This window comes from Microcaecilia unicolor, chromosome 3 (genome assembly GCF_901765095.1).
Source record: "Microcaecilia unicolor chromosome 3, aMicUni1.1, whole genome shotgun sequence".
NCBI classification, from domain to species: Eukaryota; Metazoa; Chordata; class Amphibia; order Gymnophiona; family Siphonopidae; genus Microcaecilia; species Microcaecilia unicolor.
This window is the reverse complement of record NC_044033.1, coordinates 349167411-349298741: the sequence shown is the minus strand read 5'-3', so window position 1 is coordinate 349298741 and position 131331 is coordinate 349167411. Positions and strand designations below refer to the sequence as shown.

The following is a 131331-nucleotide window of genomic DNA, read 5'->3' as shown; positions in this document are numbered from 1 at the left end:
TCCTTCTCTTTCGAAAATGAGCTCCTTCATCTTACAGAAATGAGAAAATGTTCTTTTTCAATTGTAGGCCCAGAAAGAAAAAAAATCATCTCTCAGGGTACTTAAGAGTGCAGTTTGATACATCTTTGTTATTTGTGCATGGGTATGGTTCAGATGTTTAATACGTTGTGTTCCATTTGTTGCTGTTTTATAGGTTTTAGTTGTGGGAGTGAATTGTGAAGCTGTAGGATGAAGTGTATTTATAATTGTATTTGTTATTATCCCCTGAATTCTATAAAAGTCGATAAAAATTGCATGCGCAAATTTGGGGGCACACCCAATTTCCAAATGCAATTTAATTGAATAATGAGCTAGTGTTAATTGGCTTGTTAACAAGCAATTATTGGCACTAATTAGATTTAATTGGAATATACACATGTAAATTTAGGTGTAGGATCCGTGCCTGAATTTTACATGCGAGAACAAAAAGGGGGCATGGAAATTGGGAGAGTCATGGGTGGAATTGGGGCGCAATGTACACAGTTATAGAATAAGGGGGAAATGTACCTAATGTAGGTATGAAGATTTGCACCATGTTTCAGTTGGTGCAAATGGCTGCACCTAAAGTTATGCACCATTCCCAGGCATAAGCGCTATTCTACAAACCGTGCCAAACTTTAAGAGCAGCTTATGGAATAGCGCTTTTTTCTGTGTTGAATTTATTTCAGCATCATATATAGAATCCACCCCTATGTGTTCTGTACTGTATGATTATGAATATTCTGGATATGCTCCTTCTTAGGTATTGTTAGAAAAATTGCCTCCATAATGTTCTTTCTTTTCCCGGAAATGTTGTTAAACTTTATTGATAAAATACATAATGTATAGGTTACAATTAGGAGCAAAACCATGATATAGAGGGATTGTACAATAGCAAACCTGAACACAGGTAACCTTATTGATTATATCAAAATGAGCTACGTATGACACTATTGTAAAAAGAAATAATGTGTTGAACAACTGGTCCCAGGGCGTGAAAATATTATCTTTATATTATAGATTACAACAAATAGGAGGGTAGTGGTGTGCTGGACTATAAAAAGTAAAGACATATTACCATGACATAAAGTACTATTGACATTGCAAAAAGGAGGTCAGAGGATACCAAATTGTACGTTTCTTTATTTTTTTTTTGTTACATTTGTACCCCGCGCTCTCCCACTCTTCGCAGGCTCAATGCGGCTTACATGGGGCAATGGAGGGTTAAGTGACTTGCCCAGAGTTTTTTTAGAATACTTCCCATAATTTTAGCTGAGGCCATTTGAAATCTATGACAAGATAGTACAGATTGCCACCAAAAGTGTTCGTTCAATAAGCTGGAGTCCTTCCAGTTGAACAAAATATGTTTCTGAGCAATGGTGATCAATATGTCAAATAGGTGATGATGATTTGAGGACAAGTCCAGAGTTGGAGAGCAGGATTTTAAAATAATAATTGAGGATGAGAGAGGTTGACATATTGAATACTTTGCTAATAATAGTCCATACTGCTGTCCAGTAAGGTTGCAGTTGAGAACATTCAAATATGATAAGAATCAAAGTTCCAATTTGCATTTTGCAGTGCCAACAAAGTTTCATGGATAGTAAACCAGCATCCATGTAGCTTTCTAAGTGTCCATACAGCTCTATGATAAAGGAAGAGTATTGATTGAGATCTACTTGCTGAGGAGAGTGGTTTAAGTGCTGATATCCAAAGAATGTTTTGTTGAGATTGTGAAAGAGATTGATCTGTGTCTTTTTCCCATAAGGACCATAAATTTGTCCCATTTTATAATGGTTTGAAAGTAGTATTTTATATATTGAGGAAGCTATGTGGCCCTTGGAGAGTAAGGTTGTTGCTAAGGTATACAGAGATGAAGTTTCACTCTTTAATGAGTCCATAATATTAGACATTGTAATACAATGGTATACAGTAATTGTAACCAATTAAAAAATGCTGAGAAATAAGAGATAAAAGAGGCTGTAGATATGCAAATGAGAAAATGGCTTTTGTCTTCACATCAATTATATCATTTAGCATCCATAAACCTTTCCTTGCCCAAGTACTCCAAAAGAAAGGTGTTTGATTGATTTTAAGCCTAGGGTCGTACCAGATAGAGGTATTCAAAGAATTGTACAGAGGATATTCCATTAGTTGGTCAAGTTCTAGAAGACATGAATGCACATTCTTAATAAATGGATTGTTTGTAATTGGAGAACAGAGAGATATGGTGGGCATAAGATGCAATTGTAAGGGATGTACCAGAGACTTTTCCAGTTGCAACCAGAGTGGTATATAATCCAAATTACCCTGAGATAGCCAGAGAAAACCTTGCTGTAATAGGAAAGCCTTATGATAGTTTAAGAAATCTGGAAACTGAACCCACCCTTTCTGTGGTATTTTGCAACTACATTCAAAGTGGTTTACATATATACAGGTACTTATTTTGTACCTGGGGCAATGGAGGGTTAAGTGGCTTGCCCACAGTCATAAGGAGCTGCAGTGGGAATTGAACTCAGTTCCCCAGGATCAAAGTCCGCTGCACTAACCACTAGGCTACTCCTTTAATTTTGCTAATGCAATTCTAACTGACTTGGATTTCCATAAAAAAGTGAGAGAATTTTGTCTAATTGTTTGTAAAACTATTGGGGGGAAATAATTGGAATCATGCTTTAAGATAAAGTTAACTTTTGGCATTACCATCAATTTTTATAGTTTCAAGCCTGCCCCACCATGACAAATACAGAGGGCACCAAGCAGATGTCCGAGATTTCACAAAAGTTAGGGTATTGTCACTATTATGTTGTACAATATCTAATAGTGAAGGGAATAAATCAATACCTAGGTATTTAATTTTAGGAGAAGACCAAAGTAAGCCAAATGGTTTAACTAAGTCTGAGTGGGAATGAATGTTTAATGGTAAAACTTCTGTCTTAGATTGATTTACTTTATAACCTGAGAATACTGATAATTCTTTGATAAAGGAGAATAAAGGAGGTAAAGACTGTGGAGGGTGTGAGATACATAATAAGATATCTGCATATGCTGTAATTTTGCAGTTCTCAGAACCAAATGGTATTCCTGTTATCTGAGGATTTTGCTGAATTGTTAGTAATAGTAGTTGGAGAGCCAGGTTGAAAAGGTATGGGGAAAGGGGACATCCCTGCTTGTTTCCCCTTTTCAGATAGACTCAGACATAGTAACATAGTAACATAGTAGATGACGGCAGAAAAAGACCTGCATGGTCCATCCAGTCTGCCCAAGAAGATAAATTTATATGTGCTACTTTTTTATTTATAGTGTCCTCTTCAGGGCACAGACCGTATAAGTCTGTCCAGCCCTATCCCCACCTCCCAACCACCAACCCCGCCTCCCACCACCAGCTCTGGCACAGACTGTATAAGTCTGCCTAGCACTATCCCTGCCTCCCACCACCGGCTCTGGCACAGACCGTATAAGTCTGCCCAGCACTACTATTTCCAAGTAATTTCATTGAGTGTCACCTGGTCTTTGTACTTTTTGAAAGCATGAAAAATCAATTCACCTTTACCTGTTCTGCCCCACTCAGGATCTTATAGACCTCAATCATCTCCCCCCTCAGCCGTCTCCCCCCCCAAGCCGAAGAGCCCCAACCTCCCCAGCCCCTCCTCATGTGAGAGGAGTTCCATTCCCTCTATCATTTTGGCCACTCTTCTCTGAACCTCCTCCAATTTTGCTGTGTGTTTGTTGAGATACGATGATGAGACGATGGTGCAGGGAGGAGGGCTTTAGATTTGTTAGGAACTGGGCAACATTCTGGGGAAGGGGGAGCCTATTCCGAAAGGATGGGCTCCATCTTAACCAGAGTGGGACCAGGCTGCTGGCATCGGCGTTTAAGAAGGAGATAGAGCAGCTTTTAAACTAGAAATGGGGGGAAGGCCGACAGTCGCTCAAAAGAGCATGGTTCGGGATAAGGTATCTTTCAAAGATATCACCATAACAGGGAAGATAGAGTATCCTGATAGTGAGGTTGCAAAAGAGATTGTAGTAGATCGGGTATCTTTAAATAACAATAAAAATCAGACAAAAGATTGCCAATTAATACTGTCAAGTACTAAGCATGATGTACTTAGGAACAACAAACATAGTTTGAAATGTCTATATGCGAATGCCAGGAGCCTAAGAAATAAGATGGGGGAGTTGGAATATATTGCACTAAATGAAAAATTAGATATAATAGGCATCTCTGAGACCTGGTGGAAGGAGGATAACCAGTGGGACACTGTCATACCGGGGTACAAATTATATCATAGTGATAGGGTGAATCAGATTGGTGGAGGGGTAGCATTGTATATTAACGAGAGCCTTGAATCAAATAGATTGAAAATTCTGCAGGAAACAAAACACTCCTTGGAATCACTGTGGATTGAAATTCCATGTGCAAAGGGGAAAAGGATAGTGATAGGAGTGTACTACCGTCCGCCTGGCCAGGACGAACAGACGGATGCGGAAATGTTAAAGGAAATCAGGGACGCAAACAAACTGGGCAACACAATAATAATGGGGGATTTCAATTACCCGCATATAGACTGGGTTAATGTAACATCTGTACACGCAAGGGACATAAGATTTCTTGATGAAATCAAGGACAGCTTCATGGAACAGCTAGTTCAGGAGCCGACAAGAGAAGGAAAAATACTAGACTTAGTCCTTAGTGGTGCTCATGATCTAGTGCAGGGGGTAACGATACGAGGGCCGCTTGATAACAGTGATCATAATATGATCGGTTTTGATATTGGCATTGAAGGAAGTGAAACTAGGAAATCAAGTACGCTAGCGTTTAACTATAGAAAAGGTGATTACGACAAAATGAGAAAAATGGTGAAAAAAAGACTGAAAGGAGCAGCTCGCAGAGTAAAAAACTTGCATCAGGCGTGGATGCTGTTTAAAAACACCATCCTGGAGGTTCAGGACAAATATATTCCACGTATTAGAAAAAAGGGAAAAAAGACTAAACGTCAGCCGGCGTGGCTAAACAGTAAGATAAAGGAAATCATTAGAGCCAAAAAACAATCCTTCAGAAAGTGGAGAAGAGAACCAACTGAAAGTAACAGGATAGATCATAAGGAATGCCAAGCCAAATGCAAAGCGGAGATAAGGAGGGCAAAAAAGGACTTTGAGAAGAAATTAGCGTTGGAAGCAAAAATACATAGTAAAAATTTTTTTTAGATACATTAAAAGCAGGAAACCGGCCAAAGAGTCGGTTGGGCCGCTGGACGAAAATGGTGTTAAAGGGGCGATCAAGGAGGACAAAGCCGTAGCGGAGAAATTAAATGAATTCTTTGCTTCGGTCTTCACCGAGGAGGATTTGGGGGGGACACCGGTGCCGGAAAGAATATTTGAAGCGGGGGAGTCGGAGAAACTAAACAAATTCTCTGTAACCTTGGAGGATGTAATGGGTCAGTTCAGCAAGCTGAAGAGTAGTAAATCACCGGGACCTGATGGTATTCATCCCAGAGTATTAATAGAACTAAAAAATGAACTTGCGGAGCTACTGTTAGAAATATGCAATCTGTCCCTAAAATCGAGTGTAGTACCGGAAGACTGGAGGGTAGCCAATGTTACTCCGATTTTTAAGAAGGGTTCCAGAGGAGATCCGGGAAATTATAGACCGGTGAGTCTGACGTCGGTGCCGGGCAAGATGGTGGAGGCTATTATTAAGAATAAAATTGCAGAGCATATACAAAAACATGGACTGATGAGACAAAGTCAGCACGGATTTAGTGAAGGGAAGTCTTGCCTCACCAATCTAATGCATTTTTTTGAGGGGGTAAGCAAACATGTGGACAATGGGGAGCAGGTTGATATTGTATATCTGGATTTCAGAAGGCGTTTGACAAAGTGCCGCACGAAAGACTCCTGAAGAAATTGCAGAGTCATGGAATCGGAGGTAGGGTATTATTATGGATTAAGAACTGGTTGAAAGATAGGAAGCAGAGAGTAGGATTGCGTGGCCAGTATTCTCAGTGGAGGAGGGTAGTTAGTGGGGTCCCGCAGGGGTCTGTGCTGGGTCCGTTGCTTTTTAATGTATTTATAAATGACCTAGAGATGGGAATAACTAGTGAGGTAATTAAATTCGCCGATGACACAAAATTATTCAGGGTCGTCAAGTCGCAGGAGGAATGTGAACGATTACAGGAGGACCTTGCGAGACTGGGAGAATGGGCGTGCAAGTGGCAGATGAAGTTCAATGTTGACAAGTGCAAAGTGATGCATGTGGGTAAGAGGAACCCGAATTATAGCTACGTCTTGCGAGGTTCCGCGTTAGGAGTTACGGATCAAGAAAGGGATCTGGGTGTCGTCGTCGATGATACGCTGAAACCTTCTGCTCAGTGTGCTGCTGCGGCTAGGAAAGCGAATAGAATGTTGGGTGTTATTAGGAAGGGTATGGAGTCCAGGTGTGCGGATGTTATAATGCCGTTGTATCGCTCCATGGTGCGACCGCACCTGGAGTATTGTGTTCAGTACTGGTCTCCGTATCTCAAAAAAGATATAGTAGAATTGGAAAAGGTACAGCGAAGGGCGACGAAAATGATAGTGGGGATGGGACGACTTTCCTATGAAGAGAGGCTGAGAAGGCTAGGGCTTTTCAGCTTGGAGAAGAGACGGCTGAGGGGAGATATGATAGAAGTGTATAAAATAATGAATGGAATGGATCGGGTGGATGTGAAGCGACTGTTCACGCTATCCAAAAATACTAGGACTAGAGGGCATGAGTTGAAGCTACAGTGTGGTAAATTTAAAACGAATCGGAGAAAATTTTTCTTCACCCAACGTGTAATTAGACTCTGGAATTCGTTGCCGGAGAACGTGGTACGGGCGGTTAGCTTGACGGAGTTTAAAAAGGGGTTAGATAGGACAAGTCCATAGACCGCTATTAAATGGACTTGGAAAAATTCCGCATTTTTAGGTATAACTTGTCTGGAATGTTTTTACGTTTGGGGAGCGTGCCAGGTGCCCTTGACCTGGATTGGCCACTGTCGGTGACAGGATGCTGGGCTAGATGGACCTTTGGTCTTTCCCAGTATGGCACTACTTATGTACTTATGTACTTATGACCAGAATTGAATGCAGTACTCAAAGTGAGGCGGGAAAGAAGAACCTGAACTATAGTTTTGTGATGCAAGGTTCCACATTAGGAGTCACCAACCAGGAAAGGGATCTAGGTATCATTGATGATGACACGTTGAAACCCTGTGCTCAGTGTGCAGCGGCGGCTAAGAAAGCAAATTGAATGTTAGGGATTATTAGGAAAGTAATGGAAAACAAAAATCAGGACGTTAGAATGCCTTGGTATTGCTCCAAGTTGCAAGCGCACCTCGAATACTGTGTGCAATTCTGGTCACCACATCTCAAAAAAGCTATAGTGGAATTAGAAAAGGTACAGAGAGGAGCGACAAAAATGACAAAGGGGATGGAATGACCTCCCCATGAAAAAAAGCTAAAGTGGCCAGGGCTCTCCAGCTTGGAGAAAAGGCGGAAGAGGGGAGATACGACAGAGGCCTATAAAATAATGAGTTCAAGTGGAACGGGTAGACGTGAATTGCTTGTTTACTCTTTCCAAAAATACCAGGACTAGGGGGCACACAATGAAGCCACAAAGCAGTAAATCCAAATTGAAAAAAATATTTCTTCACGGCGCGTGCAATTAAACTCTGGAATTCATTGCCAGGGAATGCAGCAAAAGCAGTTAGCTTAGCAGGGTTAAAAAATGTTTACATAACTTCCTAAAAGTCCATAAGCCATTATTAAGATGGACTTGGGAAAATCCACTGCTGATTAATTGCCAGAATATGTGCAGATGGATTAGTATATAACATTTTCAAAATTTTCCAAAACCGCCGTAAGAATTCAGGAGACTGCCTTGATACAGCATTTTTTGCAAAACATGGATCTATGTTGGTTTAACCGAGTCTCCACTGTGCACGTTGAAGACTAAAAGCCTAAAAAGCTAAGTATTAAGATAATAAGTTTAATGACAATTAATGAAAAAGAAAAAAAGGAATTTTGTCTGTGAACGCAAGAAGGGCTATCCCCTGACTCCTGGTGTACCAACTTGTATTTTGCAGGCGTTTCAGCATTCCAAGGGAGCTGGAGTCCCTGAGGTGCCGGTATCGGTGCGTCTGCCATGAAACTCTTGACATCATCTTGCACATGCGACGGTGCCTCATGGCTCAAAGTAAGTATTACAAACAAATCACCTGTATTAATAATTATGTATTAATGTAATAATGACATTTCACTGCAATTTCATGTTTGATGTGGCAAATAACCTATATAAAGAAGTCATAATACTTCTGTCCCAGCTCAATCCCGGAGGTAGCCGCTACCCTCCCTAGAGTGTGGCTGCTAACTCCAACTAAGCACCTATGAGATGACATGGGAAAGAATGGGTCACATTCACTTTTTGAGGCATTACCCAAAGTTAAGGAAATAATTATTCCCCACCCCCAAAACCAAACACATCACCAAAAATGGCCATACTAGGAATCCCACCATAGGAGCCAACGTTTCAAAATTATTGGGGGTGCTAAGCCCAATGGAAATAACCCCTCCCTGGACACATACAAGGAATTTTCTCAATATTGGGGGTGCTCAAGCACCCACAGCACCCACATAGTCGGCTCCAGTGAATCCCACCATAGTCACAACCCCTGCTAACACATCCTGTGTGCTCCTTGTCAGAGCAGCCTCCAGGGTTCCCTGTCATGTCATCTCATGCATCTCCCACTCCAGGTCTATACCCCAGGGCACTGACCCCCCCCCCCCCCCCCACAGGCAGCCACAACTGAGTGTGTCCAATAGAGAACAAGACATCTGTACAATGATGTGGGTAGAAACAATCATCACTATCATAGTCCAGTGTATCAGAGTCCACTGCTGTCCCTTGCAATCCTGTTGACCAGCTGCAGTGCTGTAACCTGTCCTGCAAGATGCAAGAAGTGTTTGTTTAGCACCTACATAGAGGAAGGGGAAGAGCTGGTTGAGAGGTTTGAGCTTACCTTGAACTTCTGGTGCAAACAATTGCCAGACAACACACCAATCTGTTTGCTCCAAGGGGCCAGAGGCTGGCTGCTTCTACTAAAGGGAGAGAATGGGGGGCAGTGAGGGACCGCCTCAAGCACTGCATCTGTGATGTTGAAGACAGCAAGCAGCTCCTGGAGGGTACAGAATGGAGAGTCGGTCAGATGTAGAAAATGCAGAGTATATGATAAGCTGACAGCTAACACCCAGTCTGAAACTTTTTCAAAGGAAATATACACAGCCCACACACCAGTTATCCTTCAAGGATTCCCCAAAGGTGTACACATAAGCATACAGTGGCAAAAAGAATGTTTACTATAACTGAACCTAAAATGTTTATAAATGCCACCCCATAATCAAAAGAAAACTGTCTAAAGTGTGAGCACAGAGAAAGATGTTTTAAAGAGGCGCCCAAAATGGGAATACAAACATTTAAATCAGCAGAGCACCTGTAGACGTTTAAAGTTTCCACCCATTGCGTTCAAGATCTGCACGATTGTACACAAAATCATTCACGCAGACGCCCCAATCTACATGCTAAACCTCGTGGACCTGCCTCCCAGAAATGCCATAAGATCAGCTCGCAAATTTCTCAATCTGCACTTCCCCAGCTGTAAAGGATTGAAATACAAGCTGATACACGCTTCCACCTTCTCTTACATGGGCACGCAGCTGTGGAATGCATTACCTACAGCCCTGAAAACTATCAACGAAATAACTAACTTTCGCAAATCTCTAAAGACACATCTCTTCAACAAGGCATACAAAGATAACCCATAACCGTACAAAACTACCGCACCAACCCACCCACTTATTAAAATCCACCTTCTATACTAACCTGCCTAACACCTTCCTTCTTTCTCCCCTTACTTAATCTTTGCACATTACCAATTGTACCTAAGATCCTGGAATGACTATGTCATAACAAAACTCTGTAAGACACATTGAGCCCGCAAATAGGTGGGAAAATGTGGGATACAAATGCAATAAATAAATAAATAAATAAAATTAGGACGTCCATCTGGGAGACGTCTAGTGCACCCTCCCTTGGAAATCTTTCGGGCAGTATTTAAACGTTCTTCTCTGTATTTTCGAATTTTTGGATATCATTGTCAGAATGGCACCAAAGCAAGCACCTACCCGCAAAGGCAATTTCAGCAAGGCTGAAATAAAACTCATGGTGCAAGAAATAGCAAAACGGAACAACAATCTGTTTGCTCCCAGGGGGCAGAGGCTGGCTGCTTCAACAAAGGGTAGAGAATGGAAGGCAGTGAGGGACTGTGCCAACGTAGTCTTCCACTGCAGCAGGGATGTAGAAGACTGCAAGCGCAAGTGGCGCTAGCTGAAATGCGATGCGAGGCAAAAGGCTGGTGTCAACCCCCCCAGCAGACGACGCTGTTAACTTGACCCCCCTAGAGCACATTGTTCATGGGCTCCTGCCCCAGGAGGGGATTCACTGCATTGGGACCCAGGACACATCAGCACAGCCTGAGGGCTCAGTTAGGTTTAGGATTAGGAAGCTGTGATATCTGTTGTGCTGCACTTTGTTTTCCACAAGTGGGGGACAGTGTGGTGCTCCTAAGTAGGGGAGGGGGTGAGAACACCACGTGTAATACAAATAGACTATTCATTAGAGACCATGACACAGGAAGTAGGCAGGAGGAGGAGGGGGAGGGTTTCCAGCTATGTGTGTGTAGGTTACCACTGTTTGACAGCTTTGGGTGCCTTCCCCACTCCCTCCTCTTTTACCATCATCACCAACAGTGCATATCTGCTTTCCACACCTCCGTGCTGTAGCCACTGTATCCTCTGCACTCCTTCCACAGTTCTATGTCTATCCACCTGCCTGTGTGGCTCTCTTGCACATCACGGCGCTCCTCGTCTCCAGCTCTGCACCATGTACAATGACATCTGTAGGTTGCCTGCTAATGCCATTCCTCACCATCTGTTTGCTGGATCTTCACATGTGGGGCTATGCAGGTGATGACAGCAATCCTGACACAGAAGCTGGCCCTAGTGGCCACCAGTCCCAGCACACTGAAGGGCAGATGGAACAGCAAAACAGTGGGCCTGGAGGTGTGACTGCACAGGAAACCATGCAGGGACAGTCACATGGGGTGGAACCACAGAACACAGCAGCAGTAGAGGATCTCCCTCCCCCACCCACAGCCTTTGCTGATATTGCCACTGAGGAAGAAGAGGCAGAAGGGAAGGCACATCATGAGCAGAGGCCATCCAGCCAGAGGAGGCAGCTGCTGCGCCTTGCAACCCAATTGCTGGACCACAATGTGCAGCTTGAGGATTACCGGCGCCAGAAATTCGAGCTGCAAAGGGAAGGGGTACTTGCCCAATGAGAAGCAGTCCAGCAGCTCCAAAGGCTGGAGCAGAGCATCGAGGGCCTACGTCACAACCTACAAGTGCACACTAGAGCCCTGATGCAGCAACAAGTGCCATCTCCTTTGACCAGTGAACAGCAACCACCTGCAAAGCAGAGGAGGATGAGATCTTCAGCCTCCTCAGCCACTAGTCCATCAGCACACAAGAGACCAGTAGTCACCACACCAGCTCCCATTCTGGGTCCTGTGCCCAGGTTGCAGGGCAAAACACAGACCACAAGGTGGCCGGTCTTCCGGAGGGCAGCCGAGGCAGCAGGCTGCCTTGTTGACACTGAGGACAGTGGGAGCCCATCAGGGGAGAACTCTCAACATCATCAGGGGAGGACTTACCAACAGCTTGACAGCCACCAGCTGCTCAGGAACACGGTAGGAGGAGTAGGAGACAACGGGGATGGGGGCCAGGGGAGGGGGAAAGTAGGCAAGAGTGTATTTGATGGGACATGCTGGGGGGGTGGGGGAGTATGGACGTGGTAGGGGTGGGGGTGTGCTGGGAGGTGGGAGGAAGGAGTGAGAGGGTTAGAAGGAGGGGAATATGCACAGAGCAGGTGATAGTGGTGGGAGGGTGTGGTGGAGGTGGTTGTGGGTAACTGGTATGTGATTGCAATAAATGTTCACTTATTGTCACAAAAAACTTGTCTCAAGTCTTTGCCTGGCTTGGACCCCCAGCTTGTGAGCACTCTGCTCTGCTCTGTGGCCGGGAGGTGGAGGATCTGGGGCCTGCTGCTCTGGTTGCTGTGGATCCTCTGGGAGGGCCTGTTCTCTGTGCAGGGCTAAATTATGTAGCATGCAGCAGGCCATAAAGATCTTAGCGACCTTTTGGAGGCTGTACAGGAGCTCCCCTCCAGAATGATCTAGACATCAGAACCTGTTTTTCAGTTGTCCAAAGGTGCATTCTATGTTGCCACGTGTGGTCCAATGTCTACTGTTGTAGTTCTCCGTCCCTGCTTGTGGGTGCACCATGGGGGTCATGAGCCAACTCCGCTGTGGGTAGCCTCTGTCATCTTTGGGGAGAAGCAGGATAAGAAACATGAGTGTGTATTGTTTGGAGTGGGTACCTTGTGGAGGTGGGGTGGGAATAGTGGGTTGTGGAGTGACCTGGAGGAAGACAGTGCTGAGGGTTTCCCAGTGGAGGAGGTATAGTTTTGGCTGATCCATGTTGCACTTACCTAGGAGCCATCTGCTGGTGATCTCCCCTCAGTCAACGCTCAGAAGATTCCTGAGTGCTATAATATGTAGGCGTCATGGGTTGAACCTGGGTATCGGGCACACATGTCTACAATCTCCCCTTGGGCGGCACACACAACTTGCATATTCATATAGTGGAATGCTTTCCTGTTCCTATAGGTGGCCTCTCGTGCCCGGGGGGGGGGGGGGGGGTGGTGCTGAGTGTGACATGTGTGCAGCCAATGATGACTATAACAAAGGGGAAGCGAGCTACGGCATAGAAGTGAGCCATGTTGTTCTGCAGGGCCTGGGGGGTGATGTACTCTTAGGTGTGGGTAAGAAATGAATCAATGAACTAGGTGAGGCAGTTAGAAATGGCAGGCTGGGTGAGCACCGTGTTGATAGCACAGACTGGAAGCTCCCAGTGGCCAAAAAAGAGAGAGAAGCGGTGATCTTGAGGTGCGCAGGGATGGGATTGTTCCTACAGGTACTGGCCTGCAGGAGGGGTTGGAGCTGGTCACAAAGGTGCTGAATGGTTGCCCTGTCAAAGTGGTACCTATTGAGACACTGCGGGTCAGTAAGGTCTAGGAAACTGCTATGGGGCCTCAAAACTCTGGGATGTGAGTATCTCCTGCGACACCTCTCCTCTTCCTGCAACATGTGAGCCACCTGTGCATTTAGTGCATCCATTTCCCCACACTACAGGTGCAACAGAATGACACCAGTGCTCACATCTCCCTACCAATCTGGTGAAACCCACCACCAACAAACACAAGCTGACACTCACTCTCCCACCACTGACAAACAATGCAGTTACGCACAGCACAGCCAAACAGCAATCACTCTCTCACCCACTGCACACTCTCCTGCCACACCCTCTAACCACTCAGTCTCCAAGCAGCAGTCTTCACAAACACACACACACAGCAGCACACAGGACAAAGAGAGAAACACACACAAAAACAGGTAAGGGGATGTAATAAATGAAATGTGAGCTTATGGACAGTGAATGGAGGGGATGGGGGAGATAGAGGAAGGAGTCGTAGTGGCTGGGGTTGGGGGCTAGAAGGGGTAGGGAAAGCTGAAAAGGTCAAACACAAAAGAGGCAAGTGAGGGTGAAAATGTTCAGACTAGGGCACACAGCCAAACGGTAATAGGGCACTGACCAACTCTCAACTTTCTCTCAAACCAACTATTCCTCCACTCTCCAACTCCACAAAATCGCTAATGGGTCTAAAGACAACTTACCTCTTATTCTAGATGCTTTTATATCAGGTCTAACTGTGTACATCCACGTTCCCGCCAAAGTGAAAGCATTTTGCTATCTGTTATACGCTGGAGACGTTTATTTCATAAGGCCACCCAAAACACACCTCTAACACGCCCCTTATGGAGACATCTATACTTGGACGTCCTAGTGGTTAGAACATTTTTTATCTTTTTTTTGATTATTGGCTTTGGACATTTTTCTTCACCTAACACATAATTAAACTCTGGAATTCGTTGCCGGAGAATGTGGTGAAGGTGGTTAGCTTAGCAGAGTTTAAAAAGGGGTTAGACGGTTTCCTAAAGGACAAGTCCATAAACCGCCACTAAATGGACCTGGGAAAAATCCACAATTCCAGGAATAACATGTATAGAATGTTTGTACATTTGGGAAAGCTCGCCAGGTGCCCTTGGCCTGGATTGGCCGCTGTCGTGGACAGGATGCTGGGCTCGATGGATCCTTGGTCTTTTCCCAGTGTGGCATTACTTATGTACTTATCTTTCAGAAAGACGTCTATGTGCCTTTTATGTCACTTTTTGGATGTTCTCTTTTGAAAGTGAGCCCAATAATGTATTTATGTTAGAGTTTCATTCGTGTTCTTTTATACTTTTTGTCTAACTCAGCAAAGCATGATTCTCTTTATTTTTATGCGTAGCTATTGATATAAATTCTCCTCTAAGGGATACTTTAAAAGCCTCCCAGAGTGTGATGAGATCTACTTTGGAGGTGCAGTTAAATTGAAAAAGTTCTGTGATGAAGGATTATAAATGTTTATTGACATCATCCTCAGCTAAGAGACAAAGACTGAGTCTCCAAAATGGATATCTAGGGGGATTAGAGGAGACATTGTGTATGGAAAGTGCTATTGGAGCATGATCAGAAATAACGAGTGGGTGGATTTTGGTGTTTAACACAGAAGGTAGTTGTGATGAGGAAATAAGAAAATAATCTAATCTAGAGAAACTAGAATATGGAGGGGGAAAATATGTATAATCCCTTTCGCCTGGGTGTTGAGTCCTCCATGGGTCAATTAAATTAAATTGTGATATTAAGGAATGTAAGGTTGTATTGGCTTTGGAGGGAGTTGGACTGGATGAGGAGTGTCTATCTAACTAGACATCGAGTGGAATATTGAAATCTCCAGCCATATAGATTGGTGTGGAGTCAAAGTCCGACAGTTTTTGGAAGAGGGAAATAAAAAAACTCTGGTGAGTCTGAATTAGTTTTAGTTAATTTATATACTCCTACCTGCTCACTAACCCCCGTTTACTAAGCTGCGCTAGTGGCTGACACGCAGCAATGCAAACACAGCCTGTCGGCATTAGCGTGTGGCTTAGTAAACGGGGCGGGGGGGGGGGGGGTAAATAATTACACTTTAATAATAAGCCATCTGCCTTCTGGATCTTCGTGCTGTTCTAATAATTTATATTGTACATCTTTACGAAAAAGAATAGAGACACAATGCTTCCTTCCTACAGATGGAGCATCTATAGTTTGGGATATCCAGGAAAATTATGCAAGGTAATGAGTAAGGTTAGGAATATGAGTTTTCTGGAGAAATATAATACAAAGCTTAAACTTTTTTGATGTGGGTGAAGACTTTTTCGCGCTTAGTAGGGTGTCTTAAACTATTGACATTCCAAGTTAATAGTAACAGAGCTGTATGAGAAGAGGAATTAGTCATGTATCACAGTAGTTAAAGATGAAAAAATTATAACACACTATGTCGTTGCCATACAGTAAGACTGTATACAATAAAAAGAGGATTTATATGCCCTAAGAGCAGAAAAAAAACAAACAGCATTAGAACAAAAGTAACTCAACCTACTGGAAAAACAATTGTATGCAAGCTGTGCCTAGCGATTACAAGTGAATGCCAGTTCCAAAAAGAACTCCCCTGTTTAATTAAAAAAAAGTATAGGTTTACTAATAACCCCAGAAATGCCTATACTCACATTTGTGTAGCAGTATATTTATATAATCAAAAAGATTAACAGAACAAAAGATTGAGATAGTGACCCGTTATAGAAAAACAACAATTGTAAAGTACCATCAGACGTAATGTTACATCAGCAGAACCTGTTTCCATAAGGAATTTATTTATTTATTTATTGCATTTGTATCCCACATTTTCCTATCTATTTGCAGGCTCAATGTGGCTTACAGTATTCCGCTCTGGTTATCACCACAGCGGAGTAAAGATACAACACTGAAGAGAGGTATTTTGTGTTTATATAAGGAATTAACATTCAAAAGAGGTATTTTGAAATTATCATGCCATATCCTGAGATTGCATTTGATCCAAAAATTGCTGCAGTTGTTCTGGTGAGTCATATGTTTTAGTAGAATTATTAATAGTCATTGTTATCCTGGTGGGGTACTGTAGCCCGAAGCACGCACTGAGCGATTTGAGTCTGGCCCTCATTTCTAGGAAAACTTTGCATTTCATGGTTGTAGTTTGGCCAAATCAGGAACTATCAGGATATTTTTTCCATCTTGTTGGAGTGAAGGGATCGTGCAAACCGCTGTTTATATCTGAACAGCATGCGGGAAATGCAAAAGTTTAGCCACAATAGGGCATGGATGAGGCAAGCCCTGCCTCACGTCTGAATGCGTGCGCTGTGCATGCTCAAATTGTAAAGGAGGGTTTAATGAGATATTTAATAAAGTAGGGATCCATTTATCCAAAACTTCCAGCACTTTGGAGCCTTTGGGTCCCTCTCTTAAGCCAAGAATTTGAAAGTTGTTTGATCTAGAACGATTTGAGAGATCCTCTATTTCCATTTCCAACTTTTTAAAATGTTTACTCACTGAGTCTTGGTGTTGAGCTAGACTTAAGGAAGCTTGGTCCATCCAACCTTTCATATCTTCAATTTTATTTTGAAAAGATGGTAATGAAGTTGTTATAGAGGCCACTTCACCTTGCAGCTCTCAAGTAGCTTCAAAGTGTCTAGTTGCTAATTCCCTAAGTGCTCAAAGTTCTTCCAGCATACTGTCGGCGGGAGTTTGAGAGCACTTACGTTCCGCCATTTTTGCCGGGGGTGGCGGGTCTAGTTTCAAGCATTTAGATCCCATTGTCACAGTTGTGGCCGTGCCCCTGCATCTAGACTTACCATTTTCCAGTGATCTGGCTCTGTGACTTCTCTGGACTGCCTTGTTCCTTCATTAATGCATCTGCTGCCTAGTGTGCCTGCAATCCAAGCCTCGCTTTGCTGTGCTTGCAATACAAACCTCACTCTGATGTGCCCGCAATTCAACCCTCATTCCAAGTTGTGACATCATCAGCAACTCCTTTATTAAGCACCTGGAAACTCTCATGTTTTGCCTTTGCAAGAGGTCTCTTAATCTTGTGTTACCTGTTTAGTTCATATCCCTGCTTGGCTTTGTTCCTGAGAGTCTTGCTCCTGAAGGTCTGTTCTGTGTTTCTATGAGTCTTGTGTTTCTACACTTTGCTTCTATGAGTTTGCTTTTGAACCTTGTTCCTGAAAGCCTGGCTGTTAAGCCACACCCTGCCCTTTGTGTCTGTATCTGTTTGACTCTACCCTTGGCTCCTGCTTTTAGTCTAGCCCTGCTTTTGACACTTGCTAGAGTTAAGCTCTGTGTTTAAGCCACTCTCTGTGTTTAGCCAAGCTATTTTCCTGTTTTCTGTATTCCCTGTTCTGTTCCTTGTGTCTGTGGTTCTTGTCTGTTTATTCTGAGAGTGTGTAGAAGGCAGCATCGGCCCTGATTATTCACTGCTATGCAGCTGTGTCTGCTGCCTCTCAGTCTGCCTGGCCTTTCCCTTTCCAGCTGTGGGTGCTGGTAAGCACATTGCTTCTTGTTTGTTTGTCTTCCCTTTGTCTGCTTAATCCTTTGCCTGCTATGTTTGCTTCCTGGCTCTTGAGCTCTGTTTCTGTCAAGTTCTGTTCCTGTTGTGCGTTTCAGCCAGGTTCTGCCCCTGGTCTGTGTTTGAACTAGATCTATTTCTGCTCCCTGTCAAGCCAAGTCCCTTTCAGAATCCTGTTCCAGTCAAGCCAAGCCAAGTCTCTTCCAGTATCCTGCTCCAGCCAAGCCAAGTCTGTTCCAGTATCCTGTTCCAATCAAGCTAAGCCAAGTCCATTCCAGAATCCTGTTCCAGCCAAGCCTGTTTGAGAATCCTGAATCCTGTTTGAGAATCCTGAATCAGCCAAGCCTGCTTGAGAATCCTGAATCCTGTTTGAGAATCCCACTTCAGGCAGAGCTCCTTGTGACTCTGGGCAAGTCACTTAACCCTCCATTGCCCCAGGTACAAATAAGTACCTGTATATGTAAGCTGCATTGAGCCTGCCATGAGTGGGAAAGCGCGGGGTACAAATGTAACTAAAATTAAAAAATAATTTAAAAAATCCTGAATCAGCCAAGCCTGTTTGAGAATCCTGAATCCTGTTTGAGAATCCTGAATCAGCCAAGCCTGTTTGAGAATCCTGAGAATCTTGAATCGTGTTCGAGAATCCTAAATCCTGTTTCTGCCAAGTCTGTTCGAAAATCCTGTTCGAGAATCCTGAATCCTGTTCCTGCCTTGTTTATTGTCTTGCTTCTGTTATTCTTGTTGCCTAACTCCTGCCTTGTGTTGCCTGTCTAGTTGTGCTTTGTCTTGCCTCTTTCAGTCTAGTCCTGTCCGGATCCATTTCTTGCCTTGTTCTTGTCTTGCCCTTTCCTGGACCAGTTTTAATCTACTTCCGTGTTTTGCCTTGTCTTGCATTTCTGGGTCCCAGTCTCAGTTTTAATCCAGTTCCGAGTCTTGCCTTGTCCTGTCTGGGTTCCAGTTCTGGCCTCTTTGCCATCTTTTCCTTGCCTCGTCTGGATCCGGTCCTTGTTTTGTCCATTGTGTTTAGTTACCTCTGTTCTGCCTTGTTGAGTCTGTTAGTTTATAGTAGTTCAGTCGGTTCTGATTCCTGCCTGTGCCAGCACAGGTGATTTGTCTGCCAGAGCTCCGGCTTTGGTCCAAGGGCTCACAATTCCTGACAGTTGTGACAGATTGTAAAGGCCATGAGCCCGATGAGTCATCTGGTGTTGGTGTTTCTGCCTTGACCTTGATTTTGTCTTCTGTCCTGTCCTGCTTTATAGTGTCATGTCTTCAGTGTTCCTTCTGCTTTTGTCTAAATTTGCCTAGGACCTAGCCATTTCCTTATACCAGTTCCAGCAAATAGAGAAGTGTTGTTCTCATTCAGAGAATAGGAGACTACAGATCTCCTGTTAGGAAGGAGGCTTCCTTAGAGCAAGTTTGCTTATATTCAGCCACAGCTAATTTTGTGGCTAGAATCCCTATGAACTCATATCTTCAACCTGGTGTTTTCTGTTCTGTCTCTGAAGAACCGGACCATTGGGCGGTGGTCTAGAACCCTAGTTCTTTCAGATGAGTCTTCGGCTATATTGACAAAAATCACTACCCAGCCCAGATAAAGTTTCACCTCTTTATTCCTTATTTAAGAGAACAAAAGCGTCCAACAGTGGTGAAGCCAGACAGCCAATTTTGGGTGGGCCTGAACCCAAAGTGGGCGGGCACAAAATTTTCTCTCTAACCCCCTCCCCCAGCATTTCCCAACTCAAAAGATAAATACTTTAGCTGATGAACATCCCCAAGCTCTGTCACCTGAAAACTTCCACCAAAGATGGCCAGAATTTACTTTTACCAAGCTTGGTCGGAAGCAACAACTCCTTGAGCCAACGATAGCGGCACCCCATGCATGCTTAGTTGTCAGTGGCTCAAGGATGCTGCCCCCATTTGCCAAGCTCAGCAGAAGGGATTTCTGGCCACCTTCAGTGGAGGTCCTCAGCTAGCAGGGCTTGGGGATCCCCACCAGCTACAGCAAGGGTCAGGGCTGCTGTTAGCCATGCTGGGGCCCAGGGCAGAAAATAAAGAAGCCCTCTCCTCTTTAATCTCCCCATCTGCCCTTACAGTCTCACACTGACAGACCATCACCAAATACAGAACAAGGGATTACAAATTAGAAATAAAAATATGTAGACAAAAATTGAACTGAGAACCTCAACACTTAGTGCAACACTGGAGAAATAAAAACAAAAATGCATTTCCTTTTCTACTGAACACAATAAAACTGAACATATTCCATTTAAAACATTCAAAATAAAATTATTTTTCTACCTTTTGTTGTCTGGACATTTTATTTTTCTACCATGTTGGTTTCAGTTTCTCCTTCCCATTTTCCTGTCGTCTTCTGCTAATTCTTCAAGCAACTGTTGTCCATTTGTCTTTTCTCTCCTCTCGTTCCATTTCCTCACTACAACTGCTTCTGAAATATTGATCTTTCCATTTTAGCTCTTTCCTTTGTTTTTTTCTGCCTCTCTCCACTCAAATTTAACCCTCTTTCTAAACTTTTTCCTCCTTTTTACTTTTCAGATATCTATCAAATTTTCATCTCCTTTCACCCACTAGCTCACCCATATCCAAACTCATTCCTTCCCAGCCTTCCATCTTCAATCTATGCACCATTACCATATTTCTACCACCTGTAATCACTATCCTCTCATTCATTTCATTACCATCTCCCCTCTCTCTTTATTCTCTCTTCAATCTCATAGCCTGACATCTCCCTTTTACCCCCTCCCTCCATTGTCCTGCATTTCTCTCTCTTATCCATTGTACAGCATATCTCCCTTCTGCCCCTGGATCCAATATCTCCCTCTTCCCCCTCTCTTGTGCAGCATCTCTCTTTCCCTTTGCTCCACCTCTATGTCCAACATCTCTCCCATATTGTCCACTATCTCTTTCTTTCTCTTTCTCTCTCTGCCTTGAGCCCCTGGTCTAACATCTTTTTCTCTCCCCTTCAGCTATGTTCAATATTTCCCTCTCTCATCTCTCACTCCCTTCCCTCCACTGTCATGTCCAACACTTTTCCTCTATCGTCCTTTGCCACTCCTCTGCAGCCTTTCCCTTCCTCTCCCCACCATAGCCATATCAAACAATTCTCCCTCTCTTTTCCTCCTGCATCTCTCCCTCCCCCATGTCAAACAATTATTTCTCCACCCCACCGTTTCACTCACTCACTCGCTCTCCCCACCCCACCCCCTCTCACGGGGCAGGCCCAGGGCAAGGGCACTGATGCCCAACCAGTTTCTCCTCCTGGCCACTGCTGTAGTGTGGCGGCCTTGAGGAATTGCTGTAAGGCAGCTTTCATGCCCTTCCCTGCTTCTCTCTCCACCCCTGCGTCCCACCGCGCCTGCAACGAAAATGGTTGTCCTCCCCACCGGCGCTGCCTCTGTCCCTGCCTGCATTCTTTTCTTCGATCGTCGCGTCGCCGGCAGCGCTGCCATTCATTCAGGCAGTTCCGCTCCCCTCTGCCGCGTCCATCCGGCTTTCTGACGCACTTCCTGTTTACGTAGGACCAGATGGACGCGGCAGAGGGGAGCGGAGCTGCCTGAGTGAATGGCAGCGCTGCCGGCGACGCGACGATTGAAGAAAAGAATGCAGGCAGGGACAGAGGCAGGGTAGCTTGCAGGGGCCGAAGCAGCGCCGGAGGGGAGGTCAACCATTTTCGTTGCAGCGCGCGACATGCGAGGGATGTTGGGTGGGCCTGGGCCCGTTCAGGCCCACCCATGGCTACGCCCCTGGCGTCCAGGGTCCTGTTTACATCTCACAGGCACCCTTCCTTGTACAGCAATGCAAAAACAAACTCCCTTCCCCCAAGGTTCGGATTCAGTCCGCTGCCCCTTTTCCTCCTGAGAGAAAAAGGTAACTAGAATTAATTTCTCCTTATCCACAAGGGAGTAAACAACAAGGCCCAGGCAGGAACTCAACTCTCTCATTTTTCCCAGGAGACCCCATCTATCCCTCCTTAGTGCTGGCAACATGCACCAATTTACTCCAGGGCTCCGAGATGGCCTAAGAGTGCAGTCCAAAAACCTTTTATTTTACCTCCTCCTTGTGCTAGGGCAGAAAGGCCCATTAACGCTCCTTCCCCTTCTGCCTCTTCTGCTCCTTCCTCCTCCCTTTTTCCTGTGTCCCAGTTCATTAACTCCTTGCCACCTGTTCCTCTTTCCCCCGATTAGTTTCCATGCACCAATCCTCCTCCTCCCCCTTGGGACTTGTAGTCCTTGGGCTCTTCCTTCTCCAGATTCCCCCCCTTCTGCCGGGACACTTGGGAATTGTAGTCCCCCCTTATTCCCACAGACCTGGCCTGACTCCTCCTCCCTGGGATCCTAATCGGTCTGCCTGGTGGATCCTGGGACTTGTAGTTGTGAGCCCTAAGGAACTGCCGGCCACTGCTGCTCTGCTACTTCTTTCCGGTCTGCTCCCCTCCCTGTGACCCCCCCCCCCCCCCCCCACACACACACACACAATGCATATGACCAAAATGTATGTGTCGGCTGCAGGGTTTATTATAGAACAAAGCACTTAGTGACAGGTTCAGTACATGGCACTCAAAAATCGATTCTCAGTAGTGTTCTATAAAGGACTCTCCTGGCTGAGCACCCTCTAAAGAACAGCACATTGGGCTAATTCCCGCACCCAATTTGGGAGCAAGGACTTACTCCTGATGAAACCAGGTGTAAATCCTGGCATGTAAGTTGGGTGCACATCTCCAATATTCTATAACATTGCGCCCAAAATTTCAAAATGCCCCTGACACGCCCATGCCCCCTTTTGGTTTGTACACTATGGGATTTGGGCACCCAGTGTTCACTGTTTCTTCTAAGTTGAACAGGAGTCCTCCACCTTCAGTCCTGCCAGTGGGGTACTGTTTCACTATCACATTTTCAATATTCAGGGTCAGACAAGCTCTGTAGGATTCCAGGGAAACTACCTGTCTCTAACCATTGAGAACACAATATTGAAACTCCACCCACCACTGGTAGCAATGCAGTTGGAAGACAGGTAACAGTACCAGTGTTATTTATTACGATTTATTTACCGACTTTTTGGTTGAATTCACTCAAGGCGGTGTACAATAAGAATAAATCAAACATAAGCAATAGACAATTACAGCAGTAAAATTATTCAAATAACAATACAAGGTATGGCATAATATACTACTTATAATGTCAATACATTTTGTCTAGCCCATCTGGCTGTGATCTTCCCCTGCTTTTGGAACCGATCTTATCAGCTCTGCCTGGGCCCTCGGAAATTGATTTTCCTCCTGAATTTGTTTGACTGTACAAGGCCTCGTGCTCAAAGCAAACTGGGAGGGTGGCTGCACTGCAGCAAGAGGCTGTGCTGCAGGGGAATCCTCTTCCCTGCCTCCATCTAAGCACTGTCGAGGAACTGAGAAGGACCTCATGGAGTGTCTCCTGTCTGAGGCCTTGAGGATGAGGATCTTGGGGGCCAGGAGCTCTCTTTGGGGTACAAGACCTGGCAAGAGGATCTGCCCTAGGGGAGGACCCTCTCAGTGGTGCCCTTCACATCCCCTCTTCACATGGAAACCTTACAGTCAATTGTGGTAGTGAAATCTAGAGAGTTTCTTACTTCCCTGGATTTTATGGAGCTGTATCTCCATATTACCATATGGCAGGCTCATCTGACAGCATTATCAGTTGTGACAGATTGCAAAGGCCATGAGCCCGATGAGTCATCTGGTGTTGGTGTTTCTGCCTTGACCTTGATTTTGTCTTCTGTCCTGTCCTGCTTTATAGTGTCATGTCTTCAGTGTTCCTTCTGCTTTTGTCTAAATTTGCCTAGGACCTAGCCATTTCCTTATACCAGTTCCAGCAAACAGAGAAGTGTTGTTCTCATTCAGAGAATAGGAGACTACAGATCTCCTGTTAGGAAGGAGGCTTCCTTGGAGCAAGCTTGCTTAGATTCAGCCACAGCTAATTTTGTGGCTAGAATCCCTATGAACTGATGTCTTCAACTTGGTGTTTTCTGTTCTGTCTCTGAAGAACCGGACCATTGGGCGGTGGTCTAGAACCCCAGTTTTTTCAGATTAGTCTTCAGCTATATTGATAGTCCGCGGGCTACTGTCCTGAGTTCAGTTCACAAGTCCACTCCTGGTTCCAATTTCAGCAGCTCCAGTTCCCAGCACAACTTCAGTTTCAAGTCTAACTTCAGCCTTTAATTCATGTCTTGCTTTCAGTCCTGGTGCCAGTTGCAGTATCAAGGAATTGTGAAGTCCTGTACTGTGCCCGAAGAACCGGACCACTGGGTGGTGGTCTAGGACCCCATTTTTCTAAATGGGTCTACGTTTACAGGGATAGCCCATGGTATCTACTAGCTACTATTTTTGATCCAGTTCAGTTCACAAGTTCCAGTCCTGGTTCCAGTTTCAACATAGCTCCAGTTCTCAGTACAACTTCAGTTTCAAGCGTAGCTTCAGCTTCTAGTACATCCCTTGCATCCAGACCTGGTGCCAGTTCCAGTATCAGGGAATTGTGAAGTCTTGTACCTTGCCCGAAGAACCAGACCATTGGGGTGTGGTCTAGGACCCCTTTTTTGAGTCCTATTGGGCCTATGGTTACAGGAACGGCCTATGGACGTTTGCTGCCTACTGTTTTGATTCACTCCAGTCTATCAGTTCCTGTTCTGGTAGGAGCTTAGCACCAATCTCCAGCTCAAGCTTCAGTTTTTATCCTAGTGTAAACCCCCTAGTGGTGGAGCGGGTAATTACAATAATTAAAGAAATAAATACATAGGAATGTCACGGTTTCAAATAGGGTTCCCAAATAAACTCCACACAACCAAGAGATTTGACAACAAAATATTAAATATTAAATAATAAGGTAAATAGAAACACTTGGATATGTTCCTTAAAGTTGGTACCAATTCTTAAAGTTTGATAGTATTAAATAAAACTAGTGCAAGGTGTTAAATACTTTGCGATAAGTTACAAAGGCAATAAGATGTTTAAAACTACAATTACAGTTACCAAGACCCCGATCCCACTTCTGCAATAACACAAAACATCCCAAACATGTACACAACCCCAATTAGTGTACTCAGATCTGACATATATATATATATATATTTTTTTTTTTTTTCAATTTGTGTGCACACAGTAATGTTGCCGGTGTCTCAAATCTTCGCTAGCATCCCTGCACTCTTGCGTAGGGTACCTTGGTCTTCTCCACGTCCACGTCTCCTTGGTGGGAGAGGTCAACTCACTGGCTCTGGAACTCCAAGATACCTACTTCTCTGACTCAAAGAACTCAAAAAATGAAAACACTGACTCCCTGTGCTCGGTGGGTGTTTGCCCTTAACTGCAGGCACTCACAGGGCTTGAGGCTTAGCCTGGGCAGCTACTTCCCCAGGGCAGGCTCACTTAGGTGTGGACACTCGATCCAGCAGTCTTCTGTGCTGGATCCTCCAGAGGCAGACACTCATGCTGGATCTTCCTGAGGCAGACACTCACTGTAAAAACAGTTCCTTTGGAGTCTGGGCACTCAGTACAGGGGGGGGGGGTGTCTCTCTCTCTCTCTATCTTTGTGGGGCTTCTTCCCTTTCTGGATAGGTCTCTTCTTTACAGGACAGGCAACCACGCGGCTGGCTTTCTCCTCTCTGGACAGGCAAGCACACTCACACGGAGGGATGCACTGGGTGGACTTCTCTGGGATTCAGGGCCCTTGCCACGCTGCTCTCTATTCAGCTCTATACTGCTCCCAACACATCTCAGATCCCCAGTGCAGTCCCTCTTCCTCCTCTGCTTCTCTCTCTGACTGTAGAATGGCCTCTGTGGCTACTGCTACAGCTCCTCTTCTGCCCCCGGCTCGCTCTAGACCCCCTTCTCCTCCTCCTCTGTTTCTGTCTGCTTTGGTGCCTGCCCCTTACAGGACTCACCAGTTCTCTCTCTTCATCTGGGGCTTGTCAGTGGGTCCTTCTCTTCCAGCCAGCAGCTCACTCCTGCTTGGACCTGATCTTTCCATCCTGTTGCACAACAAGCCTGAAATAAGCCTTCTTGAATCATAAGGCACTGACTTTTTTCTGGACTACTTCAAAGCCAGCCTTAAAAGTCCATCTTTTTGAGACTGCTTTTAAATCTTAACCCTGGTTGTTTTTAACTATTTCCCTAAAAGAATTAAGGAGTTTCGTTTAGTATTTGTTCTGTCTTTATGTCTTCCTTTCTCCTCAGTCACAAAGCAACACCATAGAGAAAGAAAACAAGATTTCTAGAATTTCTTTTAAAAAAAAACCCCACCTCCCACAGTTTTATTAAATTGTTAAATTAAGAAGATAGAATGCTGAATATAGAAGAGATACAATTGCCTTCATCCCATGCTATGTATTAAAACTCTTCTTCATCTTCCCGTTGCATCTGCTCAATCAACTGTTGCCTCTCTGCCGCTTGCCGCATCCGCATCATAACCAGACTTTCATAGTCACGCTCTGAGCGCACAGAACCCTGAAGCGTTGAGGAATGGCTGGTGTAGTTGGAAAGTAAAGCGTTCGGATTGCCCTGCAACACTGAAGGTGGTGGGCTGTCCACCCAGGAAATCTTTAAAGGATTATTTATCAAACCAGTTTCATACTTTATCGCTAACTCAGCTGCTTTTACTGTAGCAAATTCCACAACTGCACTTCCTTTCTTCATACTGGACATCAGCAAATTTAGTACTTCTCCATACTTCTGCAGAAGTCTCAGGAGAACGTTCTTGGAGTAGCCGCCTTTTGTCTCATCGTGCTTTTTGCACTTCCATTTCAGTTTTAGTTTGGCAGTCACTCTGCTGTCATCATTTTTCCCTTCAGATTTACCTCGTACTCGTTCTTCTCTTTCTAATTGGAGCTGATCCTGGATAAGCTTCTGCTGCTCCTCCAGCAGGCGAGACCCCTCCTCTCTCAAGCGGGCAATCTGTTGTTCTAAAGTTCTGGTGATTCGAATTTCTTCCTCTTCACACACTTGAGCTTCTCGTTCCCGTGCCTCAAGGTCAAGCTTAAATTTCTTCCTTCTGTCATCAAGCTTTTGAGTCCTCTTTTCTGCAGCCTTCTTGGCTTTTCTCACTTTATCATATGCAGCCTTCGCTGCTGCATCGGTGAGTACTTCTAATGCTTGAGACAGCTGGTGGAACAACTCCGCTGCTCGAGGATTATCCGGGTGTTTGTCTGGGTGACAGGTCAGTGCCTTCTTTCTGTATGCCTTTTTAATCTCTTTTTCGTGGGCCTCCTCCCCGACTCCTAACAGGGAGTACAGATCCAACTTCAGCAGTTCTTTACTGGCTGACATGATTTCTTGTCTAGTTATTCCGTAGCTCTTCGGTTGGCAAAGTCAGCTCACCGGCTCAGGAACTCCAGGATACCTACTTCTCTGACTCAAGAACTAAAAAAATGAAAATCCTGACTCCCTGTGCTCGGTGGGAGTTTGCCCTAACTTCAATTAGTATTTTCTTTGGCAAGGGACCTTGTGGGCTAACTAAATTGAAACAAAAAGATAAGCAAGGAAAATGCCTATCTAGCCCTCCCAAAACATGACTCCTTTTCTTTTGTTATACACCCTCTACTCAAACTGATGGACTGCTAAACCAAACCTCCTAAACGCAGGCCCTTAACTGCAGGCACTCACAGGGCATGAGGCTTAGCCTGGGCAGCTCCTTCTCCAGGGCAGGCTCGCTTAGAGGCGGACACTCGAACCAGCAGGCTTCTGTGCTGGATCCTCCAGAGGCAGACACTCACGCTGGATCTTCCTGAGGTAAACACTCACTCTAAAAACAGTACCTTTGGAGTCTGGGCACTCAGTGCAGAGAGGGGAGGAGGTGTCTCTCTCTGTCTTTGTGGGGCTTCTTCCCTTTCCGGATAGGCCTCTTCTTTACAGGACAGGCAACCACGCAGCTGGCTTTCTCCTCTCTGGACAGGCAAGCACATACACACACACACGGAGGGATGCGCTGGGTGGACTTCTCTGGGATTCAGGGCTCTTGCCACGCTGCTCTCTATTCTGCTCTGTACTGCTCCAAACACGTCTCAGATCCCCAGTGCGGTCCCTTTTCCTCCTCTGCTTCTCTCTCTGCCTGAAGAATGGTCTCTGTGTAGCTACTGCTACAGCTCCTCTTCTGCCCCTGGCTCACTAGACCCTCTTCTCCTCCTCTGTTCCTGCTTTGGTGCCCGGCCCCTTACAGGACTCACCAGTTCTCTCTCTTTATCTGGGGCTTGTCAGTGGGTCCTTCTCTTCCAGCCAGCAGCTCACTCCTGCTTAAGCTTGATCTTCTTCTCCTCCAGCATAGTTGCCTCTCTTGCCTGAGCTTGCGGTTCTCTGCCCCTGCTTGCAGCACACTCCTGCCTGGATCTGATTTTCTGCTCTCAGAGCATGCTTGCAGCCTCCTCTCTTTGTCCAGACTTGCCTTTCTCCTTCCCAGGTTGCCTCTGGCTTGCTATTCTTTTTCTGCTGTTCCACCTCTCCTGTCCCCTGGATTGGCTTGAAATTCACACCAATCTATGGGTCAGGCTGCCTTCTGCCATCTCATTGGTCCAAATTCATGCCGTCCTGGCTCCTATTGGCCACCTTCCACACTGCCCCTCAGGCTCCCAGCTCTCCCTGGGGCCCAATCAGGAGCCTTGTAACAGACCTCACTGCTGCATATCCCCCCACAGTTACAAACTCATAAAATTTCAATAGTAAAGCTCCTTTATCTGGCTCCTAAACCTCTCACACCATCTTACTGCTTTAGAGTGTCTGTGAAAACTTGAACATTTTAAATCATTTTTAAATCCCAACCAGGAAACTCACAATTTGTAACATTTTATAGTTAGAACTTCAACAAAGAAAGTCAGAGCTCAACTATGGCATCTATGGGCACCTTAAACACTTTAAACATCTATATATATAAAAGGCAACCCCAACGTTCTATGAAGCCTCCAGCCGGAAGTGTGAAGTGCCAGAGATATCCGGTTTCCCCATGAGTGAAGGAAAACAGCACAGCATGAAATCCCAGGAAACAGTGAAGGACTCAGAGGGGAGAGAGATGCCCTCACTCTCTCTGTAACACAAACACAGCACAGCAGGAAACTTAACACTGAAGGACTGGACTCGGAGGGGGAAGGGAGGGCAGGGACACTCCCACATGTACACTCTGAAGAAAACCTTGCTAGCCCCCGTTTCATTTGCATCAGAAACGGGGCTTTTTTTACTAGTTTTAACTAAAAGGTGTCAATGCAAGGCTCCATTTGGATCACTGTTTCTGGTCTGCCCTGAGCCCTCTGTACCTCCCTGTCTGCTGCAAGATGCCCTCTTCTCTGGGAAAGGGGTGCTGGTAAAGGCTTTTTTTTTTCTTCTATATTTACACTAGGAGCAGCAGAAGTTGATCCAGGAACAGCTCCGATTAGAAAGAGATTTACAAGGGGCTATATAATCTGTATTTGCTTTTTACCACGAACTTCACATGTCCTTCAAAACAGAGGCCTTTAGGCTGCCGCTGTTCTCATGCATACATACATCTGTACGTAAAAATCTCGCGCTCCCGCCCCGCCCCGTCGCGAAGATACTACGGGTCGCTCTTGGTCATTTCTCGCACATCTCTATCTTCTATTCTTAGGCTCTTGATGCTACCGATGCTATATCGAAATAACCTTTCGTCTTCTCGTTGCATCTAAATAAGAAGATTAAAAACCTACAGAACTTATTTTGGATGAGCAAGCCTCAAATCTATCTTAAAAGCAAACGAATCAAAATCACCACCAAGACCACACCCACTGAACCCTCTCTTCTACTGTGTGGGCGAATGTGTGGGCGTCTGCCGTCGGGGTGGGCGGGCGACAACAGGAGCGGCACGCAGTGATGCAACAATGCCCGCGGCGCGCGGCCGCGCTCCTCCTCCCCCTCCACCTGTCGAGGAGTCGGCGTCCAATGACGTCACGGCGCTGGAGGTGGTGTCCTTCCTGGGCAAGTTGCTGTGCGCAGTCGCGGCGCTGAAAGCGGCCTTGTATCTGCTTCGCAGACTCTGTCTAGCGATGGCTTGGAAGTCCGGGGGTGCCAGCCACGCCGAGCTCGTGCAGAACCTCCGCAGTGAGTTCGAGGGGTGGATAAGGAGAAGAGAGGTGGTCGCGGGCGAGTGAGGCGCGCCACCTGGTCGGGGAGGGACTCAAAGAAGCGTTGGCGGTTGGAACTGCCCATCTCCTAGTTCTCATCCCGTTGTCGGCGGTGTGGCTTCACTTGTCAACACTGTCCGCCCGAGGAGCCTCGCCCAGAGAGCGTTATTTTATCGCTTTATTGAGGCAGATTTCTTCCGCCCCCTCCCCCCCCCAAAAAGAATAAGAAAAACTAAAAAAAAAAAAATCTTGTACGAATGTTTCAGTCTAATGGTGCTAGCTCTAATTGTGGCTTGTCAGTTTTCATATGTAGTTCGTTTTAATTATCTCGCTTCTTTGTGGGCGGGGTTGGGTGTGTTGGGAGAGCTGCTGGATCCGGGTGTATTTGTACCACTGAGTATCCTATGACTCCATGGAATGAGTTTAGGCAATCGGAGGAAAAAAAACATTTTTTTAAAATGAATTGCTGAATTAGGCTGTTTAGTTTTCTGTTTACAAGTGCCACTTATAGGCACATTTTGTGCATGTAGTTTTAGCGGTATTCCCGACAAACTAGGGTAGCGAGGATTCATTTACGTCTATGAACGTGAACATTTTCAAACGTCCTATCATTTTGCCATTTTTCTTTTAAACGTGTGAGAAGTTGTTTCCCCAGTTAGCAGCTATTTAGTTGCTGGAAGTGAGGATGCAGGGACTGGCCCTCTGTGTCAGGTGTTCAGCGCTGCGTGTGTCTGGTAGCGCTATACAAATGCAAATAATAATAATGTGGTGGCCAGTCGAGCATGTTTGGTTGCTTTTTCCTTGGTGGTGTATAGTAGTAGATGTGTTTTGGGTACAGGTCGTTTATTATATAGTTGCCTGAAAAGATAGGAGTGTGGCATGGGTCTGCAGCTGTCTGAAATGAACTACCAGTAATTGACAATAACCTCAGCAGGTTTGCAAGGGCATACACCAAAACACTAATTTTAAACAATTCTAATGAAAGGTACACAGAGAGTTCGGTATGGGCTGTTCCCACAATTGAGCTGATTTTAGTAAGCCTAGCCGCAAATCGGCTCACTAACATGCTGCATACATCATATTTTACCCTCTTTACGTGTTTCCCTGTTTTTTTTTTTTGTGACTACACCTTAAAAAAAAACTAAAGTGCAGATTGATCTACTAAGCGTTAGTGTATGTCCAAGCAAAAAAAAAAATAGAACAAGCTGGTGAAACTCAAGAAAACCTAATTTGTTAAATAACTTTGTCACTATGACCACACACATTAATGAATTATAGGCACTGGAAAAATGCAGAAAAAGGAAACATGTTTATCTGAAATTTGATCAGTTTTTCTCAATTATTTCTGAAGTAGTTTCCATGCCTACATCCTACAGAAATTTCCGTTTCAAAAAATCGTTGTTAGGGACGCCAGTGCTTAAAATATCAAAGGTCCTCCATGTTTAAATACTCCCAGCGGAAGGCAAATGCCTTTTAACAAGGGCAGGACGTTCGTAGTGTACTAGCAACCACCAATCAAAAGTCCCAAGAAAAGTTCACTTAATGAGTAGAACACTCCATTGTGTGACATCCTTAGAAGAAGCATTCTCATGATTAGATAGTGGTATTCCATTCAGTGTCCTCATTTAGGCCACCAGGGGCCATTGTCTTTAATTCGAAGATCCAGAATTGTTCTTGTAATGCCAAGTATACATCCCGATCACCCTGAAACTGCAAAGAAACTTGTTCAGTGATTAACCAATGCATAGCCGGAAAGTCACAATCCTGTTCAATGCAATGAGAAACTATAGGAGCTGTTCTTATTTATTTTTTAACCAGTGCTCCTATGCTCATTGAGATGTTGTCTAATTGTCCTGCTAGTGCGTCCCACATAGATTTTCAAGCAGGGACAGATAATAACATAAATCACATACGTTGAAGAGCAATCTCTGGATGTCCTTAAATTGTAGACCTTTAAAGTTTGAGGATGTTGCCATGTATTACCCATTAAGGACATAGGACATACTTTGCAGTGACCGCAAGGTTTATGACCCTCTGTATTGAAATCTTTGGCTTTTTGTCGAGGTGAGAAATTAGAACAGGCCAAATGATTGGACAAATTCTTACCTCTAGAGTATGCAATACAGGGGCCAAGTAGAAAAATTTCATGTAGTTGAAGCACATGCCAGTGCTTGTATATACTTTGTGCAATTAAAGCTGATTTATTTGAGTGAGCTAAGACGCGTACTTGTTTTTCTTGGGGTTCTTTTTTCACATAACACTCCTCTTCCTCCCTTACCTCTACCTCCCCTACCATTTTACTTATCCTAACCTATTGTAAGCAACCACATCTTACCCCTACCATTCTACAGCCATGTTCCTTCTATGATACTTTGTAATCCATACTATGTAAGCCGCACTGAACCTGCTATTGAGTGGGAAAGAGCAGGGTATAAATGTAACAAATAAATATGTGAGTAGTAATTCTGGATTTGCATACCGGGGAAACACGGAGAGTAAAATATGATGTATGGAGTGTGTTAGTGAGCCGCTTTGCAGCTAGACTTACTAAAATCAGCTCGGCAGTGGAAACAGCCCATACTGAACTCTGTGTACCCCTCCACTAATTATATTTCATTAGAATTGTTTAAAATTATCATTTTGGTGTATGCCCTTGCAAACCTGTTGAGGTTATTGTGGGATTGAGTTTTTGCAAGCAGATTTTGATATTATCTCTCCCGTCGGATTTCTTTTCTTCCATTGATATCCACCAGTAACTGAAGCAGTATAGGTTTTACATTGTAGGTGCTTGATTGCCTTTTAACTGTAGAACTGAGGCTCAACAACCAAATTGTAGATGCCATCTTTTTGTTGAATGAGTTTGTGACTAATTCTCAATAGCTATACACGCTGCTTCTATACAGGATTTAAATAGCATGGGATTAGCTAGCCTTAAGTTTTTGATCGTAAAGTAGTGTTGAAAACCTGCAGTGAACTTGACATTTTTCTATGTACTGATACTACAAGACTTGGCATACTTATATATATTTTTTTTTTTAAGTAGCTCATGCTTTTTCCATTGGTAAACTGAAGGTGTTATGAAATACAGTGCCCTCTGTTGCCTCAAATATCTCCTGTAACTTACCCAAGGTTACAAAGCACCAGTGGGGGGGTGGGGGGGGGCGAATAGGATTTGAACCCTGACTTTCAGGTAGCTGTTTAACCACTAGCCCACTCCAGTTTGCCATCTGTATGGTTACTCTATTCAGTTTTCCATGGCCCATTAGTGTTTATAGTCCATAGGAGATGCTTTTCTTCCTGTTAGTTCTACCACCTGAGGATCCTGAAATGTGGAAATTCTTAGGAAGAGAAAACAAAATCAAGAATTCACTGACAAGCTGGAACTTGATTCCTTTATGAATATAAAATGTAGTATAATTAGGTTTCCAGTTTACAGTGTTACTAGCAACACTATATATTAGGATTTCTGGTTTCCTTAAAGTGCCTTTTTTCCCCACTGGGCCACTAGATTAGTACCAGCTGCTCCACACTCTTGCTTAACTCCTATTGCACTTTTACACTCGTACTCCATTATCTGTCCCATATGCTGAATGCTTTTCTACCACTGTCAACTCCCCGCCACTGTTTCCACAGTCTTCTTATCCCACTACCATACTCTCAACTTCTCTTCTACTGAAGAAGCACTTGCTGTAAAAAAAAAAAACAACCCAAAAATCTCTTCAGGACTCCTCCACAGTAGACCAGAGGTTTTCAGCCCAGTCGAGGTTTTCAGGATTTCCCCATTGAACTCAATGTATAAACTCAACACGAACAAGTATCATGTTATCCTGGGTTTAGGAACAAGTATGCATGAATCCCATAAATAAATTTTTGAGTAAAAAACATTGAATTCAATGGGAATATCCTGAAAACCCTGACTGGGTGTGCCCCGAGGACTGGGTTGAGAATCTGATGGACATTTCCTATCCTGTGCAATAATTTATGGAATTACCCTGATGTAGAACCTTTCACAATGAACATTGGGTTTTAACTATGGGGAAAAATTAGAGAGATTTAAATGGATCATGCCCTCTTATCCCTAAACTTGGGGTCATAGGCTGAAATTGAATCCAGAGAAAACACAAGCTTTGTTTTATGACACAATTCATCTGTCTGGGACTATTATGCTGAATATGCTCAGTCTTGGGGGTTTTTTTTCTTTTTAATTTTGGGAGTTACTTTGGGCCCTAGTTTTGGTTTTTCATCTTCATAGTCTCCACAGTGATTAATAAATATTTTTTTCAAACTGAAGATGATTAGGTCAATACATAATCCTTTTAGTTAGGAAGATGCTACATTACACTGTTCATACACAACTCTTATGCTTTGGTCCTAAATAACTTGTATTATTGTAATGCCTTATTTTAGGAGGTCTGTATGGTTGATTTTTAGGTGTCTTCAACTTGTCCAAAACTATCTGTTAAGCTAATTACTGGAGCAAATACATTCAATCATGTTACACCCCTTCTAACATCAGAATGTTGTCTGCCTACAACATATAGGTTCACCTTTCAAGGTACTCTGTCTAGTTCACAAGATTTTTCATACTGGTGTAATAAGTGTTTTGTGTGTGCAGATATTTGATTCTTTATTGGTTGCCTATTGAGGCCAAAACTCAGTTTAAACTGTACGTGATGGTGTTTAAGAAAATACGAGTGCTCAATTATATATGTTAAATTTGTTTTGTATGTCAGCATGATACTATGTTGCTGTATTTCCCAGATCCCAAGTGATCTCGTTCTAAAGGTGTTTTAATCGGGCATTTCTTACCAGGCTCCTGTCATTTGGGTCTTTCTACCTTCACTAATTAGGATATTAAATTTGGTATTCTGAAAGGCAGTGAAATCCTTTATTTTAAAGACAAACTTACTGGAGAAAAGTTGAATTTTATTACTAAGTATAATGCTCTTCCCGTGGACTACTTGGCTGTTGACAAAGCAATGGGGCTGGATGGTATACATCCCAGATTACTGAGGGAGCTCAGAGAAGTACTGGTGGGACCTCTTAAGGATTTGTTTAATAGATATTTAGAGATGGGAGAATTTCCATGGGACTAGAGACAAGCTGATGTGGTCCCTCTTCACAAAAGTGGAGAGAGGGAGGACATGAAACTACTGGCTGGTAAGCCGTGAGTCAGTGGTAGGAAAAATAATGGAGTCACTGCTGAAGGTAAGGATAGTGGACTTCCTAGAAGCCAATGGGTTACAGGATCTGAGGCAACATGGCTTTACCAAAGGAGAATCCTGCCAAACGAATCTGACTTCTTCGACTGGGTGACCAAAGTGCTGGATGAAGGATGTGCACTACATGTAATCTGCTTGGATTTCAGCAAAGCCTTTGATATGGTCCCTCACAGAAGACTCCTGAATAAGCTGAGAGGACTGAACTTATAACCCAAAGTGGGTGAGAGGGCTGAACTTAGGGCCCAAAGTGGTTAACTGGATAGTAAACTGGTTAACAGGTGACAGAGGGTGATGGTAAATGGAATCCGCTCGGTGGAAAGAAAAGTAATTATTGGAGTGCCTCAGGGGTCAGTGCTGGGGCTGATTCTGTTTAATATATTTGTGAAAGACATTACTGAAAGATTGGAAGGAAAAGTTTGCCTTTTTGCAGATGATACGAAGATAGCCAATTGAGTGTAGAAACCATGAGAAGGGCTCTTCAAATGTTAGAAGAATGGTCAAGTGTCAGGCAGTTAAAATTTAATATCCCAAAATGTCACAGGATACTAAATATTAGGAGTGGAGGAGTGGCCTAGTGGTTAGAGTGGTGGACTTTGGTCCTGGGGAACTGGGTTTGATTTCCACTGCAGGCACAGGCAGCTCCTTGTGACTCTGGGCAAGTCACTTAACCCTCCATTGCCCCAGGTACAAATAAGTACCTAAGCCGCATTGAGCCTGCCATGAGTGGGAAAGCGCGGGGTACAAATAAAAAAAAATGCAATAAATCATGTATGATATATAATGTAAATACAATATTCATAATAAATACAAAACAAAAAGAAAAGGAAATGTTACAAGGAGCAAACAGATGTCATGCAAATATTTATTTTAAAATAACTCTATACACACTAATAATCCCCACTTATATATGAACCATGTGTATAGAAAGCTGGAATAATATCCACAAATATGTCCAATAATGAACTACAATTTGTATTAATCATCTCTAAACGTTTCTTCACCCTGAAGTTCTCAATGTCATACACTCAGTGAGAACCCAGGACTTTTTGAAAATCAAATAGCTGTCCAGTGAAGAATATCAATGATCCAGTCAAACTGTAGAACACTATTGCTGGTGTTCGGTGCTCTTCCAAAAAAAATCTTACCTTAATGGCAAAGTTGCTGAACATATTGAAATCATTTGAGAACACGAGCACAAAAAGCTGTGTCAGATCCAGCTTCCATAGTTTAAAAAAAATGCTGTAATCATTCAGGACTTGATGTGAATGAATCGCTGAAGAAACTCAATGGCTCAAGTATACAAATCCAGCGCGTTACCTTAATGGCTCAAGTATACAAATCCAGCGCGTTACCTTAATGGCTCAAGTATACAAATCCAGTGCGTTACCTTGACTCTGGCTGAGTTTCGCTTCAAGCTTTATCAAAAGGAACGCTGTAAAAACACATGCAAGACATCAAATTGTCCCCCGTTAATTACCCCTCCTTTTCTTTTTCTTGTTTTGTATTATGAATATTGTATTTACATTATATATCATGTGATTTAATTATTGCATATTTAGTATGCAGTGACATTTTGGGATAGTATTTGGAGCACAGGTTGGGTATATATTTTGTTTCCCTTGTAATTTTGTGTGTAAAAATTTAATGCCAAGAAGTGCAGAAATCCAAAAGAGATGTATCAGTTGGTGAGAGATTGGTAAACTTGGCTCAGGAGAGGGACCTTGGGGGTGATGGTGTCTGAGGATCTGAAAGGGATGAAACAATGCGACAAAGCAGTGGCCATGACCAGAAGGATGCTAGGCTGCATAGAGAGGGGTATAATCAGTAGAAGAAAGGAGGTGTTGATGCCCCTGTACAAGTCGTTGGTGAGGCCATATCTTAGGATGTAAAAAGATTTGAAGCGGTTCAAAGAAAAGTGACGAAAATGGTATGGGATTTGCGTTGCGAGGCATATGAGGATAGACTTACTGACCTAAACATGTATACCCTGAAGGAAAGGAGAAACAGGGGTGGTATGATACAGATGTTCAAATATTTGAAAGGTATTAATCCGAAAACAAACCTTTTTCAGAGACGGGGAAGCACTAGAACTAGAGGACATGAATTGAGGTTGAAAGGGAGCAGACTGAGGAATAATGTCAGGAAGTATTTTTTCACTGAGAGGGTGGTACATAACTGGAATGCCCTCCCGCAGGAGGTGGTGAAGATGAAAGTGATAATGGAATTCAAAAAGGCATGAGATAAACACAAAGGAATCCTGTTTAGAAGGAATGGATCCAAAGAAGCTTAGCAGAGATTTGAAAGCAACACTGGCAATTGGGAAACAAAGCCAGTACTGGGAAAACTTTTACAGTCTGCTGTCTGATTGTGGACAGATTCAGCTTCAGAGGTTGGAGAAATAGACCAGTGCTGGGTAGACTTCTACGGTTTGTGCCCTAATCGTGGTTGAATAGCTTTGGATGGGCAAGAGTGGAGCTTTTCAGGGGCTTTGACATTAAATTCAGAATTTTAGAACAAGGGCAGTGCTGGGCAGACTTCTGCCCTGAAAATGGCAAGGACAAATCAAGACCAGGTATACATATGAAGTATCACATACCATATGTAATGAATTTATCTTGTTGGGCAGACTGGATGGACCATACAGGTCTTCCATCATCTGCTATGTTACTATGTTATATTTTACTATGTTAATCTGGAATCTACATAGAACTTTACAGTATTTGTGGAATATAAAAATATTTGTAATGTAATTGTCCATCCTGAGTGTTAGTCTGTTCAGCAGAACCTTTTGTTTATTCCTTCATTTAAGATTATCCATTTGGATACTATGAGGCTCATTTCAAAGCACATAGTTACATATGTAACTTTGTAAGTCTGTGCTTTGAAAATGAGCATATGTCATTTTGTTTTCACTATTGTTATCCTACACAATCTTCCTGGCTATCTGAGGTTGGAACCATCTTATCAGAAGTTTCTTTCATGATCTCTGTGCATAGACTGACTATGCTCTCACTGCTTGGTCAAGAGTTTTTTAATCTATTTTTTATAGTGCCTTTTGACTTGTTTTTCTTACTGCTCTTTTCTTGTTTCCCTGTTTGGGTGACTCCTTTTCCTTCCCTTATTGTTTTTAGCTTTTTCCCCGCTTCTAAAACTTTTTTTTTAATTGAAATTTTGTAAACTAATACAAATAAACACTAATACAACAAGTAAAAGTTTTTTTTAAAGTAAAAGACACAATTCATGCCAACATCAAGTGGGGAACAGTAAGCATTGATCCATTTCAGAAAATTATTAAAAAAAATCAGTAAGTACTGCAGGCACAAAAACGTATTCGTCCCTAAATAACCTGCTGCAATAAAACTGAGAAGTATTAACAAAGGAATGTTTCTAAATGAGCAGGATTTAGGAACAGATAGGTATGGTTCTCGAAAGTGACCATATATTTGCAAGGAAACTTAAGAAAAAAAAAAGACCTCCTGCAGCCAGGACACGTGCCTTAAGCTGCAGGAAAGCCTTACAACAAGACTGTAGCTCTGGTCACATCGGGGAACATAACCACCTACCCATAGAAAGGAACATTTTTTGTTGAAATAAGACCTCAATAGACACAGTTTCTTCTCAGTAGATGACAGTGTTACCAACAAAGTTGCTCTTTCAACAATATTTTTCTCTGGTGATTTCAAAAATCTAGTTAGTCCAAACTATCAGGAGAGTTCAAATTATCAAACTGTCCCTCCCTCCTGATTGGTCTGCTATGTCCACTTAGGTAAATAATACACACTAGTAACATCATTAATATCAAAGGTAAGTTGCAAAATATCTTTAAGATACATTTAAACAATTCAACTGGGGACAAAAAAATGAGTCACAGGAAAATTAATCAAATGCAAATTAATTGCTCTCTGTACATTTTCTAAATGCTGCTGCTTGACAGGTAGTAATATTAAAAACAGTTTTCTCCACAGTTTGTTCCATTTTAGAGAGTCTAACATCATACTGTGCCACAGTGTCCATCTGTACATTTACTTAAAAGAGATAAATTATCACTCAAACCCATATCCTTTCGCCTCATGAACATCTTTCAAAGAAATATCTGAAGGAGATTGATAAGCCAGCATACTGAAAAGAAACATTTGTCAAACCTTTAACAGAAGTTACACCTACTTTTAAAGAGTTGGCAGAAAAGGAAGCAGCACCACCTCCAAGGTCAGAGTCTCCCAACCCGGGTCTGCTCCCTACTCGGGTCACATCTAATTCTGGCACTATCACGGGTTGGGGGTGGGGATGACCCCCCCAGATGAAAGAGAAGCTTCAGAGTAAAGGATACTCTCTGCAAGAGGAGGTACTGACATCCTAGATAATTGCAGATGAAGGTCCATCAGTCCCCGGACCACAGTAACAACCTCAGTTTTCTTCTTTTCTGCCTTCTGCGTCCCCATGAGGGTGGGACAGAATTCCATGCTACGAAGGGGCTCCAAAGGGGTGGGACCTGCTCCTTTTGCACCCACAGTCACGTACCGTGGCAGGGCTCGCCTTTTGAATGATGTTATCTGGGCCTTTCTCCCATGTCAGAGCAGCCTGTGGGTGTCCCATCAGGTGCTCGCAACTCATGGCTGAGTCATTGCTCTCCCCTTTATCATTTGTCTTGCTCTTTCCCTCTTATGCCATTCTTCTCCTTCCCTCCTTAAATGTCCTCATAACCGCCCCAAAAAGTATCACCACTGTTGATAAGCCATTTCTGCTGCATGATGATGCTATGATTTTTAGTTATTGGATCAAGACTCTCTTGAAGGAAGTGGCAGTTTTTGGGGCTTGACAACAAGCAGCTGAGAAGGGACTGGATGGTGTACATCCCAGAGTATTGATAAAATTGAAAAATGAACTTGCATAACTATTAGTAATATGTAATTTAGCTTTAAAATCAAGCATGGTACTACTACTACTTATCATTTCTAAAGCGCTACTAGACGTACGCAGCACTGTACACTTGAACATGAAGAGACAGTCCCTGCTCGACAGAGCTTACACTCTAGTTAGGACAAACAGGACAAACGAGATAAGGGAATATTAAAGTGAGGATGATAAAATAAGGGTTCTGAACAAGTAAAATGTACTGCTAAAATTTAGCACCAACATAGTTATGAATTTTTTTTCTTCTCCCTTGGAGAATGGATAACAATTTTTTTTTTAATTTCTTTTAAATTTCCCATTGACCGAGAGAAGTCGGTGGGGAACAAATATCAGCCTATAAAGACTGAGATTCCAAAGCTGTGTCCAGATTCAAGGACCTCTACACCTGGATGGGCCTGAGTCTGGGATCCTTGGATTTTCCCCACTAATTCAGATATAGAGGTGGAAGTTAATGTTTTTATCTACTTCTGTCCAATGTTTTTTATGTTACTTTGTATTTGGTGCAAAGTTTTTAACTATTGTATGTTATATATCTCAATACATGATTAGATTTGAAATTTGTTAAAAATGATAGTTAAATCTGCATTAGGACTTTTAACGGACTTTTTAGCAAAGTTCTATCGCATTGGCCTGACACATGCAGGCAAAAAACCCATTTTATATTGTGTGGATTGCTGCTAAAATTGTACATTTGGGGAAGGATCATGGATTTGTTTTGATGGTACATTTTTCTCCAGCCTGAGATCATTCTATTGCACTGTGGCATATATCAGAAAGCAGACAGGTGGGTGGGACCTTTCATGATAGTTTGTTTGCATATACAGAGTGTGGCCACAAGTTCTGACAAGTGCATTAAAAAAAACAAATATTTCCCTTAGAAGAATGTTTCTCTTAGAAGTTCTTACTGAAGTTGTCTGTTGCTACTTATTTCTATAGTGTTACTAGATTTGGGAAGTTACACTGGTATCAGAAGGAAGTAGGGCAAACAGGCCTTTCCTATTAATAAATCCTTATGTCCTGTAGTGCTGTAGGTATTTAGGTACAAATGTCCCTGCCTTGAGCTTACAATCTAAGTGGGTACCTGAGGCAGAGGCAGGTAATGACATACCAGAGATCATAATGATTGACAGAAATAGGATTTTAAAACGTACCTTTCCTAGTTTTCAGCCCTTTGCTTTAATCTCTAGACCACATCCTTTCCTAATAATTGCCAGTTGTTCTCACCCTGCTAGGAGAGCATAGGGTTTATCTGTATTTCCTTAGTTCTGTAGTTTGGTACTGTTAGGTAGGTGGGTATCTTGGTTAATTGAAGATGATAGTTTTCTCATACTAGTGTATGGCAATATAAAACAAAAGGGCCTTTTTACCAAACCGCAGTAAAGTTTTGTAGTTAACTTGGGCACTTACCATGCGCTAACTTCAAAACCTCTATAATAACTATTAGGTGCTGATGCAGTTTATGTAGAGGAAAATCAGCACAAATGCACTTAGGGCTCATTTTATGAAGCGGCGCTATTGATTAGCAATGCGCTGAATGCAAAGAAGCTATTCTGTCCCCGTGGGCTTCTTCACATTCAGCGCACGCTAATTGGTAGCTCTGCTTTGTAAAAGGAGCTGCTAGTTTCTTAAGGATACTAACTGCAAACTGCAGTCCATGCCTGTTTCTCATCCCCCATGCAGTCGGTGCAAACGTGTGTGGCAGTGCACTAGCAGCATATGCTGTTGACTACACATTAATAAACGGGCCCCCCCCCATTTTATTTACAAGTATTTATAGTCTGCCTCTATAGAGGAAGTCCCTTACTCTGTTGTGCTTGTTTATTTTTATAATGGCAATCATGTTGCCATCGAACCACAAACCTCTCTATTTTCTAAAGGCATCATTAAATAACTTTCATTTTCTAACTGCACCAAAGTAGGTTGTCAACACTTCCCAAACTGTTATACACTATGTTCCCATTTTAAAAACTTTTTGATCCTAGTTTACTATAGCATTCTCCCTGTTCTGTGTAGAAAAGGTGCTTAATCGGGCCCTTAGTTTGCTTACATAAAAATTTATGTTCAGTCTGTTCAAAACTTAACTACTGCTCAGAGTTGGGGAAAGTGCTGCTCTCCTGTGTCTGAAACCTCCAGTTTGGGCTGGCTAGTCCTCTCCTTGGTTCCCCCCACCTCCTTTTTCCCCGCTGCTGCCACTGATTATAATTTTACTCCTTGTGTCTGCTTGTCCAACTAAAAATATGCAATTGTGATGCCGTTACCGTTGGTACTGGGGGGGGGTGGAGGCACACCACCATCTACAGGCTGTTACACCAAGATTGTTCCTGGCTTCTGCTGATGGCTTTTATGTACACTGGGCTTTTTGAGGTCAACAAAACCCAGGCATGGCCTTGTGCATAAAACAATCACTAGTACATTAGGAATGTAAATCTGAAAAAGATGAGGGTGGGTAAAATGATCTTATGAGCTGGTTTTAGCATGCAGACCATAATTTTCTCACTCTTGAAATAGATTGAACTCTGGTTGCATAAGTCTAAAAAAATGTCTAGATGTTAGTCATCTTTCTAGCTTTTAGGACACAAATCTAAAAATCAGTAGAATCCTGGGGGGGGGGGGGGGGGGGGGGGCAGGGGAGAAAACAGTTGCCAAGATTAACCTCTTAGGTCATGAGCACATCTGACAGGGCCTCCCTAAAGTTTGGACTTCAGCTGTGTGCTTAGTTTGTCAATGCTTTCTCTATTGCTAAGGGGAGTATACAAGACTGTAAGAAAGCAGTATAATCTAAGCTGAAAGTTTCACAGTAGAAGTAACCAAATGAAAAATGTATCTGAATAACTTAATGTAGTACATCACAAATAGGGAATTTGTTATCCTTGTGTGCATCTGGTTTGCTGTTGGGGAGGGGGGGGTGGGGAGTGGGACAGTTTGCAGGAGAGGGCAGCTTGTGAAGGTGATATTGCAGCTGTGGGTGGGCTGAGACAGGAGTAACTTTAGGGTGTTGTGGGGCAGTTTCAGAGGGTAGTTTTGGAGGTGGTCGGACTGACTTTGTAGGGTAGTGAGCATTTGGAGTGGAGTGGTTTTTGGGCAGTAGGCTAATTGCGGAAGGGGGCCAATTTGTAGAGGGTTTTTGGGAAGGAGAAGAGAACAGGAGGAGGCAGTTTAAAAAGAAGAATTTAGAAGTTGAAACTTCTCTTCTTATAGAAATGCATTAGGCTATCTTATTTTTTTATTTTTTGTAACCAAACAAACAAAGCAAACACTGGGCCTTCAGGATTGAGAAAAATGTAGTCCTTTATTTATAATGAAGACCCGACACGGTCTGTGTTTTGGCGTACAAATGCCTGCATCAGGGGTCAAGGGACTCCTACAGGTCAGCAAAATGATTGTTTATTCCACATCCTTGTCAACTAATCATGATATATTACCCGCTGTTTAAACAGCTCGTTTGTAGGACGCCTTCAGTCGCGTATACCGCCCAAAAAAAAATCCAGTTTTGCCATTTTCAAACTTTTTGCAGTGTTTCGTTCTGTTAAACTTTCAAAGATTTTTTTTTTTTTTTTACCCCGACATTTTGTATAATTCTTTCCAACTTACATTGCATTAGAAAGAATGAGAGAGAGAGAGAGAGAGAACAGTGAGCAAAGCTGGCTGTCAGTTAAGTTTTCTTCTCAACTTATCGGAGCTTGTCCTGAGCTTGATTCACACACCTTTTTGCAATGTGAAGCCCAGCTGTATAGTACCACGTGTCTCATAATGTGCTTGCCTTTGTATTTTTCAGAGAATGGAATAATCAAGTCAGAGAAAGTTTTTGAAGTAATGTTGGGCACAGATCGCTCTCATTATGCAAAATGTAATCCCTACATGGATTCTCCACAATCAATAGGTACACTTTGATATTTCTAAATCTGGTCTTATCTTCCTTTTTAAATTAGAATAATATGTAAGAAATATTAATAGCCATCAAGAATCTAAAACAATGTTCCTTAATGACAGGAAATCTTATTTTAGAGCAGTCTGAATTCTTATTTATATTTGATTTTTGGTTTGTCAGTTTTTTGTTTGTTTTACTATAAGCACACCACCATCAGCTGTTAGCAAGTGTCTCATATCTGTAACTGATGTGGGAAGGGAGCTGGAGTTATGAAATACTGTGCTAGTATTTCATAGCTATTGATTTTAAAGAACTGTATGAGAGAGAGTGCTCATACAGTGAGCTGAATTTTAAATATTCAAGGTGTGGGTATGAAGTCCCTAACGTTTCACGTCACTATTAGAGCTCCACTTATTAATTGCTGTTTAGTTTCATTAATAATTCATGTTTAAAAAAAAAAAGAAAAATACCATGGATTTTCTGGTTGCGTTCAAATCATGATGATGCATATTATGCTTTACATTTTCCCAAAGGTTTGACACTTATTGTGGCATTTTATGACTGTGTGGTATATTGATCATATATGCTGTTTTGTAATCCGCCTTGGAAAAGGCAGAATATAAACCATATTCTTTAGGGAAATATACAACATTATGAGCGGTTGGCACTTTTGAGATAGTAAATAAGCTTTACTGTCACCCTTTTTAATGTGGGCTCAAGATCAGAATGGTGAAAGTCTGGTGAATTTACCCATGGGAGAGTAAATCTGAGGTCTGGCTTAATATGGGGTTTGTTCTGACATGTACAGTGAGACTGTAGGCTGAGATCTGTGCTGTGAAGAAATGGGAATGTGCGCACAGTCATCTTAAAAGAATAGCACACTGAGCATGTTTAGATCCCAGTCTTCAGAAAGTGACTTGTCTTGTTGTTCTTCAGGTTACCAAGCAACAATCAGCGCTCCACACATGGTAAGTAAGCCTGAGTTATTTACTACTGAAGGGGCTGGTGAAGATGAATCTGGCTAACTGTTGCGAAAGAATAATGTACCTTTTATGACCTGAACTCCATACAGTGTAAATATTGCCCATTAGCACCAAGAAGACATTTTTATAAAGAATTTCACCCCTTTAAATCTTAGTAAAATACTACTGTTATGCTGTACATATGGATCTTTTTACACAGAGTATGTTATTCTGGTTCTAGCTATCAGTTTGCTGTTTTTATTTTTGTAGCATTTGCACTAATGCATTCAGTTAAGTAGCTGATTTTAAATCTGCAACTGTTGATGCATCGTTGTTCATGCTGCATACATCTTGTTAGTCATATAGGTGTAGTTATGCTAACTATTCAGGGCATTTCACAAAACTCTTATCTGTGATCGTCAGGTTGTCATTTTGGAAATATTTCTTGAATTCTTAAGAGTTGGTAGTTCATTAGGCAAATTGTGGTTTATTTTTATTGCTTTGTTACAGTTTCACTTTGTTCCTGTTATAAAAATCTGTGTTTTTCTCCAATACCAGCATGCTTATGCTTTAGAACTACTTCATGATCAGTTGCATGAAGGAGCCAAAGCTCTTGATGTAGGATCTGGAAGTGGAATCCTTACTGCCTGTTTTGCACGAATGGTAAGAAAAATTTTTAGATCTATATCCAACTGAAAATCCAGTCTTGAAGGGTTGTAAATCCACTAGGATAGTCTGAATTTTTAGCACAATTAAGCTCTAATCACATTTTAAATATTAATCTAAAACTGAGAGAAACACCATTGAATGAAAAAAATCATATAAAAAAAGATGTAATTATATTTCTCCCAGGACAAGCAGGCTGCTTGTTCTCACGTGTGGGTCTCTGCTCAGGAACCAGCGTTTTGCAAAAGCAAAATATAAAAAAAAGTTTTGCCAGTCTTCTGGCATGTGTGCAGCGCGCACCTCGCATGCGTGAACTGGTTTCCTGCCCGCTGTGCGAGCGCGTCTCCTCAGTTTCTTTTTTTTCTGCGACAAGGTGCGGCAGGTTAGACAAATCCGTTTTTCCTCCCATGTCATCAAAGGCACCCAGCGGCTTCAAACATTGTACTCGGTGCAACCGGAACATCTCAGTTACTGATACTCATTCGTGGTGTATCCAGTTCCTTGGACCCAACCATAGCCCAGCCGTTTGTAGTCTGTGTCTTTGCATGAAGAAATGGACTTGAGTGTCTCGAGAAGCCCAGCGAGAGAAACTTTTTTGGGCTCGGTCTGGTGCTTCGACATTGGTACCGAGGTCGGCGGTGTCGACATCGAGGGAGGCATCGACATCGGGAGCAGAGGTAATGGCTGCTGAGAGACCAAGTCACTGGGAGCAGTGAGGCGTCCAGTGGGTCTTCACCTGTCTCGAGGCCTCCTGTTGTGCAGGATCCCGACCCCGAGGAGACGTGAGTATTCCACGTCGTCCTCATTGGTACCAAGGAGTCTTGATGACGGGCGACGAGCGAAGGCGAAGAAGCACAGTCATCGATCTCCTTTGACACATAGTGATGGGAGCTCCGTGGCGTCGAGGGACTCAACACCCGAGAAGCGTCGGCGCCAAAAGGACCGCTCCCCCTCTATACAGGAGGTGTCTATATGTCGGTCTCCTGGCAGCCCGGTACCTGCTCCCGAACCTCGACATCTGGAAGGCTTCTGCGCCAGTTTGCTTTGGTGTCGAGGGTGCTTGCGCCTTCTGTACCGTCTGCGGCAGCGTCGTCTGGCCCTTCACCTGCGGTGAGGTCCCCGTCCTTGGTGCCACTTGCGGCATCAGTGTCGGCTGCCAACCAGGTCAGCTCCCCTTCGACGTTGGTGGAGGAAGCTTTGCCATAGTCCAGACGGGCATTGGCCTCGCCATCGAGGTCGTCGATCCTTGGCATCGAGGCAGGCTTAGTCTCTGAGTGCTCTCAGAGAGGTTTTATCCAATACTGAAGAGGAGTGTTTGTGGGAATCAGAGGAAGATCCCAGGTACTTTTCTTCTGACGAGTCCTATGGGATTCCCTCTGAGCCTTTCCCTCCACCAGAAAGGAGACTATGTCCTCCAGAGAGTCTGTCCTTTACATTCTTTGTCCGGGAAATTGCTACGGCTATTCCTTTTCCTATGGAGGTTGAGGATGAGCCCAGGACTGAGATACTCGAGGACTTGGACTATCCTCCTCCACCTAGGGAGGCTGTGACGGCTCCTCTACATAAGGTACTGAAGGAGGTCCTTTTTAAGAACTGGTCATACCCTCTGTCTGGCCCTGTGATCCCAAAGAAGGTTGATTCCCAGTATCGCATCCATGGTGAGCCTGGGTTGATGAGGTCTGTTACCCCACAATTCCATGGTGGTGGACTCTGCCCTCAAAAGAGCTAAGTGTACTAGAGACTATGCCTCGGCGCCCCTAGGCAGAGAAGCTAAGACCTTGGACTCTTTTTGGGAGGAAAACGTATCAGGCCGCTATGCTCGCCGCTCAAATTCAGCGAATGTTGGATGTTCCTTGCCGGGGGATAACCTTTTTTGTGAACAAGTAGATGATCTTGTTGATCAGATCAAGAAGCATAATGATGCTATGGATTCTCTCTCCCGCCGGGCGTTTTCTGCTACAATCTCCTCAACTAGGAGGTATTTTGGAGGGAAGAGGAGTGCTCCCTATTCCTATACTAGGCGTAGGTACACTCTGGCTTCTCGGCAGCCTGCCCAGGCTCAGCCTTAGTGAGATTGTTCTTGTCAACAGCGTGCACTTAAGGCCCCTGTTGCTCCCCAGCAAAAGCAAAAGACGGGCTTTTGACTGGCTCCAGTTCAGCATAGCCACTGTAAAAGTGTCTGTACCGGACGACTTGCCGGTTGGGGGGAGGTTAATGTTTTTTCACCAAAGGTGGCCTCTCATAACCTCTGATCGGTGGGTTCTTCAAATAGTCCGGTTAGGATACACCCTCAATCTGGAATCCAAACCTCCAAATTACCCATCGGGAGCTCCTTCTTACAGCTCCCAGCACAAGCAGGTACTTGCAGAGGAACTCTCCGCCCTTCTAAAGGCCCAAGCGGTCGAACAAGTTCCACCAAGGGGAAGAAGGGCTGGGATTCTGTTCCAGGTACTTCCTTGTGCAAAACAAAACGGGGGATGCGTCTCATCCTAGACCTAAGGGCCCTGAACAAATTCCTAGTCCGAGAAGAGTTCAGGATGGGTTCCCTGGGCACCCTTCTTTCCATGATTCAGGAAAATGATTGGCTGTGCTCTCTGTACTTAAAGGATGCTTACACACACATCTCAGTGCTTCCAGCTCACAGGAGGTGTCTTTGCTTTCGGCTGGGAACACAGCGCTTTCAGTACCGTGTACTGCCCTTTGCTCTAATGTGTGCGCCCAAAGTGTTTACAAAGTGCCTAGCAGTAGTTGCAGCATTGCTACGTAGACTGGGAGTGCGTGAGTTTACTTATCTCGACGATTGGCTGGTAAAGAGCACCTCGAAGGAAGGTGCTTTGGAGTCCATGCGAATGACTATTCAGGTGCTAGAGCTACTGGCGTTCGGAATTACTCCGTCCCATCTCACTCCTGTCCAGAAATTGGAATTCATTGGAGCACTGCTGGACGCGAAGGCAGCTTGTGCTTATTTCCCCGAGACACGGGCAGACAACCTTCTGTCCCTGGTGTCCATAGTTAGAATGTCTGAGCAGGTTACAGCTCGGCAGATGTTGAGACTTCTCGGCCACATGGCTGCCACAGTTCATGTAACTCCCATGGCATGTCTACACTTGAGATCAGCTCAATGGACCCTAGCTTTCCAGTGGTATCAAACTGCGGGGGATCTGGAGGATGTGATCCAACTCTACACCGATTTTTGAAATTCTCTTCACTGGTGGACGATCCTGTCCAATTTGACCATGGGATGACCATTCCAAATTCCTCAGCCACAAAAGGTGCTGACGGATGCATCCCTCCTAGGATGGGGAGCTCATGTAGATGGACTTCACACTCAAGGAGCTTGGTCCTTCCAGGAAACAGGCCTTCAGATCAAACCCCTGGAGTTGTGAGTGATCTGGAACGCTCTAAAGGCTTTCAGAGATCAGCTGTCCAACCAAATCATCTTGATTCAAACACAATCAGGTTGCAATGTATTACACCAACAAGCAGGGGGGCACCGGATCTCGCCCTCTGTCAGGAAGCTGTTCAGATGTGGCTTTGGGCTCGCCGTCACAGCATGTTTCTCCAAGCTACTTATCTGGCAGGTGTAAATAACAGTCTGGCCGACAGACTGAGCAGGGGAATGCTACCACACGAGTGGTCGCTGAACATGGGCGTAGCCCGCAAGATCTTCTGAGGGTGGGGCACCCCCTTGGTGGATCTTTTTGCCACTCAGATAAATCACAAGGTCCCTCAGTTCTGTTCCAGGCTTCAGGCCCACGACAGACTAGCGTCTCCTTCACTGGGGAACAGGCCTTCTGTATGCATATCCTCCCATACTTCTAGTAGGGAAGACTTTGCTGAAACTCAAGCAAGACCGCGGAACCATGATCCTGATCACACCCTTCTGGCCGTTTCAGGTTTGGTTCCCTCTTTTTCTGGAGTTGTCCTCCGAAGAACCGTGGAGATTGAAGTGTTTTCCAACCCTCATCACCCAGCCTGAGGGTCGCTTCTACATCCCAACCTCCAGTCTCTGGCTCTCACGGCCTGGATGTTGAGAGCTTAAAATTTGCTTCCTTGGGTCTTTCAGAGAGTGTCTCCCAGGTTTTGCTTGCTTCCAGGAAAGATTCCACGAAGAGGTGTTACTCTTTCAAATGGAGGAGGTTTGCCGTCTGGTGTGACAGCAAGGCCCTAGATCCTCTTTCTTGTCCTACACAGACCCTGCTTGAATACCTTCTACACTTGTCAGAGTCTGGTCTCAAGACCAACTCTGTAATGTTTCACCTCATTGCGATTAGTGTTTATCGCCGTGTAGAGGGTAAGCCTATCTCTGGGCAGTCTTTAGTTCACTTCATGAGAGGTTTGTTTTTGTCAAAGCCCCCTATCAAACCTCCACCAGTGTCATGGGTTCTCAACATCGTTCTCACCCAGCTGATGAAAACTCCTTTTGAGCCACTGAATTCCTGCCATCTGAAGTACTTGACCTGGAAGGTCATTTCAGCTCGTAGGGTCAGTGAGCTTCAGGCCTTAGTAGTGCATGCACCTTTATACTAAGTTTCATCACAACAGAGTAGTCCTCCACATGCACCCTAAGTTCCTACCGCAGGTGGTGTCGGAGTTCCATCTGAACCTGTCAATTGTCTTGCCAACATTTTTTCCCCGACCTCATGCACACCTTGGACTGCAAGAGAGCATTGGCCTTTTACGTGGAGCGGACGAAGCCCTTCAGACAGTCCGCCCAGTTGTTTTTCTTTCGATCCCAACAGGAGGGGAGTCGCCATCGGGGAAACGCACAATTTCCAATTGGCTAGCAGATTGCATTTCCTTTATGCCCAAGCTGGGCTTACTCTGGAGGGCCATGTCACGACTCATAATATTAGAGCCATGGCTGCGTCAGTGGCTCACCTAAAGTCAGCCTCCATTGAAGAGATTTGCAAGGCTGCCACTTGGTCATCAGTCCACACATTCACATCTCACTACTGTCTTCAGTAGGATACCCGATGCGACAGTCGGTTTGGACAGTCAGTGCTGCAGAATCTGTTCGGGGTTTAGAATCCAACTCTACCCCCCTAGGTCCATTTTTGTTCTGTTCCAGGCTGCACTCTCAGCTAGCTGTATATAGTTTCAGGTTAATCTAAGTTATGTCCTCGCCGTTATGAGGCCCAATTGACCAATGTTCATTGTTTTGAGTGAGCCTGGATGCTAGGGATACCCTACATGTGAGAACAAGCAGCCTGCTTGTCGTCAGAGAAAGTGAAGATACTTACCTGTAGCAGATATTCTCCGAGGACAGCAGGCTGTGGAGGAGTGGCCTAGTGGTTAGGGTGGTGGACTTTGGTCCTGGGGAACTGAGGAACTGAGTTGGATTCCCACTTCAGGCACACGCAGCTCCTTGTGACTCTGAGCAAGTCACTTAACCCTCCATTGCCCCAGGTACAAATAAGTACCTGTATACAATATGTAAGCCGCATTGAGCCTGCCATGAGTGGGAAAGCGCGGGGTATAAATGTAACAAAAAAAAAAAAAACCCTCCCACCTCCCCTTTGGAGTTATTGGTTATTTTGTTTGTTTTTTGATTTAACTGAGGAGATGCGCGGCAGGCGGGAAATCAGTCTTCACGGTGCGCTCTGCACGTGCACCAGAAGAGTCTGGCAAAAAAATTTTTTTAATATTTTGCTTTTGCAAAACACCGGTTCCCGGGCTGACGCGGACGTTGACCCACATGTGAGAACAATCGGCCACTGTCCTCGGAGAATACCTGCTACAGGTAAATATCTTCACTATTCAACAAAACATTTTTTTTTTTGTTACATTTGTACCCCGCGCTTTCCCACTCATGGCAGGTTCAATGCGGCTTACATGGGGCAACAGAGGGTTAAGTGACTTGCCCAGAGTCACAAGGAGCTGCCTGTGCCTGAAGTGGGAATCGAACTCAGTTCCCCAGGACCAAAGTCTCTCACCATGGAGCGATACAAAGGCATTATAACGTCCTCATTTTTGTTTTCCATTCCTTTCCTAATAATACCTAATATTCTGTTTGCTTTCTTAGCCGCCGCACACTGAGCAGAGTGTTTCAATGTATCATCAACAATGACGCCTACATCCCTTTCCTGGTCGGTAACTCCTAATGTGGAACCTTGCATTACAACAGTGACTTTGAAAAGCTAGGGACTTCACACCCACACCTTGCACATTTAAAATTCAGCACACTGTATGATCATCCTCTCTCATACAGTTCTTTAAACTCAGTATTTAACAATGAAAATATAAGATGTGCATACTAGGTCATATTAAAGGGCCATCAAGTCTAGCATCTGGTTTCTGAGAGTGACCAGTCCAAATCACAAGTAGATAGCCTGCATGGTCTGCAGTGGTTTATGAACTTCCCTAAACCCAGCTCTAACTGCTTTAACCACATTTTTCAGCTAAAGATTTTATAGCTTAATTCAATATTTAGTGAAACATTTTGTACAATTTTTTTCAAATATGATACTAATTAATTTCTTGAAGTGTCTGCTTTTCTTTGCACAATTTGAAAAGGTAAACAACCATTCTTCATTGGTACCACCCTGCTCAGGATTTAATTATAGCCTTTTAAATTCTCTTATCCTGCTAGACCAGTCCAAACGGGTGTGCTCCCCAACCAGTAGCTGTAGGCAGAGAACACATATCTTTCAGTGATGTCTGAATTATAAGGATTGGTGCAGTCCAGGAACTTGGCAATATTTTCTGCCAGCAGCATATGATCTTAGTGTGGATTGGTGTGGTAGGATTCAATGTAGCCTGACTTTCTGGGATGTAGCGCAAGACCTTTGGCCCTGAGATTGAGCTCCAGGACCATATGCTAAGCTGTCCGTGATTGGTCTAAGGACCTTTCCCCTGATTGAGCTGGAGAGAAGTTTCCTATACAGGACTCAAATCTATAGGTCTCTTTTCTGGTGAGTTGTTCATAAGTACACAAGTATTGCCATACTGGGACAGACAGGTCCATCAAACCCAGCATCCTGTTTCCAACAGTGGCCAATCCAGGTCACAAATACGTGACAGTATCCCAAAACAGTACAGTACATTTTATGCTGCTTATCCTAGAAATAAGCAGTGGATTTTCCCCAAGTCCATTTTAATAATGGTCTATGGACTTTTCCTTTAGGAAGCTATCCAAACCTTTTTTAAATCCCACTAAGCTAACTGCTTTTACTACATTCTCTGGCAAAGAATTCCAGAATGTAATTACACGTTGAGTGAAGAAATAGTTTCTCTGATTAATTTTAAATTTTCTACTTTGTAGCTTCATTGCGTGCCCCCTAGTCCTAGTTTTTTTGGAAAGAGTAAACAAATGATTCACATCTACCCATTCCACTCCAATCATTTTATAGGCCTCTATCATATCTCCCCTCAGCTTTTTTTTTTCTCCAAGCTGAAGAGCCCTAGTTGCTTTAGCCTTTACTCATATGGAAGTCATCCCATCCCCTTTTATTATGTTCATCGTCCTTCTCTGTACCTTTTTCTAATTCCATTATATCTTTTTTTGAGATGCGGTGACCAGAATTGAACACTACTCGATGTATGGTCTCACCATGGAGCGATACAAAGGCATTATAACATCCTCATTTTTGTTTTCCATTCCTTTCCTAATAATACCTAATATTCTGTTTGCTTTCTTAGCCGCCGCACACTGAGCAGAGTGTTTCAAAGTATCATCAACAATGATGCCTACATCCCTTTCCTGGTCGGTAACTCCTAATGTGGAACCTTGCATTACAACAGTGACTTTGAAAAGCTAGGGACTTCACACCCACACCTTGCACATTTAAAATTCAGCACACTGTATGATCATCCTCTCTCATACAGTTCTTTAAACTCAGTAGCTATGAAATACTAGCACAGTACTTCATAACTCCAGCTCCTTTTCTCCATCATTTATAGATGAGACACTTGCTAAGGCTAATGGTGATGTGCTTATAGTAAAAAACAAACAAAAAAAACCAAACAACCTGGCAAGCCAAAAATCAAATATAAATAAGAATTCAGACTCTTCTAAGATAAGATTTCCTGCCGTTAAGCAACATTGTTTTAGATTCTTGACGGTTATTAATATTTCTTACTTATTCTAATTAAAAAAAGAAAGAAGACCAGATTTAGAAATATCAAAGTGTACCTATTGATTGTGGAGAATCCATGTAGGGATTACATAATGAGAGTGATCTGTACCTAACATTATTTGTGGGGGTGGGGGGGGGGGGGTCCTTTAGTGGCAAAAGTATACTGTAAGTTCTAGGTCTGTACTAGTCCTTACAGTAGAGATGACAATTTTGAATGCAAGTGTTTCCTACCCCTGCATCTGCTGATTGAGAAGCACAACCCACTTGTCTAGACTGGTCTAGTAGGACTTAAACAAAAAAGGAATATGCATGACCAATACCTTCTGTCAGCTCTTCCTTCAAGCTGAATAAGCCTAACCTGTTCATCCTGACATCATAGTGGAGCTCTTCCATCCTCTTTATCAATTGATTTACCCTTCTGTGTATCTATTTTCTAGTTCAGCAATATCTGGTCTGAGATGGGGTGACCGGAACTACACGCATTGCTCAGTATGGTTTCACCATGAATCTCTGCAGGGACATTATAATATGTATGTTCTTTATCCCTTTCTGAATAAGTTATAGCATTCTTTTAGATTGTTTTGATTTGCCACTGCATACTGGGTTGTGGATTTCAACATTTAGTTAAAACCCAGGAAAATTCTTGAGTTGTTATGAACAAAGTTTCTTTTGTTAATTAGTTGTCACATTGCCTCTTAGGAATTTTGCCTAAATTCTTTCATACAGAGCTGTTTCTCTTCTGTGCATTTGAGAGCTTGCCTGTATTGAGTATCTCACTTCACATCTTGCTGCTATATTGTTAGGTTTAGGTTTCGCTAGTAGTTTCACTTGAATGTGTAGGGTTCTCTGAGCATAATCCACTTTCAGTTTAGCTCACGGATGAATGGCCTGATATTTTTCTCTAGAATTTTCTGATAAATTATTCTTTATCATTCCATGAATGATGGGAAGATGTCCACTGCCTGATGAACCAAAGGAGCCCTACACCATAATAACTTCCACCACCATGCTTCACTCTCGGTATAAAAGTTCATTCTTTTGAGGGTATGTTCAGTTATGTCTCTGCGGATGATACCAAACTCTGTAATAGGGTGGACATCCTGGAGGGTGTGGATGGCATGAAGAAGGATCTAGCGAAGCTTGAAGAATGGTCCAATAATTAGCAACTAAGATTTAATGCTAAGAAATGCAGGGTCGTGCACTTGGTGGTACAAGAATCCAAGGGCATGGTACAATATAGGGGGTGAAGTGCTTCTGTGTACAAAAGAAGAGCAGGACTTGGGGGTTGATCGTATGATGACCTTAAGGTGGCCAAACTGGTAGAAAAGGTGACGGTCAAAGTCAGAAGGATGCTTGGGTGCATAAGGAGAGGGATGACTAGCAGGAAAAAAGAGGTGATAATGTCCTTATATAAGTCTCTGGTAAGGCCCCATTTAGAGTACTGCGTGCAATTCTGGAGACCGCATCTACAGAAAGATATAAACAGGATGGGAGGGGGTTGGCAAGATAGCAGCTTGAGTTTCGAGAGCTTACAGGGATTCAGCGTTCTCTGGCACCTTTTCTTGGTATTTTCTTCTTTTTCTCCAGAATGCCTCATACAAAGCGAAAAGCGATGGTTAATAGCCAACTGTCGCTGGCTAGAACCTCTTCCCAAGTTCAATACACGCTTGACTGGTAAGTGACGATTCACCCACAGGAAATTGGGGTAGCGAACCCTTCTCAGAATGCAGATGGAAAAGTGTTGACTCTCTTGGGGTCAGAAACAACCCTGGAGCTGAATCCACCACCATGTCCTGCAATTTTCAGGAGAGTGGCAGGAAATCCTGCTGAAGTGGTAGACGCTGATGGTAGGACCTGGGTTGGCGGTGCTGTGCCTAAATTTGCAGAGAATGTGAACCAGGAGTCTGGAGCTCCCATGGTGGCTACGCTGGAATCCATCTGGAAGGCAATTCAGGATTTGACTCAAGCGGTAACCAAATCTGCCCAAGATATCCCCCTTCTTATGAGTAAAGTGGATAATTTGACTCTATCTTTGGAAAGTGTTAAACAGGAATCTGCTTTGCAATTTTCACACACAATCTGAGGTTAACAATTTGAAATCTACAATGGAAGTTTTGGTGAAAGATAAGACTTTGATTCATTGAAAAATAGAGCAAATTGAGAACTATAATAGATGTTTAAATTTTCGTGAATTGAACTTTCCCAGGGCTATGGGTATAACCCCCATAGATTTTTTTTTTTTTTCAAGAAATATCTTATTGAAATCTTGAAGCTCCCTCTTACAGTGTTTGTCCCTGTTAATAAGATTTACTGTCTTCCTATCTTCTCAAGTCGGGGATGAGCCCATGGGTCCTGGTGATTTAGCTCAGACACAAGATATTGAGACTGGAATTTAAAGATTTATCTGCATTATTAGAGGATTCTGTGAGTGATGTCTCTAATCGAGGGACACTGAATGTCTCATTCGTATTTGAACAAGACCTTAATGCTGTGATTGTATTTTAAGGATTCTCAAGTTCCCTTCTGTGGTCATAGAATTTGGATATACCCAGATGTAGCAAAGGTTACACAAGATAGGAGAAAGTTATTCTTGTCTGTCGGAGAAGAGATGAGGGCTCTTGGTGCATCGTTTCTACTGGCATATCCATTCAAATGTCTAGTTTGGTATTTGGGTATTAAGTATATTTTTTTTGTACCAGAACGGTTGAGAACTTATTTGGATATGAAGAAACTTTCTGGTGGATTGAGAGAAACAGCTGACTAAGCAATGAAATATATTTGTGGGTTTAATTGGGTTAAGCCTTTCCTATGTATGTTACCTTATTTGATCTCCTTATGTTTATTTCACCCCCCCCCCCCCTTTTTTTTAGGTCTAAGGAAGAGACTATGGAATTAGTTTCTCATACATCATTTATTAATAAGGCTAACAGCATCTCTGTCCCGTAGCCCTCCTGGAAACCTGACTGGCAAGGACTCACCGCCCCCACCCTATCCACACAACTAGTTGACGAAAAACTGCCCTCTCAACCAGCATAGCCATCAATCCCAAATTTGATATGTGCCTGTAATTGGCCACATCCATCACATCCTTTCCTTCCTCATTCAGGACTAGATACATATCCCACTAATTCTCAGAAACTAACATGTATTTTAGAAAAAGCTTAGTTTTCAATTACTGTCTAAACAGTCAATAAGAAAAGATCATTTTTACTTGTTTTGGTAGAGAATTCTACAAGACAGGTCATAACCTATGATTTTACATTTTATAGTTTGTAAACAAGCTGTGGAAGGACTTAGCAAAGCTAATTTCATACTGTGATTTTTAAACTCAACAAAATAGCACATTTAACCTGGTGTAATGCAAAAAAAACTTACAGGGTACAGAATGGAAAAATCAGTGTTGCACAGAAAAAAGCCTAATCTGTAAATCATGAATAAATTGAAGTCCTCCTATAAGGAAAAGGAGAAGACCTCAGTGATCTATACAAAAAGTACTTAGCCTCTATAGCAATAATTGCTCATAAAAAAATCCATTTCTAATCAACTTTCTAAAATGATGATGAATAATGCCAAATCTAATGCTGTGCAAGTGATTCAAGTAGATTCGATCATATCTAAACAAACTCAGTTGGACTTTGAAGTAACAGATTCAGGATAACCAGGCTCAGTTTGTTGGATGATGATGGAAAATGTGGAGAACTCCAAGGAATTTAAATTTAACAGTACTTTAATTTTCTTTTTTTCTAGACTTATTTCACCTAGAGATATTCCACATATTTTTAAAGGAAATTTTTAAGTAGTTTTTGCCACTGGTGCAGAAGCTATACCACATATTGACTGTCCCGGTAAAATCTGGGGGAGGGGGGGAGGAAGCAAGTCATTTTTGGATATAACACCATTGATAGAACAGAAGAAATTAAAACAAGAACTACATTAGTCTCTGTCGTTTTTCAAGATAAGGATGATTTGTTGAGACTGTATCTTCAGAAATTTCAACCCACCTTTTTAGGTGGGAAGATATAGATCTTTCCAGATGTTTCAAAATGGACTCAAGAAAGGAGAAAATTATCGGGCATGAGACAAGAAATGATATCTTTGGGAGACAGATTCTAGCTTACATTGTCCTATAAATATGCTTCTCTTTAAGGATAAAAAGTATATTCTCCGAGGACAAGCAGGCTGCTTGTTCTCATGACTGGGTGACGTCCGCGGCAGCCCCCACCAACCGGAAAAGCTTCGCGGGACGGTCGGCACGCAGGGCACGCCCACCGCGCATGCGCGGCCGTCTTCCCGCCCGTGCGCGACCGCTCCCGCTAGTTCCTTTTTTTCCGCGTCTGGAGAGAGTCGTGCCTTTGCCGCTCTCTCTGTTTCAGCCGCCGGAAAGCCGATCGCGTTTACGCGGATCGTTTTTTCTATTTAGTTTTTCTACACCGCGTCCTCCGGTTTTTTCTTTCTTAAAAAAAAAAACAAACTGAACGTGTGGAGCACGCGCTCCCTTTTTCCCTCGTTTCTAGCGGGGACGCCGCGTTGCGGCCTAGTGGCCGCACGGTGGTTTTTCCTTTTTCGAGGTGTGATTTCCGCCACCATCGACGACTTTAACTTCGCCGACGCGATTTTTCCGTCGATGTCCTCGAAGGTCCCGAGTGGATTTAAAAAGTGTGGTCGGTGCGGCCGGCCAATCTCGCAGACCGACACCCACGCTTGGTGCCTCCAGTGCCTCGGGCCGGAGCACAATCTCAAGTCGTGTCCCCTGTGTCTCGGTCTCCGGAAACGGACTCAGGTTGCGAGGCAAGTTCTGCGGGACCGTCTTTTTGGAACTTGCGCCGGCCCCTCGACGTCGACCTCGACGGCATCGGTATCGACGCCCGGTCCTTCGGTACCGGTATTGATGCCCGAGACATCGGCACCGATGGCATCGACCCCAGGAGAACAGGTCCCGTCGGCCCGCCGGTCCTCCGGTGAGGGTAGAGGTGAGAGGCCGCGTGGGCAGTCGGCCCCGGTCACTCCCTCAGCCCGTGGCCCACGGGACCGAACCCTGTCTGACCCGGTTCCTCGTGACCGAGGGGGATTGTCCTCCTCCTCCTCCATACCTCCCGGCGCCGGTGATGTGCATCGCAAGAAGAATAAGAAGCGTCGTCACCGGTCGCCCTCGATGCATCCGGACATCGGAGCGGAGGCGACGCCGAAGCGTCCACGTCGAGAGGAGAGGTCCCCGTCGGTTGTGGAGGTACCGACGCGACAGGGTCCCGGCACTTCGGTGCCGTCTCCTGGCCCCCACCAGATTCTGGCACCGACACCCCTACCGGCCCCACCGCCTTTCCTGGCAGCGGGCCTGGACGAGTGCCTCAGAGCCATCCTTCCAGGGATCCTGGAAGGGCTGATGCGCCAGGCTGTGCCGGCACCCCCGGCGCCGATGACTGTGGCGCCGGCGAGCTCTAGCCCGGCGCCGGGGCCGTCGACACCGCCGCCGCTTGCGGCGCCGGTCTCGACCGCCACGCAGGTGGAGTCCCCGTCGACGTCGATGGAGGGAGCTTCGTCCCCGCCGGCGCGGGAGTCCACCGCTCGACGACACCGAGGCCTCGGTGCCTCGATGTCGAGCCGGGCCCGGTTCAGGACTCAGCTACATGAGCTTATGTCCGATACCGAGGATGAGGCCTCGTGGGGGGAAGAGGAGGACCCTAGATATTTCTCCTCAGAGGAGTCTACGGGCCTTCCCTCGGACCCCACGCCTTCACCGGAGAGGAAGCTCTCACCTCCTGAGAGTCTCTCCTTTGCCTCCTTTGTGCGGGATATGTCTATCAGCATTCCCTTCCCCGTGGTCTCTGTGAAGAGCCGAGGGCCGAGATGCTCGAGGTCCTCGACTATCCATCACCACCTAGAGAGTCCTCCACGGTACCGCTGCACAATGTCCTCAAGGAGACACTGCTTCGGAACTGGATGCGACCGTTAACTAATCCCACCATTCCCAAGAAAGCAGAGTCCCAGTACAGGATCCACTCTGACCCAGAGTTAATGCGGCCACAATTGCCCCATGACTCGGCGGTCGTGGATTCTGCTCTCAAGAGGGCACGGAGTTCGAGGGATACCGCCTCGGCGCCCCCGGGGCGGGAGTCTCGCACTCTGGACTCGTTTGGGAGGAAGGCCTACCAATCCTCCATGCTCGTGACCCGCATCCAGTCATACCAGCTCTATATGAGCATCCACATGCGGAACAATGTGAAGCAGCTGGCGGACCTGGTCGATAAGCTCCCGCCGGAGCAGTCCAGGCCTTATCAGGAGGTGGTCAGGCAGCTGAAGGCGTGCAGAAAGTTCCTGTCCAGGGGTATCTATGACACCTGTGACGTGGCGTCTCGTGCTGCGGCCCAAGGTATAGTGATGCGCAGGCTCTCATGGCTGCGTGCCTCTGACCTGGACAACCGCACCCAGCAGAGACTGGCTGACGTCCCTTGCCGGGGGGATAACATTTTTGGTGAGAAGGTCGAGCAGCTGGTGGACCAACTGCATCAGCGGGAAACCGCCCTCGACAAGCTCTCCCACCGGGCGCCTTCAGCATCCACCTCAGCAGGTGGACGTTTTTCCCGGGCCCGGCAGGCTGCACCCTATTCTTTTGCAAAGCGTAGGTACAACCAGCCGGCCCGAAGGCCTCGTCAGGCACAGGGACAGACCCAGCGCGCTCGTTCTCGTCAACAGCGTGCGCCTAAGCAGCCCCCTGCGCCTCCACAGCAAAAGCCGGGGACGGGCTTTTGACTGGATCCACGGGAACATAGCCGCCCTCAAAGTGTCCGTACCGGACGATCTGCCGGTCGGGGGGAGGTTAAAATTTTTTCACCAAAGGTGGCCTCTCATAACCTCCGACCAGTGGGTTCTCCAAATAGTGCGGTGCGGATACGCCCTGAATTTGGCCTCCCTGCCACCAAATTGTCCTCCGGGAGCTCAATCCTTCAGCTCCCATCACAAGCAGGTACTTGCAGAGGAACTCTCCGCCCTTCTCAGCGCCAATGCGGTCGAGACCGTACCACCCGGGCAGGAAAGGCAGGGATTCTATTCCAGGTACTTCCTTGTGGAAAAGAAATTCTCCGAGGACAAGCAGGCTGCTTGTTCTCACTGATGGGTGACGTCCACGGCAGCCCCTCCAATCGGAAACTTCACTAGCAAAGTCCTTTGCTAGCCCTCGCGCGCCCGCGCGCACCGCGCATGCGCGGCCGTCTTCCCGCCCGAAACCGGCTCGAGCCGGCCAGTCTTCTTTTGTCCGCACTCGGTACGGTCGTGTTTTCGCCGTGTCGAGCCCCGGAAAGTCGACCTCGCGCGTCCAATTTGTTTTGAACGTGTTTTTTTCCTTCGGGAAAGCTTTGTCCTAGTCGGGAAGTGCTCCGGAAACCCCCCGCCGGGTTTCGTGTAAATCCTCCCCGTACTTCCAGCTTTTTTGCCCCGGTAAGTTTTCTTTCGTCGTCGGGGTAGGCCTCTTTTCGGCCTCGGTCGAGATTTTTTCTCCCTCTAAATTTGGTGCTTCAAATTTCGCCATTTCGGCTTTTGATTTCGCCGGCGTGATTTTTCCGCCCATGACATCGAAGCCTTCCAGCGGCTTCAAGAAGTGCACCCAGTGCGCCCGGGTTATCTCGCTCACTGATCGACACTCGTCGTGTCTTCAGTGTCTGGGGGCCGAGCACCGCCCTCAGAACTGCAGTCTGTGTTCCCTGCTTCAAAGGCGGACTCAGGTAGCGAGACTAGCCCAGTGGAACGTGTTGTTCTCGGGCTCTTCGTCGGCATCGGCACCGGGATCTTCGAGTGCATCGACGTCGTCAGCGTCCAGACCTTCTTCCTCGGCCGCCCCTGCATCGAGTGCATCGAGGCATCGGGCCTCTGCATCGGCGCCGAGACATCGGATAGCTGCATCGACGTCGGTGGTATCAGGACCTCGTCTGCTGATGTCGTCGGACGGTGGTGCATCGGGTGGAGTGCAGGTGAGGGCTGTCCATTCCCCTGCTGGTGGCGGTGAGCCCTCGGGTGGGTCTCCGCCTACCCTGAGGGCTCCTGCGGTACAGCCCCCCCGAGATCGACCTTCTTCAGTCTCGGCCCCGAGGAAGCGACGGATGGATTCGACGTCCTCCTCGTCGGTGCCGGGGAGCTCCGGTGACATGCTTCGGAAGAAATCGAAGAAGCATCGACACCGGTCTCCTCCCCGTGTCGGCACCGAGAGCTCTGGGTCGCCGAGGGATTCGGCACCCAGCAGGCATCGGCACCGAGAGGACCGCTCACCCTCTGTTCAGGAGGTGTCGATGCGCTCCGCTCTGGACAGCCCGGAACAGCCTCCACGCCCGGAACAGGTACTGACGTCGACGCCTGCATCGACCTCTCAGCCTTTCTCTGCAGCCGCTCTAAACGAGAGCCTCCGGGCCGTTCTCCCAGAGATTCTGGGAGAGCTGTTGCGCCCTACCCCTCCGGTACCGGCGGTGCTTGCGCCACCGGTACCGTCGAGCGTGGCGCCGGCTGGCCCATCGCCCAGGTTGAGGTCCCCGACCGCGGCCACCTCCCAGGAAGGCTCCCCGACTACGTCGGCGGAGGGAGCTTCGCCGATGCGGGCGAGGGAGTCTACCTCTCGACGCCCCCATCGTGGACGGGGTTCCACGGAGTCGAGCAGGGCGAGGTTGCAGACACAGGTCCGTGAACTTGTGTCTGACACCGAGGGTGAGGCCTCGTGGGAGGAAGAGGAAGATCCCAGATATTTCTCTGACGAGGAGTCTGAGGGTCTTCCGTCTGATCCCACTCCCTCTCCTGAGAGACAGCTTTCTCCTCCCGAGAGCCTGTCTTTTGCCTCCTTTGTCCGGGAGATGTCTACGGCCATCCCCTTCCCGGTGGTTGTGGAGGACGAGCCCAGGGCTGAAATGTTTGAGCTCCTGGACTATCCTTCTCCACCTAAGGAAGCGTCCACTGTTCCCTTGCACCATGTCCTGAAGAAGACATTGCTTGCGAACTGGACCAAGCCATTAACTAATCCCCACATTCCCAAGAAGATCGAGTCCCAGTACCGGATCCATGGGGACCCAGAGCTGATGCGCACTCAGTTGCCTCATGACTCTGGAGTTGTGGATTTGGCCCTAAAGAAGGCTAAGAGTTCTAGGGAACATGCTTCGGCGCCCCCGGGCAAGGACGCTAGAACCTTAGACTCCTTTGGGAGGAAGGCCTACCATTCCTCTATGCTCGTGTCCAAGATCCAGTCTTACCAGCTCTACACGAGCATACACATGCGGAATAATGTGCGGCAGTTGGCGGGCTTGGTTGATGCTCTTCCCCCTGAGCAAGCCAAGCCTTTTCAGGAGGTGGTCAGGCAGCTGAAGGCGTGCAGAAAATTCCTGGCCAGAGGAGTTTATGACACTTTTGATGTTGCGTCCAGGGCCGCTGCTCAAGGTGTGGTGATGCGCAGGCTCTCATGGCTGCGTGCCGCCGACCTGGAGAATAGAATCCAGCAGCGGATTGCGGACTCGCCTTGCCGTGCGGATAACATTTTTGGCGAAAAAGTCGAGCAGGTGGTAGAGTCTCTCCACCAGCGGGACACCGCATTCGACAAGTTCGCCCGCCGGCAGCCTTCAGCTTCTACCTCTACAGGTAGACGATTTTTCGGGGGAAGGAAGACTGTTCCCTATACTTCTGGCAAGCGTAGGTACAATCCTCCTTCCCGACAGCCTGCGGCCCAGGCTAAGCCCCAGCGCGCTCGCTCTCGTCAGCAGCGTGCGAATCAGCAAGGCCCCGCGGCTCCCCAGCAAAAGCAAGGGGCGAGCTTTTGACTGGCTCCAGCAGAGCATAGCCGACATCCAAGTGTCAGTGCCGGGCGACCTGCCTGTCGGAGGGAGGTTGAAAGCTTTTCACCAAAGGTGGCCTCTCATAACCTCCGATCAGTGGGTTCTCCAAATAGTCCGGCAAGGATACACCCTCAATTTGGCCTCACAACCTCCAAATTGTCCACCGGGAGCTCAGTCCTACAGCTTCCAGCACAAGCAGGTACTTGCAGAGGAACTCTCCGCCCTTCTCAGCGCCAATGCGGTCGAGCCCGTGCCATCCGGGCAAGAAGGGCTGGGATTCTATTCCAGGTACTTCCTTGTGGAAAAGAAAACAGGGGGGATGCGTCCCATCCTAGACCTAAGGGCCCTGAACAAATATCTCGTAAAAGAAAAGTTCAGGATGCTTTCCCTGGGCACCCTTCTCCCCATGATTCAGCAAAACGATTGGCTATGCTCTCTGGACTTGAAGGATGCCTACACACACATCCCGATACTGCCAGCTCACAGACAGTATCTGCGATTTCAGCTGGGCGCACGCCACTTCCAGTACTGTGTGCTACCCTTTGGGCTCGCCTCTGCGCCCAGGGTGTTCACAAAGTGCCTAGCTGTGGTAGCAGCGGCGCTTCGCAGGCTGGGGGTGCACGTGTTCCCATATCTCGACGATTGGCTGGTGAAGAACACATCCGAGGCAGGAGCCCTGCAGTCCTTGCAGATGACTATTCGCCTCCTGGAGCTACTGGGGTTTGTGATAAATTACCCAAAGTCCCATCTTCTCCCAGTGCAGAAACTCGAATTCATCGGAGCCCTGCTGGATTCTCGGACGGCTCGCGCCTATCTCCCAGAGGCGAGGGCCAACAACTTGTTGTCCCTCGTCTCGCGGGTGCGAGCGTCCCAGCAGATCACAGCTCGGCAGATGTTGAGATTGCTGGGCCACATGGCTTCCACAGTTCATGTGACTCCCATGGCCCGCCTTCACATGAGATCTGCTCAATGGACCCTAGCCTCCCAGTGGTATCAGGCCGCCGGGGGTCTAGAGGACGTGATCCACCTGTCCACGAGTTTTCTCGAATCCCTGTATTGGTGGACGATTTGCTCCAATTTGACTCTGGGACGTCCCTTCCAAATTCCTCAGCCTCAAAAAGTGCTGACCACGGATGCGTCTCTCCTGGGATGGGGAGCTCATGTCGATGGGCTTCACACCCAAGGAAGGTGGTCCCTCCAAGAAAGCGATCTACAGATCAATCTTCTGGAGTTGCGAGCGATCTGGAACGCTCTGAAGGCTTTCAGAGATCGGCTGTCCCACCAAATTATCCAAATTCAGACAGACAATCAGGTTGCCATGTACTATGTCAACAAGCAGGGGGGCACCGGATCTCGCCCCCTGTGTCAGGAAGCCGTCAGCATGTGGCTCTGGGCTCGCCGTCAAGGCATGGTGCTCCAAGCCACATATCTGGCAGGCGTAAACAACAGTCTGGCCGACAGGTTGAGCAGGATTATGCAACCTCACGAGTGGTCGCTCAATTCCCGTGTGGTGCGACAGATCTTCCAGGCGTGGGGCACCCCCCTGGTGGATCTCTTCGCATCTCAAGTGAACCACAAGGTCCCTCAGTTCTGTTCCAGGCTTCAGGCCCACGGCAGACTGGCGTCGGATGCCTTCCTCCTGGATTGGGGGGAAGGTCTGCTGTATGCTTATCCTCCCATTCCTCTGGTGGGGAAGACTTTGTTGAAACTCAAGCAAGACCGAGGCACCATGATTCTGATTGCTCCCTTTTGGCCGCGTCAGATCTGGTTCCCTCTTCTTCTGGAGTTATCCTCCGAAGAACCGTGGAGATTGGAGTGTTTTCCGACCCTCATCACGCAGGACGAAGGGGCTCTTCTGCATCCCAACCTCCAGTCTCTGGCTCTCACGGCCTGGATGTTGAGGGCGTAGACTTTGCCTCTTTGGGTCTGCCAGAGGGTGTCTCCCGCATCTTGCTTGCTTCCAGGAAAGACTCCACTAAGAGAAGTTACTTCTTTCATTGGAGGAGGTTTGCCGTCTGGTGTGACAGCAAGGCCCTAGATCCTCGCTCTTGTCCTACACAGACCCTGCTTGAATACCTTCTCCACTTGTCTGAGTCTGGTCTGAAGACCAACTCCGTAAGGGTTCACCTTAGTGCAATCAGTGCATACCATTACCAAGTGGAAGGTAAGCCGATCTCAGGACAGCCTTTAGTTGTTCGCTTCATGAGAGGTTTGCTTTTGTCAAAGCCCCCTGTCAAGCCTCCTACAGTGTCATGGGATCTCAATGTCGTTCTCACCCAGCTGATGAAACCTCCTTTCGAGCCACTGAATTCCTGCCATCCGAAGTACTTGACCTGGAAGGTCATTTTCTTGGTGGCAGTTACCTCGGCTCGTAGAGTCAGTGAGCTTCAGGCCCTGGTAGCCCAGGCCCCTTACACCAAATTTCATCACAACAGAGTAGTCCTCCGCACTCACCCTAAGTTTCTGCCAAAGGTTGTGTCGGAGTTCCATCTGAACCAGTCAATTGTCTTGCCAACATTCTTTCCCCGTCCTCATTCCTGCCCTGCTGAACGTCAGCTGCACACATTGGACTGCAAGAGAGCATTGGCCTTCTATCTGGAGCGGACACAGCCCCACAGACAGTCCGCCCAATTGTTTGTTTCTTTTGATCCCAACAAGAGGGGAGTGGCTGTAGGGAAACGCACCATATCCAATTGGCTAGCAGATTGCATTTCCTTCACTTACGCCCAGGCTGGGCTGGCTCTTGAGGGTCATGTCACGGCTCATAATGTTAGAGCCATGGCAGCGTCGGTAGCCCACTTGAAGTCAGCCACCATGGAGGAAATTTGCAAAGCTGCGACGTGGTCATCTGTCCACACATTCACATCTCATTACTGCCTGCAGCAGGATACCCGACGTGACAGTCGGTTCGGGCAGTCAGTTCTTCAGAACCTGTTTGGGCTTTAGGATCCAACTCCACCCCCCGAGGGCCCTGTTTGTTCTGTTCCAGGCTACACTCTCAGTTAGTTGGTAAATTTTTTAGGTCAATCTCAGTTATGTCCTCGCCGTTGCGAGGCCCAATTGACCAATGTTGTTGTTTTGAGTGAGCCTGGGGGCTAGGGATACCCCATCAGTGAGAACAAGCAGCCTGCTTGTCCTCGGAGAAAGCGAATGCTACATACCTGTAGAGGGTATTCTCCGAGGACAGCAGGCTGATTGTTCTCACAAACCCGCCCGCCTCCCCTTTGGAGTTGTGTCTTCCCTTGAAGTGTATTGTCTTGCTACATACTGGACTGGCCGGCTCGAGCCGGTTTCGGGCGGGAAGACGACCGCGCATGCGCGGTGCGCGCGGGCGCGCGAGGGCTAGCAAAGGACTTTGCTAGTGAAGTTTCCGATTGGAGGGGCTGCCGTGGACGTCACCCATCAGTGAGAACAATCAGCCTGCTGTCCTCGGAGAATACCCTCTACAGGTATGTAGCATTCGCTACAGGGGGGATGCGTCCCATCCTAGACCTGAGAGGCCTGAACAAATTCCTGGTCAAAGAAAAGTTCAGGATGCTTTCCTTGGGCACCCTTCTGCCAATGATTCAGAAAAACGATTGGCTTTGTTCCCTGGATTTAAAGGACGCATATACTCACATCCCGATACTGCCAGCTCACAGACAGTATCTCAGATTCCGCCTGGGCGCACGGCACTTTCAGTATTGTGTGCTGCCCTTTGGGCTCGCCTCTGCCCCACGAGTGTTTACAAAGTGCCTCGTGGTGGTAGCGGCGTACCTTCGCAAGCTGGGAGTGCACGTGTTCCCATATCTCGACGATTGGCTGGTCAAGAACACCTCGGAGGCAGGAGCCCTCCGGTCTATGAAGTGCACTACTCAACTCCTGGAGCTGCTGGGGTTTGTGATAAATTACCCAAAGTCCCATCTCCAGCCAACTCAGTCTCTGGAATTCATAGGAGCTCTGCTGAATACCCAGACGGCTCAGGCCTTCCTTCCCGAAGCGAGGGCCAACAATCTCCTGTCCCTGGCTTCCCAGACCAGAGCGTCTCAGCAGGTCACAGCTCGGCAGATGTTGAGACGACTGGGTCATATGGCCTCCACAGTTCATGTGACTCCCATGGCTCGTCTTCACATGAGATCTGCTCAATGGACCCTAGCTTCCCAGTGGTTTCAGGCCACCGGGAATCTAGAAGATGTCATCCGCCTCTCCACCAGTTGCCGCACTTCACTGCTCTGGTGGACCATCCGGACCAATTTGACCCTGGGACGTCCATTCCAAATTCCGCAGCCCTCGAAAGTGCTGACGACGGATGCATCTCGCCTGGGGTGGGGAGCTCATGTCGATGGGCTTCACACCCAGGGTCTGTGGTCCCTCCAGGAAAAGGATCTGCAGATCAACCTCCTGGAGCTCCGAGCGATCTGGAACGCACTGAAGGCTTTCAGAGATCGGCTGTCCTGCCAAATTATCCAAATTCGGACAGACAATCAGGTTGCAATGTATTACACCAACAAGCAGGGGGGCACCGGATCTCGCCCCTTGTGTCAGGAAGCCATGGGCATGTGGCGCTGGGCTTGCCAGTTCGGCATGCTCCTTCAAGCCACGTACCTGGCAGGTGTAAACAACAGTCTGGCCGACAGACTGAGCAGAGTCATGCAACCGCACGAGTGGTCGCTCCATTCCAGAGTGGTACGCAAGATCTTCCGAGAGTGGGGCACCCCCTCGGTGGACCTTTTCGCCTCTCAGACCAACCACAAGCTGCCTCTGTTCTGTTCCAGACTTCGGGCGCACGGCAGACTGGCGTCGGATGCCTTTCTCCTCCATTGGGGGACCGGCCTCCTGTATGCCTATCCTCCCATACCTTTGGTGGGGAAGACCTTACTGAAGCTCAAGCAAGAACACGGCACCATGATTCTGATCGCGCCCTTTTGGCCCCGTCAGATCTGGTTCCCTCTTCTTCTGGAATTGTCCTCAGAAGAACCGTGGAGATTGGAGTGTTTTCCGACTCTCATCTCGCAGAACGACGGAGCGTTGCTGCACCCCAACCTTCAGTCTCTGGCTCTCACAGCCTGGATGTTGAGGGCGTAGACTTCGCTGCGTTGGGTCTGTCTGAGGGTGTCTCCCGTGTCTTGCTTGCCTCTAGGAAGGATTCCACTAAAAAGAGTTACTTTTTCAAGTGGAGGAGGTTTGTCGTTTGGTGTGAGAGCAAGGCCGTAGAACCTCGTTCTTGCCCTGCACAGAACCTGCTTGAATACCTTCTGCACTTATCGGAGTCTGGCCTCAAGACCAACTCAGTAAGGAATCACCTTAGTGCGATTAGTGCTTACCATTATCGTGTGGAAGGTAAAGCCATCTCTGCAGAGCCTTTAGTCGTTCGATTCATGAGAGGCTTGCTTTTGTCAAAGCCCCCTATCAAGCCTCCCAAAGTGTCATGGGATCTCAACGTCGTCCTCACCCAGCTGATGAAACCTCCTTTTGAGCCACTGAATACCTGCCATCTGAAGTATTTGACCTGGAAAGTCATTTTCTTGGTGGCAGTTACTTCAGCCCGTAGGGTCAGTGAGCTTCAAGCCCTAGTAGCTCATGCTCCATATACCAAATTTCATCACAACAGAGTAGTGCTCCGCACCCACCCAAAGTTCCTGCCGAAGGTGGTGTCGGAGTTCCATCTTAACCAGTCAATTGTCTTGCCAACATTCTTCCCCAGGCCGCATACCCGCCCTGCTGAACGTCAGTTGCACACATTGGACTGCAAGAGAGCATTGGCCTTCTACTTGGAGCGGACACAGCCCCACAGACAGTCCGCCCAATTGTTTATTTCTTTCGACCCTAACAGGCTAGGGGTCGCTGTCGGGAAACGCACCATCTCTAATTGGCTAGCAGATTGCATTTCCTTCACTTACGCCCAGGCTGGGCTGACTCTTGAGGGTCATGTCACGGCTCATAGTGTTAGAGCCATGGCAGCGTCAGTGGCCCACTTGAAGTCAGCCACTATTGAAGAGATTTGCAAGGCTGCGACGTGGTCATCTGTCCACACATTCACATCACATTACTGCCTTTAGCAGGATACCCGACGCGACAGTCGGTTCGGGCAGTCGGTGCTGCAGAATCTGTTTGGGGTGTAAATCCAACTCCACCCTCCAGGACCCGAATTTATTCTGGTCAGGCTGCACTCTCAGTTAGTTGTTCTTCGTAGGTCAATTTCTGTTATACCCTCGCCGTTGCGAGGTTCCATTGACCTGGGTTCTTGTTTGAGTGAGCCTGAGAGCTAGGGATACCCCAGTCGTGAGAACAAGCAGCCTGCTTGTCCTCGGAGAAAGTGAATGATACATACCTGTAGCAGGTGTTCTCCGAGGACAGCAGGCTGATTGTTCTCACCTACCCTCCCTCCTCCCCTTTGGAGTTGCGTTTTCTTCATTTTTGCTAGTCATTCAACTGGCGGGAGCGGTCGCGCATGGGCGGGAAGACGGCCGCGCATGCGCGGTGGGCGTGCCCTGCGTGCCGACCGTCCCGCGAAGCTTTTCCGGTTGGTGGGGGCTGCCGCGGACGTCACCCAGTCGTGAAAACAATCAGCCTGCTCTCCTCGGAGAACACCTGCTACAGGTATGTATCATTCACTTTTTCTTTGAACCACTTCAGTTGTGCAGCTTTCTCAGTGCTTTTTTTGAGGGGGTACTTGGGGGTACTGAGTAGCGGCACCTTGTCCATTGTCTACTAAAATTGACCCATGGTCCCCAAGTTTTAATGAAAGTGCTCAGTCTTTACACACCAATTCTGCCTTGTCATAGATTCTGTGACTGGTTGCAGGGGGCCTGGCTATTGTGGGGTGGGTCCCTCAGTGATCACCCCACCCCTGATGGGTGGCCTAGCATTTGAGTACCGGCACCTTTTTCGCTAGCAAAATGCACTGAGCTTTCTTAACTTGCAGGGTATCTTGGGCCCTATTTCCAATGAGTCTGCTGGTTAGATGTGTTGTAGAAAGGTTAACTTGTTTGTCTTTGTTCCTTTTTTTCTTTACCCATTTTCCCTTGGATATTGATTTTGGATCTCCTGTTTGTGAACTAATGAGCTTGGATATAACTTACAGAAGTTTCTTTACTACTAATTGTAACTTTTTTTAATGTATTGATTTTGTTTATATCTAAGCAATTTTCCTTTCAAAGATGAAGATGTTTGTCTTTGTAAAATTTAATTGCATTAATACACAAATTTAAAAAAATGCCAAATCTTTGAGAGATACAAAACAAATATAAATTCAATATAAACTTACTGAATTATATAATGTCTCATTAGTCAAACTATAAACAGAATAAAGTACTTAATAATACAGAGAGTAATGTGCAGGAGGCATGTTCAGCAACTGCAGTGGCTGAAAGAGTTATGAGTGAGATTCCCATTGTGTACCTATGGAGAAAATGCTTTGTACATAAACTCCAAAGTGGTTCTATTCAGTAAAAACCACTTTGGAGTTTATGTAGAATAGAAGATGCTGCCATAAATTTAAAATGCCCCTTTGATTCTGCCACAGTATGTCATAGTCCATTTGTGAAAATAGATGCAAAACAAAGCAAATACTGATTACCTACACAGTAGCACTCTGGACTACATTATAAGATGCTTTGCAGAATGTTAATAAAATTTCATCTCCTGGGAAACTAATCCAGAGTGTTTTAGAAGAGTTAGGAAAGAAACCTACTGCATCTAGGATAAATGGGCTAACAACTTTTTTTTTTTTTTTCTTCTTCCAGGTTGGCCCCAAAGGAAAAGTTGTAGGCATCGATCATATCAAAGAGCTAGTGGATGACTCCATACATAATGTTGGGAAGGATGATCCTACCTTTATATCTTCAGGAAGAGTCCAACTTTTAGGTGAGCCTCAAATGACCAAGTGGGCTGTTTATGCGTCTTATATAAGTAGGTTTCTTATAATTGTAGAGGAGTGGTCTAGTGGTTAGGGTGGTGGACTTTGGTCCTGAGGAACTGAGTTTGATTCCCACTTCAGGCACAGGCAGCTCCTTGTTACTCTGGGCAAGTCACTTAACCCTCCATTGCCCCAGGTACAAATAAGTACCAGTATACAAAATGTAAGCCGCATTGAGCCTGCCATGAGTGGGAAAGCGCAGGGTACAAATGTAACAAAAATTTAGGCACAGATCTCATGATGCTTTCACTGAACTGCATGCAAGAGAAAGTTTCTCGTTCTCTGGGGATACTGCTTGAATTTCTCCTGAATTGTTTTTAGATATGTGTGTGGGGGGGGGGGGGGGGGGTTGTTTTTGTTTTTTAGATCTATAAGCTTTCTTTGGCACATAGCCCTCAGTTTAGATGACTATGTGCTTGTGACCAATATTTCTGGGAAGCCAAGCAATTTACTGCAGCCTTGCATTACTTTCAAAGACTTGTTGCCTTATATTTTGCATCTTTTCATGTTTTTTTTTCTCAGACTGTGAATAATTTGGGTGTTCATTCTGAGGGTGTGTTGTCATTCCTAGTCCAACTTGCTATCACTTTTTCTTAAATCTTATTAGCATTTTATGGACCATGATAGCACAAACTCTGCAAAAACTCCTCGACCAAAACAAAATTTTCTCATTTAAACTTCATGGGAAAAGTAGAATTTGACACTTAGCTATTTCCTTTGAGATTCAGCAGATTTTGTATCGGAAACTGTCAGGGGCCGATGAGTTGGTCAGCACAGGTCATGGTGGACAAGGCCTACTTTTTGGTTGAATCTATGCAAAAATACTAAGCTAGGTCCCTAAACTCCAGGACTCATTCAATAGTAATATACTCTCTGCAGGTTTGTAAAGCCATATATAGTGATGTGAGTGTTGGCCTCCTGTTTTTCCCTGTTATTACATATGTCATACTGAATTTTTAAACAAAATGTAATATTAGACAAAGGGAACCTGAGTAAACAAGTTTTTAATTACTGCTTCATTTAAGAAACAAAAATGGTCCAAAACCTATATCACTCCTACGAAAAAGTAACTGCCCCCCTAAACTTAACTGGTTGCACCACTTTTAGCAGCAATAATTCCAAGGAAGCACTTCCTATAATTTGTCAGACTTTCAGATCACTGTTGAGCAAGCTAAGCCTACTCTTTGTACATGCATGCTGGGTATTAAAGGTTCTCGTGCTTTTTAAAATCTTCACTGGTTGTGTACAGTGCATGAAGACAAATATGACTGGTTAGCTATTCTAAATAGGGGGTCCTACCACTTTAATGCATATTTGGTTCTTTTCTGTGCTTTGCTGGTTCCGTTTGACGTTGGATACAGAATTTATGCCTGCTTGAACTGTCATCCAGCTATCGGTTTCACCATACTCAGCTACCTTAACATCTATTTAAGTTTACCAGCTAAGACCAACCATTATGGTTCGTGTGTGTGGAATGCAGCTGCTCCTGTAGCATTTGGTTAGAAAGCATGTTGGTCACACCTTTATCAGTTTTTTTTTTCCCTTTATTGTTTGCCTGTTAAATTTTTTGTTAGGCTTTATTTAACACCTTTTTGAATAAATTTATCCAAGGCAGTGATGAGTGGGGCACATACTGCTCATCGTGAGAATAATTGAAGAGCTTATTTCCAAAACCTCTGTCCAATGCAACTAATATGGACTTAGCTGGTTTTGGAAATGTCTTTCAATTGTTAGTTACACACCAACCCTATGGAGCTTTTTAGTTGTTGCTCTGATGACAGGATAATTTTTGTGGTCCATCTATTTGAACATTGCTTTAGAATGCGTACAGGTCATTTTTTGAACAAGCTTTTGAATAACTGTAGAATTATAGCTACAGTGAGTTTTAGTTGCATTAGGTTTAAATAGATGTGTGATTGCATTTTTATTTTGTGCCAGTGTTTTAATGTTCCTTTGGGGCTCATTTTCAAAGCATTAAGGAGTCCTTTTACCAAACTGCAGTAAAAGGTTTTTGACACACGCTGAGGCCCTCTTTTACCGCAGCGGATAAAAGGCTTTTTTTTTTTTTTTTTTTTTAAAGTAATGGCCTTTTGGCAAGTGAACCAATTGCCATGCGGCCATTTCTGGGGGAGCACTTACCTACACCCATTGTGGCGGTAAGGGCTCCCATGCTAACCTAGCAGTAACCAGCAAGCACAATGCACTGCCTGATTACTGCCGGAAGTGGCATGCGCTAGGGGTAGGAACTATGCTGGGCTGCTATGGTAGTCCAGCGCTAGTTCCGGATTAGCGAGCAATAAGTCTGCATTGGGTTTACCGCCGCTTCATAAAAGACCCCCTTAGACTTACAAAGTTCCATAGTAACCTATGGAACTTTGTGTGTCCAAGTGCTTTGAAAATTTGGCTCTCTATGTGTTGTTTATGTGTTAATGAATATGCTTTTGTTAAACACACAGAGGTATTAATGATCTGTGATATAAAAGCATAATAAATGAGATTATAAATTCAATCTTAATTCAGAGTTGATTATGTTATTCGTAGGTTAGTTTGAAACCTAAGGTACTCGTAATTGTTCTGATCAATGCATAGCTTTCCACCATAGGCACCAAATAATCATTCTGGATGGGTATGGCTGGTGATTAAAATGTAGTGAACTTTTTTTATTTCATCATCTGTGTTCTTCATTAGGCTTTATGTATTTTGTTTTATACTACAGTGTCTTTCTCCTGCAATATCTATGTCAGTTGTTTAACCTTCTATATCCAAGGCTAATACAGTAATAGGTAATTTAGCAACATATTTAATATTTAGTGCAAAGCCTAAATTAAGTACACAGGGATTTCTTTTTCATGGATAGTTTACAGGAAGTAGTAATTGAGTGAAGTTAAGTCTAGTCCTCAAGTTCAGAAACTTTTCCCCCAGGATAACATTGTTACACACATATACTGTTGATGGTGTCTGCAAATACACCTCTAAAAATATGTAAATTCTCCAAACTCAAACAAAAGGCTATGTCTAATTAAGTTATCTGCTTGAAAGCAGGTCACATGTTGTTGAGTAGTGGGAGGATAGCATAGTTTCCTGAAGCCATTAATGTGAATTCTGGATAGAAAATGCTTAGTATTTCAGAAGCAGTGTGCTTTGAATTCCTTGGTTTAAAAATAATAGTGTTTGTGGGGGGGGGGGGGGCCAAACCCTAACCCTAACCCTAACTTTGGCTTCTCTACCTTCTCAAGCCTTATGACAGTGTTTAAAGAATTGCTGTTTCTTGCAGTGGGAGATGGAAGACTGGGATATCCACAAGAAGCTCCATATGATGCCATTCATGTAGGTGCTGCAGCACCCATCGTGCCCCAAGCAGTAAGCATTTCGTGTGTGTGTGCGCACATTCACTTTCATTTGTAAGTAATGTTTCAGTCTGAAGGTGAAAATGAAATGGAAGGTAATAGATTAGTTACGACTCCTGGCACAGGTGATTTGAGTATAAATATTAGGATCATTATCTCTGGTATATTACGGAGTTTGTGTGCAGGAGGGCTGTTACTTACAAGCTTATTGTAGTGAAAGCCTCCCATCTTGAATGACACCACCAAGGAGAGAATGTAAACGGATGAAGTCCAGTATTTCTGACTAAAACTTAACCAAGATTCTTTTTCTGTAAACAGCAGGACCATGAAAGTGAAGGAAGGATAAAGAAGCAGAATAACTTTGAGTCTGTTCTGGTGGCTGAGATGCATGTAATATCATGCAGATAGTCACCAGTTATAATTCTGTGGTCAGGATTTGTGGTTCTCTTGTTGGCTGGGGCTGCAGATGGTTTGAAGGCAGCATTCACAACCTGAAGTTGGTCACTGCATGGGAATACCTAGATGGTCATAGTTTGGGTTCATGCCTGTAGAGTCCTGAAGAGAGTTGGGCCCTCAACAACTTTGATTAGTGCAATGACTTAAGAGTATGACAGGGATTATAAAAAGAAATTCAAACTGGCTGCACGTTGGCCATACTAAAAGGTTCCTGTTTTTTAACTTAAGCGCTAGGGCCAAAACTGATAGTTTCACATGCAGTGTCTACACTATTGCTACTAACATTCTCCCTACACAAGGGGCAGATGTCCTATGACATTGCCTTGTGCCCGGGAGCTCTCCTCCAGCTAATAAGTGTCTTTGCTAGTGTGCCTGCATGGGGATTCCCGCCTCTGGGAAGACTGCCCATCAGTGCTCAGTATACTTTTTCTGCTGGCATGGAAGGTCACAGCTCTCCTCCCTCACTTTTCTTCAGTCAGCTTCACAGTGTTTCTACTGTTGATGCCACGCCTTTTACTTTCAGTTTTGTTTTGCCCTTGGTTCTTAATGGTTACACTTTTTCAAGACAAAATACAAGTGCTTCACTCTTAGCCCCCTCAGGCCCATTTATTGCTCCCCATGAGGCAGCACAAACTTCCTTACTGTCTGACTCCTTGGGAGCTGTTTCTCTCTCAGGACAGGCAATGCATGATAATATCAGTTCCCCTCTCATTGGGCCGTGGCTTAACTCGGCCTACTCTGTCTCCACTGGTTACTGCTTCCAGCTCTCAGAGTGAGTCAAGAACAGCTTCCACAGCTTGTGCATGCTCAGTTTCATTAAAACGAGCATGCAGTGCACGGCGCGCTGAAAACAGGAGAGGAAGCAAGTATGAGACTAGCAGCGTGGGACAGATAAACGCTTCAGCTGGTGGGGGGTTGACGACCTCCATCAGCAAAGGTACCTGGTGGCAGCGGAGGGGTCGGTAGCGGGGGGGCGGCTAAAATGTGACCCCCCCCCCCCCCACACACACACACACTTTGGGCTATGGCCCCCCTCCCACCAAGGTCTGGCTACGCCCCTGACCTGGATTGGCCAATATTGGAAGCAGGATACTGGGCTAGATGGACCTGGATTTATTTACCGACGTTTTGAAGGAATTCACTCAAGGTGGTGTTCAGTAACAATAAATGAAACATGAACAATAGACGATTACAGCAGTAAAAATATTCAAAGAACAATACAAAGTATGGCATAGTATACTACTTACAAAGTCAACACAATATGTAATAGAACATTTTAATTGACAGTGTAGGGTATAAGCAAAGATTAAACATATAGATAAGAGAGTAAGAGGTGGTAGAAAGTAAGGTGACTAAAGAAAGGTGCTCATGAGATCAGAGAGATGGTTAAATATTATCTCAGCTAGGGTAGGAGTGGATAAACATGTTCTGCTGCAGTATGTGCAGCACGTGTCACTCCCTGTGTGTGTAGTGAGACTAACAAATTAGTTACTTCTTCCATTGAAGGCCTGGTTGAAAAGCCAAGCTTTCACCTGCTTCCTGAAGTACAGATAGTCTTGTGTTAAGTGGAGCCTTTCAGGGAGTGCATTCCAGAGTGTGGAGGCTTCTCCACAGAAGGCTCGCTTGCGGGTATCACATCGTTTAATGTATTTTGGAGAAGGTGTGGTTAGGGATACCCCTTGGGAGGACCTTAGTGTCCTTGGAGGTGTGTTGAGGATCATCCTATTCATCAAGTACTCAGGGCCATTTCCTTTAAGGGCCTTGAAGATCAGATATAGTTTTAAATCTAGCCCTGTATTGTACTGATAGCCAATGAAGTTTTTGCAAAAATTGTGAGATGTGGTCACGTCGCTTGCAACCTTCTATTAGTCTTGCTGCAGCATTCTGAATCAATTGGAGCTGGTTCAGGCCCTTTGTTTCAGACTGTTGTAGAGTGTATTACAGTAATCCAGTCTTGATGTTATCATGGCATGCACAACTGGGATAAGATTTACCTTCTCGATGTAAGGAGAGAGGCAGCGTAGCTGTCGCAAATAGTAGAAGCAGCTTTTGAAGGTTGCTTGGATTTGGGGAATCAGTAAGTGTTGAGTAACTGTATTCCAAGGTTTCTGATTTGTGATTTGAGGGGGATTTCGTACTTCCCAAAAGAGATTTTGATGTCTGGTATGTATCCACTTGTGTTAGGGACCCAGAGAAGTTCGGTTTTACTTGGGTTCAGGCAAAGTTTGTTGTGTTTTAGCCCATTCTTGAATTGATATTAGGTAATCAGTTTATTCAGGGCTATGGGTAAGTCAGGTTCAGTGGGTGTGAGTAGCTAGCTGCTCATCCGCGTAGATGTAGAACATCAGAGGACGTCATGGCTACTTTTCCTTGCTGTCTATGAAGAACCCCTGTTATAGGTAAGCAACTCTGCTTTCTTGCTGGAGATGTGTCATGGACTAGCTGCAGCAGGAGAGAAACCACAGAATTAAATTAAGACTATAACTACAGTTGGGTGGACCCTGAAAGTAGAGGAGAATGTAGTACTACTACTGTGCTACAAACATCCCTCCCCCCCCCCCCGATATTTAGCCCCCAATGTCAGTGCTCAGATTGGATATTCAATACCAGCCGGAGATATTGAAGGCAGTTGTAAAACTAAAAGCTGTTGAGTGCTGCCACTTAAGTTTGAGGCTTTTTTCTCCATCTAGTTTATGATTAACTGGGGGGGGGGGGGGGTCAGAGTGACGTTGGTTTCAGAGTGACTTTGTTTGCAATAAGGATTGGCAATATATGTTTGTGGCTTTGCTTTGTGTTTTAATTGCCATTTGGAGACATTGCCCCATCTAAGTTTGGGTGGGGTATTAAATGGGCCTACAGTAATGTGAAAGTATTTACCCCTCTCCTGATTTCCCCTATGATTGCATCTGTCACACTGAATGGTTTCTGATCTTTAAACAAAACGTAGTAAAACAAGGGGAACCTGATTAAACAACAGTTTATAATTGCTTTATTTAAAGAACAAGGTTATTTTAACACCCATATAACTCAAGTGAAAAAGTAACAGGCACCCTAAACTTAACTGCACTACGTTTAATAACAATAATTGCAAACACTTCATATAACTAGATATCAGTCTTTCACATTGCTGTTGAGGAATCTTAGCCCACTATTCTTTGCAGAACTACTTTATTTCAGACATATAAGTGTTCATGCCTGAACTGCTCATTTCAGGTCCTGCCCATATCATCTCTGTTGGATTCAGCTTAGGACTTTGATTAGGCCAGTACTAAACTTTAATTTTATTTCTCCTCACCCATTCAGATGTAGACTTGCCTTTGTGTTTTAAATCGTCTTTTTTACATAACTCAATTATGCTTCAGCTTATGGACAGATATTCTCCTTTAAGAATTTTCCGGTGCAATACATAAATCATGGTTCCTTCAGTTGTGCAAGTTTTCCAGGTCCTAAGGCAGTGTATACAAATGTGAAACGAGCTTGGTGTTACTTTTGGATAGCAGCAATTTCCGCCTTGCCACTCTCCCATGAATCCCATTTTTGCTCAGTTTTTTTTATTGTGGAGTCATGAACACTGACCTTAGCTGAGGGTAGAGAAGCCTGCAGTTCTTTAACACAAACAGGAAGCAAGAAGCAGTATATGTTAGAAATTTTCTTGTTCTGGGCTCTGATTGGTCCAGGAGCTCATTTTCATTTGGAGAGTACTGGCTTTTGCTCCAGTCTTAGCCAGGAAGATGAGAGAGACAGATCTCTTTGCTAAGGCCCTGTAAACAGTTACATGCGATAACTTATGAATAACTATATGTCCTGATCTTCCCAGGTACTTTTTAGGAAATAAACAAATGTTTAGTTAGTGTTATAATTGATTCATATTTCAGTTACCTGTTATTGTGCAGGCGGACCTGAGCTGTGCTGGGGATAGACCCTCTTAAGTGGCCGCAGGGTAACGCCAGGCGAATTGCTAGGCGTTTTGTGACGATGATAAATGCTTACTGTGGTTCAGAGCTTTAGAAATAGGCTTTGTAACCCTTTCCAGACTGATACATTTCCACTTTTTTTTTCTCTTTTTGAATTTCCTTTGATTGTGGTGTAATAGTCTTCTAGAAACTTTGTAGTGACTACTTAACTCTCTCCTAGTGAGGCTTAGATTAAACAGGGCTGGCTGCAATCAAGCCTGGCTGTGTTTTATAAGCTGAATCTAATCAATTAAATTTGGTCAGTAGGTTGGTTGAGTAACTAAAGAGGCAGTTACTTTTTAAAATGGGTGAAAGGGATGTTTGTTCCTTAGTTATAATTTAAAACTGTAATATATTTACTCAGGTTCCATTTGTCTAATATTCCATTCAATGTGACATATGCAATAATAAGGGAAATCAGGAGGGGGGAAGTAAATGGTTATTCACATCGCTATATAGAATAGGGGAACATCCCAAGTAGCATGAATGAAGGCTTATGGCACCTGGTTCCAGTTGAACTGAACATTAATAGTAGAGAATGACTAAGTCCAAAAAAGGGATAACTTTACAAAATGCTAATCTGGATAGCAATTGAGCAGAACTGAGAAGGTCTTAGACACAAACTTACAAATGGATTAGCCTTTAAGAGCATAAAGAAAAATTGGGTAAAGTTTGGAAATCATTTGGATACGCTACGAAAAGTTTTAGCTATCAATATTTGTAGATAGAAACGTAGCACCTGTTTTAAAACCAAAGTTCTGGAAGAGTCAGTCAGGCCCATTGCTACGTGAAGATTGGAGAGTGGCCAATGTAATACTAATTTTTATAGAGTTCCAGAGGTAATTCGGGAAATTACAGGCCAGAGAGCCTGATGTTGGTGCTGGGAAAAGTGATAAACTGAAAAGAACAAATTTACAGAACATATAGATAAGTTTAGATTAATGAGACAAAGCCAACATTGATTTAGCCAAGGGAAATCTTGCCTCACAAATCTACTGCATTGAGGGGTGAATAAACGTGGATAAAGATGAGCGATCAATATTGTGTATCTAGATTTTCAAAAGGCATTTGACAGAGTACCTCATGAAAGTCATAGGATAGGAGGTAATGTCCTATTATGGATTAAAAACTGGTTAAGAGAGTAGGGTTAAATGATCTGCATTCGAAACGGAGAAGGGCAGATAGTGGAGTTCCCCAGGAGTCTGTGCTGGGACCACTGCTTTTTAACTACTACTACTACTTATGTCTATAGCACTACTAGACATATGCAGCGCTGTACACTGGACATGTAGAGACAAAGTTAATGAAAGTTGTTAAATCGCAAGAGGATTGTGAAAAATTTAAAGAGGACCTTATGAAACTGGGCATCCAAATGGCAGATGATGTTTAATGTGAGCAAGTGCAAACTGATGCATGTGGGAAAGAGGAACCCAAACTATAGCTACGTGATGCAAGGTTCCACATTTGTAGTCACCGCCTAGCAAAAGCTAGGTGTCATTGTACGTTGAAACCCTCTGCTCAGTGTACAGCAGCGCCTAAGAAAGCAATCACCGCATCTCAAAAATGATATAGCAGAATTAGGAAAGGTACAAAGAACGGCAACAAAAATGATAAAGGGGATGGAATGACTTCCCTATGAGGAAAAGCTAAAGCGGCTAGGGCTCCAGCTTGGAAAAAAGACAGCTGAGGGGAGATATGATAGCACTGTTTAAAATACTGAGCAGAGAGGAATAGTAGACGTGAATTGCTTGTTTACTCTTTTCAAAAATACTAGGCCTAGAGGGCAAGCAATGAAGCTACTAAGTAGTAAGTTTAAAACAAACCAGAGAAAATGTTTTTACTCAGTGTGTAATTAAACTCTGGAATTTGTTACCAGAAAATGTGATAAAAGGGAAGGGAAAGGGAAATGGGACTTGATATACCGCCTTTCTGAGGTTTTTTGCAACTACATTCAAAGCGGTTTACATATATTCAGGTACTTATTTTGTACCAGGGGCAATGGAGAGTTAAGTGTCTTGCCCAGAGTCACAAGGAGCTGCAGTGGGAATTGAACTCAGTTCCCAAGGATCAAGGTCTACTGCACTAACCACTAGGCTACTCCTCCACGCAGTTAACGGGGTTTAATATTGCCATAATATTTTTTTCATTGGTTTTATTTCTTTATGACACTCATTCGGGAGCACCAAGTATTTACTGTTGGAAGGGAAAATGTAAATGTGTGCCTTAAGTATTTGATTCTCTGAATTGCACAGTAGCACTTAATGCACCATTCCATACAGCTTTCTTTTAAAAACAAAAAAAAACATTCCCAATGAAGTAAACAAATGGTATGCAAATTAACTAATTACCATGGCAGTAAGTGTGTGCTGATAAAGTGCACACTGCTATAGTAAATTTGCAGTTTTATGTTGCATCAGGAGTAAAATGATCTCCCTGTTAGTGCATTAGTAAGGATTTGTTCACACGCTGAGAAGTAAGATGCAAGTCAGCTGGACTCCCTAATGCCCAATTCCCACCAACCAAAACTGCATACGTGGTCTGAGGAAGCATTCTTCTAGCTGGCAGTGTCAAGATATAAAACTAGGGGTTAGCCTTCCAAATAAGGGAATGCTAAGTTTAGGCATGGTCTAAGATAGCACTGGAGACAACAGTGAGTGGACACTACTACTACCTTCTGATTTCAGAGATGGGTCAGGAGGTCTTGGGGGGAGGGGTGCGCAGTTGGGAGGTCCACTTTGAGCCATGAGAGTGGTTTGAGTCAGTTGAAAAGGTTCATTTGAGCCATCAAGGTATATTTGTGTGTTTTGGGGGGGGGGGGGGGGGGGGGGAATCCGGCAGCGTATTGCTCATCTGAGGTGAAGTACAGTACTTCATCTCAAATAACCATTTTGCTCCTGTGCTGGACTGAAGTAAAGATTCGGTGCTACTAGAAAAATAAACGGCACTCACTAAATTTTAGCATGGATTTTTACTTGGTGAGCAGTTTACAAAATAATGAATACCAGTCTTTAGCATGGTTTTACCGCTGATTTTCTTGTGCTAAAGATTCTTTCCATTATGGAGAAAATAAATCAGGTGCTTTTAAGGGAAGAGCAGACAGATTAAAAATTCCTAATTATGCCTATTAACTGCAAAGAAGGCTGCAAATAAACACAAATGTACTTTGAAATGTCTTTGCACAAATGGTGGAAGCCTATAAAATAAGAGTTTGAGCAAATAGTAGTAAATGAAGAGGTAGATATAATAGACGTCTCCAAGGACGACAGGCAAGGTAGATGAATCTTCACAGTTGAGTCCTTTTCTTGATACAAAGACAAAGGACGCAATTAGCAGGGCTATGGTTGAGCCCTAGACACTGAAGACACCAAGAGTGGGTGTCTGTGCCAGAGATCGTCTGATTGAACTGGGTACAGTGCTTAAAGTCACTGGGAGCTTTAGAGGACATGGATGGAAAAACTTCCAATGCTAAATCAAAAGACGCTATGGTACCTGAAAAAGAGGGGCAAGGCACCTGGAAAAAAAGATGGGAAAGACCCAACCGGAGACCAGGCCTAAATGCGGTCTAGTGGACGGAAAATAAAGGAAACTTAAAAATTGGACAAATCAAACTAAAAAGATACAGGAAGAAGAGGGGGGAATGCCTGAAAAAGCACAGTGGAAAAGCTGCTGAAAACACGCCAAAAAGCACCAAAAAAGAAACTCTTCAGACCAATCATGAAGAGAAGTCACAAATGCAGTCTTCTCATCGTGGTAAAACAAGAACTGCGGTAACTGCACTCGAGCGGCAGGCAGGAAGGCACGGCACCCGTGCATGCGCAGTGGAGCATATCTCGTGCTCCGCCAAAGCTCTTTTGGCTTTTCATAAAGCCTGGGCAACATGGTGCCGCATTACTCACTTGTGAGAATATAAGCCCTGCTGTCCTTGGAGAATACCTGCTACAGGTGAGTAAGTTCGCTTTTTCAGAAAGCCTTTGACAAATCCCTCATGACTCTTGAGGAAATGTAAGAAGCTATGGGATAGGAGGCAATGTCGTATTGTGGATTGAGAAATGGTTAAAAGATAGAAAATGGAGCAGATTTAAATGACCAGTTCATTCGCTGGAGGGAGGGAAATAATGAAGTACCACAGGGATCCGTGTTGTGACTAGTGCTTTTTTTTTTAACACATTTGTAAATGATTTGGAAATAGGAATAGTAAGTGAAATGATCAGTTATTCAGAGTTAACTCATCTATGGATTGTGAGAAATTGCAGGTTGACTCAGAGATTAGAAAACTGGATGTCCAAATAGCAGATGAATCTTAATGTGGACAAATGGAAAGTGATACACATAGGAAAGCATTGTTTGTGTTATTTTGTAACAATGCCCTTTGTCAGTGGAGTGGAGTGTGTCTGTGTGCAAATAAAAGGGTAGGGTCAGTGTATAATATGAAATTCTGTCCGTAACCACTTCTGAGAGTGCTTTACATTTATTGAAGCTTATTCAGTTGCTCTTTGTACTGTTGAAGAAAAGTCAATTGATTTGCTAAGGTAGGTTGAGCCAGTCAGGACCAACCCCTGTGCAAAGGTGGTTTTTAACTTTAAGGTCTGCACACATTTTGTGCTGAAATTAAACTTAGTTTAGTGATTGGGGAATATAAACAGTTCACGACAATATGAAAAAATACAGTGAATGCTAATGCAAAATCAAGGTAATCTAATACTAACAAAACAGCAGCATTAGCCTATAATGTTCAAAATTGCTGAAGAAATATCTTTTATAGGAGAAAAGCCCTCAGAAACTAAAGGACTAACGCCTTTAGTATGATCTGGTTTAATATTTCAAACCAATACTCCGTTTCTATCATTGGGCAAAAAACTCCACTCTTTTTATATATTTTTTTCTTTTTCTGTGCATTTATATAGACATTATTAACTGTTCCAAAAGGTGAGAAAAGGCAGCACTTAACTTTCACTAAGTCCTACGGGGCCACCGTTTCACCCCTGTTGAGGCTTCATCAGGAACTAATGCTTACGGTACAGAACACCAAGGGGCTAATTTTCAAAGCACTTAGACTTACAAACTTCCACAGGTTACTATGGAACTTTGTAAGTCTAAGTGCTTTGAAAATACACCTCCAAGTGACATAGGCTTTCTCAACTCTTTCACTTAAAGATGGCGCTGACCATCTTTAAGTGAAAGAGTTGAGAAAGCCTATGTTGCTTGATGTTCTGTACCATAAGCACTAGTTCCTGATGAAGCCTCAACAAGGGTGAAACGGTGGCCCCGTAGAACTCAGTGAAAGTTAAGTGCTGCCTTTTCTCACCTTTTGGAACAGTTAATAATGTCTATATAAATGCACAGAAAAAGAAAAAAATATATAAAAAGAGTGGAGTTTTTTGCCCAATGATAGAAACGGAGTATTGGTTTGAAATATTAAACCAGATCATACTAAAGGCGATAGTCCTTTAGTTTCTGAGGGCTTTTCTTCTACAAAAGATATTTCTTCAGCAATTTTGAACGTTATAGGCTAATGCTGCTGTTTTGTTAGTATTGGAATATAAACAGTCTCTGATCGCAACTAAAAGAGATTATTTCTCAAAACAAATTCAACTAGATCAATTAGATTCTTCAAACTTTTCAACCTTGTACATTCATTTACATCCATTACGGACAGTATGGCGAGTTGTGGTGCCAACGTGGATGCAGAAGGGGCATTTTATTTTAAGGCCAAGGTAGGTAAAATTAGGGATTCATTGAATGATAAGGGGGATATTTATCAATATCTTCTTATTGATCCCTCTGAAATTCCAGCAAATAGGGTTTGGGATGTTTTTTAAGATAATTACACCAAATGAAACCTTAAAACTCCTAGAAATATGCTAGTTCTCATTGTTCATTGGATATATGCCCTGCTTATTTGTTAAGATCACCTAGTTTACTGTTTGTGAATTTACTAACAGATTGGCTTAATTTACAACTTCAGGCTGGTTGTTTCCCGGTATCAAAGTCTGAGATGGTGCTTACTCCTGTTTTGAAAAACCCGAAGGTAGATGTGCAGGAGCTGTCTAATTATAGACCGGTGGCGTCAATTCCTCTGTTAAACTGATGGAGGGTTGGATCACAGAACAATTGGCTAATTTGGAGAAATTTCAAGTATTGCACCAGTCACAGTATGGCTTTCGGAAGGGTTTTAGCATGGAAGTGGTCCTTATTTCACTACTTATTACAGCTCAGAAGCTGTTACATTTAGGACAGACTTCCCTTTATAGTGCAGTTTGATTTTAAGTGGTGCGTTTGATGTGGCGGATCAAACTTTTTTGGTATCTCAGGTCTTGTTTTGTATTGGATCAGAGGTTTTCTAGATAGATCATATATAGTGAAAATGCAAGGGGAAATATTGGGGCCCTGGAGAGCTACTTGTGGGGTCCCTCTGAACTCTCTATGATCCCCTACACTGTTTAATATCTTAATCCAACCATTAGCAAAAAGACTAGAGAACTCAAAGATCCAGTCCTTTATATATGCAGATGACATTACTATGGTATGGCCTTTCACTGTTGGCAACATTGGACATGAATCTACTCTTCGTGGTTGTTTAGATTTAGTTGATTCATGGGTTTCTACATATAAATTGAAGCTTAATGAAGAGAAAACAAAGGTTTTTTTATGGTTAGGTCCACCATTACTTTTGAGTAATATGATGATACAGGTTGATAATCAGGTAAAACTGGACGTCTCTTCCAGAATTCTGGGAATTGAGGTGGATAGTCAATTATCTTGAGTGGTAAGAGATTCTTTAATGTTATTCAAGAAATTAAGAATTGTTCTGAAAATTTTTGATTTGTCTCTTTTGTTGATTCAGGTTTTGATACTTTCAGAATTGGACTACAGTAACTCCTGTATTAGTTGCTGAAGTCTAAATTACAAGTACAGAATGCAGCAGCAAGAGTTATTTTTGTAGCACACAAATATCATATTACTCCTTTGTTCCATTTGCATTGGTTACCATTGGAGGCAAGATTTCAATTTAAGGTATCAGCTTTGACCTATCATTGTATGGATCGACTCCTGCTTATTTAGGTGTTCATCTTGTTTCTTCCAAATGATATTTCTAAATCTATGAGAAATCAATTTTTACTAAAATTTCCCTCATTTCACCATATAAAGGCAAAGAGGATTTTTCAATCTACTTTTTCCTAGCTTTGAAATTTTCTTCCTTCTTTTCTTTTGTGTTTATCTTCAGTTTAGGAAACCTCTTAAGACATTTCATTTTAAGAAATTTTACTAATTTGTGGTAATGGTGTGTATTTTGAAAATTATTTGTATAATTTGGTTTAAAATATTGTAATTCCTGATGTTCAGCTTTTGTGTACCTGCAGTGAACGTTTGGTATTTTGCAGGTTATAAGACTGTAGTAATAATTTAAAGTCTATTAATTTGTGCTTATGTAGGTAAATAAAGAATTTTTTTTTTTAATGTTATCTTGATGTTACCCACCTCAAATCTGTTTCAATAGATACAGGATATTAGTTAATATTTATAGTGAATACAAGTTGCATACATTGACCAATAACTTTTGTTTTGTATTTTTCTAGCTTATAGACCAGTTAAAACCTGGCGGAAGATTAATATTACCAGTTGGTCCTGCAGGTGGAAATCAGATGTTGGAACAGTATGATAAACTAGAAGATGGTGGTGTGAAAATGAAACCTCTGATGGGAGTGATATATGTGCCTTTAACAGATAAAGAAAAGCAATGGTCCAGGTGGAAGTGATTTTTCTGTTCCACTCTTTCTCCTCCCAAAAACACAACAGGTGAAAGGGTGTGGAGTTATAGCAGATAGCCTGTAAGAACTGCCTCCGCTGCTATCGCTGCATTCTGTTACTCCATACCATAAAAATTAGTGCTTTGAATTATGCTTCAGCAGCATGGAGAGGCTAGGCTAAGTGAGTTAAATAAAAAGAAAAAAATCATTTTATTGCATGATTCATTGTGACTTTTTTTAGACTGATTTTGCATTTGACACTAATATGATCTGATCATTGTAACAGAATAAATTAAGACACTTACAGAATTTATAGAAATTAAATTCAGATTTGCATCAGTAAGCACATTGATTCACCTGTCTGCACTGTACCCAGAACTACTACTACTACTTGACATTTCTAAAGCGCTACTAGGGTTATGCAGCGCTGTACAATTTAACATAGAAGGACAGTCCCTGCTCAAGGAGCTTACAGTCTAAAGGACAAATGTACAGTCAGTCAAATAGAGGCAGTCAAATTTGGGGCAGTCTAGATTTCCTGAAAGGTATAAAGGTTAGGTGCCGAAAGCAACATTGAAGTGGTGGGCTTTGAGCAAAGATTTGAAGATGGGTAGGGAGGGGGCTTGGCGTAAGGGCTCAGGAAGTTTATTCCAAGCATAGGGTATGGCGAGGCAGAATGAGCGGAGCCTGGAGTTGGCGGTGGTGGAGAAGGGTACTAAGAGGAGGGATTTGTCCTGTGAGCGGAAGTTACGGGTAGGAACGTAAGGGGAAATGAGGGTAGAGAGGTAATGAGAACTCAAGCAGGACTGGAGCCCAAATTAAGAGGTCAATTAAAACAGTGCCAACTTCTTCCTGAAGGTACATCTACTAGCGGATCTGGTTTTAAGGTTATTTGTAATGTACGGGAGAGATTTTATAGCTTGGAGAACTAAAAATGTAGATTGGGGAACACTGAATAAAAAGAAACTAGCTGAGCACTGAAATTGCTACCAGTGATACTAGAACTAGATATCTGTGCACAGCTTCTCAACTTTGCTCTCATGATCAGGATACACAATGAATATTTATCATACACAGTACTTAAGTATATTTGATCTGTTTTGCATATACTGAAAAACAAATCTTCTTATGGCCCTGAAGAACCAGAGTTGAGAAACTATTTTTATTTAACATATGTAATAGACAGCAAATAGAAAACAGTTGACTTATCCATTTATTCTAATTCTGTTAAAGACCTATCCCCAGCTGCAAGATAAAAACAAGTTTTTACCTGCTTGTACCACATCTCAGTACATTTTTGGTTGTAATATCTTGCTCTCTACTGTCCTGGGTAGATGAGCATAGTTATGTGATCCAGCCCACTTCCTTATTATGAAAAGCTTTGTAATTTAAGGTAAAGATAGTCCCCTGTACCAAGTCACGAATGACTTATGGGTGCCACAACTGAGTTTCCTTGTAATACTGTTAGGGTGATTTGCCATTGCCTTCCTCAGTCATCTTCCATAATTACTTTGTTTATACTTGCCATTTGCTCTCTAGCAATAACAAGAGCCCATATTGATTTTCAGAACTTGTCACACAGTAAAAATTGTAGCAAAAAATTTGAATTCATGGCCAACCAACGTTCGTTTATACATGATGACAAAGGTGGATCACCACAAAGGAACACATGTTTTAAAATTTATTAAACTGAGAAATACAGTGGAAATTAAAGCAAATTTTAATGAAATTTCTTAGCCTTGTAGTGATTCCATAAGTTGTCTCACACCCATAATATAAACCGCTAAGACGTAAAACACTATTAACCTAACAACAGTTAACTAAAAAAGCGGCACATAATGTAAAAGGCAAATGGCTCCTAATAAAAAGAAAACAAGCCACCAACATGATGAAATAGTCAGAATGAACCTGGTTAATCTAGATGAAAAGTGTTGCAAGAGAAAAATTTGAAAACTTTTTCTGAGAGTTTAAAGCCCCTTTTTCAGTAGGTCAAGTGGCAGCGAGTTCAAGTTGAAGAATAAATGTGCATTCACTGGAGATCTTTTATTTTGCTATATTTGTGTATTTGAACCACATAAATGATTGCAGGTTCTAAGAACAGATTTAGTAATCTCTATAGGTGATTAGAAAGCTAAATTGACATTTTAGCTATGATTTCTGATTTTTGGGTTGAGTGGTATAAATTGGAAGTGTTGTTCAGGTTACACTTGTAATGCTTTCTTTGGTTGCTCCAAGAGCCACTCCAGAAGTATTGGGTAGATAAGCTCCATCCTCTTTTTCCTACGATATGTAGCCTTCACTTAAAAGTGATGGAAAAAAGAATGAACTCTTGAAGCCATCCATGATCATTCTTAGATTACTTGGGTGGTTTTATAAAGGGAGTCAGAAAAATCAAGAAATATCTCTTTTAACCGAGGTACTTTTGCATCTTTTAGATAATCTAGCAGTTGTGGAAACAGAAGATTATAATAAAATAAGTACAAGTTTCAAGCTAAATATAGAAAGATAGCTATGGGGTGAGTTTCCCCACAGTAACTGCAGAAATGAACTTTTTTAGCAGTTAGATATAGTTAGGTCTAAGTAAGATGAGTTCTGGGCTCTTTCTGTGCTAAACTTATTGGTTTTATCATGGAAACAGTTTTCATATCGCACAACGTACGCTAACATTTTAGTCCTAATCCCAAACTTAGTTGTCTTCTGTGCACTAGTCTTCGTAATGCAATAGCTTTTTAATTTAGCTACATTTATTTATTCCATAGAAGCAGCAGAAGGTAGATTTGACAAAGCATTGCTGCATAGTTTCCAGCCTTAGAGGTTAACTGCTCTTTCCATTCCTTGAAATAAGCTAAAGGCAAACATTTCTGCCTTTTTTGGTGAAATTAAAGTGCCTAGGCATCTACACAGCTGTCACCTTTTTATTGTCACTTATTTTCTTTTTTACAGGCATCATCCAGAATCAACTTGTTTGATAGCTTATGGAAACCACTCGGTTCATTATAAAATAAGTGCTCATTTGTAGTTGTTTAAATGTAATTGTAACATTTAAATTTTTACCCTTTTAAAGTTTGATTTTCATATACTCACTCAAGCCATTTTCTTTTCTGAGTTGGATGGAAAAAATCCATAATTAACTTTTCAGATCTGGATACCAAAATACTTGAATGGGTTCCATCCAACGTAACAGCAAATTAAATAAATACTATTTTATCTATGTGGTGCACTTAATCTGAATTTCACAGGAGTGAGGGAAGGTTGAATGCACATTTAATAAGTTTGAGCATACTTTAACAATCTAAATTTTCAAGTTCAAGATTAAAATGTAAGAAAGTTACTGAATGGAAAAATCATTGAAATCCTACTGAACTTTATAGGTAAGATTAGTTTGGCTAGTTTTATAGAAAAGTTTCAATAATGAAGTTATGATAAAGGGAGCAGTATTACATATTTAGCCACATTAAGATAATTTAGAGCTATTAAAATATTGATGAAGCAATTTGTTTAATAACTTTGTGTAACATGAAGTCTTCTAAATTAAAGCTCTGTCTTTTTTACGCAACACTAATATACTGGCATTCTGATACCTAGAACAGTCTTGTTTATGTAAAAATATCCACTGAGTTTCCTATTTCAAAAAGGAGGAATCCAATGATAAGTACATTTTTCAATTTATTAGTGGCTGGAAGTGTATGCTGTTCCCCTTTTTTTAGCATATGATTCCCACATTAAAAAAAAAAAAAAAAGAGAGAAACCTAGAGGCATATTTTCAAACCACTTAGCCTTCCAAAGTTCCATAGGTTTCTGTGGAACTTTGGAAGGCTAAGTGCTTTGAAAATATGCCTCCTAGTCTACTTATTTAGGATGTATGTGTACCAAATTCTCAAGATAGCTTAATGCAGACGGTAAACTTTATTACTGGACCGCATCCATATCTGACCGTGCAGGATTTCATCTAATGCATTTCTACTAATGAACCCAGTGACTTTAGTGGTCTGAACTAGTATGTTAATATTACAGGGGCATAGAGTCTTTAACGTATTTCCTTAAAAAAAGACATATTTAAAACATTTTGAAAAGTATAATTGATTGGATTAAAGGGAAGTTGTTACAAGTTGATTCTTGAAATGCTGTTAATGGTTGTCTTAAAGCATGCCAAATCGACAACACTGTTCTTTCTGAATTATTGCTCATTGGTTAAGGGTGTTTTGTATGCTTCCATTTTCAATTCTTATCACTGCGGATACATCTCTACTGCATGTGGATTTCTTTGCACCTGTAGACAGTATATGCTTGTCTATTTTGAACGTGTGTGTACATTCTGACATTTTTCTCCTTGCAGACCCATTAGCAAGATAATTTATACTTGATACTAGGGTAACCTGTTTGAGAGCTCAGCAATAATATTATGGTCTGCCATGTGAGACCCACATTTGATTCCTAAGCCTAACTTCTGCTTTGGCTATAACACAGGGTACTGCAGAGGTGGTCTGAGCCCGTAGGGGGAGGTAGTCCTATCCATTTGTCTACCAGTTCTTGAGGGAGCCATATTTATGCCTCTCAGCCAGAGATGTGACATAGATGAAGGTTAAAATGGGGAGGGAAGAGTATCCCAAGTATCTGTGATTACATGCTTATCGTAATCTAGCTCTATTGAAACCAGCCCTTACTGAAGCTATAAGTGTAACAGGTGCAGCTCCCTGCTTCCCTAGAGAACAGTGGAGAAAATATTTCCCACTGTACTCTGCACTTTGAAATCAGTGGGCAGTGTTTTTTCTCTTTGACCAAATTGCCTATTTGGCACTGTTTCATAATACATGTATTGCAAGTGTCCCAGTGCTTCTAGGCCTTGAAGGAAGACGCTTCCCAGTGCATTGCCCATATGTTAGTTGCATTGTGTACCTTTTTGAACTCTTAAGGTCCTACAAATAGTTCTAATACTTCTGAACAATCATAACCATAGTTAAAGCAAAATGCTGAAGTATTTAGTTACTCTAGTGCCCCTTGTTTAAAATGGTACATGTCCTCTGACAGTGTGTGGTTTAGGCGATGAAAACACAAAAACTGAAATTGCACACAAGTTTGAATGAGTAAATAAAAGTGTGATGTGGACTGTACATGATGGCAACTCACCCAGAGACTCCTCTGTCATATTCTGCCTTAACTGACATTCCCAAATGGCTTATAGAATTGTTGCAGAGCTTGGGGGAATTCATCTTTGTGTTTTATTGAAAACATTTGTATTTTTTTCATGGTTAAAACAAGCAGGCCACGTCCTCCTTTTGATAGCTGCAAAAAATGATCCCTTATCAACCAAGGAGAAACATGAAAGATGTTTGTTTTTGTTAGGTTTGTATCGGGGAAGTTTATTGATGTTGCATGACATTTCATTTAATGTGGATATCCAGCAATTTTAAGCTGCAACAAAAATCAAATAGATCCTTGGATTATTTGACCAAAGCTTATGGAATAGCAGTGTCATTTATTTACTTATTTTTCTCTTTCCCTGGGCAGTGGTGTATCAGACCTGGAAGCAGTACTGTAAAACAATTGTTTGGTCTGAGGAAAGTATCATGGAACCTAATTCCACATGTTTACAAACACAGAGCTGCATCCTCCAAGAGGAGGAATGATCAGGCCCAAGTTGCAGCTTGCTACAAAGTATGCCTTGCTGCAGCCTCTTTATACTGAATTAGAAGGAAGGTAATTTTAACAAGGTGTCTATTTTACAAAGGCATATAGGCACTTGTGTGTCTTGATAAAATACTAGCTAAAATCCTGCAGAAATCATGCCTAGATAGAAGGCATGCACATTACATACTGTACACACGCGTTTTATAAAGTTTATGTGTAAATCACTATTTTGCCCAAACTCCTCTCGAGCACACTTAGTGTGCAAGTACATGCTGGTTTGTACTGTGCACACTTATGTGTGATCTGATTTTTATAAGAGGCCTTTTGTGCACATATATTAGCCTTCTCAAATAGAAAAGGTTTATAAAATTACATCCAAGCTATAGATCTCCAAATCTGATAGTCTTGAAAATGTTGCCACTATTACACTTCGGGCTTTTGTGGTGTGGTTTTAAAACTTTGAAGGTAGGATCCATATATTTTTGTTGTGGTTTTACTATTGCCAGTTTCATATTGCAAGTGCAAGTTTTCCTAACCATCTCTTATTTTTTTCTTTTTTTCTTTTTGCAGGGATGAATTGTAAAAGCTACTATACATCCATTTAATCCAAACCTAGTATTACAGTGGAGTGCTCATCTCCATGTCTGAAAGCTTTCAGAAACCCAACATCATCGCTTGTTTTGGACTTTATTAAGCTGTTATAATCGGCATGGGAAAAGCATGTTTTTTTTTTTCTTTTGGCAGGGTTCCCCCCCCCCTTTTTTTTTTTTTTGCGAGGCTGAAGATGCTAATCTGGTAGAGATGAAGTGTTGAAATTTGAGTATGTTCTTATACATGCTTTCATCTCACTTCTAGCTTTCAAAGAATTTTGCAAAGGACCATTTCTATTTATTTTATGTCTTTTGGGAGTAAACATTTTGTGTAAGTTTCAGTGTTTGGAATCTTCACCTGAACTTGCGAGCACCTTATGATACTACAAGGCATTCACTTTGTCAGATACTCAGAACATCTGGTAGGGACTACAAAAAAATAGAGATGAGATTCCTTTTTCATAAAGAAAGCTGTACCCTTTATGTACTGCTCAGTATGTTAAAAGCACATGCAGCAAGTAGAACACAATTTAAAACAATTTTATTAAATTATTGATGTATTTAAACATTAAGCAGCTCACATATGCCTCTAAATGTCTAAAGCCAGGTATGTTTGGAACATGGTCTCAAATTACGGGGAATGGTAGGTAAGCGGTTCACTTTGTGTGGTGACCATTTGTGGCAAGATTGTTACTGTGGACCATTCAGATTTAGGCACGTACAAGGTGAGTTTTGATGCTCGTCTTAGATGCTGCCATGTACTTAGGGGTTATTACCAAAGAGCAGCTTTAAAAAATACTAATGTGAATTAGCAATAGTGTGTTTAACTCCTACTGCTTTTACTGTATGTGCTGTTTGAAATGTACAGTTTAGAGGGTACTTTTTGTTTTGTTTTTTTAAAGAAAGATTGATGTGGTGTCATAGGGCTAGCATATAGTGGATACAATCAACTGCTTTATCTTATCACCCAGCATTTGTACATAGTAAACTTCAGTGCATCTGAGCAGAAAGCTCTTGTAAATTTGCTGTTCAGATTGGACATACCTGACATGGATTTTCATTTTTCCTTCCAGGTCAAAAATTATGTAGTTCAGTGCTAGCTTGCTATGTGCACATTTAATACATCTGCTATGTGAGCTATGTCCTAGTTACTGAACAGTTGACAGTGCTGCTTTGCCAAATAAAGTTAAAAGCAAAATTGAGATTTGGGAGTGTTTCCTGTGCACAATGTCAATTCATATAAATAGGAACACACTGCTTAACAAGCAAGCTAAGTGTACTTTTCTTCGTAAACATTTTTTCTGAAGACATGATGAATAGACTACAGATAGTGATATTGCCACTTGGTGCAGATGGACAATTTCTAGTGGTTTGAGAGCAAAAGTTGAATTAGTGCAAGTTTTGACTTGGGAGTGGCAAGTGTTCAATTCTGGCAATCATTTGAGAATTTCATATACATTTATTGTTCAATCATCTTAAACTCTATATTTTGATCTTTATAATCTAACATGCTAAAATTTATTATCCACACAGTTAAAGCATGACCGTTTTCTTGGCGGAGTAGAATAAAAGTGTAAAAGTAGATAGTCATATCTCCACTTGGATCAGAACTGATAGTGCATTATACTCCTGAAAGAATTATATTTCAGGGAGCTTTGATTAGTAATGTCTTAAAATTTCAAGATAAGCCTACAAAGGGGTTACACTAGATTTTGCATTAAGATAAAACTGCTGCATTCCCCAATAGCAAGTAGGCAAGCAAGCAGGACTATACATAGGGAATCAGAACAGATGTCACATAAAAGGCTAGGTGCTGCTTTTGACTTACAGGACAGCTGAGTAAAAGGTAGGGAGTTGGTAGTTTTTGTTTTGTCTTTGAACAGATACCAAGACCCCTGAGCTGAAGTATGGTTAGGAAACAGGTCGCTGAAACTGTTACTCCCATTACAGCTTCTGCCTCTGTCCACATGGACCATGTAATCCAAGGCAAGGGACTGGTTGAATCCCTCAATAAGTGGAGGGACTGAGAAGGATCCATGAGATACACTGATCAAATGTTCTAGATATGAAGGATCTCCAGTTGAGGGAAAGCTGTAACTATGCTGAGAGGGCAACTGGACACAACCCAACTCCACTTTCCCTCAGACCGAAGAACCAGTTTGAAGTGGAGATAAATGATCACTAGCTTTCACTTCCTAGTGGTAGTTGACCCTCTCCTGAGGGTTATAGAGATTTCCATTTGATCAGACATATCCTGGGAGGTGTGCTGCCTTTTGGTGCCAAGATCCACGATAACAGAATTGCAGAGACTGATCAAGCCTACTGATGGCATAATTAATACTGCTAGGTGGTGGTCTTATTGCTCATCTTTGTCAAGGGTAAGGGTCAAAGCAGAGGCTCGCATCCTGGAGATGACTGCATCGATGGTGCATTTGAGAGCATTTCAGTTTCCTGAACCATGGGATAATTTTCCTTTGATTGCTAAGCAGAGAAGGTGGTCATTTTTTTTTTTTTTCCAAAAAAGGGGTGAAGTTGTTAGCTTTAAACTAGGATAATTGGGGATGGGTGAATAAAACACTCAGGTAAGTAATAGCACTTGGCCACCCCATAATCCTCATCTGGGATCTCATGGGTAACCAATGTAGTTTGAATAATAAAGGCGGTGGCATGATCAAAGTGTTATGCACAGGAGAGGCGCCACAATATTTTGTGAAGTCTGTAAACACAAGTTGGAATTGGGCCAATCATTATGTAAACAGGATTGCAGTTGTCAAGACATGATACCAGAAAGGTGTGTAGAGTGTGGAATGCAGAAGGTACAAGTAAAACTGCAAAGGGATTGAAGCTGGTGAAGCTGATTCTTCTTTTCAACTTTTTTTTTCTTTCAGGTAGTCTGTCCTGCTACATATCCTTATGCTTTAAGTGTTTCTCAAGCTTCTATTCTGCCTCTGCCTTTATTTAGTCTTTTTGTTTCTCCTCTGACTTCACTTGGTCTGTACTGCTATGCTGATGATGTCCAAATTTTCTACTCCCTATTCCTCAGATTCAGTTGATCCCTCATCTTGAGCTTACGACTGCCTGGCTTTTTAATCACAGACTTTCTCTTATTGTTTCCAAATCTGAAACTATGCAATTCCTAATTGCTATTGTTGTTCCCCTCCCCCTACTCTTCAAGGTCACATTATGAGTTATAATCACAAATTATGTGTTGTGTGACTTATTCTTGACCCCAAGTTTAAATTTTAACCACATCAATAGTCATTCAATCTTCCTTATTTACGTTGCAATAAATTTGCTCATTTAAGTCCTATTTACTGGCTTCTCTTGCCATCATACATTTTGACTACTGTAATGTAGTGTTTTCTGGATTACTGCTATCTTCATTAAAGTGCTTAAAAGTCATTTAATCCACGGCTGTCAAAACGTTTACAAAATGCATACAAATTTGATCATGTAACTATTAACTCAAAAAAAGAGCACTGGCTACCTGTTGCCTTTTGCATAAATTATAAACTACTCATATTTGGTTCAGAAGGCTCCTCTACCTTCTGCCCTTGAATACATTTCTAATCTACTCATTCCCTCTGTCTCCCCCGGTACCTGCATTCCTCCCAACAAGTTGTCTTCCACCTTCCCTCTCCCTCTATCAGGCTTGACATTACTATTGCCATGACATTTGCTTATGTTGGACCCAAACTCGGGAACATATAACTGCTTCATCTCAAATATGAATCTTCATACCTCACCTTTAAAAAAAAAAAAGCTTCCTTAATTCTGGCTCTTTAATCAAGCTTTCCCTTTGTAATATAGGGGCTATACATTAATAGCCTCCATGTCCTTCTCTTTCTATTGCTTAGCTCAAGCTTTTATTGTAAATTGCCTTGCTGTCATTTTGTCGATTGGTGGTATACAAAGGAAAAAGTGCAGTATATCCAGATTCAAAAACTTTTGAAATCTGCTGGTGAAGAGATCAGAATCCAAAACAATCCCTAGGTATCGAAGAGAGTCCACAATATGAACAGAAACATCAGGGAGAATAAGTGATGTGTTGGGTTGAGGGAATCAACTGGTGGTCCAGCAAGGTGCTAACTTTGCCAAGTTCAATATTAACCAGTGATCAGAAAGCTAAGATGCAGACCATGCTGCAGTGGAGATAAATTGGGCTGTAATGGAGAGCTAGGGAAGAACAGAAGAATATCTGTGTAGAAAAAGCATTGAGACTGGTATCCTGGACTGAGGGTAGCTAACATATTAAGGAAAATATTGAACAATAAAGGAGATAAGTAGAGCCCTGAGAAACTCCAGTATAGGAGGGAAGTTCAGTTGCTGGAAGGTAACTTGGAAAGAAAAGCTAAGCCTCCATCTCATTTAGAGGAGCACAAGGACAAGATAGTAAAACTGGAAGACTGGTAGAAGTAGGTGTCTTCCATTTCTCGGCCATGTCTCTTAAACATAACTGGATATTTCAGTTTGAGAATAAATCATGAACCTGGGCTGATTGGGTCTACTGTTAAGAACACCTACCACGAGAGCAGTTGATGGAAGAGGGGATAGGTTCAGAGGAGTTACAGAGTCTATGTAGTTGAGATGGGCAGGAGAAGCATTGGAAAGAATGGGCCTTGAGATGGTAGCCTCAAAAGGTGGGAGTGGGAAAGGAAAGGCTACAAGCAATGGAGGCAGAGTAGCAAGATACTGAAAACAATGAGAGGATAGTTGGCTGAACCTGACCTGAAAGTAGAACAATTGTGAAAATAGGGCTACAAGGAATACGATAAAGGTTTGCCCCCAAGGAACATGGCCTATTTTGGGGCACATGATGCCACCAATCCAAATGATTTAAAAAGGCACTTATGAAGTTGAACTTACAAGTGGTAGTCGCGTGACCACGTACAGAGGGGGGGGGAGTAAGAACCTAGGAACTGGTCTCAAAATATTGCCTCTGGCCTTAAAACACAAGCATACAAGTATCTCTAAAACAAGTGTATCAGAGCAGAGAAAAGGCATGAAACGCCTTCAATCCAAATGATTTAGAGATACTTCTGAAAGTTGAGCTTAAGTGCAGAAGTTATGTGACCAGGTACTCGATGGACCTGTGGTCTTTCCCAGTATGGCAATACTTATGTACAGAGAGGGAATAAGCACGTAGGAACAGGTCTGTGAATATTGCTGCTGCCCTCTATAGAAATAGGGAGAAAGGGGCAACATCTAGAAAACCGTGTATACTAATGCCCATAGTAGGGGGAATTGATTCTGGATTTAGAAGCTGTGATGAGAGGCTGACTTGGATTAGTGACCAGTCGGGGAGAACCGTGACGGGCTATAGTTAAACCAGTCTGTTCAGGAAGGGCAGTTTGGGAAGACAAGTGGAAGAAGTGGTACTGTAAGTTAAAGGTAGCATTAAAGCAATGACTTGCAGGACTTAGGCGTGAAGGAGGTGGTGGTGTTGGGCAATCTGGTAAGAGGGAATAGAAAACCTATTTACATTGATGTACAGACTTCCTTCATAGGCAGAAGTGGACAGACTTAATAGAAGACATTCACAATATAGCAATGAAGGGGAAGTACTACTAATAGGTGATTTTCACTGAATGTTTGGGATATCCTGTTCTATGCCATGTAGAAAGAGGGACACCTGGATTCTCTGCAAGAGAGCTGTTCCAAATGGTAATGAAACCTTGCAGGAGGGGGCCATACTTGACTTGGTACTTATGACTGTGGAGCATGTTTCTGATATTGAAGTGGGTGGTCCTCTGGCATACAGTGATCACTAGATGGTTTGGTTCAGTATTGAGACATACATAGGATTTATGCAAAAGGGAGAATCCTAGCCTTCAGGAAAGATAACTGTGAAAATGGAATACTTCAAGGAGCTGTAAACTGGATGGGCACATCTGGGGGAAATAAGAATAATACTTTAAAAAAAAAATAATGGGCATGCCTGAAAGATATTTTAAGGGTAACAAATCATTTTACTTAGAATAAAGGGAAAAATAGGCCACTGTGGTTCTCAAAAGTTGTAGCTAAAAGAGTAAGGAATGCCTTCATGAGCCACAAGAAATCACAAAGGGGAAAGCAAACAATATCAGAAGGGAAGGTAGGGGAAGCTAGTAAAGGATGAAAGCAAAGATGCAACCACAAGAAGAAATAGCCAATACAGTGGGGGGGGGGGGGGGGGGGCGGCCGTGATGACTATTTTAGATACATTTGTGGTAGAAGGAAGTGCTAATGTGGCACTGTAAGATTGAGGGTGAAGGTAAAGCAGAATTGCTTATGTATTTGTGTTCACAAATGAAGGACCAGGAGTAGGGCTATAGGATAAAAGTGAGGTAGACCTCGAACAATTAAAAAAAAAAAACAACTGTTAGGAGCTACATAAACTAAAAGTAGCCAAAGCAGTGGGCCTAGATGGGATATATCCAAAGGTATTGAAGGAACTTAGGGAAGTTCTGGTGATTGTATCTGACTTTTCAATGCTGATTTAGTCAGGAGTGGCTGGCAAAATAGGTGTCCTCCACAAAAATAAAAGGAGGAGGTTGGGAGCTACAGGCTCGTTAGTCTGATCTCTATTGTGAGTAAATGAATAGAAACACGGTTTAAAAAACAAAACAGGATAATGCAGTTTCTGGAGTCCAGTGCTTTGTAGGATTGAAGGAAGCACGGTTTTACTAGAGGTAGATTTCAGATGCATCTGCTTAATATCTTTGGTTGGCCAGACAGTTGGATTGAAGGAGTGCACATTTTAGCAAAGCCTTTGACACAGTTCCACATTGGTGACTTTTAAATAATATTTAATAACTAGTAAAAAAAAAAGGCCCGTTTCTGACACAAATGAAACGGGCGCTAGCAAGGTTTTCCTCGGAGTGTGTATGTTTGAGAGAGAGAGAGAGTGTGTGTGTGTGTGAGAGAGAGAGAGAGAGAGTGTTAATGTGTGTGTGTGTGTGAGAGAGAGTGTTAATGTGTGTGTGTGACAGAGAGAGTGAGTGTGTGTGTGAGAACAAGAGTGTGTGCAAGTGCGTGCATATGTGAGCCACAATGAGTGTGAGAGTGTGTTTCACACAGATAGTGTATGTGAGACAGAGTGTGAGAGAGTATGTGTGCGATACACAGACTCTGACAGCGAGAGTGTATGAGATTGAGAGAGTGTTTGAGAGTGACTGTGTGACACGTGGAGGGGCATAATTGAACGCGAACGCCTATCTCCATGGGTGTCTATGTCCGAAAACGGGTACGTGAAGAGGCGGGACAGACCGTATTTTCGAAAAAATGGATGTTTTTCAGCTGGGCGTTTTTTTTTTTTTAGCGATAATGGAAGCTAAAAAATGCACAGCTCAAAAACGTCCTAATCTGAGCCATTTGCTCGTGGGAGGGGCCATGATTCGTAGTACACTCGCTCCCCTGACATGCCAGGACACCAACTGGGCACCCTAGAGGTCAGTGCGGTGGACTTCAGACAATGCTCCCACATGCATAGCTCCCTTACCACGGGTGCTGAGCACCCACCCTCCTCCCCCAAAACCCACTACCCACAAATGTACAACACTACCATAGCACTTAGGGGTGAAGGGGGCACCTACATGTGGGTACAGTGGGTTTTGGAGGCCTCCCATTTACCAGCACAAGTGTTACAGGTAGGGGGGATTGGCCTCGGTCCACCTGGCTGAAGTGCACTGCGGTACCCACTAAAAGTGCTCCAGGGACCTGCATACACGCAGGCCTCTAGGACTTGTTGCTGCTATATAACATTGGCACACCAGTTGACACCTGAAGACTAATCTCTCCGAAAACGTCCTTTATTGGAATAAGCATGCTTACAGTTAACTAGAGATCAGAGGTTGTGCCCCACTGGCAACGAGTCTCGCTGGTACTGAGATTAGCAGTAGGTCAGAGCTGGCAGAATGCTGTACAATGCCCTCTTTCAGCCACATTCAAGGTAAGAACTAAGTTCTCTAACGTGGCTAACACGTGAAAGGGATCTAAAACTGGCTTACAAAAATGGCCACTACCTCATGGACTACCGGAAACAAAACAGGGCACACTCTGACCCAGTAAGCAGGGGGAAAAGCACCATGGGAGTGGAGCCTACCAACTACCAACATCGTGAGCATTTGCCACAAGCTACTGGAATCACGGAGCCCAATACCCTACACCCACCACAATTCATTGCTGATGTGACTCTGCAGTGCCCTTAACAGAAAAGGTGTCGTACTCACCTGAGAGCCACATCAGAACCAGGGAAATGCTGTCAGAGGATAGAACACATTCTGCTGTCATGGCATTTGTGGCTGGCATAGAGGCTGGAAAAAAAGTTTTTAAAGTGGGGGTTTTTTGGTGGGAGGGGGTTAGTGACCACTGGGGGAGTCCGGGGAGGTCATCCCCGATTCCCTCCAGTGGTCATCTGGTCAGTGGGGGCACTTTTTTGGGACTTGTTCGTAAAAAAAAGGGTCCAAAAAGTGACCCAAAATCACGGTAAAACCGCCTTTTTTTTGATTATCAGCTAAAGACACCCATCTCTCGGCTGATAACCACGCCCCAGTTCCGCCTTCACCACGCCTCTGACACGCCCCCGTCAACTTTACCCGTTTCTGTGACGGATTGCGGTTGGAAACGTCCAAAATCGGCTTTCGATTATACCGATTTGGGCGCCCACGGGAGAAAGACGCCCCTCTCCCGATTTGGGTCGCAATATTGGCGTTTTTCGATTATAAGCAGGATAGAGAGTGAATGTGATACAGTGTGAGACATGGAGTGTGTGGTAGACAGTGTATGAGAGTGAGAGAGATAATGACTGGGAGAGAGAGTGTGTGTGCCAGAGATACTTCCCCCCTCCCTCTGTTTGGTTGCAGGACTCCTCCCACTCCCTCTCTGGTTCCTCTCCCCCCCTCCTCTCTGACCTCAGGACCCTACCCCCTCTGTTGTCTCAGGCCCCACCCCTGTCACCCTAGCCACCACGCCCCCCCCCCCCGAGGTCACCGCCGCTCCTCCCCTCCCCCCCCCCCCGAGGTCGCCGCTGCTCCCCCCTCCATCCGACGTCAGCTCAGCTGCCATTTCCGGCCACTGCTGCTGCTCCTGTCGAGCAGCAGCGGCCAGTACAAAAAAAAATTATATACCTGCAGAAATGCTTTAAAAAAGAAAGTGGGGTACTGCAGGCAGCCATCGGCTGTCAGCTCTGCATCTGCTCCTCCTCTCACGGCTCTCACATCACCGGCCCTGGAGGAGAACCCCGGAGGAGCGCAGCGGATGCAGAGCTGACAGCCGATGGCTGCCTGCGGTGCCCCACTTCCTTTTTGAAAGCATTTCTGCAGGTTTATTTTTTTGTTTGTTTTTGTACCGGCCGCTGCTGCTCGACGAAGCAGCAGTGGCCGGAAATGGCAGCTGAGCTGATGTTGGACGGAGGGGGGGGGGAGTGGCGGCGACCTGGGGGGGGTGGATGGTGGAGCAGTGGCTGCTGCGACCTCGGGGGGGGGGGGGGGTGGAGGGGCGGTGACCTTGGGGGGGGGTGGGGTGGCAAAAGCCTTAAACTATGCCTCCCAACGTTCCAAACGCTGCTATGTTGTGATTGGGCATTGTCGCTGGTGACGCATTCGGAAGCTTATGTCCACGCAGTCAGCTTCAGAACGTTGGAGGTGCTTTTTATTATATAGGATATTAAATTTTAAATAATTATATTAAATATAAAAATTAAATTTTATTATATTACATATAAAAAATATTTCAAACGGCAAAGAGTGCAAATATGTATCAAAAACACTAGATATCTCTTTTATTCAATCTATAGATGGACGTGGGACTTTGATCAAGCATAAGATTTTTATATATAAATAAAATAGCCTCAACAGCCCAGGGAACCTAAACATTAGGACTCCACTGAAATGGCCAACATCATAGGCTCCTACCGCCTTCCGAAAAAAATCACAGACATAAAAAAAACTCCCAAACAATCTATACTCAGGGAGAAAAAGATTCTGTGAGCAAAAAACGGAAAGTGGAGTATCTTCCAATATCGAAAAGTGATCAAAGTCTATACACCCCTCTATAGTGAATACTAATGGATCTGAAAAACTACAGTATCCACTACTAAGCCCTCTTAGATGAAAGAAATTAAACTGAAAGGTATTGACGATAAAAAACACAACACAATTACAGTGTCTGCCGCTCAACACATATCAGCAACTAGACATTCCAAAAATCAATGATTTAACTTGAATTGTTTTATAACTTTTCTGGAGTCTTGCGTTGTCTTGACTCTCAAATGACAATAATGATGTCTCACGTTGCTGACTCAGTCCTTCCAGTCATACTTGCAAGAAGGTTTTGAAGTTGATTACGATTTCTCTTATCAATTTTTTAAGTGGGTATTAATTTACAATCTTCCACACTCGCAATGTCTTATAAACTTTCCTGACAGCAAGGGACCCCACTGTTTCGCAACCTTCATCAGGAGAAATGCAAAAAACAAAAAATGTTTTTTCTTTTCAATCCATCGCAAATGGATTGAAAAGAAAAGAAAAAATACTTTTTGTTTAAAATAGATATTAAGGAATAAATTAAAATGTAAAAAAACACAAATATACAGAATTTTAACATTTAAAAAAATTATACAAAATTCATAAATTAATAAAATGAGAAAAATACAGAATTTTAAAATAAATTAGGGAATTTTAAAAATTTAAGAGAAATTAAATAAAAATATAGAATGTTAAAATAAATTTAGTATTAAAAATTAAAAATCATTTAAAAAATGAATTAAGTGATAAATACGGATTCTTAAAATAAAAGAGTAATAAAAAATTAAACAAAAATCACAAAAAATGGAATTAGTAAATGATAAAAATTCAGAATTTTAAAATAAAGAAATTAGGGAATAATTACAATTTTCAAAAAATTAGTAAATTAAAAATACAGAATTTTAAAATAAAACATTTAGTAAAAAAAATTACAATAAAATAAAATGAATTCAATAAATGATAAAAAATTTTAATTAAAAATTAGGTAATAAGTAGTTAATTTTTTTTTAATTAGTAAATGGTTAAAAATACAGAATTTTAAAATAAAAATTAGGGAATAAATTAAAATTTAAAAAATTAGTACATAATTAAAAATATAGAATTTTAAAATAAAAAATTAAGTAAAAAAAATTAAAAATCATAAAAAATGAATTAAATGAGAAATACAGAATTTTAAAATAAAATTAGGGAGTACATTTTTAAAAATTAAGAGAAATTAAATAATGAAAATACAGAAAATTAAAATAAAAAAGTTAGTATTAAAATTGTAAAAAATCATTTAAATAAGTGATAAAAATACAGAATTTTAAAGAAATTAGGTTATAAATTAAAATATAAAAAAATTAAATACCTCATTTAAAATAGAGAATTTTAAAAAATTAAGTAATGACAATTAAAACATTAATCCAAAAAATATTTAAATAAAGAAGAAAAATACAGAATTTTAAAACAAAAAATTAGGGAATAAATAATTTTTTATAAATATTTTTAGTTAAAAATATAGAATTTTAAAAAATTAATAAAATAAAAAATGAATTAAATGATAAAAATACAGAATTTTAAAATAAAGAAATTAGGGAATAATTAAAATTAAAAAAAATTGTAAATAGAAATACTGAATTTTAAAAATAAAAATTTAAGTAATCATTAATCCAAAAAATATTTAAATAATAAAAATACAGAATATTAAAATAAATTTAGTATTAAAATTAAATTATTTCAAAAATGAATTGAGATAAATACAGATTCTTAAAGTAAAAAATTAGGGAATTAAATACAATTTTTTAAAATTAGTAAATTAAAAATTAGTAAATTAAAAATACAGAATTTTAAAATAAAAAAGTAAAAAAAATTAAACAAATCATAAAAAATAAAATAATAAAAATACAGAATTTTAAAATAAAAAATATTAAGGAATAATTAAAACTTTTTAAAAATTAGTAAATAAAAATACAGAATTTGAAAATAAAAAAATTATGTAAAATACATCGTGGTTTACAACAATACAGGAAAAAAAAAAAAACCCCAACATACTTTAAAACCCATCACTCACCCCCCCCCCCAAAAAAAAAAAAAAAACCTCAACAACATAACATTCTCATAAGAACCAACTAACAATCTAAAAAGTTAAATATCCAACTTGTCTGGCTATACACTGTTAGCCATTATCCAGATAGACTGTTGTTTCTAATAAATGGCTTGTGGACCTCCACTGCGGAAGGAAATAACAAAAGACCTTTCTGTGAGGAGTGAAGGGGTCTTCAATAAGTGTAAGGCAGTAACCTGGCAGCCAAATAAATCACCCCTATGTATGGCCCAATATACTAAACAGACCGCTAGAAATTGCACCCAACAGTGGACTAATGCAAGCGCCACAGGCGAGGGGGTCACTTGATCCCACCTATGGCTACCTAGCTATATGCTGAACCAGCTGAAGTCTATGCAAGCAATTCTGTGGACAATCAATATGATTAAAAAATGTTTCCGTATTCAATATCCTCATATTGAAACACGCAGCAAGGCTCAGGACCCTCCAAAGGTTTCTCTTCAATCCTGGGGATCCAGAATGAACTGGGACAATCTCAGAAGGGGGTTTGGCAGTCTCTTGCTCTTCCACCACTTTTTTTTCTTCATGCAGCCTCCCACTTTTTGATTTCTCTGGTATGTCAAGAAAGACAAGAAGGCTGAGGAACTTCTTCACATATCAGTCTCTGATCTCATCTGTACCGCTTCCCTTATAACTCCTGGGCTGAACCAGTTTCCAGCCTTTATACACCTTTTTCTGCTGCCATCTGCTGGATAAACAAAAATATTACATTTCTTACACATCTTTATTTCTCTGCAACAGTGATTCCCCAACCTGGGGAACTCTTGCCAAACAGGTTTTCAGGATATCCACAATGAATATTTATAAAGTTGCTTTGCACAGACTGCTTCCTTGATATGCAAATCTATCTCATACATATTCATTGTGGATATCCTGAAAACCTAACTGGTTGGGGTTCCCTCAGGGCAGGTTTGGGAATCACTGCTCTACACATGCTTGCATTCCTAGTTCAGAGAAATGAATTATTATAATACTGCATTCACGGCACAGTTACATGCTGTGTCTTGTGTATCTCTTCCATAAGGAATCAAAATACCTTCAACTTCCACTCTACATGAGGGAAGGGATTTCGGATTTAGCTCACATCTTTGTTTTAAGTAGGAGCTGAAGGAGGGCTACATTTAGATATTTTGCTGGCCCTAAGGGCTCACAAGTTAAGTCTGTTTCTAAGGTTAAGTGACTTGCCAAAGATCACCAGGAGTATAAATGAAATTTGAACCCCGACTTCTCTGCTTCTCCTAGGACATACCCTCTCTTCTCCAATACCAAAAAAAGTCCTCCCTGACTTGGCAACTCCCACGCACTTCAGTGAACAGCCAGTGCTTCCAGGAAGCCTACACCTTCCTGTCAGACGTCCAACCCCTCCTTAGGGCCTAGCTGTCCCCAAAGTATTCTCTGCTTTCCATTTCAAACAAGCCCTTATTCGGTCAATACTCTTCACAGCCAAACACACATGATTGGAGCTACACAGCCTTCACTCGCTGGACTAGGTACTGGCCCTTTGCTCTTATATTGACCAGATGAACCATTCCTAGTCAGTCCCTTAACTACTGGTATCTTACAATCCCTATTGACTGGGACCCACTGATCTTCCAACAGACACTGTTACCCTGGATGGTTCGGTGCATATCCTCCCCTTATCAGAAAACGTGATTGCATCTCCTTACCCACAAAAGTTAAGAACACGGTTATCTATATAAATAATTCTCACCTTCTCTCTCACCTGCTGAAGCTCACTCTGTGGGAGGCAAACACAACACTCACTCTCACACTCATGCACCACTGTCACTCATAGACCCGCCCCCCAGCCACGCCCCTTCTGGACATAATTCGCAACCCCAACGTTCTAAATGAAGCCTCCAAATTGCTCCAAACCGGAAGTGTGAGGCCTCAGAGATATCCTGTTTGCCCAGGCCTCCAAACCGGAACTCAGAACTCTGAAGCGCCGTATGCCCCGCCCTCGCGTCAGAACGTCATGACGACGAGGGCGGAGCACACTGCAGGAGCAGGACACAAACTCAATCTCCCGGCTGGGACAGCGACGCTGCAAATGCAATCTCCCCGTGCCCGGCCCTCAGCGACTCGGCGGCCATGCCTCACACCGAACCTGCATCACAGAGGGGTTGCGGGACAGCTGCCTTGCTGACGGTACGTCGATGCTGAAAACCCGATCTCCCCGTGCCCCAAAACCTTGCTAGCGCCCGTTTCATCTCTCCAAGAAACGGGCATTTTTTACTAGTCTTTTAATATTCCTAGTTTTAAAGGTAAAAGATACAATTTAATTCAACTTGAAACTGAGAAAGAGGAAAAGAAGGGGAGGGGGAGTGAAGGCCTCAACCTGGCTGCAAAGCACTGGAATTTTGTTCCTGATAGCATATGGTCTATTTTTCTTTTAGAAAAGAATTGAAAACTTTTGTTTATCAGATGACTGTTTAAATTTGTTACTCTCACTTTTAATCATTAGTTTATTGTATTTTCTTGGAAGTCTGTTTTTAATTGCCAGTTTTGTGTATTCGTGGAAGTTATGTTTTGTTATGGAAAATTTTCCTCTTATCAAAGAAGCTCGCAGAACTCTGGGTTCAAATATATAAAAAGATCTTTATTGTCCTGTGTACAGGGAGACTAAATGAACAAGGAAATCTCAGACCACAGTCTGGTCATAATGATTAAAATGAAACCTTAAATAGCCAAGAATATGGTTATCACATGATCACCAGGTGTAGCTCTGGTTAACAAGTAACAAGGAAAAAGGAAAAAAATATATAATGATTCCCTTTTTGTTGCCTTTTCATCTGTCTTTTTAGATAAGGCCCATACTTCTTAGTTAATTAAAACATTCCTAACTCCTGAGGTAATTCTAACCTACTTTTTACTAACAAGCCTGGAGGGGCATAATCGAAAGGCGCTGGCCAAATAGCTGGCCGGCCATCTCTGGCGCCGCAAGTGGGAGGAGCCAACTGTATTTTCGAAAAAGATGGCTGGCCATCTTTTTCTTCACTAATACGGTTGGGCCCGGCCAAATGTCGGAGTTCACCAGGGTTGAGATGGCCGGCCTCAGTTTTAGGCCATAATGGGAAAAAATGCCGGCGATCTCAAACCCGGTGAAATCCAAGGCATTTGGTCATTGGAGGAGCCAGCATTTGTAGTGCACTGGTCCCCCTGACTGTCAGGACACCAACCGGGCACCCTAGGGGGCACTTCTAAAAAATTTTTTTTTAAATTTAAAATAGCTCCCAGGTGCATAGCTCCCTTACCTTGGGTGCTGAGCCCCCCCAAATCCCCCCAAAACCCACTCCCTACAACTCTACACCATTACCATAGCCCTAATGGGTGAAGGGGGGCATCTACATGTGGGTACAGTGGGTTTTGGAGGGCTCCCATTTACTAGCACAAGTGTAACAGGTAGGGGGGATGGGCCTGGGTCCACCTGTGTGAAGTGCACTGCACCCACTAAAAACTGCTCCAGGGACCTGCATATTGCTGTCATGGAGCTGGGTATGGCATTTGAGGCTGGCATAGAGGCTGTCAAAAATGTTTTTTAATTTTTTTTGGGTGGGAGGGGGTTGGTGACCACTGGGGGAGTCAGGGGAGGTCATCCCCGATTCCCTCCGGTGGTCATTTGGTGAGTTGGGGTTCCTTTTTGAAGCTTGGTCGTGAAATAAAGGAACCAAGTACAGCCGGCGAAATGCTTGTCAAGCCCGGCTTTTTTTTCCCATTATCAGGCGAAGCCGACCATCTCGTGAGCATGCCCCCGTCCCGCCAGTGCCAAAATATGTTGGTGCCAAAATACACCAGAGCCAAAATGTCAGTGCCAAAATATTCCAGTGTCAAAGTGTCCTGGTGCCAGAATGTCAGTGCCAAAATGCCATGATACCAAATTATCTCTGTGCCAAAATGCCCCAGTGCCAAGGAATCCCAGTGCCAAAATATCTCAGTGCCAAAATGCCTTGGTGCCATAATGCTTGGATGCCAAACTGCAACTATGCCAAACATGCCGGTGCAATAATATGCCTGTGCCAAAAAACACTGATGCCAATAGGCTCCAGTGCCAAAATATGTTGGTACCAAAATACCCCGCTTTTAAAATGCCCCGGTGCCAAAATATCTGTGCCAAAACATCCCAGTGCCAAAGTATCATGGTGCCAAAATGTCATGGTATCAATATATTTCTGTGCCAAAATGGCCTGGTGCAACATTCTCTTGTGCCAAAATGTGCAAGTGTCAAAATACGTCGGTGCCAAAATGTACTGGAGCTGAAGTGTCCCAGTGCCAAAAAGTCTTGTTTCAAAGTGTCCCATTGCCAAAACATGTCAGAGAAAAAATTCAACTGTGCAAAAATGCTGCAGTGCTAAAATTCTCCTGTGCCAAAATATCCCAGTACCAAAATGCTCTGGTGCAAAATGTGCCATTGTCAAATTGTGCCATTGCCAAAACGTCCCTGATCCAAAATATATCAGTGCCAAAATCTCAGTGCCAATAGTGCTCTGGTGCAAAAATGTGTCATTGCCAAAATGTTCCTTTGCCAAAACATTCATGAACGAAAATGTCGGTACCAAAATGCACCAGTGCCAAAATGTCCTGGTGCAAAAATATGTGAGTTCCAAAATGCCCTGTTCCGAAGTGCTCCAGTGCCAAAATTCCATGGTGCCAAAGAGGGGCATAATCGAACATCGCCTGTGAAATAGATCGCCAGTGATCTATTTTGGCGGTGGCGCAACAGCTGGCCGGAACTGTATTATCGAAAAAATGGCCAGCCATCTTTTTTTTCGATAATATGGTTTAGCCCGGCCAAATGCCAGAGTTCGCCGGGTTTGAGATGGCCGGTTTTGTTTTTCAGCGTTAATGGAAAAAAAATGCCGGCAATCTCAAACCCGGCGAAATCCAAGGTATTTGGGCATGGGAAGAGCCAGCATTTGTAGTGCACATGTCCCCCTGATGTGCCAGGACACCAACCGGGCACCCTAGGGGGCACTTCTAAAAATGTTTTTAAAATACACAAATAGCTCCCAGGTGCATAGCTCCCTTACCTTGGGTGCTGAGCCCCCCCAAATCCCCCCCAAACCCACTCCCCACAACTCTATACCATTACCTTAGCCCTTATAGGTGAAGGGGGGCACCTACATGTGGGTACAGTGGGTTTTGTGGGGTTTGGAGGGCTCAACACTTAGCATCACAAGTGTAACAGGTGGGGGGATGGACCTGGGTTTGCCTGCCTGAAGTGCACTGCACCCATTATAAACTGCTCCAGGGACTTGCATACTGCTGTCAGGGAGCTGGGTATGACATTTGAGGCTGGCAAAAAAGGTTTTTATTTTTATTTTTTTAGTGTGGGAGGGGGTTGGTGACCACTGGGGGACTACAGGGAGGTCATCCCCCATTCCCTCCGGTGGTCATCTGGTCAATTGGGGCACCTTTTTGAGGCTTGGTCATGAAAATAAAAGGACCAAGTAAACCTGGTGAATTACTGAATAACGCTGCTTTTTTTCCATTATCCGCGAAAGCCAGCCATCTGGTAGCCATGCCCATATCTGCCCATGTCCTGCCTTCGCTACGCCAGAAAGCGGCGATGGTATCCAAAAAGCCGCTTTCGATTATACCAATTTTGCCGCTTTTGAGAGATCGCCGGCCATCTCCCGATTTATGTCGGAAGATGGCCGGCGATCACTTTCGAAAATAAGCCTGAAAGTGTCACAATGCCAAAATATATCAGTACCAAAATGCTCTGGTCCCAAAAGGCTCCAGTGCCAAAATGAACTGGTGCCAAGGAATCCTGGTGCTAAAATATCTCAGTGCCAAAAAGCCTTGGTGCCATAATGCTCAGATGCCAAACTGCAACTATGCCAAACATGCTGGTGCAATAATATGCCTATGCCAAACAATACTCCGATGCCAATAGGCTCCAGTGTCAACATGAACCAGTGCCAAAATATGTTGGTGCCAAAATACACCAGAGCCAAAATGTCAGTGGCAAAACATCCCAGTCCCAAAATGCCCCAGTGCCAAAGTGTCAGTTGCAAAATACTCCAGTGTCAAAGTGTCCTGGTGCCTCTTTCCCCCTAAACCTGCCTCTCCTCTCCCCCCCCCTTCTCTATTTTGGTAGATAACACTCTCATCCTCCCTGTCCCGTCTGCGCGCAACCTTGGAGTCATCTTTGACTCCGCTCTCTCCTTCTCTGCTCATATTCAGCAGATTGCCAAAACCTGTCATTTCTTTCTCTATAATATTAACAAAATTCGCCCTTTCCTCTCCGAGGACGCTACCAAAACCCTTACCCACACCCTTATCACCTCTCACCTAGACTACTGCAATTTGCTTCTCGCTGGTCTCCCGCTCAGCCATCTATCTCCTCTTCAATCTGTCCAAAACTCTGCTGCACGTCTTATATTCCACCAGAGTCGCTATACTCACGTTAGCCCTCTCCTCAAGTCGCTTCACTGGCTCCCTATCCGTTTCCACATACGGTTCAAACTTCTCCTTTTGACCTACAAGTGCATCCACTCCGCAGCTCCTCAGTACCTTTCCGCTCTCATCTCTCCCTACACTCCTCCCCGTGAACTCCGTTCGCTGGGTAAATGTCTCCTGTCGTCCCCCTTCTCCCCCACTGCTAACTCCCGGCTCCGTTCCTTCTATCTCGCTGCTCCCTATGCCTGGAATAGACTCCCTGAGCCAATACGTCAGGCTCAGTCTCTGGCTGTCTTCAAGTCTAGGCTTAAAGCCCACCTCTTTGCTACTGCTTTGGACTCCTAACCATGACTCTCTTACTCAACATCCTCACTTATCACCCCTACCACTGCAATTTCCCCACCCCTAGCTGTCTGTTCGTCTGTCCAATTTAGATTGTAAGCTCTGTTGAGCAGGGACTGTCTTTTCATGTTAATTTGTACAGCGCTGCGTAAGTCTAGTAGCACTATAGAAATGTTTAATAGTAGTAGTAGTAATAATGTCAGTGCCAAAATGCCAAAGTTCCAAATTATCTTGGTGCAAAAATGCTGTAGTGCCAAGGAATCCCAATGCCAAAATATATCAGTAACAAAATGCCTTGGTGCCATAATGCTTGAATGCTAATCTGAACTATGCCAAAACATGCCGGTGCAAAAATGTGCCTGTGTAAAAAAATGCTCCAGTGCCAAAGTATCATGGTGCCCAAATGTCCTGGTGTCAATATATTTATGTGCCAAAATGATCTGGTGCAATATTCCCTTGTGCCAAAATGTCCAAGAGTCAAAATATGGCAGTGCCAAAATGTCCTGGAGATGAAATGTCTGAGTGCCAAAAAGTTATGGTTCAAAGTGTCCCATTGCCAAAACATGTCAGTGAAAAAATTCAACTGTGCCAAAATGCTTCAGTGCCAAAATGCGGTGCCAAAATTCCCCTGTGCCAAAGTATAACAGTACCAAAATGATCTGGTGCAAAATGTGCCATTGTCAAATTGTGCCATTGCAAAAAAAGACCCTGATCCAAACTATCTCAGTACCAAAATATCTCAGTGCCAATAATGCTCTGGTGCAAAAACGTGCCATTGCCAAAATGTTCCTTTGCCAAAAAGTTCATGAGCTAAAATGTCGGTGCTAAAATGTCCTGGGGCAAAAATATGTGAGTTCCAAAATGCCCTGTTGCAAAGTACTCCAGTGCCAAAAAGTCAGTGCCAAAATTCCATGGTGCCAAAGTGTCACAATGCCAAAGTATGTCAGTGCCAAAATGCTCATGTCCCAAAAGGCTCCAGTGCCAAAAAGAACCAGTGCCAATACATCCCAGTGCAAAAATGCCCCTTTGCCAAAATGCAACTCTACCACAGTGTCCTGGTGCCAAACTAATTCAATGAGAAAATGGTGCCAAAATGTCCTGGAGCTGAAGTGTCCCAGTGCCAAAAATTCACAGTTCAAAGTGTTCCATTGCCAAAACATGTCAGTGAAAAAATTCACCTGTGCCAAAATGTCCTAATGCTAAAATGTCCTAAAGGCAAAATTCTGCAGTGCCAAAATGCTCCAGTACCAAAATGAATCAGGGCCAAAATATGTAGGTGCCAAACTACAACAGAGCCAAAATGTCAGTGCCAAAACAACCCAGTGCCAAAGTGTCAGTTGCAAAATACTCCAGTGTTAAAGTGTCCTGGTGCCAGAATGTCAGTGCCAAAATGCCATGATGCCAAATTATCTCTGTGCCAAAATGCCCCAGTGCCAAGGAATCCCAGTGCCAAAATGCCTTGTGCCAATCTGTACTATGCCAAAGTATGCTGGTGCAAAAATGTGCCTGTGTAAAAAAAATGCTCTGATGCGAATAGACTGTACCCCCAAAAGTGAGGGAATGGCTTATAAAGTGGTGAAGACAGGGGAAGAGGCCATACAGGCAACTGAATATTTTACTTTGAGGCAGAGTCCAACCATTCTAACCCCTTTTTGCAATGAATAGGGGCTTCAAATATAAATCCCGTAAACAAGACCCCAAGATGGCAGAAGACTGGAGGAAGGGGTGGTGAGAGAGTGATGCTCAATGGAACAGAGATTTGGAAACTAAAATGTGTTACCAATGTCATAAGGGGAGGGCTCACTTTAAGAAAGGTTGTGAAGAAAGGACAGCTTTGGTAGGGAACAAAACCCCAGAGGAGGAAGTTGAAAGAAGTAGGCATTGAAGGGGTTTTGATCCAAGCATTGCTGGGTTTGGGAGCCAATCAATCCATTATGTCAGGGAAGTTCTAGGGAAAAGTGAAGCAGAAGTTGAAAGAAGATAATCATTATGAGGGCACTATTAGAATAAAGTGTGCACAGGGAACATCCAACCCATATCCAGTTTGGCAGTTGTGGTTAAAATACCAGGGGTCCAGATATGTTAAGAGTAGCCATCCTTCCCTGCCCTATGAATGATTCTAAGCTGAGATTGGACCACTTTTTCCAAGTATTTTATAGGAAGAAGAAGGGATGGTATCTACCCGGTCCCAATTTCATAAGGCTGAAGGGGAACTGGGAGGCGGGGGAATGATACTCTGTCCAACATCTTTCCTTTCCAACATTAGGTAATCACCAGAGAAAGGGAGGAAAATTATGATTAGTAGGAAGAAAGAAAGGAAGGAGGGAAAGGATACAGGCAGTCAGTAGCTGAAGATGTGGTGATATTTTTCCTCTCTTCCCCAAGGGCAGAAGGTTGATCCCACCTTACATCAAGCCTATAGAAGGGCAACTGATCAGATGGACAGGGTTTTCCCCAGGTTTAGGTTAGCAGAAGTTGTATTATGTGCTGTGGCTGCTCCTCAAGTATGTCACAGGGAGTCCGGGAATCCCCTCCAGATATCCAGGCAAATCGCACGACGCCTATTATCTCTCCCTCCCACCGCTGTGATCTTCAAACTTTGTGGTTACTGACAGGAGTTAGAACAGGCCTTCATCTGGCCAGCCCCAGGGTCTTTCGTTCTGACGAGACTTCCTTTTGCTGCACGGGAGGCACAAGGCGGAGGGAAAACCTCGGGATGGCCAGAGGAAGGCATGTTCTATGCTGCTGGCAAAAAAAAGTTTGAAAGAATCGGAGTGAGAGCAGAGAGCAGAGAGAGGCCCGAGGAGTGGTTGGAGGAAGGTAGGAGAGGAGATTAGACCTGAGGGAGAGAGGACACAGGCTGCAAGTATGTGAGAGCGAAAGGAGGCGGGGAGACAGGCTGCACATGTGGGAGGGAAGGGAAAAGAGGAGACCAGCTGCATGTTTGGAAGAGAAGGAAAAAGAGGAGACAGGCTGCACATATGTGGAAGGGAAAAAGGGAGACATGCTGCACATGTGGGAGGGAAGAAAGAAGGGGAGATAGGCTGCACATGTGTGGGAGGGAAGAGAAGACGAGAAACAGGCTGCACAAGTGTGGAAGGAAAAGGAAAGACAGGCTGCACATTTGTGAGAGAGAAGGGAAGATGAGAAACAGGCTGCACATATGTGGAAGGGAAGAGGGGAGACATATGTGAAAGGAAAAAGGAGAGACATATGTGGAAGGGAAATGGGGAGACAGGCTGCACGTGTGTGGGAGGGAAGGGATGAGGGGAGATAGGCTGCAGATATGTATAAGGGAAGAGAAAAGGGGAGACAGGTTGCACATGAAGGAAAGAGAGAGGGAAAACAAGATAGATTTGAGAAGGAGGCAGAGAAATTGAAGAAAACATAATGTGAAAAATAAGAACCAAACAGACATAGAGTAGGTGTTACGATTTGGCCCATGTTTCATGCTCTCATTCATCTCCTGGTGGCTACTATGGATTGACTGCTGGCTGTTTCCCATGTTCCAGAAGGTACTCCGGTCCGGATCTTCCAGCCCGCCGGACTGTCTTGGGAGTTTTTGGAACTAAGCAGTACCCGTACCTGGTGACCTCCCTTGTACTTTGCCTTCATTAACCACCTGGATGCTTTCTAGTTTGCCTTGCAACAGAGGTCCTCAGAGGTGTTTCCCTCGGCGAGAGTTGTTGCAGTGCGTCTGTGCTATTTTCTGGTTTCAGCTTTGGCCCTGCTTATTTCCTGGCTTATTCTACTGTCTGCTGCCTGCCCAAGACCCGGCTTATCTCCTGGTTTACTCTACTGTCTGCTGCCTGCCCAAGACCCGGCTTATCTCCTGGTTTACTCTACTGTCTGCTGCCTGCCCAAGACCCGGCTTATCTCTTAGTTTATGCTACTGCCTGTTGCCTGCCCAGGCCCTGGCTTGTCTCCTTGTTGGTATCCTGTTCCGGCCCTGTGTGGTAAGTCCTGCCGGCCGCCTGCACCCAGGGGCTCAACTCCTGGGGAAGGGCAGTCAGGTGCAGGTGAAGTCTAGTTATTTCTGTCAGAGGTCTGCCTTGTCTTGTGTTTTGGGTGATTCTCCTGCCGCTGCCGCTCCTCGGCAGGGGTCCAAGGGCTCACTAACCCAGTGGTTTCACAGGAAGCCTGACAGCAGGAGGTTAGAAAAGAAATTGCAAATGGAAAAGGAGGCCCTGGAAACAGTTAAGAGCACATACAGGAAAGCAGAGCTTGGTGGTAATTCGGGGTCTGCCACGCACCATTTGTGGTGCTAGAAAATATTTTGTACTTTCTAGCACCGGTGGGCAGGGAGTGGGTGTGCTCAGGAAGTGCCTCACGCTGCCTGATAACCACCAGAACCCTCACCGCCTCCTAAATAGGAAGCAGTAAGGGCTGCAGCAGTAAATGACCATGCAGTAATTTTTTTTATGTACTGCATGGCCATTAGCTACCTCTTTAAAGAAAAAATCCTTTTACCTACTGTGGTAAAACATGGCCTTGGCATGTAGCAATCCCACATGCCGATGCCAATGTGGTCCAATGCGGGTAAAAGGACCCTTAGACCCCCCCCCCCCTTTACTAAGCCGCATTAGTGCACTGCAGCCGCTAGTGCGGCTTAGTTAACAGGGGGGTTAGCAACCTATGGAACTTTGTAAGTCTAAGTGGTTTGAAAATACGCCTACACATGAGTCATTTTATTTGCTTCCATTAAAGTCATTGTTGCAAGCATTAAAAAAAAAAAAAAAAAAAGTGACATGTCCCATCTATTTTCAATGAAGATTGCTTGCAGCTGAAATAGAGGAATAGCCTAGTAGTAATTAAAGTGGGCTGAAAGACAGGCTTCAAATCCCATTAGTGCTCTTTTGCCTCAAGCACAAACTTAGAATGTATGTATTTATTTTACAAACATTTATATCCTGCCAATCACTGGCAGTTTTCAAATGGTATTAAAATAACAGAAAATGAGAAGAATAGTTAAAAACATAATCAATTGAAACAAACTAAAAAACGCAATCTAAAATATACTTTGAACTTAATTTCAGGTCTTAGTAAATCATGGCTAATACATTTCCTGCCAAAGCCTGAGCATAAACTAAGGAGTTCATTTACTAAGCCGTACTAAAAAGTGGCCAGCGCTGCTGTCAATGCGTGGGTTTCCCGTGCGCTGCAGCCACTTTTAGCGCAACAGTAAAATGGCCGCATTCATTTTTTTAAATGGCCATGCACCATTTTCCGCATTAGTGTGTGGTCATTACTGCTGGGAGTCCTTACTGCCTCTTATTTAGGAGGCGGTAAGGGCTCATGCGCTACTCCTGTGCTAACTGGGTAGTGCACGGTAATGTGTCTGCACTACCTGAATAGTGCAGGCACGCTTACTCTCTGCCCCCAGACATGCCTTCTCTGGCAAAAAGTAAAAAAATATTTGTTTTTACCAGAAGAGTAGTGTGTACTGATGGCTGAACTACTGCAGGACTCCTCAGCATCTCCCAAGGTAGTGCTGTTTTACTGTGCGCTAGGCCCACGTTAAGCCTACTGTGGCGTAGCCATACCTCACGGTGGGAGGGGGCCAGAGCCTGAGGTTGGGGGCACATTTTGAGTGCCGCCCCCCCCCCCCACTGCCATGCCTCGCCTTGCCTCCTCGCCACCCCCCCCCCCCACTGCCTCACCTCCTTGCCGCTCCCCCCGCAAGAACAAATACCTTTGCTGGCGAGGGTCCCCAACCCCTGCCAGCCAAAGCCTTCTTCAGGGCCAAATTGGCACTACCTACCGGGTAGTGCAGGATCGGGGTGGTAATTCCGAACTTGGTGCATGCCCAATCCCACGGTTGAAAATAATTTAGTATTTTCTACCGCGGGCCGCTTACCCAGTGGTAAACAGCAGTTGGCATGCGCTGCATGCTTACCGTGCAGGTAGCGTGTGAGACCTTACCGCTAGGCCAATGAGTGGTGGTAAGGTCTCAGGTGAAAAATGTACGCACACTGGTTTCAATTTTAGCACAAGTCCATTTTCCGACCCCTTAAAAAAAGGCCCTTTTCCCTAGACACGTTAAAAAATGGTCAGCATGCACAGGAGGAGCCCCTTAAATCCTAGATTCTTAAGCATCTCCATCTGGTGTCACAGAAATACAGGGACGATCTGAGATTAATATAAGTTCAGTTTGTATTTGTATAGCTTTGTGAAGCAGAATTTTGTACAAGAAAAAATAAATCGGATTAAGGTGGAGCAGAAAAAAATTGTAATTATACTGCATGGAACAAACAAATCATCAGGAACCAACCAGTCCAAAATCCTTTATTGAATTTCTGAATGTAACAGCCCTCAAGCCTTTGGCCACATTTCATCCCAAATTTCCTGCCACGAATCAGATCAAATGAAGGTGAAAACTCTCCTCCTTAAAACGGGACGATTTCCAGCTTCAACACATATAGCAGACAGTGGAAAAATGTAGGGAAATGATTAGATATTAAACATTAAACACTGCCCAGAGTGAAATGGTCTTAATCTAACCAGCATTCATCTACCATCAGCAGTGAATTATGATCGGATCATCTACATTTTTATAAAATAAAATATCATTCTTCTCTATGGATGGGGGAAAATACAGTTTAATATACACTCAATGCAACATGTGCTTCATGAATGAATGCATTCCCAGGTTTTTTTTTTTTTTTGTTACATTTGTACCCTGCCCTTTCCCACTCATGGCAAGGCTCAATGTGGCTTACATGGGGCAATGGAGGGTTAAGTGACTTGCCCAGAGTCACAAGGAGTTGCCTGTGCCTGCAGTGGGAATTGAACTCAGTGCCTCAGGACCAAAGTCCACTACCCTAACCACTAGGCCACTCCTGAATAAGTGGGGATTTTTTTTTTTTCTTTTAATGGAGTTGTTCAGGCCTTTAATATTTGACATCAGTTCAGGAGAGGCTAGTGGGATCCACAATCATCAATAGCAATAAAAGAAGAAAGTAAGTAGATCACAAGGATGAAAGCATAAAACCGTGTTTTATTTAAAATAGCCGATGTCACATTTCGCCCATGGAGCTGCGTCAAGGGATAAAACTGAAATATAGTATAAATTATAATTAACATTCTTAATACATCATAAAAAGATGTAAACATATACATAATTTATAAGAAACATAAATTAGAAATAATAACACACACATATCTTAACAAGATTCATAAACTATAAAGATAACTAAACAATTATAGTGCAAGGGGACAATCTTAAAAGTGTGCACGAACATGCTTCTTGCGAGGAATGTGAACAAATTTATATAGATTTCCTGTATATTCATAAAATAAGGCCAAAATAACAAACAGATATGTATAAGAGATTATGTAGGGAGTGTTTCAAAGCTCAAAATAAAGCAGAAAGATGCATATACATACAGATCCAGGGAAAAGCAAGCACAGGTCCCTTCTTAAAAATGGTCAGGCAACGATATTCTACAAGCAATTTGAAACAGGTGTTATCAAAATCTTATATACAGTGGTGGAAATAAGTATTTGATCCCTTGCTGATTTTGTAAGTTTGCCCACTGACAAAGACATGAGCAGCCCATAATTGAAGGGTAGGTTATTGGTAACAGTGAGAGATAGCACATCACAAATTAAATCCGGAAAATCACATTGTGGAAAGTATATGAATTTATTTGCATTCTGCAGAGGGAAATAAGTATTTGATCCCCCACCAACCAGTAAGAGATCTGGCCCCTACAGACCAGGTAGATGCTCCAAATCAACTCGTTACCTGCATGACAGACAGCTGTCGGCAATGGTCACCTGTATGAAAGACACCTGTCCACAGACTCAGTGAATCAGTCAGACTCTAACCTCTACAAAATGGCCAAGAGCAAGGAGCTGTCTAAGGATGTCAGGGACAAGATCATACACCTGCACAAGGCTGGAATGGGCTACAAAACCATCAGTAAGACGCTGGGCGAGAAGGAGACAACTGTTGGTGCCATAGTAAGAAAATGGAAGAAGTACAAAATGACTGTCAATCGACAAAGAGCTGGGGCTCCACGCAAAATCTCACCTCGTGGGGTATCCTTGATCATGAGGAAGGTTAGAAATCAGCCTACAACTACAAGGGGGGAACTTGTCAATGATCTCAAGGCAGCTGGGACCACTGTCACCACGAAAACCATTGGTAACACATTACGACATAACGGATTGCAATCCTGCAGTGCCCGCAAGGTCCCCCTGCTCCGGAAGGCACATGTGACGGCCCGTCTGAAGTTTGCCAGTGAACACCTGGATGATGCCGAGAGTGATTGGGAGAAGGTGCTGTGGTCAGATGAGACAAAAATTGAGCTCTTTGGCATGAACTCAACTCGCCGTGTTTGGAGGAAGAGAAATGCTGCCTATGACCCAAAGAACACCGTCCCCACTGTCAAGCATGGAGGTGGAAATGTTATGTTTTGGGGGTGTTTCTCTGCTAAGGGCACAGGACTACTTCACCGCATCAATGGGAGAATGGATGGGGCCATGTACCGTACAATTCTGAGTGACAACCTCCTTCCCTCCGCCAGGGCCTTAAAAATGGGTCGTGGCTGGGTCTTCCAGCACGACAATGACCCAAAACATACAGCCAAGGCAACAAAGGAGTGGCTCAGGAAGAAGCACATTAGGGTCATGGAGTGGCCTAGCCAGTCACCAGACCTTAATCCCATTGAAAACTTATGGAGGGAGCTGAAGCTGCGAGTTGCCAAGCGACAGCCCAGAACTCTTAATGATTTAGAGATGATCTGCAAAGAGGAGTGGACCAAAATTCCTCCTGACATGTGTGCAAACCTCATCATCAACTACAGAAGACGTCTGACCGCTGTGCTTGCCAACAAGGGTTTTGCCACCAAGTATTAGGTCTTGTTTGCCAGAGGGATTAAATACTTATTTCCCTCTGCAGAATGCAAATAAATTCATATACTTTCCACAATGTGATTTTCCGGATTTAATTTGTGATGTGCTATCTCTCACTGTTACCAATAACCTACCCTTCAATTATGGGCTGCTCATGTCTTTGTCAGTGGGCAAACTTACAAAATCAGCAAGGGATCAAATACTTATTTCCACCACTGTATAGGGTATGCTTCAAAAACAAAAGATCTTAAAAACCCAACAGAATCACATGAACTCAACGATCAGGTATTGCACAGCATATGAGCTCAGCAGCACGATATGGTTGTACACAAGACAGGAAGTAGAATTCCTTATTCATACACGTCCTCTTTCAGATAGTAACTCTATTAAGCATGATTTCTAAGAATAAACAATTGTAATCAACAGTGCAATTGTTGCTCAGGAAAATCATTGAAAAAACTTCAAAAATACCGATAAAAAAACATTTTAAAAAAATCCGCTAGGATTGCCATGCGTATACAGACTATATGTTTTGGCTCGATGGTTCTGCAAAGCATGTAACTTTGACTCCATTACCGCTCTTTTCAAATCTTTACACTGGCTTCCAATACAGGCCCATTCATTATTTAAATCGTGCTCTTTGATTTTCAGGATTTTTCGTGGTATGGCTCCATTATAACTAACACCATTAGTTTATTTCATTGTGGTCTGTTAGACCCATTGCATTATTAATTAATAATTATTTAACTTTATATTTTCCTTCTACAATAAATATCAAATACAAATGTTTTCCCTCTAATTTACTGTCTTGCCAAGTGGAAAAGATTTGGAACAACCTACCCATAACTCTCGGATCAATTCCAGATTGTCTAAGCTTTAGAAAGCAATTGAAAACACATCTGTTCAGGCAATATCTTGAAAATTAATCTTTCATGTTCAGTTATTCTGTTAATATATTATTTTTGTTTTGTATTTTCCTTGGAACTTACAAGATTGATCTTATTGTAAGGCGCATTGAACCAGCTTTTTGTCTTCTGTGGTATATGTTATTATAGGCCTCTTTTATTAAGCTGCACTACTGGTTCCTGGTGCAGCAAATGAGAGGAAGCCCATTCAGTTCCTATGGGCCCTATATTATTATTATTATAGTTTATGAAGCTGGTTATAATATGTTTGTTATTTGTAATTTACTTTTTTAAAATTATGTATGTTTACTTCTTTTTATGATTTATTAATCATTTTCATTATAATCTATACTATGCTTCAGGTTTATCCACTGATGCAGCCCATAAGTGGGTGAAAAGTGGCCACCTCGGGCTATTTTAAATAAAACACAGTTTTTTGCTTTCATCCTTGTGATCTACTTTTTTTCTTGTAATATACCTTCATCAAATATTAATCTTGACCATACCCTACATCTATGTTGATTCTACACTGCTACAAGCTGTAATCAGCCCCAATATTAACTAAATCCATCCCACATTACTCAGTACACAATCTCCCTTCCTAAGATCGGAACAAATAAATTGAGCATCATCCTAGAAGTATAAAATGGCAGCACATGAAGCTGTCTGAAAGCTATAAACATACAGACTACATGGGTCAAGAGAGATGGAGAAGAGAGGCGGCAAAAGAAGGCAGTTAAGTCTGATTGCCAATTTAAACTGGCAGCCACGTCACACCGTTCTATCCTATGCACACAGATTCACTTCAGAATTATGCACAGAAGTACAGACCTACACACAACAACAAAAAGGACTGCACGCAAGTACAGACAAGTCTGTAACAACAGTACTCATTATGGTTTCATAAAAATAGAAATAAGAACAGAATCATGACCAGGTTCTTCTAGGTGCCAATGATCAGAAGCAAATGCGGGCACTGGAGGCCATTAGTAAGGGCTAGCAGCCATGTTTACCAATGCAAAAAGCTGAAAGACCTTTACCGTGGGAAACAACGAACTGGCACACGTTCAGCGTAAATAGCCTGCTAATGTGATGCAGATGAGGTTGCTTCCTATTCCCGCCCAATGCTCGAACAGCACGGGGAACAAAGGTGCCCATACGGCTGCAAACTTCATGCCAGCTCAGAGCTGGCGTTGGGGTGTCTGGTCAGTGTGCATGTGTGCTTCCAGCAGCACTACTTATGATAAAAAATGCTACAAGAGGCAGAGGCAGTACAGCGCTATGTGTCAATAAACTGATAAAGCCACCTGGAAAGGATAATAGCCAGCAAAATAAAGATCAGGATCCAAACAAATTTATTTCTTACTTGGCACCGGAGCTGGACGGTTTCGTCAAGAGCTGGAGAGGAGGCAAGAAGTCTGTGAAGCGGCGAAGCGAGAAGGCTGTGAGGCAGCGAGGGTAGCAGAAGCTGCCCAGGGGTTGTTTGGGGGCTCCCCCTTTCCCCGCACTCTCCTCTTGCTTTTTTGTGTGCATCCCCAGCAAGATAAAGGTCTTATGGACATGCACCATGCACAATCCTTCTCCTTACCTTTCTAATGCTCAACGCTAACAGCACGCCTATATTTGAACACCATTAGTGTTGAGTATTAGGCAGCTGTTTTGCTGCACTGTTTCATACAGCGCTGGAGTTCTGAGCATTACGGCACAAGAAATGAACAAATACATATTTTCTGCTTCATTCAAAGCCCTTGTTTAATTATCCATTATAATCTTGATATGGGGCTGCTTTATTCTGCATTATTCTAGCCCCAAGCACCTTAATGCATGGTTAGAAACTGCGACATTTAAGTCAGTGGCAAGGGATGTGCATAGCCAAAAATTGTAGTTCACTTTAAAATTCTTCTGATTCCCCCCTGCTCACTTTTCAGATGTGTTTTTGTTTGTTTCACCATTCATTTTTAAATGCATGCATGTTAGAACTTTCTAATGTGCACAAAGTGATTTAAATGCACATTAACTTGCAAGTTTACACTGTGTACCACTGAATTTGCCTGCATTAAAATTAAGGCCTCTAAATGGAACCAAATGTGTGTTAATGAATGCACAGCTGACAGAAGAAATAGTCTACCACGAACAAAATCTTGTCACCCTCCCAGATAAAGAGAGACAATTTGATGAACTAGTTCAAAAATTTCTGAGGTCTATGATTATCATAGACATCTCATTATGAGACTTTCAACAACATTTCCCATCTTTTTGGTGGAAAGAAACATGCTGCAAAGGGACAAGTGAATGAGAATTTCAAAAAGTGCATAATAAATTCTTCTCTGTCACCAGATCCTCATTCTTTTTTTTTTAATATTTATTTATATTCATTTCAAATTATTTGACAAGCTTTGTCTTATCCTTGAAATACAGCCAAAATAACATTTTTACATTTAGCTTAAATTAAATACAATCAATGAAAATTCCCAGAAGGGAAAACAAGACAAAGAATTAGTTAATATAATTATTTCAGCTAATATAAAATTTCAAAAAATACAAATTATTACGCTTTCTTAGACCACTATGTTGGGGGGGGGGGGGGGATTCATGAATAGAGAAGATTACTTAAACATAAAAGTTTAACAAACAATGCTGCGTGTACCTCCTCCTTATTTTCTAGATGTTATTACAATTGCTTCATATCCAGAAATGATTTTAATTGATCTGGTGAAAAAAAAAAACATATTTAGTATCTCCCAACTTTACGATACACTTACCAAGGATAGGCTAGAAAAAAAGTTCCTCCTAATTCAATTGTCCTTTTCTTCATAGTTAAAAAGGTTTTTCTTTTCTGTTGTGTTTGTTTCATTACATCTGGATATATCCACACTTTTTCTCCTCCAAAGAGGGTATTAATATTCTTGAAATAAAGTTTCATTACTGAGTTAAGGTCTTGTTCAAATATAAATGATACTATAAGCGTCGTTCTTTCTGTTGATTTATCCAGTGTTTGCTCCAATAAAGTTGTTATATTATCCAGATCTTTATTAGAATTCCTTGCTTCTCCCGTTTTTCCCAGTTCCCTCTTGGGATTTGTAATATATGTTATTGATTGGAGGTATAGCTTTTAGTGGCATTTTTAAATTTTCATTTAGGTATCTCTTAAATAAATCCATTGGGGTATTATTCCCTGAGAGTTTAGGGAAATTCAGAAGTCGCAAGTTCAATCTCCTATTATAATTTTCTATCTGCTCAATTTTTCGTCATAATTCAGAATTATCTTTTGCCACTGTATGTTTAAATTCTTGAAGTTTTTCAACATTGTTTTGTAAATCCAAAACTTTTACTGTTCGCTTTTGTTTAACAGATTCTACTGTATTTTTCAGTTCCTCGACTTTAACATTTAGAGCTGCTACTTCACCTGACGATTTTTGTAAAGTGGAGTTCATTTCAGTCAACATTAACCAGATCTTTTCCAGATTTACCTCCATAGCTCTCTCCAAGAGCTTGATCTCAGTCCTCAGCGTCTTCTGCAGCGGCTCACGTCCCTCGCTATGCAGCTCTTCCGATGCACTTCCGCCAACGGGTTGAGTCGCTTCCAGGGCAGCTGCTGAAGCTGGGCATGGAGGAAAATGCAATACTGGCGGTGAGAGAGAAATTTCCTCTCCCAGTGGTGATTCCCCTTCTCTGGATTTCACCATAAAGGGATCTGTTTCCCTCAAGGTTTGGGAGGTCCCAGTGAGGTACCGCTCTATGTTCGGCTGGGTAGGTGTTCAGATTGAGAAGGGCAAGGGTACCTGTCTCACCATACCTTTACGTTTTGTATGCGGCATATTGAAAAATCTTTTAGGGGAAAAAGTTTTAATTCCCAGCTTTGAAAGAGCTGTCCTCACAGCGTCTAGCTACGCAGACATCTTGACATGCCCCCCACCAGATCCTCATTCTGAATGCCCCATCAATAATCCTAAAATTGACATTGTTGAGGTGATTTTTTTTAGTTTGGCTACATTTCAAGTTTCTTTATGGTACTCTTTCCTATTGTCCTCCATGGTCCCCTTTTGTTTTCATGTTTCACAGTTTTTTTCTTGAAATCCCTTTAATTTTATATTGAACACCAGAACCTCAGTTTCCATTTCCTTTAGAGACTGTCTAGTAATATGCCTTTTCATAAGAATATAAGAATTGTCATATTGTGTCAGACCAAAGGTCCAGCTAGCCACTATTAGAAGCAGTGGCGTAGCTATGGGAGGCCATGGGGGCCTGGGCCCCCCCAAATTGGCTCTGGGGCCCCCAACCCCAACCCCCACCAGCTAAAGTGTTTATCTGTCCTACGTTGGTCTCGCACTTGCCTCCTCTCTCCTGTTTCCAGTCGCGCCGTGCATGCTCGTTTTAATGAAACTGAGCATGCTTGCACATGCTCAGTTTCATTTAAATGAGTGTGCAGTGCACGGCACGCTGAAAACAGGAGAGGAAGTGAGTGCGAGACCAGCGTGGCACAGATAAACGCTTCAGCTGGTGGGGTTTGGAGACCTCCACCAGCAAAGGTACCTTGCGGCGGGTGGGAGGAGGTCGGTGGCGGGGAAGGGGGAAGCAGCTTGGGGAGGTGGGCTAAAATGTGCCCCCCACTTTGGGCTCTGGCCCCCCTCCCGCCAAGGTCTGGCTACGCCCCTGATTAGAAGCAGTATAAGTACCTGCAGAATCCCAAGTAGCATCAAGAATCCATGTTACTTACCCCCAGCCACTTCCCCGGGTCTACCTTCATAACAATTTATGGACTTTGTCTCCAGTAAAAGCAGTTAGCATAGCAGGGTTTAAAAAAGGTTTGGCTAACTTCCTAAAAGTAAAGTCCATTTGCCATTATTAAGTTGGGGAAAATGCACTGCTTATTTCTTTAATAAGCAACATAAAATCTATTTTACTGTTTTGGGATCTTGCCAGATACTTGTAACCTAGATTGGCCACTGCTAGAAATAGGGTACTGGGCTTGATGGACCTTCAGTTTGTCCAATCATGGCAATGCTTATGTTTTTATGTTATGTTATGTTCTTATGTTAAACTCAGTTACACTAACTGCTCTTACCACATCTGCCAGCCCAATTTCCAGAACTTAGTTATGCATTGAGTGAAAAAATATTTTCTCTTATTTATTTTAAAAGTATTAACTTAATGGCATGTCCCCTAACCTTTGTACTTTTTGAAGGAGTAAATGGTTAATTCACATTTACCATTTGATTCAGGGTTTTCCACATTTTCCCACCTATTTGCAGGCTCAATGTGGCTTACATTATGTTGCAAAGGCATCACTTTTAACAGAGTAAGAGGTTTGGCATAATGTTACAGATTAATGTGTAAGTATTCAGGTAAGTAGGGACAGTAGAATGATAATACATAACATATAATTGAGAGCAGGTTAAGATATAATAATCAATGATGATAATATGATTAAAAATAATCAAATTAAAGGGATTAGTATAAGTTGGTTCTGGTTGTCGTCATTTAGGAGGATTCTTTTTGTAAGTCTCTTTGAACAGGTGCTTCAGTAATTTGACTGCCCCTATCGGACTGACTGTTCACTTGTCTTTTAGATTGTAAGCTCCTTGAGCAGGGACTGTCCCTCTATGTTAATTTGTACAGCGCTGCGTAACCCTAGTAGCGCTTTAGAAATGTTAAGTAGTAGTAGTAGTAGTAACTTCCGGAAGGTAGTCAAGTCGTGTACTGTTTTTATAGCATTCGGTAGGTTATTCCATGATTGTGTACAGAGGTATGAGAAGGTAGATTTAATTTAGGCGTTGGCATTTACACCAAGTTTTACTTGGCATAACTGCCCGTGACTAAATTTAGTCATACGGATGGGTGCTCGGCATATTCTATAAATCGCACAGAAATTTAGGCATATTCTATAAAGTACACCTAGGCATATTTTGTTTTGGTGCAGATTTTTTAGGTGTGTTATATAGAATCTAGTCCATCATGTCCCCTCTCAGCCACCTCTTCTCCAACCTGAACAGCCTTATCCTCTTTAGCCTTTCCTCATATGAGAATCGATTAGGGGCCCTTTTACCATACAGCGGTAAAAAGTGGCCTTAGCGCACCCTTATGCAGGTCATTCTCGTCCGCTACAGCCATTTTTACCGCTTGGGTAAAATGGCCAATTTTCTGAATTTGTCAATGATGGCCGCATGTAATGTTGACATTAGCGCGTGAGCCCCTAAGCAATTCAACGAAAAAATTATGCAAAATAGAAACTTAATTTCTGGATTGTTAAAAGTTGAAGTCTACTTCTCAACTATGTAGCTGTGCCTGCACACCTTACTTTGATTAATTTTGAGATAAAATGGAAGAAACTTTGCAGTTAAATGTTCTATTATTGCTGTTCATTGTTTATCTGTGGGGGTAAGTGTCATGGAATCTTACTTCATTTGAAGATTCTGCCAGGTACTTGTGACCTGGACTGGTCACTGTTGGAAATAGGATGCTGGGCTTGATGGACCTTTGATGTGACCCATTATGGCAATTCTTCTGTTCTCAAGTTTATCTTAGCTGATTTCAGCAATGGCCGCATTCCTTATCTTTCAAATTCATGTTTTAAGCCTACTTTATCAAAGAAGAGCAGATGTATGAGATCATTCTCTGTGTGCGAGCCTAATAACCGTTTGCTTGGTGTCCTTCTCAACTCAATATTTCAGGCCATTTAAAAGGGCATAGGATGATTCTGACAGGGGTGTGTTTTTCACATATACAGGATTCACACATCTGTGAGTTGCACAACAGGTTTCTATAGTTCTGGGTGGAACTTCTTGTCTTGGGAGCATTGGGTTCTGTCCGAGCAAAAGTTGCTTGGTTTACTGAATATTATATAGTAGCTATTAGATGGGCCTAATCGTCACTATGATATACAATATGATGACCTTTTTCCAGAGTTGTAAAAACAAAGTCTGGCCAATTCATATTATTTACATAACTCTTGCACATCTTAGATCTGTCAGAAAAAGTTAAGCTCAAACACCTGTGGTTTCTAGGAAACAACATGAAGATCACATGACCATGCAGATTCTCAGCTCCTTAATTATTTGAAGGATATTTTTGAGTATTAAAAAAAAATCTTTTTCTTAGAAACTTTAGATTTAACAGTGATACACGTAGGAAAAATCAATTGCATGGTGTACGACATAAACCGTCCCCTCTCCATGATCATAGTATGACTATCAAGATTGTCAAAATAGTCCTAGAGTTTCAGTTATCTGACTACATCAGCCTCTAACTTTTCTAGATTTAAAAGCAATGTATAAAAGGATTTGGAAGTGGTACTTTGTGAACACACACACACACAACTCCCCAAAATGTATAAAAATGGCAACATTTCATTTTTTTCCATGGCTTTTTCTGTTTAAAAGCAGAAACAAACAGGAGGCAATCTACTGCAGAAGTAGAACAGACAGCCAAACAGCAGCAGAGATCCAAGGGAGGACAAACACAGCAGGAGTATATCCAAATGTCAACTTTAATGGAAACCGGCCTCAACCTCGCCAAGTTTCAGAAAAACCTCACCAGGGGTCTCGTAAGTTTCCACAATACATTCACAGATTCAAAGCATGTACTGCAATACTTAAAATGAGAATGCTTATGTGTCAAAAAAGACAGCATTAGAGCGTCTCTGATGAAGTTTTTTTTTCCGAAACTTGGCGAGGTTGGGTCCTGTTTCTGTTAAAGTTGACATTTGCATATACTCTTGCTGTGTTTGTCCTCCCTTGGATCACTGCTGCTGTTTGGTTGTCTTTTCTGTTTAAAGCCTCGGTTGTGAAAAATATTTGCAAATTTCAGCCTTTTGATGCAAGCCATGCACGTTTTACTGAAATGCTGTAGGCCCAATATTCAAAGTCATTTATCCAGATAATGCCAATATCTGGATAAATGGATTAGCCATAGCTCTCTGTGGATATCTGGTGGAATATTTTTAGATTGCCTGGCACTATGAAGATTGTGGGCAGTATGAGGGTAGAACTGAAATCTGAGAGCAACAATATCCAGCACCCTTTCCTGATGTAGCTTATTTTTTAATCTTAATTTTATCCAGGTACCTATCCTAACTTTTGTCAGATGGCAGTCTGGATAATGGTGGCATGCACCAACTGCAGCCAGATACTAGGGCTGAATATCTGGATGATCTTTAATCACTGTGGCAGGCTGAACATTGGATTCTGCTAATGAGTGACTGCAATGCACGAAGAAGGAAATTCTATACAAGGCACCTAAAGTTAGGTGCCAATTCCGCACCCAAATTTCAGCATGGAAACGCATTCCAACAGATGCAAGGCACCAAAACGGAGCTGCAACAGCAGATTGGCATCGAAATACTTAGGCACAACTGCAAAGGAGGCATTCCTATGGGAGGGGCATGGGCGGGTCAGGGCAGTTTGGAAAATTGCATGCAGTATTACATAATACGGCAGATGCGTGCCCAACTTGCATGCCAGGATTTACACCTGGTTTCAGTTGGTGTAAGTCCTTATGCCCACATTTCAGTACAGAATTTGACATCCAGTGCTATTCTATAGAAAGCACTCATCCTGGAGTGCCCTTGATATAATAGCTCTGGGTGCTGATATTTTTTTTCAGCACCCATATTTGAGTGCCATTTAATGAATCTGGCTCTAAAATTATACCTCAATATGTTTTTGATTTTATTTTGTTTTTTACGTTTTTTATAGGTTTGGTATGGAGCTCACTTCCTTTTGAAGGAAACTTGCACGGGAAAGAAGCTATGCAAAATCCCATGGGTCAGTACATGAGGCTCTACATGTGAAACATTACTTTTCATTGTAAACCACTCTAGAACTTATGAACTGAGTGGTGTAGCATGCGAATAAATCCAAAGCCAATCCAAAATGTATCTCGTAGCTGCTACTTTTGCACACATACAATAGAAAAGTGCACCTCACTGAAACTTTCTAAAGATGTAATGCAGTGAGGCTAATTTTCAAAGCACATAGACTTATAAAGTTCCATACGTTACTATGGGGCTCGTTTTCAAAGCAGTTAGGGACCCTTTTTACTAAACTGCAGTAAAAAGAGCCCTGTAAGTGACGGGGGCTGTTATTGCTGCGTGCTATGGCCCTATTTATCGCACTGGGTAAAAAAAAGGCTGAAAATAGCCACGGCCATGTGGTAAGATTGCTCTTACTGTGTGGCCATGCGGGGGAGGGGAGAGCACTTAATGCCACCCATTGAGGTGACGTTAAGGGCTCCCGCGCTAACCCAGCAGTAACCGGGTATCATGCGGCATTGCCCAATTACTGCTGAGGTAGTGCCTGAGGAAAATGGCATGCGCTGAGGCTAGAATCAGTGGTGTAGCTAGGTGCGACGCCCGCTCCCCCAAACGGAGTTCTGCTGGCGCCTATTTTTTTCTCGTTGAGTTGCACTGAACTTCCGCTCTGCCGGAAGTCCGCTCTCGCTCCCTCCGTGACGTCAGTCAGGCTCAACCTGGCTCCGCTTCTGGCTGGAACTACCTCCGGCACCTGCGTTGGGCCGGTGGTAGCTCCAGATTAGTGTGCGGTAATCCCGGGTTGGATTTACTGCTGCTTTGTAAAAGGACCCCAAAGTCTGCAAATTAGCTGAATTTGGATTTTAAGAAACATGGGGGGGGGGGGGGGGGTCTGTTTACTAAGCCGCGGCACTGCCGACACAGCCCATTCGAAGTGAATAGGCTGTGTCGGCACCAGTGGCATAGCTACGTGGGGCCACGGGGGCCTGGTCCCCTGTAGATTTGGCCTT

At 43.4% G+C, this 131331-nt stretch overlaps 2 protein-coding genes across 4 annotated transcripts; one reads left to right on the top strand and one right to left on the bottom strand.

The window, feature by feature from the left end:
* Positions 1 to 26021: 26021 nt before the first annotated feature.
* Positions 26022 to 27051, bottom strand: LOC115465109 (dnaJ homolog subfamily C member 17-like). The gene has a single exon (XM_030195514.1). The coding sequence runs from the start codon at positions 27036 to 27038 to the stop codon at positions 26103 to 26105; it is 936 nt and encodes a 311-aa protein (XP_030051374.1). The 5' UTR covers positions 27039 to 27051; the 3' UTR covers positions 26022 to 26102.
* Positions 27052 to 29570: 2519 nt separating this feature from the next.
* PCMT1 (protein-L-isoaspartate (D-aspartate) O-methyltransferase) lies at positions 29571 to 94158 on the top strand. 3 transcript variants are annotated; one of them, XM_030198482.1, is made up of 8 exons: positions 29571 to 29810; positions 43742 to 43846; positions 44771 to 44802; positions 45355 to 45459; positions 71062 to 71182; positions 74509 to 74594; positions 86568 to 86737; positions 92937 to 94158. In XM_030198482.1, the coding sequence occupies exons 1-8, from the start codon at positions 29591 to 29593 to the stop codon at positions 92947 to 92949; spliced, it is 852 nt and encodes a 283-aa protein (XP_030054342.1). In that variant the 5' UTR covers positions 29571 to 29590; the 3' UTR covers positions 92950 to 94158. The 3 variants fall into 3 exon arrangements, with proteins under 3 accessions (XP_030054342.1, XP_030054343.1, XP_030054344.1); XM_030198483.1 differs by having other exon boundaries at positions 86568 to 86787; XM_030198484.1 differs by lacking the exon at positions 92937 to 94158 and having other exon boundaries at positions 74509 to 74635; positions 86568 to 86655.
* Positions 94159 to 131331: the final 37173 nt, after the last annotated feature.

Coding starts and splice junctions, on each gene's coding strand:
- LOC115465109 (XM_030195514.1), bottom strand. CDS start 27,038: ATGTCAGCCAGTAAAGAACTGCTGAAGTTGGATCTGTACTCCCTGTTA.
- PCMT1 (XM_030198482.1), top strand. CDS start 29,591: ATGCCCGCGGCGCGCGGCCGCGCTCCTCCTCCCCCTCCACCTGTCGAG. Junction 29,811..43,741: donor GCTCGTGCAGAACCTCCGCA/GTGAGTTCGAGG, acceptor TGTATTTTTCAG/AGAATGGAATAATCAAGTCA. Junction 45,460..71,061: donor CTGCCTGTTTTGCACGAATG/GTAAGAAAAATT, acceptor TTCTTCTTCCAG/GTTGGCCCCAAAGGAAAAGT.